This window comes from Lissotriton helveticus, chromosome 8, assembly GCF_964261635.1.
Source record: "Lissotriton helveticus chromosome 8, aLisHel1.1, whole genome shotgun sequence".
NCBI classification, from domain to species: domain Eukaryota; kingdom Metazoa; phylum Chordata; class Amphibia; order Caudata; family Salamandridae; genus Lissotriton; species Lissotriton helveticus.
In genome coordinates, this window is record NC_136069.1 from 82589431 (window position 1) to 82733609 (window position 144179).

At 47.5% G+C, this 144179-nt stretch overlaps 1 long non-coding RNA gene across 1 annotated transcript; it reads right to left on the reverse strand.

Moving 5' to 3' along the window:
- Nucleotides 1-7279: 7279 nt before the first annotated feature.
- Nucleotides 7280-96669, reverse strand: LOC144771479 (uncharacterized). The gene is made up of 3 exons (XR_013599301.1): nt 96596-96669; nt 95884-95947; nt 7280-8434 (listed from the first exon to the last, which is right to left on the reverse strand). It is a non-coding gene; the product is annotated as an uncharacterized LOC144771479 (long non-coding RNA).
- Between the last annotated feature and the right edge of the window lie 47510 nt (nt 96670-144179).

The following is a 144179-nucleotide window of genomic DNA, read 5'->3' on the forward strand; positions in this document are numbered from 1 at the left end:
GAAAGTGAGCCATCATTTTCAACAACAGATACTTTCTTATCCACTGCTTTTTCCCACAGGTCGAAAAGCTGACATTGTCCCTTTAGTAAAGGATTATTCACTGATTTATTTCTTAGGGGGTTGGATTTTGTTTTTGCACCAGTCCTTCCCCCCACTAATCTCCCAGAGCGAAGTTTCTTTGTCATCCTCTAAAATAATTTTCCAAAGGGTGTCGTTGATGGAAAAATGTATATCCACAGGAAGTGTGATTAAAAATATAAATAGACCATAAAAGAGGTTTGAATATGGAGAAAAGTAAGCGGTTGCCCTCCAGTAAGTGTCAATGGAGCAAAAACTGTTCTTTAACTTCACGTGGTGACACTTCGTTTTAGATACAACACGTATATTTATGAGCCAAATGAAAATAACCGGGCCCAGCCCAGCCTACCTCAGTCACCGAGGGCCATAGAGGGCCCGCCCTTTGTCCGGCGCGTCCCGCGCGCGTCCTCGCGGGACGAGGCAACTGCCCGTGATTTAAACGCCTCCTGGCGCGCTGTTTCCAGGCGTGCTCGTTGCCCCCTAGAGATGCTGGGGGATGTAGTCCGGCCGACGGAGCAAAGCCCGGCCGGTCGGATGAAGCAGGAAGCTGGCGGAGCCAAGCCCGGCCCCTGTGCTGCGAGGAGAGGCTTCGTGTCAGGCAGCAGAGTCAATAGTAAAACAAACGGGGAACTCGGCCCCTGCCCGTGATTTAAACGCCTCCTGGCGCGCTGTTTCCAGGCGTGCTCGTTGCCCCCTAGGGATGCTGGGGGATGTAGTCCGGCCGGCGGAGCAAAGCCCGGCCGGTCGGATGAAGCAGGAAGCTGGCGGAGCCAAGCCCGGCCGCTGTGCTGCGAGGAGAGGCTTCGTGTCAGGCAGCAGAGTCAAAAGTAAAACAAACGGGGAACTCGGCCCCTGCCCGTGATTTAAACGCCTCCTGGCGCGCTGTTTCCAGGCGTGCTCGTTGCCCCCTAGGGATGCTGGGGGATGTAGTCCGGCCGGCGGAGCAAAGCCCGGCCGGTCGGATGAAGCAGGAAGCTGGCGGAGCCAAGCCCGGCCGCTGTGCTGCGAGGAGAGGCTTCGTGTCAGGCAGCAGAGTCAAAAGTAAAATCGCGGTGTTAGGCGCTCTCATGTCCACACATAGGGAGACCCAGGGTGTTGGTCCATCAGTTCTCTCTATGATGTCAGCCTCGAGTAAGTCTTGGAGCTCCTTCTCCACGGCTTCCTGTAGATGAAATGGGATTTTCCGGTGATGTTGTGCCACTGGTGTGATTTGCTCGTTGATGTGGAGTCTAATTTGGCAGTTTCTCATCTTCCCGAGACCTCAGAATAGCTTAGGGAACTTCTGAGTAATGTCTAGTTTGTCATCCACTTTGTATAGTATGTCCACCAGCCTTAGTCGTTCTGCGGTGGGCAGGCTCAGTAGGCAGTCCGCCTCAGGCCCATCGTGGATGTAGGCTTGGATGGTGCGATCTGGATATGATAGATCGGTCGCGAACTTCCCAAGACAGTGGAGTGGTTTCTTTGACATCCACGCATATACCCGCACGTGGGCGTTGATCAATTTGGGAGGTTTCTTCATTCTTTGATATTCCGCTACAGGTAAATAATTTAGCGACGCCCCACTGTCCAGCACAAACTTGGCATGGTGGGAACCAATTCTGATGTCTAGCCGTGGGTATTCCTTTAGACGATCAGGATCCGCTGCAAAGCATATGTATTCGTCGCGGTCCTGCGAGACGGGTGATAGTGATCTTGACCCTCTTGATGATGACCGTCGAGATCGATGTGTTCGGCAGGAGTCACAGCTGGATTGTGACGACCCAGTGGATGAGTCTCGTCTATCCTGTACTGCTCTGACATGGTGACGGCTGCTTGAGGGGCGATATTGTCTGGTAGGTTCTCGTTGATCATCCTTGTGGGAAGTCCCACACATACTTTCGAAATGATTGTCTCTACCACACTTCCGGCATAGTTGGCCCAGTGCTGTGTGGTATATAAATAAATAATACCTGATCTAGGTTTGTCTAGGCATAGCAATAACAGATAGCTCAATAAATAAGAGTCAAGATTCGAGGTAGTAGGAGTTTTGCAGGTTTATTACAGCATAAAGGACAGGAACAGGACAGCCTGCATAGGAATAGGATGGCAGGGCCCGGCAGCTGCCGGGGCAGAATCTGGGATGAGCGCGCTCTCTTTTAATAACAATACACAAGCATATATAGTAAAACATTTGCATTACAGTACATTTGATAGGCGGAGCAGTGGGTGGAATAAAGGGTGTGACGCGTAGCAGTCGCGAAAGATAAGGGTGAAAGTGGGTGTAACAGGGCGTATACATAGACATGTGATGCAAACGTAACAGAATATGTCATGAATGGGGCGGAAACAATGGAGGGGGCTACCTAAGGAGCCGGGACCTCTAACCTAATGGTGCGCGCAAACTGGCAATGACGTGTTACTAGGAGAAGCTGGGGGCTATGAACTCTGTACTAGGAGCAGAGACTGAAGTCTGGAGAGTCAGGGCGACATGTACCTAAACCCTATCTAGTATCTGATGTTTAGAGAACATGTTGATATAAACTAGAAGTCAGGAGGGGAAAGGCTAACAGACACTAAGACTGGAGCATGCATTATTCTACATGTAGTGCGTGATGAAGAATATTAAATGACCATTAATACAGTATTTCTCTAACATGGAGACGTAAAGGCTAGACAATGACGGAAACTATTGATGCGACTCAGTAGCTTTAGGAATGCAGAGAAGGAGGGCTGGACTGATAACTAGAATTCTTGGCAGACTCGTAGGCAGAGCCAGGCTGAACCGGGCACTGTGAGGCAGGAAGTAAGTGAAGGGTCGAGGATACAGGTGGGGGCTGTATCGCTCCTCAACGAGGGTTCAGGAGACAGGAGCTGAATCTGATGTCCGGGCCCTTTTGAGGCCTAGAAACGGGGACTTTTCAATGCATTAACGTGCACACTGTGAAACGTGGCAACATAACTTTACATAGGCCTAATATTCGTAGTATTCACGAGAACTGGAAATTGACATACTAGAGGTGGACACAACTGTAATTGCGTCTTTAATCAAACATGGGGAAGACATATGCATATTAATCATGCACACATAACATATGATGGAGGACGCGTAGGGACACAGAACATGGCAAAATTTACTTTTCCACAGCTGGGCATGTATCTGCATGTAGGAAATCGTAGCCGCATCTGTAGCACTTTAGTTTTCGTTCTGATCTTTTCTTGGTGCGACTCGTGCTTCTGCGCCGATGACTTGACGGGTGGTACTGATTTTTGGATCTGGAGGAGTGCGCTTGTGGTGGGGGTCGTCCATGCACTTGTCGAGACTGCATCCTGAACGCCTGCTCACGTTTTTCGCTTCTCCCGGCCTCCATCTTCTTCGCATGCTCGTCGGCTTGATCATCGACTCTTGTCATTTCCTCAATCTCATCTAACGGGTAGCTTTTCTTGAGCAGTTTGCGCCTCAAGAGCTCTGACAGACAGCCTTCTATGATTCTCAATCGGAGGGCATCCTCCGTGGAAAAATGATCAAAGTCACAATATCTTGCTAAACGTCTCAGACGTGTGATGAATACGCTCATTTGCTCACCTTTCTCTTGTGATGCCAGGTTAAATGTATATCACTCATATTAGAACATTGGAATGTTGGGAGCTCCATTGAAAACAATTGCTCTGGGCTTATAATGGCTACTATAAGCGTGGAGCTCCAACATTCCAATGCTTCTTTGTTCACAGCTCTGGTTCAGGGAGCCTGAGGGGATTCCAATCCCCTCACGCTCCCAAAAGGCTTTGTTTTTTTGTTAGAACATTCTGACCTCTAGTGACAGAATGTTCTAATAGCCTTATAGCCCTTCGTAGATGGGCTATACCGCTATTAAAGGCCCTCTCCCTTGTTAAAGGCCCTCGCCTTCGGCTCGGGGCCTTTAACGCTGGCGAGGGCCTCTAATAGCCGGTATAGCCCTCTACGGCTGGCTATAGGACTATAATAAACATTCTGTTTGTGCAAGATCTTGCGGTTGAGTGCTTCACAGACCTTAGTGTATGACTCAGCGGACTCAGTAGGCAACTCTTTTATGATCTGTCCAACTTCTTTGCCTACAAGATTCCTGAGAGCGATCAGTTGCTGTCCAGCATCCGTTACATGGGACCCTTTAATGAAGTCCATGAAATCTTCTAGCCATTCTTGCCACCGCAGGCCCATACCCCCACCAGATTCAAGAGTCAGGGGCTTGGAGGGTGCAGGAACGATACTCCCAACACACCCATGGGACCTGGATCAGGCATTGCGCTATCCCGCTAATTCAACACGTACTGACAAAAGTACTTCTTGCACTCACCAGTGCTTGTTTACTTGTTTACTTGCACTCGCCAGAGCTTGTTACTTATTTTCCTTGCACTCGCCAATGCTTGTTGACTTGCTTCTTGCGCTCACCAATGCTTGCTTCCTTGCACTCGCCGGTGCTTGTTTACTTGTTTCCTTGCACTCCCCAGTGCTTGTTTACTTGTTTCCTTGCACTCGCCAATGCTTGTTACTTATTTTCCTTTCACTCGCCAATGCTTGTTGACTTGCTTCTTGCACTCGCCAACGCTTGTTTACTTTTCTTTGCACTCACCATTGCTTGTTACTAATTTTCCTTTCACTCGCCAATGCTTGTTGACTTGCTTCTTGCACTCGCCAGTGCTTGTTTACTTTCCTTTGCACTCGCCAATGCTTGTTTCATGTGGGCACCGTGTATTTGCCAGTGCTTGATGGCTTTCAGGCTCTCTGCCTGACTTCAAGATGGCCACCGCTACAATCTCATGTACAACGAGATTTGGCCTTCTACAACCAAAGACACGGTGTTCTCACGGCAGCTCCCTCTCACCGATTGTCGGTGGCAGCCAGCACTCTCAGCCGGGCGTCGTCGCGAGCGCACAAGGTTAGGTAGCCTTCAATGTTTATTGCACCGCCGGGTTGGGCTCCCGGCGAGCAGGCAAATTACTCAACCCCCAAGACGGGCCACACACACACGCAGTGCAGCGGGGTGAGCTCCGGGCAGGTGAACACACCTCCGGACAGCTGGGGTGGGGTCCCAGCGCGCGAGGACGCTCGCGCAGTGGCTCCGCTACTACGCAGTCACCGGCCTCACAATGCTGAATGTACAATCCAGGGACGTGCGCCGACCGAGTTAGCCGTCCTCTTCACGCCACAGGTTCCGATCCCAACCTTCGTCGCCAGATGTAGTGTCCTTGCGCATACAAAGACACAGACACAGGGTGTTATGCAGGAGCTTCTTTATTTCACGTCCTTCGTCCTCCTGGGTCATCGGCTAACTGCCGTCCCCAGCCCCTGGCTCCTCCCTATCTGCCCGCCCTCGCTCTCCCTCGGGCAGGTCGTAATGTCCAGGGTATGTGTATCCATCATTACAGTAGTGATCATATCAGTGCACACGGCATCATCGCAGGCTGCACACCTGTTCAGCCCTTTAGGTGCCACTAACTCTGTGACCCGCAAGGCAACGCCATGTGCCGCTAGGCCAGCACTGCTTGTTGGCTCAGGCCTACACTGCGGTCCAGCAGGCCTCACATAAATCATCACCAGTCTGGACTGCCAGGACATGGCATCATCGCAGGCTGCACACCCGCTCCGAACTTAAGGTGCTCTGTCGTAGTATGAAAGCCTCACATAAATGCAACGCAGGAAAGCCAGAAAAACGAAAATGGCAAACTCACCAAGCTTGAGTGAGATAAAATCTTGCACACCTCAAGATACCAGTATGGGTATCCCACGTTGAATTTTGAAATGAATAAATGGTGCCAGCCCAGTTAAATTAAACGCTGATGCTCACAAAATGCTCGTTCACAAAACAAACACAGCCATGAAAGATGCCAGGTTTCTGTAAATGGCTGAAGGATACCAGTTGAAGTAAAGTAGAATCTGGCATGTATAGGTTAAAGCTGAAAAGATGTAAGTACGTAATGAAGGAAAACACTCCAAGCAGGCTGTAGAGATAGCAACCGCGCAAAAAGTACAGGACTCACCAAGCTTGAGAGAAATGAAAACTGGCACGCCCGAGTTGAGGCTGACCGGTGTCAAATGGTCACTAGTGGGGCTGGGGCTGCCAAGTAGTAACAGGTGGATGCAACAAGCTTGGGTTCTTTGATGTAGTTGCAGTATTTTGTAGGTTTCTTAGTTGCTGTAGTAAGATTTCTTGAATGGAAGTCCATAGAATTTGAATCCACGCATTCAAATTTGAAGACCAGATTGTGCCAAAATGTCATAGTATGAAAGTCCACAGGAGGCCAGGTTGTGGTTCCAAGACGTAACTTTATTCAGGTACAAGTTATAGAAGCATTAAGTATAGCTAAGATGGTAAGAAGGCCTGTAAGTACGCCCCACCAGGAGCAGCCTCCTAGCTGCTCAGCCTTCTGACACCAACTGACTCACATCAGACAGGTCAACATTCCATGACATACTCAACATTCCATACATACTCAGACTGAACAACGAGGAGAAAGAGAGAGCAGGGTAAGAAGAGGAACATTTACCCTACTACATGCCCCTACCTCAGTGCACCGAAAGTCACCGTCTCGTGGCGGTGTGCCTGTGCCGGCCACAGTGTATCCAGTGCCACCAAGTCTGTGCCCCGCAAATCATGGACCCTTTATGATTACGTTCCGTGGTGCGGATACCATCATGTCACCCCCGGCACTGGGGAATGTGAAGTGGCAGGGCCCTAGGCCCTCATGCATAAATAATACCCACACCGATACACCCAGATAGAGAGAGGAAATGGCATCCAGCACTTGTGCCCGGTCCGTTTTATTGGCACGGTTACATGTCTTGTTATACGTGTGCTGGATGGGTGTGGTGTGGGTGTAAGCCAGCCGTGAGGGAGTGGCTGTGGCATGCTGACAACTAGACCTGTGATCAGCAGATCACCACAGGGAAGACCTGGGACATGTAGCGTTGTCTCCCCCCGTGAGCGTAAGCGGAGTGGGCTGGCCTGGCGTATGGGTGTGAATAATGACCCCGGAGAGCTGGGTGTGGTTCCGTCCTGGGCTGAACAATGAAGTAACTAATGCGTGTGTCCTTGTTATAGTGCCGCGCCACCCGGACTGCAATCCGTAATGTGTCACCCTGTGACCCAAGTCCCACAACATGAGCAACATGGATGTAAGTGGAAAGCACTGAGTCTATATTCATCCATACTTCCACACTTGAAAGATCATAGACATGACACATCTGTGTGAATATGAATGTTTAATGCACATTCAGTGTTGTAGCTGGAACAGTACAGGACCATGCAAACCCCACTTTACATTGTTGGCCCGTGGAGGGCCAGCCAGAGTCCTTCAGGGAATGACAAGTTCAATGGAAGGGGAAGAGCTCAGTCAGCAGGCTGATTACTGTGTCATTGAAGACCAAACAGTATATGGCAGTCCATGTCGAGGTCCAAGGTGAGTGTCGCAGAGTGTATCAGGGGACAGTGGAAGGTGATGATGCAGAGGGTAGAACCAAGCAAAAAACGGCCATATGGCGGAGATGAATGCTACTGCGTCCTTCTCACCATGAAGACAGATTCATCCGCATCTTCGTTCTCTGCTGTTACATGTGCCTCACGTGTGGGTGGTGGTGTTCTGTATTCAGCACTGTGTGGCAGTGATACCTCAGGGGCCAGGAGATGGAATGTCTGTTGCACTGTGTCGCACTGACACTTCAGGGGCTGGAGATGTGAATGGAGTGGTAGCAGCAGCATGCATCAGCGCCAGGCCTTGTGGCAGCAATGCCATGAGGAGAGTCTTTAGGGTGTTGAGGAACCCAGCTACCTCTCGCTGGTATGCAGCCGTGGCAGCCGCTCTTTCCACCTGCATCCTCTCCATGTTCTCCATGATCCTCCGCATGTGTCCCAACTCCCGGGTGAGATCGCTAGAGCCACTCTGACTAGACAGTTGTTCTTGTCTCTGAGTCAGGACTCCAGCAATGGCAGCCCTGGTTCGTTGGAGAGCATGGAGCGGACTGTGGGTGTCCGTTAGGGACTGTGAGTGGTCCCGGATGGGACTTAGACACCCACTATGGCATCTAGTTTGGCTGCCATGCGGTCGAACCCCACCCACACCTGTTCAGCCACCTTCTCCTGGCACCCCAACACACGGCGTTGGAAGGCCATATGTTCTTCGTGGGGGTCCAGTGAGGCAGCCGTGGTGATGGGTGCTGCCTGCTGTGTGGTCTGTGCATGGGGTGGGGTCTCCTCATAGCAGCAAGGCTGCTCTGCTCCTGGAGGTGGGGTACGGAGTCTCTCCACGAGCTGTGGGACGGCGTTGGGGTCGAAGGTGTGGTGGTCCTCTTCGTCATCAGAGAAGAGAGGTTCAGGCTGCTCTGCAGGAGGTGTTGGATTTCCCTCTGCAATGTGAAGAAGAGATGCATTTAACATTGTGTTCACATGTTTGTTGACGCATTGTACATGTTTACATTCAGACTGCATGACAATGTACATTGTGACTGTTTGGGAACAGCTATCTGTGTGATGCTGGACAGTGGACACTTCGACAACATCATGGATGTGTGTTTTTATTTGTACATTGGCAATTTCCCTACAATGCCAAATGTGATTTGCCAGTTTCTACACACATTCTACAAAACAGTGGTCCCTATAAATGGACAATGATATACAAGATCAATAATCATACACCTAATAAGTGATATGTCTTTTGTCCAGCCGGACAAGAGTTTTATTTTTTCAATAAAATGGATATCAAAGCTTTTTGAGAACTATTAGATGTCAAGCGGGCACAGCCGTGACCCTCAACATACAAGACAAAACAACGAAGCAGGTGGCCAAAAAGGGCAAAGCAAAAGAATATATGTCTGTATACTTGTAGTCAGTGTAACAGACTTAAAATTGTTTAAAACACACCATTGCATTTACTCATTATTACATTAATGTTTTGCATATGGGGTTGTTATGGTCGACGACGTTTCAATGCCTTTTTACATTTGGGGCATCATCATCAGGACAAGAAATAACAACATTGTTGTCTTGAACATGAATTCATGGCACTATGCCTTTTTGTTACATTTACTACACATAAGGTGATTACATTGAGAAAAAAGGGGGGAGGAAAAACCAGAAAATTGACATGAATAAAAGGCATGTTACTTTTGACCTTATAATAATACCTGAAGTGATTATAAACGGCGAGTGAAGAGGTGTTTTATAATTATGCATGAAGTGATCACTAACGGCAAGTGAAGAGGTGATAGTAGCGGCGGTTACGTGATCGTTAACATGAATAATAGGCATGTTACTTTTGACCTCATAATATGCCTGAAGTGATTATAAACGCAGTGAAGAGGTGTTTTATAATTATGCATGAAGTGATCGCAAACGGCGAGTGAAGAGGTGTTTTATGTTTAATGATCATGTAACCGCCGCGACTATCACCTCTTATTTATAAAACACCTCTTCACTCGCCGTTTATAATCACTTCAGGTATTATTATAAGGTCAAAAGTAACATGCCTTTTATTCATGTCAATTTTCTGGTTTTACCTCCCCCCTTTTTTTCCAATGTAATCACCTTATGTGTAGTAAATGTAACAAAAAGGCATAGTGCTATGAATTCATGTTCAAGACAACAATGTTGTTATTTCTTGTCCTGATGATGATGCCCTAAATGTAAAAAGGCATCGAAACGTCTTCGACCATAACAACCCCATATGCAAAACATTAATGTAATAATGAGTAAATGCAATGGTGTGTTTTAAACAATTTTAAGTCTGTTACACTGACTACAAGTATACAGACATATATTCTTTTGCTTTGCCCTTTTTGGCCACCTGCTTCGTTGTTTTGTCTTGTATGTTGAGGGTCACGGCTGTGCCTGCTTGACATTAATTGTTCTCAAAAAGCTTTGAAATCCAACTTATTGAAAAAATAAAATTCTTGCCGGCTGGACAAAAGACATATCACTTATTAGGTGTATGATTATTGATCTTGTATATCATTGTCCATTTATAGGGACCACTGTTTTGTAGAATATGATAATGCCCAAGGTCCCCATGGCATACCTTCAGGGTTCCCTTGTTCTGTTGTAAAAGTTTCGACACACAAGCAGGACCAGTTGTGTCCTCTGTTCTGTTGTGGACGTGTTGCTGTTTGTACCACTTTGTTGTCAATTTTGATGTGCTCTGCATGTAATGTCTGTGTGCTGTATTTTGGGGGAGTCACCTCTGCAACTCTGATTGTGTTGCCCCTTCACCCTTTCATGCGGTGTGCCTTTGACTTCTGTGCTTATACAGTGCTGAGATGTTGCATACTTGGGTACACTGGTCTCTTGGTGGGAGTTGGGGATCTGGGGCATGGTTTGTCCGAAGATGTGCTCTACTTAGGGGCCGATTCCGTTCTTGGTTGGAAAGCACTCCGACCGAGCCGGATCCGGGGTGTTTTACGACCGATTCGGACTCCTGCCGAGCGAGTACGATGCGGCCATATGCTTTAGGACTCGGTTCGGTCGGACTCCCATAGAAGTCAATGGGAGCCGATCGTACAATGCATACATGGACTCCCATTGACTGAATGGGTTTGTTGTGGACAAGTGCGCCCCCTACAGTGGGTACGCGTTGGTGCCATCCGCACCATACCTGCCTGTGTTGGGGAGACCCATGGGTCTCCCTCTGTGTCTGAGTCATAAGGCTGCGGGTAACAGGGGGTACGATGAGGACCCCCAAAGCTCAACTCTGGGAGCTACAGTGAGCCGGCAGCTCCGACTCAATCCGGATGTCCGAATCGAGCATCGTACTGGCTCGGTCGGAATTAGCCTCCATTGCGCACCACGGTTAGCTTACGGCCGAGTTGTACGGAGCGGTTGGGACCCGGAAACGATTCGGACGGAGATTTTGAGCTTGTTCGCATCGTACATCGACGTCCGGACCCGTGTATGAACCAGACGGAAATTCAGCCTCCGAATCGATCCGCTAATGCTGAACCCGATTCGGTGCCCTTCCGATCGAGATCGGAATCGGGCCCTTAATTGTGCATGTGTGCCATTGTGCCCATCTCCCCCCGTACCCTCAATTCTTGGCCATTACTCACCCTGGTCCTGTTGTGTCTGGTCATGTTGAGCAGTGCCCGGTCCCGCAACTCCTGCCACCGTCTCCCCACTGATGACTGTGGACACCATTTCCTCCCTCTCGTCTAGCTCCTCCTGTGGTGCAGGACTCCCACCTCCCGTCTGCATTGCTGCCTTCTGTTTTTTGGCGAGTTTCTGCTTGGTTTTGCGCTTCACATCATTCCAGCGCCTCTTGACCTATTCCATTGTCCTCTTCAGCACTCCGACTGCATTCACCTTGTCCACGATGGATTGCCATATTTAATTTTTTATTGCCAATGATACAGTGGAGGTGTCGAACAGTAGTTGATGGTGTTCTACCACCTCCGTTATCAGGATCCTGTTTTCCTGCGGACTGAAACGCTTCTTCCTACTCTTCTTGTCCTTGCCCTTCCCTGACCCCGACGTCCTAGGCTTGTCTTCCGGGGGCTTGTGGGGTTCTGGTTGCTCCGGCTCCCTCCATTGTGCTTCGCGGTTGTTTGGCTTTTGTTTGTATGTTTTTTTTCAACTTTTATAGTGATTTTCCCACCTGACATGTGTGAGTTGCAGGATTGGGGAATATTATCACAGATTTTTTTATTTGGTTGGACCATCGCAACTTTTTTCGCATTGGGGTTTACTTTTTTATTGCCATCCCGATTACCTTATCGCGGACATTTGACGCGTTGTCGTGAGAGTATCGCATGGTACCGCCGTGTTGAGAATGCAACGTTAACACAGTGTTATTTTCCCGTGATAGACTGCGATGTGAAGAGCTGCATTAAGCTAATTATGCGATAATTATCATACGGTCTTGAGAATATCCCCCTTTGTTTTTCTGAAGGGCGGGAGGGGTTAGGGCTGAATGACTGGCCCGTGAGGACGGACGAGGGAATCCTCGCCCTGCAAGCATGAGCTTGACATGTGACAACAAAAGTGGCGGGAGTGATGAGCGTTCATTTGAAAAGGCATAATTCTTTTTGGGGATCTTTTCAATGGCCAAGGGTGTGTCTGGAGCAGTGCCAGTAATAACAAGCATTTGCAGTGCAGTAGGTCTTGCATTAGGGACAGTTTGACCTTTTGGCGTTGCAAATAATAATGCAACGGCAATAGCTCAAACATTCAGTAACGCGAGACCTAATGCAGGGTTGGATTAGGACTAGAAATCGGCTAGGGCATGATAAAAAAAATGTAGCCCACATTTGCATATTGCCTTTCCGCAAAACACTGCTTCGGCAAAGTTTTATAAACACCTGAAAATAAGTGGTGCAGACCATGGCGCCCTGGATACAATCCCTCTGAGTCCCCAGAAGGAGACAGTGGATATTCAGACATGTTCAACCCATCTGACATGTATCATCCTAGGTCAGCCGAGTGGACCCCAGACCAAAAAGTTGCAGAGTATGTCACCAGCGAAATCCACCATCTTTTGGAGAAGGATGTCAGGGCAAGTCTCAGGTTGAGTTTGTCCAAGACTATCACTGAAAGGGAAGGTAGCGGCCACCCTTGACATAGACGATGAACTATGCACCTTTTTTAGTAAACATATGTGAGACCCTAAGAAGGGCATTGATCGATCTTGGAGGGCCTGCCAGGACAAACTCTTAGATGTAATTGGACCTATCACCCAAATCATTCAAATAGCAGAGCTTTCTTAGCAATTTGGGGTTCTTATGCCCACAGAGATAGTGGCCGGCTGGGCACTGAGTGCTATCTGCCTGCTCGGTAACGCAAACTACGCACTGACGGTGGAAAGAAGGAGATCTCTTCTCATTAAGATCGACCCTAAGCTGGGGAAACTGGCTAAGTCTGGGGTGGGGCCATAGCACATGGTAACCTATTTGGGGACCCTTTCATCAAGGAGCTGAATACTTTTGTAACAACCTTCTCTGACCTCAAGAAGGTGCAAGCCTCCATAAAAAAGATTTTTTTCTAGGAAGGTTTTTGCAGGGGCCAGAAAGAGACAGAGGCCGCTCCTCTGGCTGACCATACTACTGAGGTTCCTCTAGAGGTCAGTTCAAGAGGAACAATGGCTGGAATGAAGGCCGACAGGGGACCTTCTACCTCAGCAGGGGCACAGAAAGACGAGAGAGCAACCGAGCCGGCAGAGCAGCCAACGACATCCCAGAAGGAAACTCTGGTAAGCAAAATGCCTTCATCCCCTCAAGATCTATGGGGGATACTTCTGTAGTATGCATAGAATTGGGGAAAGATTACAGAGGACCCTTGGGTCCTACAAACAGTGAGAGGATTCCACATAGAATTTTACGAATCCCCTGTTCAGGAGCTTCGTCCGAAGCCACTGGTTCTCTCAATGGAGGGCATGCAGCCAGGAGATGTGTGGCGCTGCAGCCAGGATGACTGACTCTGGAATCTGGGGATCAGGGTTCGATCCCCAGCTCCGGCGGCAGTTTAGCCCAGCACCATGTGACTCTGGGCAATAGCTTACTTAATCTTCCAAATGGCCCGCAGTGCCTAGAGACCCTTACGGGTGATTGTTTGCGCTATACAAAAGTGGATTATTATTATAGACTCTGAGGTAGCAGAACTTCTGCAAAAAGGTGCCACTTAAAGATCAGTACTTCACCCAAACCAGTTTCTGATCAACTTATTCCTCGTGAAGAAAAAAGAAAAGGGATTCAAGCCCATCACCATCATAAACTTGAAAGGGTTTAACGAGTGGCTGGTATATCACCACTTAAAAAGTGGAGGTATCTATCTGCTCAGGGATATTCTCCTTACAGGGGACTGGAGGGTCAGGCTGGATATTAAGGATGCTACCTTTTAGTTCCCGTTTACCCACCACACCGGAGATTCTGCCAATTCACATGGAGGGGACACATTTCTGAGTTTTGGGCTCTCCCATTCAGCCCCTCATCGGACCCTTGGTGCTTCACCTAGTTACTGCAGCCAATGGCAGCAACCCTTTGCACAAAAGGAGTACAAATGACTATTCTCTTGGGCAATCTGAACATGACCATTGCGCCACTTCAGGATCCAGGCTTCGTCATTAACAAGCGGAAGTCCGAACTGATACCCGCACAACAGATGACCTTCTTGGGGTTTCTCTTTAAATTGACTTTGGCTTCGCTGAGCCTACCATCCTGAAAGGTATCCATAATCCAGAAGGAACTCAGAAAAGCCCTAAGATGGGACAGGACCTCCCTGCAGCAATGGGCCCAGATTGTAGGACTTCTTTTGTCATCCATAGAAGCCAATCAATATCCCCGGCCCCCTGCAATACTGAGCTCTACAGAGACTGAAGACGATACACCTATGAAGAGAGTTAACTTATTTAGAACTAATATCCCTGACACAAGAATCCAGAACAGACCTCCAGAGGTGAATCAGCCACTGGATGCTTGGAACAGGAGAGCAACCTTTGGGATGACACCAGACATAGTCATGAAGTCAGACGCCAGCCGGCTGGGGAGCCAGATGTGGAGATGTGTCCAAGGGGGGATAATGGTCAGAGGAGGAGCTGCAGATACACATCAACAGCTTGGAACTCCTTGCTGGATCCTTTGCGGTCAAATCCCTTACCAGAGACAGAGTTCTGTTGCATTCTGTTATGGATGGACAACAACTCAGCGATCCAGTACATCAATCGGCTGGGGGGGCACCCCCACAAAGACACCATCAAATTTGACAAAGGATTTCTGGAACTACTGCCAATAGAATCAGATTTCGGTGATGACAGAGTACTTCCCAGGAGTACAGAATATGGTGGCGGACTGGAATTTGAGGAACTCCTCGGACAGCAGCGTCTGGCATCTGCATCACAAGATCTTCCTAGCACTGATGGGCAGATTGGGTCCTTGCCATTTGGACATTTTTGCATCAGGGTTATACCATCAACTTCCACAATATGTGAGCTGGAGACCGGATCTGGAAATCATAGCAGTGGATGCCTTCCTCCAAGACTGGGCAAAGGATCTTCCGTAAGCCTTCTCACCATTCGCGGTGACTCCCAGGGTAGCGGCTCAAGTCAGATGACAGACACCATCTCTGGTGTTGGTCACACTGATCTGGAAGTCGCAGACATGGTTCCCAACGCTAATGGAGCTGTCGTGGGACCTACCGAAAAAACTGCCCTCATTCCTTTTGTACTCAGAGACTCACAGGGTTGCCTGCACCCTCTGGTCCTACAGGGACACCTCTCCCTCAGTGTTTTTTTATGTTATGTTTTTAAATTTTAGTAGTAGTAGTAGTAGTAGTAGTAAAGTAGTCCTAATTTTAAGACTTTCGGTATTCACAGAAGGCATTTAGGAGTCCTAAAGTTAGAAGTCCTAACTTTACTACTACTAAACTGAGAAAAATCCTAATATTAAGACTTTCGGTATTCACAGAAGGCATTTAGGAGTCCTAAAGTTAGGACTTAACTTCTGTGAATACCGAAATGAGTAAGTGCCTTCTGTGAATACCAAAATGGTAGTAAGTTTAGGATTTTGTCTTAAGTTAATTCTGTGAATCGGGCCCTTGGTTCCAAGCGTTTGCTGCTAAAATGATAAAGGATCGGCCGCCTAAGCGTGCCTTTTTAATTTTTGGCACTGTCAGCTTTGCAGTACCCGCAGACGTAATATTCCAAATAGGTCTGTAGGGAGGGAGTAGGGGCCGAAGATATCTAGGCCCTTTCTCGTTCAGAATCCTACGGCAAAAGCACCAAGCTTTAAAAGTTACTCTGTCCTGCATCGGTAACCTGCGTAGTCCCCATGGGGCCACTCCCACAGGGGCTCGTCCTGGGATATTCAATAATATCCGGGCTGTAGCCTTTTGGACTTTCTGCAGCATTCTCATATTGCTTTTGGTGACCTCAAAGTAGAGAATGTTGCAGTAATCTAATCAAGATCTAATCAATGCCTGAATAATGGTCTTTTTTACTCCCAAGGTAGATGGTCTAAGATTTTCTATATCATCCTTAAAAGGGCAAAACAGATGCCGGACGGAGCTGATATCTGTTCCGTGAACAAAAGGGTGTTATCACACCATACTCCCAAGTTTTTGATCTTAGATTTAGGAAACGGGGTCGGCCCTCATTCTTCCGGCCATCGGATATGAGACCAGATGGTCTCATATCCGATGGCTGTTTACTAACTACCATGATGTCAGTCTTGCCTGCATTTAAATGCAGGCAACTGAGATTCATCCAGTTAGCCAAGTCAATTAAACAAACTTAAATTTATGCGCATCCCCTATATCCTTATGTTATGACGTGATGATCGGCTGTGTGTCATCAGCATAAGGCACTAGTCTCATCCCATGATTCACGACTATGTCTGCTAATGGACGTATATAAACGTTAAATAACGTTGGACTCGGGGCAGAGCTCTGTTGCACCCCTTGCAACAGGGGACAGATATTCGATTTAAAGGACCATTACAGGACGTGAAAGGATCTGTCTTGTAGGAAATGCTTAATCCATTCCCATTTGCGGCCTCTGATCCCAGCATCCCTCAACCGTTCCAAAAGAGGGCCTTGGGATACCGTATCAAAAACTGCACTCAAATCCAGCAGGATCAATGCTGCTGTGGTTCTGAAAATCTGGACCCTGTTGTTATCCCAATATCGAGGTCCAATACCCGTGTCACAAAATATCAACGTACCATGACGAATTTAGTGTCCATGAACCGATAATGATTAGGACATCATTCCTATGTATTTGCGTCACAATCGAGGGTTGTCAACACCCCTAAATCGTAGTTTCCGTCCCAATCCCTTAGACTCCATTTTGTGAACGGCATCCATCTTACGTCTTGCCCTCATGTTAAGTCAATTAAAGGTCGAGCTTGATCCAAAGGGACACGTCCACCTTCCCTGACTTCCCCCTGACCTGTCCCAACTGACTCCATTGCCTTTAGCCAAACCTGTCTGGGCAGCCCCTCGCCCAGTGGCCGAATACGATAACATCGACACATAACATTCCACAAACCATTCACCCCATACAGAACATGCTTTCTACAAACATGCATCTGTCCATATTCCTTGTTTATGGCCAGTTTTATGACTGGGTGGTACCTGCCTTTATTGGTGTTTCATTGATATCTGATGGGAGTCCCGGATCTTGCTGGGTAATCTATCACGAACTGGACATCTAAAATGTGGGCTTGCTTACATGACTCCGCACTTTGTATTATTGCAGAAATATGTTTACAGCCATATCATAAACTCAAGAATTCTTGCTTGAAGCCATTATTTCTGTATAAAAGGAGAAGGCTGGTTCTGTAAAAACGAACACGAACAGTCTCCTGAGAATACATGACCCGTGTTTGTCGTGCTTCTAGGACACGTGTTACTTGGTAGCTACCAATAAAACTTGATCTCTGACTGCGACTAGAAGACTCATTGTTTCTGTGGTCCGGAACAAGGGAGAACTCAGAGGTCTTCGGGTGTTATCCCCTGGCACCACCGGGTTCCTAAAAACCCGGCACCTCAGTTGGCGCCCAACTCGGGGCGATATCAAGCGGCGACGGTCCAAGCCAGATGTTCGTGAGGAGCTTCGTGTGAAAATTCCGGAGGACGGCCAGCCACTTCAGCGACCCCTGTATGTCGACGTGGTTCCGAAGGTCTTTGCTGCGAGGTTCCCCGCGTCCCGACGGCTACGAAGGACTGCTGACCTGACTATCGCCTTGTTTTGGACCCAGTGATCCTTGGTAGAGCGAAACGATAGACGAGTCTTCTAGCGACATCACCGATCTTCAAATACTTCAGTTAAGTATAAGTGGAGCGTCTCCCAGTCCTTAGTTTGTCCTTAGTTTTTGGTATCCTTGAGATACGACTTGATTTGGTACTTGCAAGCCCCAAAGCCGAAGGACTCGTGTTTTCACGAGAAATATCGTAATAGATAAACCTTTGAAGTTTGAAGCTAGACTAGTGAGCGAAGATGCCTGGTTTTAGCAGACTTGGAAACTTGTTTTGTCTTGGTTATAATAAGGACTCCCGATTAGAGGATTCTTGTCCGGTTCCTCCAATTGGAACTCCAACGTATGAGCTCTATGTAAAACATGGCGTAGGTCCTATCACATATAATGAAGTGTGGATAAAATACACCCGTAAGGATGGTGTTTTAAAATGGCCCCAATATGGTAGTTTCGACTCAGAAATTCTAGATAACCTAGAGGTCAAACTGTTCAAGAAGAAAGCCCGACCGGCGATGTTTGACTCTTTCCGCTTATGGCGTAAAGAGGCCAAACAAAAGGAAATTAAATTAGAAAAGAAGAATAAGAGGGAAAGAGGTATTTCAGTAATGCAAGCCGCGATAAAATTTAAAGACAACGAAGAGGATCGAATAAGTGAGCAGTTGCACAGGCAACGTAAAATGGCAATAGATAAATGCTATCCTGTTTTACCATCTCTTCAGCAAGAGACAGTAAAAGAGCGTGAAAAAGATCCATTAATGGCGCATTTGCTAAGTTCGCCACCACCCTATGCGCAAAATGCCACAGCACCTCCGCAACCTTTAGTTGCACCTCTGGTAGCTGTTATACCAGCTCCTCTACAGCACTCACCAGCTACTCTTCAGCTGGCTTCTATTTCTCTAGTGCAGCCTCCTCAAGGCTCACCAGTCACATCTACTTCTCCTACTGTTCCTTCTACAACTTCGCCTAGCGCACCTTCTATTTCTTCTGATACTAGTTCTGCGAATGCTTCTGTTTCTGCTTTGCGTGACTCTGTTCTGCCACCAGTTATTCCTCCGCTTTCACCTTTCGTCTGGCATAAAATGGCCAGCATTGTTACTAACATTCCTTCACCACTGTTTCGGTCGCCTAAAACGACCCCTAATACGGGATAAAGACAGTTACGAAGCCAAATGCCTGATTATCAAGAGAAGGAATCCCTGAATAAGTTAGCACAGAATTGGGCTCTGGAAACAGCCAGATATGATGTAGAGTCCGTCATGAACGTCTTCCGTCAATGGGATGAACCGATGCAAAGATATGTTTTTGAACAGATGTGTGTTTTTCTGTGTGAGGATTTGGAAGATAATGGTCAAGAGAGCAACGCTCGAGAGTTGTGTAATGTACGATTTAAATTTGGGGAAGGCATGATTGTAGGTCCCGATGTCGACAAAGCAGTTGAGGTATTATTATCATATCGAAGTACAGGTGGTAACTCTGGGTCATCGTCTGAATGTGGTACGTCTAGTGGGAAAAGAGCGAGACAGTACCCCATGAGAGAGGTTCCTCCAGTTTGGAGGGAAGGTGATGCGAATGCTAATCCACCAATTCTGCCCCATTTCCAGCGTGTATGGGTACATGTCCCATGGAAAAGATCGGAAGTATTAGCACTCAAGCAGTCACTACCTGACCCTCGTAAAAACCCAACTGGGTATTATAAGGAGTTATCACAAACTGCAAGCTCATGTATAAGGAATTTAGCGGATGTAGACATGTTATTTGGGAACGTTGTTCCACATCCTTTATGGAGCAAGATACGTCATACGGATCACGATCAGGAACTAGGGGCCCGATTCACAGAACTAACTTAAGAGAAAATCCTAAACTTACTACTTTTGGTATTCACAGAAGTTAGGATTTTGTCTTAAGTTTGTTTTAAGTTTGTCTTAAGACAGACTTAAGACAGACTTAAGACAGAATCCTAACTTAAGTCTGTCTTAAGTCTGTCTTAAGACAAAATCCTAACTTCTGTGAATACCAAAAGTAGTAAGTTTAGGATTTTGTCTTAAGTTAGTTCTGTGAATCGGGCCCCTAGGTGACTCGTGGGCGAACATTGCAACTACAGATGCTAGACAAGTCGGTGGTTTTAAACCTGAGCCGTTAATAGCTGAACTTCCCGGTAGAATTATAGCGTACATGAAGACAATAATGCCTGAAGTACGCGTAAATTGGGACAAGCTATCAGCATGTAAACAAAAGAAAGATGAGAATGTGTCTGACTTTTTCACGAGATTTGAGGAAACATTCACCGACCACAGTGGTCAAGATATGGCTACCGAGGGTGGCCAAAGATTGTTTGTGGACAAGTTCGTACATAATTTGCTCCCTGAACTATGTAATAAACTAAAAGACTCTGAGAGTGCTTGGGCTGTCTCTACGTCAGCGCAGATTTTAGCTACAGCCCAGTACTATGAAAATAGGCGTAGGGACGAGCTAGACAAGGCAGATAAAAAGACGAAAGATTTGAAAACTAAGGTTCTCCTCCAGCAGGCCTATCCGCCTCGCACGGCTAGTCAGCCCGACTATCAACCACGACAGCAGTATTCGAGGAACGCGCAAGGTAACGAGTTTTCCCATCAGCGTCCTACATATGGCCCGAATCAATGTGCGTATTGCAAGGAAGAGGGTCATTTTAAAGGTAATTGTCCGGCTCTTGCGCGACGTTTAAACGGTGCTCAAGGTGTAAGGGGAAGAGGTGTACAGCATACCCCTAGAGGTAGAGGCCGTGGAAATTTCACTCAGAATACAACTTCTTTTCCGCCTCAGAAGTCCATGAATAGCTTTGACCAACAGAATAATTCATCGTCTAAGTCAGCTCAGTACTATGCTGACGACTATTACTCCGAACACGAAAATGAGGGTAATGATTGCTAGGACAGCCATGGACAAAGAGAGGGAGTTGTCTCAGTTCCGGTAGATCAGAATGGACCTTATGTCGAGGTGATTACCTCAGGAGTGTCAGAGCCATTTCTGCTGGATACTGGTGCTACAAAAAGTTCTATTATGCACTCGAAACTTCCTGGCGCACCTTTGTCTGGCGAAATGAATGTCTCAGTAGGTTTCTCTGGCGCCCCTGTTAGAAACCCGATCTCTAGTCCTATATCCCTTTCTGTTGGTCCATGCGAATTAGAAGCACCCCTCATTTTGACAACAGGTTGTGGTGAAAATTTGTTAGGTTTGGATTTACTAAAAAGGTTATATGCGACCTTGTACTGTTCTCCCTCGGGAGTACAACTTACTTTAGGTAAGAAGGTCATTTCTTCGATGTATTTGTCAAAGGAAAATATTCCAACTGAATTGTTATCACTTCCTGATATACTTTGGGCTAATGGTTCTAATGATGTAGGTCGTTTGGAGATAACACCATATGTCATAACCTTGAAAGCCGACGTTAGGTTGCCACGTATTCCCCAATACAAAATATCTAGCGAATGCGAAAAAGCATTGTTGAAAATTGTTTATGATTTGATTGATAAAGACGTCATCGAAGAAACGACAGGAAATGTCTGTAACAGTCCGGTTTTGCCCGTCTTAAAACGCACTGATCATTCACAACCGCCTGCATACAGGTTCGTGATCGACCTCAGAGAAGTGAACAAGGTAGTTATTCCACAGTTTCCAGTCGTCCCCGACATTACTGCTTTATTGACAATGGTTCCAGCTTCAGCAAATTGGTTCTCGGTGATTGACCTGAAGAACGCTTTCTTCAGCATCCCGATTGCCGAGGAGAGTAGAGACATTTTAGGCTTCAATTTAGGAGGACGAAGCTTCCGCTTCAAGTGCGCTCCTCAAGGCTACTGCGAAAGCCCATCAATATTCAGTCAGGCCCTGAAAACACAACTGGACACGATTATTCTACCAGATGGTTCGACTCTGATTCAGTATGTCGACGATCTGCTGATCACCGCAGACACTAAGGAAGTTTGCAAGCGAGCTACATTGTCATTATTCCGTCACTTATGTGACATGAAGCACAAAGTATCTCTTTCCAAACTACAATTTTGCCGACAAGAAGTAACCTACTTAGGTCACATCTTCTCGAAGGAGGGAAGGAGACTGACACCAGAAAGAATACAGGCAATTGCAGAACTGAATGCCCCAAGGACACAGAGAGAAGTTCGAGCCTTTTTGGGCATTACATCGTACTGTAGACAATGGATACAGAATTTCTCACTACTAGCTAAACCCTTGCTGGCACTACTCCGTAAAGATACGCCCAATCCTATGCCCTGGTCTGAAGATTGTCAGACGAGTTTCCACAAGTTGCGTGATGCATTGTGTTCGGCTCCTGTGTTGGGAAACCCCAACTACAGTAAGCCTTTCACATTATATGTCCATGAGAAGGAAGGCTGTGCATTATCAGTCCTAACACAACACTTTGGGGACAAACAGCGCCCATGCGCGTATTTTTGGCAACTCTAGATCCTGTGGCTAAGGCACTACCAAGTTGTCTGAGAGCCACCGCCGCAGCAGCTGTCTGCATTCGACAGTCTGCTGGATTAGTCATGAATAATACTCTGATTGTTATGGTTCCACATGCAGTAGACATTTTGCTAAACAGGACAAAGACACAACACCTTACTAGCGCTCGATTATCCAGTTACGAACTTACACTGCTAGCAAGTCACATACACATAAAGAGGTGTGATACACTCAACCCTGCTACGCTATTACCCATCCCGACAGAAACAGACACAGACAAGATTGATAAACATGACTGCTGCTTCAAGACAGAAGAAGAGACAAAAGGGAGAGTAGACTTACAAGACACTCCCCTTCCTGAATGCAACGATACTTTATGGGTTGATGGTTCATGTTTCAAGTTACCGAATGGTGATACGACTGCCGCATATGCCGTAACAACATTACACACCATTATAGAGACCGCACGTATTTCCCACAACTCTGCACAAGCTGCGGAAATTATTGCACTTACCAGAGCATGCGTGTTAGCAAAAGGAAAGCGAGTGAATGTGTACACGGACAGCCAATACGCCTTTGGCGTGGCTCACAGTTTTGGGAGATTATGGCGTGAACGTGGCTTCCTTACATCACATGGTGCAAAGATACAACATGGTCAGCTAGTTAATGAGCTCCTTGAGTCACTGACCATGCCACTACAAGTTGCCATTATGAAATGCAGTGCACACAAGAAAATTCAAGACGATGTTGGCCGCGGGAATGCATTTGCAGACGAGGTTGCGAAAGAGACCGCAAGGAACACGATGAGTTGAATGTATGTTGCGGGTCCCGCTAGATGTATTGCTGATGTGGGAATGTGTGAGGACACCATTGAATGCGTGAAATCTATACAAGCTGAGGCAACTGAGAATGAGTTGAATGAGTGGAGAGAAAGTAAGGGTAGATTGGATGCGAATGGTTGTTGGGTCGAATTATCGGAACACCAGCGATGGCTACTACCTAATGCATACGTACTTGCAGTAGTAACAATGGCTCACGGCATGGCACACATCAGTTCGAAAGGAATATGTAAGCTATTGGCCCCAGTATGGCAGAATAGCAATATCCCAAAATATGCAGAAAATGTGGTCAGAAACTGTATGATATGCCTAAAACACAATCCCGGTAAAGGAACTCCAACTCCAGCTGGTCATTTTGCGCCTCCTACGTATCCGTTCAAGGTTTTGCAGCTCGATTTCATCCACATGGAGAGGTGCAACAATCTAAAGTATGTGCTTGTTGTTGTTTGCGCCTTTTCAAGGTGGGTGGAAGCGTACCCCCTTAAAGACAATACCGCTTTGACAACTGCCAAAGCTCTTGTCAAAGAGTTCTTCCCGAGATTCGGTATGCCTAGAATTGTCTGGAGTGATAATGGAAGTGAATTCATAGGACGAGTGATGAAGAGAGTGTGTGAGTGTCTAGGCATACACCAGAAATTCCACGCTGCAAATCACCCCCAATCATCTGGATTAGCAGAGTGCTACAATGGCACATTGAAACTCAAGCTAGCCAAGATCCAAGCCAGTACGGGTCTTAAATGGCCTGACGCCTTGCCCCTAGCACTCTTGTCAACTAGGATGACTGTCCATTCCAGATTAGGTCTTAGCCCCCACGAGATAGTGTTTGGCCGCCCAGCCAACGTCTGGGGCGTGCCAAGACCAAAGAAACTCTGTGAAATAGAACACCCCGTACTGCTTGATTATTTGTGCGAATTGACAGCTAAATTGCGTGTTTTACACCAACAGGTTCACAGTTCCTCTCCGCCAGCCTCTGACGATCCAGGTCATACAATCAAACCCGGCACGTGGGTCTTGGTGCGGAACTTCCAGCGCACCAGCAACGGACAGCCGAGGTGGACCGGACCGTATTTGGTGCTTCTTTCCACGAGGTCAGCTGTTCGGGTGGACGGCAAAAAGAACTGGGTGCATGGGACCCATTGCAAACGGGTCCCTCTGCCCCTTCCATACGACCGGTGGGTCGATAAAGGACTTGCCGACTCTGAGACTGAATCCGTACCTCGTTTCATCCCTTTCAGCGATGCACGTTTAAAAGAGACTGGTACCGAAAAGGAGTGATCGTATTTTGCAAGGACTTGTGTCACCGTCTATGCAGTTGGACACTACCGAACCTGAGACATTGTTTAAAGACCACACCGTACCTGAGAAGCGACGGTACGACCTGAGATCTAGCCCCAGAGACTAATAAAACTTGATCTAATGTGATTTCCCTTTTCCCCCAAGAACTATTTTTGATCTTCCAGCTCTCTCGTCCCAGGGAACTAGGTCATTTTTGATTTTCGAACCGCCATCCGGTTCCGCTGCTAGGGTCGCGGTTGAAGTGTGGGGAGTGCAACCAAGGAAGTTTTAGGTCCACGGTTCTGGTTGGTCCGAGGGAGTCACCCCGGACTGAACGGAGCGCACTCCCTGGCAGAATCAACCTACCACCGCGGGCAGCAAGTAGAGGATGGAGTTTCCAAGGGTAGAGAGACCTGTCAAACTTACGAACTTTGAAAAACAATTGTGTACTATACTGTCCAAGAGAAGTTTTTTTATAATATGTGTTCTAATGCTGTGTAGCACTGTGATGCTTTTGATTGGTTATGCTCTATTCGTATTTCGAGTTTCCCTATTCTCAAATGACACTCTGCCAACGCCTCCTCCCACTCTCTCCCCACACTCTTTTCACCCTCTACCTGAACACGAGTCTGCCAGAAGACTCGAATTTGTAAATAACTCTTTCATCCAACTCCTACACCAACACCAGTCTATAATGAACACATCAAACTGTTGGATATGCGGACTCATGCCGCACACGACTGATAAGGGTATCCCATACTTCATCCTGCCATTTAGTTATTATGGTTCTCTGTGGGCTTTTCAGACAATGTTCCTATTCGCCCTAGAACCATACCCGACCCGTTCCACTGAGAGCGATTCCAGTAACAAGGCACTAATAGCAGGGATAAGAAATATGAGTAGGGATATCGACACATATCTGACTATCCCCAAAGATGAACTGATTCCATACACTCGTTGGAACGTAACCAAACATGGCGTTTACCTGATCAAGAGCCAAGCAGCAAAGAAATCCCGCCCAGTTTGGATAGTGCCCCACCGAGGTCACTTATGTTTACAAGGTATTGGTAGGGATCCTACAGCACAGTTAGGAAAGAGCATTTGCACAGAAACATACGTGTTCGCCTCCCGAACTTCCCCTATACTCTTAGCAGCCAAAGGCACGTATTTCGTCTGCCACGACCAAACCTATACATGGTTACCACCTGACTTCTCAGGCACGTGTTTCATCTCATTTCTGCTGCCTCCCACCTACACGGCCCGAGCAGATTACCATCGGACAAGGACAGCTAGAGGTGTCGTGAGTAAAGACGACACCGCGGGTCAGGAATTCGCTGACTTCGCAAAAGGTTTTCTGCCATTTTGGGGGCCTATGGTGAACAGAAGGAATATTTGCCAGTTAGCAAGGATAGTTGAATCCGCCGTGACTACAACGGCCGGAGCACTTGGCAATTTGACAACCGAGCTTCAGTCGGATCGACTTATGACCCTTCAGAACCGAATTGCCCTTGATATCATACTCGCCGATCGTGGTGGTGTGTGTAGAGTCATCCAATCCAGTTGTTGCATATTCATCCCTGATAATGCGCCGACAGTATACCAGGCCATCTCTAAACTACATGAAATATCTGGTTCCCTTCACGTTGAGAAAGGGGATTGGTCCTTGCTAGGGTGGTTCTGGGGACTGATCGCTGCCTGGGGATGGAAAGCACTGATCTTCATTGGGATGATCTTAACACTTCTGTTTATGTTCTGCCTATGTGTACAGTGCGCTCCGGCCTCTGTGCTACTTCATGTGTACGGAAGCCTGTGTCAAGGGACGAACTGAGCAACAGAATGAAGTTACAGCAGCATCTCCACGAATTCCTTCATACAGATTTGAACTCGGATTAACATGAGTTATTGCCTTACATAAGGGCAAAAGGAGGGTCTGTGGTTCTGAAAATCTGGACCCTGTTGTTATCCCAATATCGAGGTCCAATACCCGTGTCACAAAATATCAACGTACCATGACGAATTTAGTGTCCATGAACCGATAATGATTAGGACATCATTCCTATGTATTTGCGTCACAATCGAGGGTTGCCAACACCCCTAAATCGTAGTTTCCGTCCCAATCCCTTAGACTCCATTTTGTGAACGGCATCCATCTTACGTCTTGCCCTCATGTTAAGTCAATTAAAGGTCGAGCTTGATCCAAAGGGACACGTCCACCTTCCCTGACTTCCCCCTGACCTGTCCCAACTGACTCCATTGCCTTTAGCCAAACCTGTCTGGGCAGCCCCTCGCCCAGTGGCCGAATACGATAACATCGACACATAACATTCCACAAACCATTCACCCCATACAGAACATGCTTTCTACAAACATGCACCTGTCCATATTCCTTGTTTATGGCCAGTTTTATGACTGGGTGGTACCTGCCTTTATTGGTGTTTCATCGATATCTGATGGGAGTCCCGGATCTTGCTGGGTAATCTATCACGAACTGGACATCTAAAATGTGGGCTTGCTTACATGACTCCGCACTTTGTATTATTGCAGAAATATGTTTACAGCCATATCATAAACTCAAGAATTCTTGCTTGAAGCCATTATTTCTGTATAAAAGGAGAAGGCTGGTTCTGTAAAAACGAACACGAACAGTCTCCTGAGAATACATGACCCGTGTTTGTCGTGCTTCTAGGACACGTGTTACTTGGTAGCTACCAATAAAACTTGATCTCTGACTGCGACTAGAAGACTCATTGTTTCTGTGGTCCGGAACAAGGGAGAACTCAGAGGTCTTCGGGTGTTATCCCCTGGCACCACCGGGTTCCTAAAAACCCGGCACCTCACTGCTGTCCTACTTTCATCCGCTGCTATTTTTAATGCTTTGGAGACTAGAAGTAGATCCGATTATTTGCTGTATAAGGTCCTGAAACCCGACTGAGTTTCGTAAAGTACCTGGTTTTCTTCCATAAACTTGGTTAGTTGTAGTTAAAAAATTTCTCTGCTATTTTAGCAAAAAAGATAGCAATGATACTGGTCTCAGATTTTCTGGGAGCGCAGGGTTCAAGGACAGTTTCTCCAATAGAGGAACCACTATTGCATGTTTCCAATTAGTAGGGATTTGGCCCGAGCTGAAATATAAATTCAGCAGGCTTGTAAGCACCAGTGCAATAGCTTCCTTCCCTCGTAGCAGAATGTTTGGAGGGATAATATCCATGGGATAGCCCGATTTTACTACTGACATAAGCTGTAGTACATCTCTTTCGGCTAGTGGTTGGAAAGTGAACATTCCCTCATGAGATGTTTCACTCTTTGAGGAATTAAAAGTAAAATTCCTACTAGTTTTTGGAAAGGTGGTGTAGATCTTCTCTATTTTTTCCAAAAAGAAATTAGCTACGTTATTACAATACTCCACTGATGCCGACATCACTGCTGTAACTCGCTCCAAGGAGGTAAGTTATTTGACAATACAAAAGATGTCTTTGGGGGCGTTCTTAACTGATTCAATTTTATGAGTATAAAACTCCTGACATGTTTTCCTGATCTGTTTATGGTAGTGTTTTAGCGCTGCAAGGTATTTCAACTTCTGGCAGATAATTTTTCCTACAGCAATGTTCAAGACGTTTACATTCCTTTTTAAGCAATGCTAACTCCTCTGAAAACCATTCCGCTGAAGGATTCAAGCGGAAACTATTACATAGTTTCAGGGGGTTAAGGAGTCAACTGCCTCCTTAATCCCCGAAGAGATTTTTTTGCCTGCTATCTGGGTGGAGGACACCAGTTCCTGAGTGCTAAAAGACAGTTTGATTGTGAAAGAGTCAGGGGTTAGTAGGGACCATTTCAATTTTGACTCCAAAGGCTGTATCAATTGGCAAGAGACTTTCCTAGGATTCTTGATCTTAATGAAAGAATCAAATGGTCAGGCCATACCACAGGCACAGGTGGCAAAACTTCCACCTGAGCACTATTAGAGAAGATATTATCTAGTGTATGACCCCTAATGTGCGTAGGGGCATGAACTAACTGCTCTAGACCTAAGGCCTGTAAACCAGCTGTAAGCTCACAAATTCCTTATCAAAATGTAAATTTAGGTCCCCAAAAACTACAAAGGTTGAATGACGGATAGCATAAGGAGGCAATATTTCTGTCCAATCATTAATAAACGCTCTCGCCGTGCTCGGGCGCCTATAGATGAAGGGGCAGATTTACAATAACTGGCGCAACCCTGCATATCAGCAAGGATGCGCCAGTTGTTGTGCGTCAGGGCTCCGCCACCATGGATGCGCCGCATTTACAGTGCGACACACCATGGGGCAAAAACGGACAGATGCGTGACGCATCTGTGCCGTAAAGTCGGCGCATTGCTGGAGTTGCGCAGCTCCAGCAAGGCTCCGGGGTGCCCTATCTTTACAATGCTGCATCAATCCTTACGCCTGCTTCAAGCAGGTGCAGGGTTTTGACGCAGCCAGGTTTTAGCTAAAAACAGCCGTACTGGCTCCTGATCCGCTAATAAGTCCCAGATATCCTGACTATGTTTGCTTAGAGATTTACAGTTTAAAAGCAGGCAAATAAAGAATCATTTACAGGCTCTAGGACCCTCGTGATCTTCCCTCCCTTTGCTGCAGTATTAAAAGAGAAATGCATCTCCCTCAGCCATTAGCTCCAGTACCTATTTCTATTAATTTTGGCTTTGTAATAAACCTTCAAAACTTTTGCTCGTAGTCAGTGGCCCTTTGAGTCTAAATTGGATTTGGATCATAAAGTTGTTTGAGCTATGATTTAGAAAATCTTCCCTTTACGCTTTTATGACAGGGAAAAAAGGTTCAGTCGACGAGACCTGGGTTTCTAGAGATATGTAGGAAAATCTAGGGGCCCGATTCACAGAACTAACTTAAGACAAAATCCTTAACTTACTACCATTTTGGTATTCACAGAAGGCACTTACTCATTTCGGTATTCACAGAAGACACTTACTCATTTTGGTATTCACAGAAGTTAGGACTCCTAACTTTAGGACTCCTAAATGCCTTCTGTGAATACCGAAAGTCTTAAAATTAAGATTTTTCTCAGTTTAGTAGTAGTAAAGTTAGGACTCCTAACTTTAGGACTCCTAAATGCCTTCTGTGAATAACAAAAGTCTTGAAATTAGGATTTTTCTAAATTTAGTAGTAGCAAAGTTAGGACTCCTAACTTTAGGACTCCTAAATGCCTTCTGTGAATACCAAAAGTCTTAAAATTAGGATTTTTCTCAGTTTCGTAGTAGTAAAGTTGAGAAAAATCCTAATTTTAAGACTTTCGTTATTCACAGAAGGCATTTAGGAGTCCGAAAATTAGGAGTCCTAACTTTACTACTAATAAATTAAGAAAAGTCCTTATTTTAAGACTTTCGGTATTCACAGAAGTCATTTAGGAATCTGAAAGTTAGGAGTCCTAACTTTACTACTACTAAATTGAGAAAAATCCTAATTTTAAGACTTTCGGTATTCACAGAAGACATTTAGGAGTCCTAAAGTTAGAAGTCCTAACTTTACTACTACTAAAATGAGAAAAATCCTAACTTTAAGACTTTCGGTATTCACAGAAGGCATTTAGGAGTCCTAAAGTTAGGACTCCTAACTTCTGTGAATACCGAAATGAGTAAGTGCCTTCTGTGAATACCAAAATGAGTAAGTGCCTTCTGTGAATACCAAAATGGTAGTAAGTTTAGGATTTTGTCTTAAGTTAGTTCTGTGAATCGGGCCCTAGATGAGAATCCCAGCTTCCCCAAATGCATTCCTTATCTACTGCCGCTCTGAAAGTTAAAATCTCAGAGGAGGAGTAACAAACTGCTCCCCTAGAGTAGCGGGCAGGGTTCCTGATCCCTGGCGCCATCCAGGCGCGGACGGGCGCAGACGGGATTACCTTTGGCGCGGCCATGTAGCTGCCATGTTTTGTAGCCCACCTCTAGGGACGTGGCTAAATTGTGGCTAAAACTGTAAAGAAATGTAGGTGTTAAAACCATAGTTGTGAATAAAGAAACGTATAATATTATAAAGAATTGGATAATGTAAGTTACCTCTCTGTGGTAGAGAATGATCAGAAATTTGAATGGGACAAGCGTTCAAAGTTAACTTCCTCCCGTGAAGAAGAACATGAAGGGACGTCATACAGTTACACTGGATCGGAGTATGATTGGACTATGGTTACTATGGAGACTCATCCCCTTATGGTTCATGGTATATATGGTCTGTGTTGTTTTTTTATGCAGTCAGGGGCGGAACGACTAGCCGACTGACCTGCCACCTCCCAAGATGGTGCCTCCGCGTTTAGACAGCGGGGCCCGGGTGTGATTGAAAAAGCGCGTGCTAAATTGCAAATGTCAGGTAAAAATGCAGCTAAATCGCCGTTTACTGTTTCAAAAGTTCAACAATAAAAGCAGTTAAAAACAATTAATAACGCAGGCAATCACATTAGTACCTTTTGAAAAAGTGTCTACGCCCGGCTCAAGCCTCAGGAGGATTCTGACTAGCATGTTAGCCTCAGTATTTATGCAGTCAGGGGCGAACGACTAGCCGACTGACCTGCCCCCTCCCAAGATGGCGCCTGCGCATTTAGACAGCAGGGCCCGGGAGTGATTGCAAGAGCGTGTGCAAAATCGCAAATGTCAGGTAAAAATGCAGCTAAATTGCCGTTTACTGCTTCAATGGAGACTCTCCCCCCTATGGTTCATGGGATTTATAGTCTGTGTTGTTTTTTATTGTAGAATGCAGCACACATTGAAAAAAAACGAGGAGAAATGAAAACATTTCTCCTTGTTGCGCCTCGCTACGCCACCTCTAGGGTGGCGTAGCATTCACACGCATCTCCAGATTCACGATTTCTAGTAAATCTGGAGATATATCTTGTTGCATGGGTGTTGCGTGGGAACACCCAGAGCAACACCCATGGAATGCCCCTTCCATGCACAGTGCTGCGTGTGAAGGGGCCGTATTTACAAGGAGAGGAAAACAAGGGAGAACTCAGAGGTCTTCGGGTGTTATCCCCTGGCACCACCGGGTTCCTAAAAACCCGGCACCTCACTGCTGTCCTACTTTCATCCGCTGCTATTTTTAATGCTTTGGAGACTAGAAGTAGATCCGATTATTTGCTGTATAAGGTCCTGAAACCCGACTGAGTTTCGTAAAGTACCTGGTTTTCTTCCATAAACTTGGTTAGTTGTAGTTAAAAAATTTCTCTGCTATTTTAGCAAAAAAGATAGCAATGATACTGGTCTCAGATTTTCTGGGAGCGCAGGGTTCAAGGACAGTTTCTCCAATAGAGGAACCACTATTGCATGTTTCCAATTAGTAGGGATTTGGCCCGAGCTGAAATATAAATTCAGCAGGCTTGTAAGCACCAGTGCAATAGCTTCCTTCCCTCGTAGGGGAAGGAAGGGCGGCTTTTCCTCTTATGAAAAGTGACGTACTGATGGCGCAGAGGGCTTGTAAATCTGCCCCTAATTATTTTAAACCAGCATGGCGCAGACTAGTTGACAATCAGGAAATTCTGCTTTATTGCTTAGGGGATTCGTACGCAGCCTCCTAATCCCTGCATAGACGTCCTTTCATTTAGACAATAATTAATCTGAGGGTGGGGGCCAGGGGGAGGTTGCCTGGAAGTTTTAGACCACTTAAGCACATTTTGAAACAGCTGTGTAATTACTGTGGCTTCGGCGTTCAACAGCCAATCCCAATTTGTAGTCATTTACAGTCTCTCAACAGCCCCTTCGTACCCCCCACCTGAGAGCCACTGAGTACCCACAACCCCCCGAACCCTCCCCGACAGGAAGTGCTCCATGCCATGCATGGGTGGGCCATTGCCCATAGATACCGGGGCAGGGCATGTTAGCATAGGGAGGTGGGCATGGGGGGGGAGTATGTGAGGCACCCAGGCTGCGGCAGACTGGAAAACACGAGCTCAGTCTTCTCTTCGTAAGGATGTAATGGGATGACAGAACATTTCCAGAGGCTGGGAGAAAATGCACAAATCAACATTCTCCGCACACTCACAACAATATCGAGGCGGTGTGTTCCTCATCACACATTGCTGCTTTTGTGCGCTTTAGGGAGGAAGGGTATAGACAGATTTACAACAAAGTAACACAGCACGGTGCAACAAGTCATTTTGCTGCGCCGTGCTGCGTTAGTTTGGAAAGCACAGAGATGTGACATATTTACAAGAATATGTCGCATCTCTGTGCTTTCCCCAGCGCTGGTGCACAAACTGCAGCCATGCACCGGCATCCTTGCACCATGGTGCAAGGATGCCTGCGTCATGGGGAGATTGCTTTTGTGCAGGAAGCGGCACCTTCCTGCACAAAAACAATCACAAGAGGCTTTTTCATCTTTCAATGCGTGCTGTAGAATGCAGCACCCATTGAAAGTGGAAAAAACGAGGAAAGGAAAACATTTCTCCTCGTTGCGCCTCGCTACGCCACCTCTAGGGTGGCGTAGCATTCACACGCATCTCCAGATTTACGATTTCCCGTAAATCTGGAGATGTGCTTGTTCCATGGGTGTTGCGTGGGAACACCCACAGCAACACCCATGGAACGCCACTTCCACGCACTGTGCTGTGTGTGAAGGGGCCATATTTACAAGGAGAGGAAAAGTCACACAGGGTGGCTTATCCTCTCCTTGTAAATATGGAGAAGCCCCCTGTGCCACCAGTACGTCACAAAAAGTGACGTAGTGGTGGTGCAGGGGGCTTGTAAATCTGCCCCTGAGTCTGTAAAGACATTGCTTGTCACCTGCCTATTTCACAGTGTTTACGTCTTTGCTGTGACAAGCCATTAGGCTTCTCCAGGTGCAGCGTTCCAGGCATATAAAAGATCAAGTAAAGACAGGCTTTCTTCTGTGGAATATGGCATTATAGCGTGACAGTACAGCCTTTTCTGTATTATTGGAAATAATGTGGTTTTATGTAGAATTTCACAGTGCGCTTCTACATGTCTAGGCTCTAGTAAATAAAGGTTTAAACTTTCTCCAATTTACCAACCTCTGAAGGATGGGAGATTGGTTTGGCCCAGACAAGGTTTGATCTTTAACTGTATAAATATTCCCATATACCCCGAGGGAGATATTATGGATAGTGTGCAATGTTCCACTCTTTGAGACTTTGGAAAGCAAAGTCAGTAGGTATCGTAGCGGGATGACAGCGTGAAGTAGCCTCAAGGAAGAGAGAGCGGAGGACCCTTGCAACACTAACGTGACAGCAAAGAGAGGTGCCTGTTGCGTGTTACTGTGAAGAAGGGGGCACCTCCAGAGCCGGCTTAAGCTACGTAGACTAGGTATGGGCAAAGGAAGTAGGGGGGTCTGCAGCACCTTGAAAATATGGTTAGGGGGTCACAAAATGCTGGAACAATAACAAGTATTTGCAATGCAATTGGTCTCGCATTTACGCGACTTTAACCCGTTCCGCCGAATGGAGCACTCCCTGCCCAGTGCTGCCAACGGCCACCGGCCGTCGCAGCCCCTCCCACTCATCAGAACGCCTGCACCGCGGCGGAATTGCCGCCGCGGTTAAGGCTTTAAGCTATTGATATTCTAAATAACAATACCTCTTATTTATGTTTTGGTTTTTAAAACATAAATAAAAGGCATTGTCATTTACAACGCCAATAGCTCAAACTCTCACAAGAGCGAGACCTATTGCAATCCAAATGCTTGTTTAGCAAGCGCCAAGCCTTTCTTCGCACTGGCCTTGAGGCACTTCTTGCTTCTTGCTCGTGGTCACCTCCACATCCTGTGATTCTGGGCAAATTACTTAGGGGCAGATTTACAATAACTGGCGCATCCCTGAATATCATTATTTACAACAAGGGGTGGTGATGGACAGAGTCTCTGAATTGAGCAGAGTACTCTCACCCAGTCAAGAGATCAGGGCTAGATCCAACACCGTTTTTTAGCTCATTGCACCATCCCAGTTTCAGAACCTGGCTGTATGCAAATTAGTCTGTCCCCGGCCCAGTGCATCATGGGAACAGGGCAGACCAGACTACAAAAGCCAATTCTTACACTGGGAAGGAAACAAGCTTCCGGGGACCGGTTTCTGGCATTTCAGCCGTCTTCGGCCCGGCTTGCTTGAATCCTGATGGTGCAATGAGCAAGGGACTCACATCTGAGTATACCCTTCCACGCTTAGGGTGGACAAAATTATTTACAACAAGGGGTGGTGATGGACAGAGTCTCTGAATTAAGCAGAGTACTCTCACCCAGTCAAGAGATCAGGGCTAGATCCAACACCGTTTTTTTAGCTCATTGCACCAGCCCAGTTTCAGCACCTGGCTGTATGCAAATTAGTCTGTCCCTGGCCCAGTGCATCATGGGAACAGGGCAGACCAGTCTACAAAAGACAATTCTTACACTGGGAAGGAAACAAGCTTCCGGGGACCGCTTTCTGGCATTTCAGCCGTCTTCGGCCCGGCTTGCTTGAATCCTGATGGTGCAATGAGCAAGGGACTCACATCTGAGTATACCCTTCCACGCTTAGGGTGGACAAAATTATTTACAACAAGGGGTGGGATGGGGCAGTGAGCTAAATAACGGTGATGGATCAAGCCCTGATCTTTGGACTGGGTAAGAGTGGTCTGCTTAATTCAGACACTCTGTTCATCACCACCCCCTTTTCTGAATCGTTTTTGGCCACTATAGGTGTGGCAGGGTATACTCAGACATGAGTCCCTTGCTCACTGCTCCATCAGGATTCAAGCAAGCCGGGCCGACGAGGCTGAAATGCCAGAAACCGGTCCCCGGTAGCTTGTCTCCTTTCTGGTGAAGAATTGGCTTGGTAGTTTGGTCTGCCCTGTTCCCATGATGCACTGGGCCAGGGACAGACTAATTTGCATATAGCCAGGTTCTGAGCTGGGATGGGGCAGTGAGCTAAATAACGGTGATGGATCAAGCCCTGATCTTTGGACTGGGTAAGAGTGGTCTGCTTAATTCAGACACTCTGTTCATCACCACCCCCTTTTCTGAATCGTTTTTGGCCACTATAGGTGTGGCAGGGTATACTCAGACATGAGTCCCTTGCTCACTGCTCCATCAGGATTCAAGCAAGCCGGGCCGACGAGGCTGAAATGCCAGAAACCGGTCCCCGGTAGCTTGTCTCCTTTCTGGTGAAGAATTGGCTTGGTAGTTTGGTCTGCCCTGTTCCCTTGATGCACTGGGCCAGGGACAGACTAATTTGCATATAGCCAGGTTCTGAGCTGGAATGGGGCAGTGAGCTAAATAACGGTGATGGATCAAGCCCTGATCTTTGGACTGGGTAAGAGTGGTCTGCTTAATTCAGACACTTTGTTCATCACCACCCCCTTTTCTGAATCTTTTTTGGCCACTATAGGTGTGGCAGGGTATACTCAGACATGAGTCCCTTGCTCACTGCTCCATCAGGATTCATGCAAGCCGGGCCGATGAGGCTGAAATGCCAGAAACCGGTCCCCGGTAGCTTGTCTCCTTTCTGGTGAAGAATTGGCTTGGTAGTTTGGTCTGCCCTGTTCCCATGATGCACTGGGCTAGGGTCAGACTAATTTGCATATAGCCAGGTTCTGAGCTGGGATGGGGCAGTGAGCTAAATAACGGTGATGGATCAAGCCCTGATCTTTGGACTGGGTAAGAGTGGTCTGCTTAATTCAGACACTCTGTTCATCACCACCCCCCTTTTCTGAATCGCATCCCTGAATATCAGCAGGGGTGCGTCAGTTATTGTGTGCCACGCCTCCGCCACCATGGATGCGCCGCATTTACAATGCGACGCACCGTGGGCCAGAAACGGCACAGATGCAAGACGAATCTGTGCCGTAAAGGCGGCGCATTGCTGGAGTTGCATCACAAGCGCGACGCAGCTCCAGCATAGCTCTAGGGGGCAGTATCTCCACAATGCTGCGTCAATCCTTACGCCTGCTTCAAGCAGGCGCAGGGTTTTGAAGCAGCATTGGCCTAAAAGTGACTGAGTGAAATCTTGTAGATTTCACTCAGCCACTTTTAGGAGGCGTTCCTGCGCCGGAACCCACATCCAACGCAGGAACACGTCCTTCTGTCGCAGGTCTTTGCAACGTGACGCATCTCCAAGATGTGTCACGTTGTAAATACCACGCAGCATGGCGCATCTTTTGCGCCACCGATGCGTCACAAAAAGTGACCCCACGTCAGCGTAAAAGAGGCGCAAGGGGCTTGTAAATCTGCCCCTTAATTTCCCTGTGCCTGAATGCGTAATGTAAATACGGTACTTGTAAAGCGCTACAATACCTTTGACTCAAGTTTGCGCTATATAAATATGAATACCGTACCACCGAGTCCGAGACACCACACGCGCCTTCTTCACATTCTTTCACCGGAAGAACGTACGCCATTTATCTGGACTCTAGCTCCATGCTTATCGGTCGAATTATCTTTATTAGACCTATGAAAGGGCCTCGTTTCGAACCCGTAATCTAACAAAGTTAAAAATCCCCTGACAAAGGACCGAGGCACGACTAAATTATGTCACAACACATATGCATACATCACACTTTCTTTGCACTGTATCATCAGATCTCAATGACTTAGAGACCTTACAAAAATTGACCTTAGAATCTATCATCAGCGCCACACGAAGTGCAACTAAGTCACGACATAAAGAGAAGGTAATGTGGGTAAAGAATTATGACATTACACTGTCCTATATATTTTTGAACATGATACAATTAGAGCGGCATCTTCTCATAGTCCTCAAAATAACTAAAAGAATCAGCTCTTATGTTACAAAATAGCATCAAAATCAACGTCCAATAATTATTGATAACGGTCTTTTACTGCGGCGACAGTTCTATGTTTACACAAATGTATTATGGGTATACTTGATTTACCATCTCTCCTTTATGGCATCAGTGGAGTTTTCCTTCAGACTAAAGACTGCAATTCTACTGACTGCCGACAGAGGGCCACGCTCGGATTTACTTTGTCATCCCTGCTCCCAGGCTAACTTTGAACTTTTTCCTTATTAGACAGCTGTGACGTCTCCACTGGAGCCCCGCCCACTCTAGGGGAGGCTGAACCTCCAGTCCAGGGAGCTACCTGCTAAGATCCCCCCACCACCCATGCACAGGGGGCCAGAAAAGGGGGCTGGAATTAATGACCGAAATGGGCGTTGCCTTCCCACCTTTTTGTGAGTAAAATGAGGAGGATGAAAAATAACACTCGGCAGCTGAAAATAAAATGTACCTTTGAAAAATGTTTGATTCTTTGGGGCATATTCTCAAGGATTTACCGCCAAGTTATAGGCACTTTATCGGAGCCAAAGTGTATATTGGCAACTCACATTTCCCGTCAACGCCAAATGTGACTTGCCAGTTTCTACACACAAGTGGCACCAGTTGTGTTCTCTGTTCTGTTGTGGACGTGTTACGGTTTGTACCACATTGTTCTCAATGTTGATGTGCTCTGCATGTTATGTGTTTGTGCTGCATTTTGGGGGAGTCGCCCCTGCAGCTTTGATTTTGCTTCGCCTTCTCCCTTTCATGCGATGTGCCTTTGACTTCTGTGCTTATACAGTGCTGAGATGTTGCATACTTGGGTACATTGGTCTCTTGGTAGGAGTTGGGGGTCTGGGGCATGGTTTGTCAGGAGATATGCTCTACTTAATTGTGCATGTGTGCCATTGTGCCCATCTCCCCCCGTCCCCCCAGTCCCTGGTCGTTACTCGCCCTGGTGCTCCTGCCACCGTCTCCCTACTGTGGTACTGGACTCCCACATCAACTCTGCATTCCTGCGTTCCGGTTGTTGGCGAGTTTCTGCTTGGTTTTGCGCTTCACATCATTCCAGCGCGTCTTGACCTATTCCATTGACCTCTTCAGCACTCTGACTGCATTCACCTTGTCCACGATGAACTGTCATATTCCATTTTTTGTTGCCAATGACACAGTGGAGGTGACGAACAGTAGTTGATGGTGTTCTACCACCTCTATTATCAGGATCCTGTTTTTCTGCGGACTGAACCGCTTCTTCCTACTCTTCTTGTCCTTGCCCTTCCCGGACCCCGATGTCCCAGGCTGGTCCTCTGGGGGGGCTTGTGGGGTTCTGGTTCTCCTCTGTACTTGCTCTGGCTTCCTCCATTGTGCTTCGCTATTGTTTGGCTTTTGTTTGTATGTTTTTTTCCCTACTTTTATAGTAATTTTTCCCACCTGACGTGTGTGAATCGCATGCCTGGGGAAGATTATCGCAGATTTTTTTATCGCTATGGGCCCAGCGCAAATTTTTTCGTGTTGGGGTTTACTTTTTTATCGGCGTCCCAGTGACCATATCACAGACGTTTGATGCGTTATCATGAGACTATCGCATGGTACCGCCGTGTTGAGAATACAACGTTTAAACAGTGTTATTTTCCTGCGATAGACTGCGATGTGAAGAGTTGCGTTAAGCTAATTATGTGATAATTATCACATGTTCTTGAGAATATCCCCCTTTGTTTTTCTGAGGGGCAGGAGGGGTTAGGGCTGAACGAATGGCCTGTGAGGACAGACAAGGACATCCTCGCCTTGCAAACATGAGCTTGACATGTGACAACAAAAGTGATGGGAGTGATGAGTGTTCATTTCGAACTGCATAATTCTTTTTGGGCGTTCTTCTCAATGGCCAAGCATGTGTCTGGAGCAGTGCCAGTAAAGACAAGCATTTGCAGTGCAATAGGTCTTGCATCATGGAAAGTTTGACTAACTGGTATTGCAAATAATAATGCAACGCAAATAGCTTAAACTTTCAGTAATGCGAGACCTAATGCAGGGTTAGATTAGGTTAGAAATCGGCCCGGGCACGCAAAAAAAATGTAGCCCATATTTGCATAATTACTTTCTGCAAAACTCTGCTTCAGTGAAGTTTTATAAACACCTGAAAACAAGTGGTGCAGACCATGGCGCCCCGGATATAATTCCTCTGAGTCCCCAGAAGGGGACAGCGGGCATTCAGACATGTTTGACCCATGTGACATGTATCATCCTAGGTCAGCCGAGTGGACCCCAGACAAAAAAGTTGCAGAGTATGTCGCCAGCGAAATCCACCATCTTTTGGAGAAGGATGTCAGGGCGAGACTCAGGAGGAGAGTGTCCAAGACTATCACTGAAAGGGAAGGTAGCGGCCTCCCCTGACATAAACGATGAACTATGCACCTTATTTTGTAAATATAGGGGAGACCCTAAGTAGGGAATTGATCGATCTTGGAGGGCCCGCCTGGACAAACTCTTAGATGTAATTGGACCTATCACCCAAATCATTCAAATAGCAGAGTTTTCTAAGCAATTAGGGGTTCTTATGCCCACAGAGATAGTGGCTGGCTGGGCACCGAGGGCCCATCTGCCTGCTCGGTAACGCAAACTGCACACTGGCTCTGGAAAGAAGGGGGTCTCTTCTCATTAAGATCGACCCATAGCTGGGGAAACTGGCTAAGTCTGGGGCAAGGGCCATAGCACAAGGTAACCTATTCGGGAACCCTTTCATCAAGGAGCTGAATAATTTTGTAACAGCCTTCTCTGCCCTCGACAAGGTGCAAACCTCCATAAAAAAAAAAAATTCTGGAAAGGTTTCTGCAGGGGCCAGAAAGTGAAAGAGGCCGCTCCTCCGGCTGACTATACTACTGAGGTCCCTCTAGAGGTACGTTCAAGAGAAACAATGGTTGGAATGAATGCCGACAGGGGACCTTCTACCCCAGCAGAGGCACCGAAAGACGAAAGAGAAACCGAGCCGGCAGAGCAGCCAATGACATCTCAGAAGGAAACTCTGGTAAGCATAATGCCTTCATCCCCTCAAGATCTATGGGGGAGACTTCTGCAGTATGCACAGAATTGGGTGAAGATTACAAAGGACCCTTGGGTCCTACAAACAGTGAGAGGATTCCACATAGAATTTTCGAATCCCCTGTTCGTGAGCTACGTCCTAGACCACTGGTTCTCTCAACGGAGAGCATGCAGCCAATAGACTCTGAGGTAGCAGAACCTCTGCAAAAAGTTGCCTTTTATAGGTCAGTACTTCACCCAAACCAGTTTCTGATCAACTTATTCCTCGTGGAGAAAAAAGAAAAGGGCTTCAGGCCCATCACCATCATTAACTTGAAAGAGATTAACGAGTGGCTGGTATATCACCACTTTAAAGTGGAGGGTAGCCGTCTGCTCAGGGATATTCTCCTTACAGGGGACTGGATAGTCAGGCTGGATATCGAGGATGACTGCCTTTCCGTTACCATTTACCCACCACACCGGAGATTCTGCCAATTCAAATGGAAGGGACACATTTATGAGTTTTGGGCTCTCCCATTCAGCCCCGCATTGGACCCTTGGTGCTTCACCTAGTTACTGCGGCCAGTGGTAGCAACCCTCTGCGCAAAAGGAGTACAAATGATTATTTACCTGGGCAACATCATACTCATTGACCAGTCTCCGATGCAACACAGACACCATCTGAACATAACTATTGCGCCACTTCAGGATCCAGGCTTCGTCATCAACAAGCGGATATCCGATCTGATACCCGCATAACAGATGACCTTCTTGGGGTTTCTCTTTAAATTGACTTTGGCTTCGCTGAGCCTCCCATCCTCAAAGGTATCCATAATCCGGAAGGAAGTCAGAAAAGTCCTAAGATGGGACAGGACCTCCCTGCGGCAATTGGCCCAGATTGTAGGACTTCTCTTGTCATCCATAGTAGCCAATCAATATCACCGGCCCCATGCAATACTGAGCTCTACAGAGACTGAAGACGATACCCCTATGAAGAGAATTAACTTATTTGGAATTAATATCCCTGACACAAGAAGCCAGAACAGAACTCCAGTGGTGAATCGGCCACTGGAGGCTTGGAACAGGAAAGCAACCTTTGGGACGACACCAGACATAGTCATGAAGTCAGATGCCAGCTGGCTGGGGAGCCAGATGTGGAGATGTGTCAAAGGGGGGATAATGGTCAGAGGAGGAGCTGGAGATACACATCAACTGCTTGGAACTCCTTGCTGGATCCTTTCCAGTCAAATCCCTTACCAGAGACAGAGTCCTGTTGCATTCAGTTATTAATGGACAACATCTCAGCAATCCAGTACATCAATCAGCTGGGGGGGGGGGCACCCCCACAAAGACACTATCAAATTTGAGAAAGGATTTCTGGAACTACTGCCAATAGAATCAGATTTTGGTGATGACAGAGTACTTCCCAAGAGTACAGAATATGGTGGCAGACTGGGATTTCAGGAACTACTCCGACAGCAGCATCTGGATCACAAGATCTTCCTAGCACTGATGGACAGATTGGGTCCTTGCCATTTGGACATTTTTGCATCAGGGTTATACTATCAACTTCCACAATATGTGAGCTGGAGGCTGGATCTGGAAATCGTAGCAGTGGATGCCTTCGTCCAAGACTGGGCAAAGGATCTTCCGTAAGCCTTCCCACCATTCAAGATGACTCCCAGGGTAGCGGCTCAAGTCAGATGGCAGACACCATCTCTGGTGTTGGTCACACTGATCTGGAAGTCGCAGACATGGTTCTCAACGCTGATGGAGGTCTCGTGGGACCTACTGAAAAAATTGCCCTTATTACCTTGGTACGCAGAGACCCGCAGCGTTGCCTGCACCCTCTGGTCCTACAGGGACACCTCTCCCTCATGGTATGTAAGGTTTCCAGGGACCCTGAAAATATAACCAACTTTCAGCAGATGCTGAAACCTTTATCCAGCAGGCGTGGGCATCAGGCACCATCAAGAGATATTGCTCATCTTAGAGCCGATGGAATAGTTGATGTTTGGACAGACATCTGGATCCCTTGTGGGCAGAAGTTACTCACAATCACATTTTTGGGCAGAATTGGCACAGTCAGGCTGGCATACCATACAGTCCATTCCTTTAGGTTAGCCATATCATCGGGACATAACAGTATTGATAACAAACCTCCTGGAGAAAAGCCTTAGGTCTGTAAACTAATGAAGGGTATCAGACTATCTAACCCCTCCGAGCTCAGATAGTCAGAAATATGGGACGTTAATGTTGTCTTACAACTAATCCTTAGTTGGCAGGATAGCCAGTGCTTGTCACGAAAGGAAAACTCAGCAAAACTGCCCATATTCCTATACCTCATTTCATGAAAAGGGTGTCTGATGTGAGTACTTTGGATACCTTGGCTAGGGTTGTCACGCCAGGAGGAGTCACGTTTGCCATATGTAGGAGAACTAAGAAAAATACCATGTCGGTATCTTATCCTACCTTTTTGTAATGCCCCAAACTATGTGTAGTCAGATGCATTAAGGTATATGAAGAAATTACAGAGGATATCAGACCAGCAGGTGAGATGCAACTTCTAATTGCCACACAAAAGCCATTCATTCTATTGCCAGGTGGGTAAGGTGGATCATAGCCAAGGCCGGTGTGGATGTGCATACATTTGGGGCCCAATTGAGAAGAGGGGTCATGGCATCCAAAGCCATACAGGTAGGTGGCAAACCTGAGTATTTCATGGCCATCCGAGTCAACCTTCAAGAAGTTTTACTTCAAACCATTTCGGAGGCCCCCACTCTGGTTGTAAGTAAGCTTTGAACATGCATAATCCTCACCTCAGGTCCTCAATGAATTAAACATTTCCTAGGTAATGAGAAGAAAAATTGCAATTCTATTAAGGACAAGGAAGCGAGGATTATCCCACCCAGGGACATCATGAAATGATTTTCGGACCCACCCTATGTTACTTCATTATCAGTAAGTAAACTTAATATCATATGTCTATTTAAGTGAATGTTCGTGGAATTGATGCAAATGTTTTGGGTCGGATTACTCCAACGAAGTGTCTCCGTGCTAAGAATTCCTTCTCTCTGTGAAGTGGGCGCCAATCCAAATTAAAGGTTAACTTAGCACCAATCTACTGTAAATGATCTAAAGAACCATGGGGCATATTATCAAGCAGGGCGTTAAAATTATCGCCTTTTTAGCGGCAGAAAACTGCAGCTAAAGCGGCGATAATGGGCTTGATAATATGCCCTGGAGAATTCCAATAGAAGCCCATGTTCACACCAGAACATGGGTTTCTATTGGAATTCACAAGCCCATATTATCAAGCCCTTTATCGCCGCTTTAGCAGCAGTTTTCTGCCGCTAAAACGGCGATAATTTTTAACACCCTGCGTGATAATATGCCCCCATGTTTTCATCTATACTAATATAATAAAGAGAGAGCCCAAACCTTTGAGGCGGGTAATCTCAGGAACCACAGCACCAATCACAACACCCAATACAGCGTTGGAAAGGGCAGTTGCAGCAGAAGGACATAGGCTATGCAGACGCCCACCATATACATTTAAAAGGTAAAAGAACCGTGCCAGCAAAGTAGTCCCTTGTGGCTGTGTCTGCGTTGTGCTGTGGGCATGTGCTGGGGGTGTGAAAAATGCTGGGGGCGTATGGTACGTTCCGCCCTTCATGCCATGTCTCATATCGTGTGCTGTGGGCGTGTGCTGGGGGCGTGGGCGTGTACGATTACGGAAAAAAAAGCGAGCGTTATGTCCAATATTTCATTGTTTTTTCTTCCCAGGTTCTGTACATTCCAGCTCCGGGTGTCCACCTTCCTCCCTTTAAATACCCCTGCACCCCATAATCATAACCCACCCTTACTCCTTAAAATACCCCAACACCCTTAAACGCTAACCCATCTTAACCCTATAAATATACCCTGTACCCCAAAACCCAAACCTATCCCTAAACCCAAAAAATACCACTGTACCCCAAAACCCAAACCTAGCCCTGAACCCTATAAATACCCCTGTACCTCAAAACCCATACCTACCCCTGAACCCTAAAAATACCCCTGTACCCCAAAACCCAAACCTATCCCTGAACCCTAAAATACCCCTGTACCACAAAACCCAAACCTAGCCCTGAACCCTTAAAATACCCCTGTACCCCAAACCACAAACCTACCCCTGAACCCTAAAAATACCCCTGTACCCCAAAACCCAAACCTAGCCCTGAACCATAAAATAACCCTGTACCCCAATACCCAAACCTAGCCCTGAACCCTAAAATACCCCTGTACCCCAATACCCAAACCTAGCCCTGAACCCTAAAAATACCCCTGTACCCCAACACCCAAACCTCCTCCATAACCCTAAAAATACCCCTATACCCAAAACCCAACCCTAGCCCTGAACCCTAAAAATACCCCTGTACCCCAAAACCCATACCTATCCCTAAACCTTAAAATCACCCCTGTAACCCATAACCCAAAACTATATCTGAACCCTTAAAATACCCAAACACCCCAAAACATGTACCTCAGTACCCCAAAACAGATACCCCTATACCCATACTTACCTTATCCAAACATTAAAAAAACATGCTTTTACCATTCATGCATTTACAACGAATTTCGTTGTAAATGTATGCATGGTAAAAGCATATAAAATGTAATGCCATGCGTTATAAAGGCATTGCGGAGTCATGGTACTTTCGTAAGGAAAGTATGCGGAGTGATGGTATGTGAAAGAAAGTTGCAGAATAATGGGTGTTTACCCTCCCCGGTAAGTACATTGGTGGCACGGCGGCCCACATCTCCAGCAACATACTCATAGTTTTTCACCACCGATTTGAAAAATGCACAGGCCTCTCTCATTGATGGCCAGCACCGACATACACTTTTAGACACACCTCCCGCCACAAGTTCTAGAATTGCGAACTTTAGAGCTGGGGAGCTACGTTCGAATCTCCGCATCAGCTCAACATCCTGTGATTCCAGGCAAATCGCTTTGTCTGCTACGATCAAAAGAGAGAGTAAGGGAGTTTGTTCACTCAAAAGTGGACTAGAGATCACTCCTAATCCCCTGGGAGGAATTATATCAAAACAAAGAGAGGAGTATCCCCTATGAAGATAAATGGCAGACGTATCTGGAGGGCAGGTTTTTTGGCAAGAAGGAGAATATTCATCCTTTTGTTTAAAACCCCTCACTCACCAGCCTAGTGGTGACATGCTTCATCATCGGGGTCCACCCTGGCGTCCTAGCGACACCAGGGTGTGCTACGACACCTGTACTACAGTGGAGCGGGTTGTGACTGTGGGTGTGAAAAAATCAAATGTTAAAAATTGTCCTGGTTGTACTCAAAAATATAGTTTTAATTATAGAGCAACTGAACAATGTTTAAAAAATAAGAGGGCGAGATCCTGGTAGGGGAGTTACGACCAAGGGATCTCTATATGTGTTGAGTGGTCAACATGTTTCTACCTTAAGGGCGATTGCCCGGTATTCGTCAGGACCAGAAAAACAGGTGGACAGGGGGTGTGTGCTCCCTAAAAAGCACACCCGTTCCTTGATCCCCTGTGTACCTACTGGCAAAACGGCCAGTGGTATATGCTGCTCAGTAAAATAAGTGAGCAGGTGAAAGAGTGAAAAAGAGACCTGTGGGGAGAGAAAAGGGGTAAACATAATCAGGTTTAATGTTAACTTACTCTCCTGTAACGTCGTGCAGTGTCTCAGTGATTTGAAATAGGGTGCCAAAGGGTTTTAACCTCCAAATAAGTTGATTGATACCGTGGTGATGGAGTGAGATACTAGTCAACATCTATGCCGATAAATAGTGCGTGCGAGTTGCATGCGATGTGATCATAGCACTTGTGAGTCAGATCGTTCATTGTTTCAAGTGCCGGTATTGGAAAATGCATATCGACTCCAGCTAAGGATGGCACTGACTAAATTGTAAATATCACGTGGTGCCTGTGCTCCTGGCAGGATAGTGAATATCTGGGCAGTTGCTATTCCATGTTGGGTGAATTCATGGTGGGGTGATCTAAGGCATAGCGGTATCTCGGTAGTGCTATATTCATTAGACAGCATTAGACTTATTTGTGTGAGTGAATAACGATTAATAAACATACATAACGAACACACATGTAACACTGAGGAACAAACTGAAGCTCTTATGGCAAGAGTGAGGGCTTACTCGATTATGAGCTCTCTAGGGCTTCAACGGGCAGGGCGTAGGTTCAATGCCATAGGCGTAACATATTCTGTAAGATTAAGAAAAGGGCGGGGGTTGTAAACCTCGGTGCTTCTCAATGTGCCCTGATAATGGAGGACGGCTCCCTCGCTAACCCGGTACTTGTTCGTGTACCTGGGCGCTAACGGAGAAGGTCTACTTACAGTTACTGGCGGGAAGGATCAGATCTGACCTACTCCTAACGGCCTCTGCACGGCTAGTGGGTTCCGCCGGCAGCGGTCGTGGTAATGAGGAGTCAGCCGTTTCCGGGTTGGGGCGCGGCCTGGGCTCGTTTAGGGGGCGGGGCTGGCAACGCGCATTGGCGTGCTGACGGTAGCTAAGCTACTGTGTGTAAACAAATGACAAGTTAGGTTGAGCACCGCCGATAGGCGGTGGCGTATGAATACACAGGACAGGTTTGGTAGAGCCACGCTGCTGGTGGTGAACAGTGTGGCTCGAATAGTTACTCACATGGTGCTATTTGATGCATAAGGTAAAAGTGCCACGGAATGGGTTGGTTAAAATGCCATGAATCAATGCTCGTCCTGGGTGGCACCTGTACTAATTAGCATGCGGATGAGCGCTGGCTCAAGCACTGCAGTTGCTGGGCTGCTGCGTGGTGTAAGGAAACGCTCTGTGGGCTAGATGTGCGCACAGGACAACTAAGGTGCGCAACCTTTAGTAAACGGTGAGGTTTTTAGGAATATCGCTCACAGGACGCTATGTTATGTTATGTTATGTTATGTTACTTTATTTCTTTTATAGCGCACGGCAACTCCAAAGGAGCATCCCGGCGCTTTGGCAAAGAAAGGAACAGCAAAAAGCAACCACACAACAGAGGGAGAAGAAATAAAGGAACTGTTACCTAAAAAGCCATGTCTTCAGGTCCTTTCTAAAAGTAAGAAGACAAGGGGCCAGTCTCAAGGACAATGGTAATTCGTTCCATGCCTTGGGTGTCAGATAGCGGAAGGATCGACCTCCCTGACGAGCACGGCGAATTACAGGGACAGTCAGCAGGGACAGACCCGATGACCTGAGAGTCCTGCTTGGCACATACCTAGAGAAACGTTTCCCAAGATATTTGGGGCCAATACCATGAAGGGCCTTAAAGGCGACCGTCAGGCATTTAAAAAGGACTCTCTTGGAGATAGGTAGCCAATGAAGGGTGTTCAGTAAGGCAGTGGCCCCAGCTCTCCTCGGGAGTCCAAAGATGGCATGGGCTGCCGAATTTTGGACCACTTGCAAACGGGTCATAAGATATTTCGGTAGACCCACAAAGAGAGCGTTTGCGTAGTCCAATCGCGACCCGATTAGTGCCTGAACGACTGTCTTCCTGTGGTTGAGTGATAGTAGAGGAAGAAATTTCCTCAACATCCGTAAGATGCCGAAGCATTTACCAACAGTGGACGAGATGTGAGGTCCAAAGGATAAGTCACAGTCTACTATCACCCCCAGATTTTTGGCCTTAACAGCGACTTTGTCAGGAGGGGACATATCCTGTGGCCACCAGGATTTCCAGTCAAGTTAGAGGAAGGTGCTCTTGCATTGGGGGAACACAATGAGATGTGTATATTTGCATACCAGTGAGGAGGACATAAGTATTGTATGACCGGTGTTGGGTCGTTAGGGGGCATAACACACAGGATGTGAGCACAGAACAAGTTGGGTGCGCAACCATTCGTGAACAGTGAGTAGCTACCAGGGATGTAGCTCACAGGGCGCCTCGTTAAAGGAAAGTGCTCTTGCATTGGGGGAACACAGAATAGAATGTGAGTGCTTGCATATCAGACACATGTTTTGTATGTCCGGTATTGGGTCGTTTGGGGGCATAACACACAGGTGTGCTGTGGCGTGCGAGCCAGTTGGCACATGCATGTTATGCATAGAGGTGAGCGTTTAGACAGCGCATGTGGCGGTGTGCTAGTCATAGTCCAGGGTGGGGCCCATAGTGTCATTGGTCCAAACGGACAAAGGGTAGACAAACAATAATGGCATCTTATTGCAAGTTTGCGTTCAGGGTAGAGCACTCAATGTCACTGGTCAGGTCGACAGGGGGTGATGGCATCTCATTTTAATACTGAGTTCCATGGAATATTGTCATTAAGCCCAATCTTATGAGAAGAAAGACGATAGATCCATCGCTGCTCCTTTTCAAACAGACGGGCTTGTGCATTTGGACCTGGCTGGATTTGCTCAATCACTGTCCATCTCATTTCAAGACTACTAGGAGGGGAAAGCCATTCAACACTGAAAAATCACCACACAGTGGCTGAAAGCATATGGCGAGTTGGAGCGGTGAGGACGCTCAACTGGGCTCTAAGCCTCGCGGTGGAACAGGTAGAAGACGTGGAAAAAGCCCTACATCAATTCCTGGATGCCTATAGGCCAGAGGTCTTCAAACTTTTGTAGGCTGAGCCCCCAGCTACATTTTTTTAGATGTCGGGCCCCCCCACCTCCAAACAGAAATATCTGGAATCTGGTACACTATATAATCGACTGCCACCTCCATATCACAGGCCATATCTGGCAAATAATGTTAAACACAATCAGAGTGTTTAGTAAACTGCAGGTTTGTGAGTGGGTGTGGTTAAATGATAGAGTTTTATTACACAGTTTGAATCAAAATTTTCCAAGATGAAATGTGCGCACATTGTTTTACTATGAAGCTTTGTTTTACACATATAACACGTGATTTGACATAGATTGATAATAACACCACTAACATTAATGTGATGGGTGTGCCTGTTTTACAGAGACGGTCAATCTCTTGATGGATGTTTGCTACTGCCATCCTCAGGTTGTGCTCCACATCTAGTCTTGACCGGTACTTAGGGGAATATTATCAAGACAGGCAATAAAATTATCGCCGCTTTAGCGGCATCAAACTGCCGCTAAAACAGCAATAATGGGCTTGATAATATGCTCTATGGAATTCAAATTGAAGCCCATGTTAGATGTCCTTCACATTTAACATGGGCTTCAATTGGAATTCCATAGAACATATTATCAAGCCCATTATCGCCGTTTTAGCGGCAGTTTTCTGCTGCTAAAGCGGTGATAATTTTATCGCCTGTCTTGATAATATGCCCCTTAGTCTTTAACAGAGCAAGAACCCAACCTCACATAAATAGGACGAGATGAAAGGCAAGAGAGTTTTGATAGTAGATTCTCTCAACGCTGAATGTTCTGCAGACATTTTCAGCCAAAACTCTCCCAATGAGACTTTGCTGAATTGCATCTGCAGAGTGCGTCACTTTGGAGATCAATCAGTTCTTCCTGCATGTGAATCGGGAGATGGCTCCCCACCTCTGCCAGAAATGGTTGAAAGACCCAGTCATTGGAGTGATCACTGTCCTCAGGAAAATACTTTTGTAAACTGTTCCTGAGAGATGTCAGGTGATTTTTTATTATCTCACCAACACTTGGAAGTTCATATTCAGTCTCCTCAAGAGCATCTACTAAACATGGAAACGACTCAAACACGCCCTCTTCCACTAGTCTTCTCCATAATTCCAGCTTCTTCTTGAATGCAGTTATTCTTTTGTTTGGGGTGAAAGAAGTGATTTCAGCTCCTTGCAGAGACAGATTCAGGGAATTTAGGGCCATATTATCAAGAAAGGGCGATACAGTATCGCCGCTTTTATCGGCAGGAAACTGCCGGTAAAGCGGTGATAATGGGCTTGATAATATGCCCTTGCGAATTCCCATAGAAGCCCAGGTTAACACCAGAACCGGGGCTTCTATGGGAATTCACAAGGGCATATTATCAAGCCCATTATCGCTGCTTTAGCGGCAGTTTCCTGCCGATAAAAGCGGCGATAATATATCGCCCTTTCTTGATAATATGGCCCTTAATTTCTCGAAAATGTCAGCAATATATGCTAAAAGCACAAGCCAGCGGGGATTGCATAGCTCTTCTGCTTTGTCAGGGTCCAAACACTGAAGAAACTGCCGTACTTCATTCCTTAATTCAAAGATGCGAGTCAGCACTTTCCCCCGGGATAACCACCGCACTTCTATATGATCCAGCAAGCCATCATGCTCAGCACCCATTTCTGCACATAAAATTGCAAAAAGACGAGCTCTTGTGGGATGGGTCTTTATAACATTCACTATTTTTATAGCAGGATTAAGCACATCCTCAAGTTCACTGTCCATGTTTCGAACAGCAAGGGCTTCCCGGTGTATCATACAGTGGGTCCACAGAATATGTGGAGCCACTTTCAACACGTTAGCTTTTAGGCCAGCCCTAGCACCACACATTGAAGGAGCACTGTGCAGATTCCAACACAGTTTTCCAATTTTAAGCTATGGCTATTCAAGAAGTCATTGATAATGTCAAACAAATCAGAACCTGTTGCTCGCCCCTTGTTTGGCTTGCAAAATAAAAAATCTTCCAATAATAGTGTTTCATAACAGTATCGAACATTAGCAATTAAATGGGCATCCTTTGACACATCAGTTGCTTCATCTAATTGCACAGCAAACAAGCTTAGGGGCATATTATCAATGACCGGCGTTAAAATTATCGCCGTTTTATCGGCAGGAAACTGCTGATAAAACAGCGATAATGGGCTTGATAATACGCCTTTGTTAATTCCCATAGAAGCCCATGTTCTTGTGTTAACATGAAAACAGGCTTGGCACCAGAGACCACGGAGAAGAGGGTAACGGTTGAGATGACGAACTAACATCCTAGACAGAGACATTGCGTCGCTTCTCCAGAGGTACGGCACCATCCAGAATGGACCCACAAAGGTCAGAGACGACAACGGAGTTTGGAACACAACCTGGCAAGCAACCATTGACCTCCACAAGGACCCTACAGGGAGAGACACCTGAACCACCCACCAGCAAGCTTCTACCTGGGAGCCGACGAAGGGAGGGTCAGATACCCGGGAAACCCTTCACCTGCAGGACGTGTGAGGCCGTGGGACACGCCGGCAAGGACTGCCCAAAGAAATTCTGCAGAATCTGCAAGCAGTCGGGACACGAAGCAAGCACATGCAGCGGGATCAGAAAGTGCAACCTCTGCGGAGGTGAGGGCCACACCTACTACCGATACCCCAAGTCTGACCTGCCGAAGAGCTACGCAGCGGCCGCTGCATGGACCCCAGCCTGGAGACTGAGACAACCCAGACCGACGGTCTCCTCAGCAGTCAACGCCCAACTGAACACCCTCCTGAAGGAAGCCAGAAACGAGGCGGCAAATACACCAACAGCCCCCAGGAAGGGAGATAAAGAAAGCCAAGTTCCAGAGAAACCAACACCCACAGGAACAGGCACAAACCACCAAGAGGACCCCAAGGCAGTGCCAACCGCAGCAGAGCAACCGATTCAGAAAAGGGGGTGGTGATGAACAGAGTGCCTGAATTAAGCAGACCACTCTTACCCAGTCCAAAGATCAGGGCTTGATCCATCACCGTTTTTTAGCTCACTGCACCATCCCAGCTCAGAACTTGGCTATATGCAAATTAGTCTGTTCCTGTCCCAGTGCATGATGGGAACAGGGCAAACCAAACTACCAAGCCAATTCTTATAATCGTTTTTGGCCACTATAGGTGTGGCAGGGTATACTCAGACATGAGTCCCTTTCTCACTGCTCCATCAGGATTCAAGCAAGCCGGGCCGAAGAGGCTGAAATGCCAGAAACCGGTCCCCGGTAGCTTGTCTCCTTTCTGGTGAAGAATTGGCTTGGTAGTTTGGTCTGCCCTGTTCCCATGATGCACTGGGCCAGGGACAGACTAATTTGCATATAGCCAGGTTCTGAGCTGGGATGGGGCAGTGAGATAAATAACGGTGATGGATCAAGCCCTGATCTTTGGACTGGGTAAGAGTGGTCTGCTTAATTCAGACACTCTGTTCATCACCACCCCCTTTTCTGTATCGTTTTTGGCCACTATAGGTGTGGCAGGGTATACTCAGACATGAGTCCCTTTCTCACTGCTCCATCAGGATTCAAGCAAGCCGGGCCGAAGAGGCTGAAATGCCAGAAACCGGTCCCCGGTAGCTTGTCTCCTTTCTGGTGAAGAATTGGCTTGGTAGTTTGGTCTGCCCTGTTCCCATGATGCACTGGGCCAGGGACAGACTAATTTGCATATAGCCAGGTTCTGAACTGGGATGGGGCAGTGAGATAAATAACGGTGATGGATAAAGCCCTGATCTTTGGACTGGGTAAGAGTGGTCTGCTTAATTCAGACACTCTGTTCATCACCACCCCCTTTTCTGTATCGTTTTTGGCCACTATAGGTGTGGCAGGGTATACTCAGACATGAGTCCCTTTCTCACTGCTCCATCAGGATTCAAGCAAGCCGGGCCGAAGAGGCTGAAATGCCAGAAACCGGTCCCCGGTAGCTTGTCTCCTTTCTGGTGAAGAATTGGCTTGGTAGTTTGGTCTGCCCTGTTCCCATGATGCACTGGGCCAGGGACAGACTAATTTGCATATAGCCAGGTTCTGAGCTGGGATGGGGCAGTGAGATAAATAACGGTGATGGATCAAGCCCTGATCTTTGGACTGGGTAAGAGTGGTCTGCTTAATTCAGACACTCTGTTCATCACCACCCCCTTTTCTGTATCGTTTTTGGCCACTATAGGTGTGGCAGGGTATACTCAGACATGAGTCCCTTTCTCACTGCTCCATCAGGATTCAAGCAAGCCGGGCCGAAGAGGCTGAAATGCCAGAAACCGGTCCCCGGTAGCTTGTCTCCTTTCTGGTGAAGAATTGGCTTGGTAGTTTGGTCTGCCCTGTTCCCATGATGCACTGGGCCAGGGACAGACTAATTTGCATATAGCCAGGTTCTGAGCTGGGATGGGGCAGTGAGATAAATAACGGTGATGGATCAAGCCCTGATCTTTGGACTGGGTAAGAGTGGTCTGCTTAATTCAGACACTCTGTTCATCACCACCCCCTTTTCTGTATCGTTTTTGGCCACTATAGGTGTGGCAGGGTATACTCAGACATGAGTCCCTTTCTCACTGCTCCATCAGGATTCAAGCAAGCCGGGCCGAAGAGGCTGAAATGCCAGAAACCGGTCCCCGGTAGCTTGTCTCCTTTCTGGTGAAGAATTGGCTTGGTAGTTTGGTCTGCCCTGTTCCCATGATGCACTGGGCCAGGGACAGACTAATTTGCATATAGCCAGGTTCTGAGCTGGGATGGGGCAGTGAGATAAATAACGGTGATGGATCAAGCCCTGATCTTTGGACTGGGTAAGAGTGGTCTGCTTAATTCAGACACTCTGTTCATCACCACCCCCTTTTCTGTATCGTTTTTGGCCACTATAGGTGTGGCAGGGTATACTCAGACATGAGTCCCTTTCTCACTGCTCCATCAGGATTCAAGCAAGCCGGACCGAAGAGGCTTAAATGCCAGAAACCGGTCCCCGGTAGCTTGTCTCCTTTCTGGTGAAGAATTGGCTTGGTAGTTTGGTCTGCCCTGTTCCCATGATGCACTGGGCCAGGGACAGACTAATTTGCATATATCCAGGTTCTGAGCTGGGATGGGGCAGTGAGATAAATAACGGTGATGGATCAAGCCCTGATCTTTGGACTGGGTAAGAGTGGTCTGCTTAATTCAGACACTCTGTTCATCACCACCCCCTTTTCTGTATCGTTTTTGGCCACTATAGGTGTGGCAGGGTATACTCAGACATGAGTCCCTTTCTCACTGCTCCATCAGGATTCAAGCAAGCCGGGCCGAAGAGGCTGAAATGCCAGAAACCGGTCCCCGGTAGCTTGTCTCCTTTCTGGTGAAGAATTGGCTTGGTAGTTTGGTCTGCCCTGTTCCCATGATGCACTGGGCCAGGGACAGACTAATTTGCATATAGCCAGGTTCTGAGCTGGGATGGGGCAGTGAGATAAATAACGGTGATGGATCAAGCCCTGATCTTTGGACTGGGTAAGAGTGGTCTGCTTAATTCAGACACTCTGTTCATCACCACCCCCTTTTCTGTATCGTTTTTGGCCACTATAGGTGTGGCAGGGTATACCCAGACATGAGTCCCTTTCTCACTGCTCCATCAGGATTCAAGCAAGCCGGGCCGAAGAGGCTGAAATGCCAGAAACCGGTCCCCGGTAGCTTGTCCCCTTTCTGGTGAAGAATTGGCTTGGTAGTTTGGTCTGCCCTGTTCCCATGATGCACTGGGCCAGGGACAGACTAATTTGCATATAGCCAGGTTCTGAGCTGGGATGGGGCAGTGAGATAAATAACGGTGATGGATCAAGCCCTGATCTTTGGACTGGGTAAGAGTGGTCTGCTTAATTCAGACACTCTGTTCATCACCACCCCCTTTTCTGTATCGTTTTTGGCCACTATAGGTGTGGCAGGGTATACTCAGACATGAGTCCCTTTCTCACTGCTCCATCAGGATTCAAGCAAGCCGGGCCGAAGAGGCTGAAATGCCAGAAACCGGTCCCCGGTAGCTTGTCTCCTTTCTGGTGAAGAATTGGCTTGGTAGTTTGGTCTGCCCTGTTCCCATGATGCACTGGGCCAGGGACAGACTAATTTGCATATAGCCAGGTTCTGAGCTGGGATGGGACAGTGAGATAAATAACGGTGATGGATCAAGCCCTGATCTTTGGACTGGGTAAGAGTGGTCTGCTTAATTCAGACACTCTGTTCATCACCACCCCCTTTTCTGTATCGTTTTTGGCCACTATAGGTGTGGCAGGGTATACTCAGACATGAGTCCCTTTCTCACTGCTCCATCAGGATTCAAGCAAGCCGGGCCGAAGAGGCTGAAATGCCAGAAACCGGTCCCCGGTAGCTTGTCTCCTTTCTGGTGAAGAATTGGCTTGGTAGTTTGGTCTGCCCTGTTACCATGATGCACTGGGCCAGGGACAGACTAATTTGCATATAGCCAGGTTCTGAGCTGGGATGGGGCAGTGAGATAAATAACGGTGATGGATCAAGCCCTGATCTTTGGACTGGGTAAGAGTGGTCTGCTTAATTCAGACACTCTGTTCATCACCACCCCCCTTTTCTGTATCGCAGCAGAGCAACCAGCACCACTGACTCGGACGGCAACAGCCGAGGAAGTCCACCAACCTAAGGATTGCCCCGAGGATGGACCACCACCAAGAGCCCCATCAGAGGATTCCCCGGAGGGAACGGCCCCAACGCCAGAAGCAGAGGACAAGGGAGTGGAGACGGAGACAGATGACTCTGCAAAGGGGAAGAAGGAGAAGGAGAAGAAGAAAAAGGGGAAGAAGTAGGGGAAACCCGAGGAAAGCAGCGAAGACGAGGACGATGACACCCAGGAGTCATGGAGCCAAGTCCGGGCACAGACGCTGCATCAAAAGGCCACGAAAGATAAAGAAGAAGAAAAAGAGAGACGCACCAGCGCCAGACTGAAGGTGAACTTGCACGGCTCATCACAGCCCAGCCTCAAGCCAGAGACTTTGGAGGAAGGGACAACACCAGGACGAGCCCCCCAGCGAGTGAACACCAATAAGAGGAAGTTGCCATGCAAAGAAGACTTCCTGGCCAGCAAGAAGGTGAACACAGCAGGCACCGAAATAGAGGAGGAAGAAAACGAAGTCATCATGGTAAGCGACACAGAAATCAACTAAGCCAATGCTGAGATGGAGGACGAAGATGACGACAAGGACCTGGCGGAGATCTGGACGGTCCTCTAAGAAATCCATTGTCAGCTCAGCATGGTGGGCCCCCCACCGGACGCAGCAGAGTGGACACCAGAAGTCGAGATGGAAGTGTACATCGAGAAACCGAGGAAACCCCAGAAGGGGGAGAGCAGATCCAACAGGTGGTTCAGGTCCCCAAGTAGAGCACCCCAGGGCCTTCAACCCCAGTAGGTTCAGAACCGAGTACTGACCGATAGCACGGAGACAATGGCGATATCATTGTTCACACTAAACGTCAGAAGCGTGAAGGATCAGGTTCGGCGAGTTGGCACGTTGCGCTTCCTGGCCACACAGAATCGAGATGTCTACTTTCTACAGGAATGCGGGATTCCGTACGCCCCGGCGTACAGCCAGCTTGAATGGCAGTGGACGCACAGGCCATCTTTCTGGTCTGGAGGGAACGATTGCAAATCATCTGGAGTGGCCATTCTAATCAAGGGACGGCATTTCACCGTTGACAAGGTCACTGAGCAGGTCAAAGGCAGAGTGCTGGTCGTGGACGGCTCATGGGCCGGTGAGCCCGTTAGGCTCATCAATGTCTATGCTCCCCCTGAGAAGAATGAGCGACTCGAGATGTTCAGGGTGCTCAGGATGCAACTTGTGACCTCCAGAACCATTCTGATGGGTGGTGATTTCAATTGCATAGTAGAGCTGGACGGACGCAGTGGGTCTGGCTCTGCAGGGATGGATGTGACATCCAGGCTGTTGGTGGAGATGATAGGTGAGGCGTCCCTCCAAGATATCATCGGGAGCATGGGGCCAAACACCAGGAATTGTTCGTGGAGTAGGCCGGACGGAGCCGTGCGTTCATGGATTGACTTCCTATGCACCTCCCCAACAGAAAAGCCTGGGCGAAGCTCCATGGTTTCCGTCCACTTCTCTGACCACAGAGCAGTCTGTTTCGAGGAGGAACTTACTGTGAAGTTCCCCGCTGGCCCAGGATCGTGAAAGCTGAACTGCTCCATGCTGGAAAATGAGGAGTTAGTTGTGAACCTCAGAACCGTGTATGTAGAGTGGAGGTACATGAACGGCCTCTTTCACTCCGCCAGCGAGTGGTGGGAATGGGTGAAAGACAGGTTCCGGAGCTTCTTCCAGGATGCAAGCAGAGCTGCTGCACAGGAAAAGAAGAGGACGTTCAGGAAACTGAAGAGCAAACTGCAGCAACTGGACGAACTCGAGCTCAGGGGATGGGACGTGGATGACGATCTGGAGGAAACCCAGAGAGGGCTCGCAGAGCATTTCGGGGAAGAATCCAGGAAAATCATCTTCCGGACCAAAACTGAGAACCTCGAGAAGGATGAGAAATGCAACTCGTTCTTCTTCAAGACACTTCACTCGACCCACACACCGCTGGTGGAGCTTCGGGACTCGGAGGGCACCCTCCAAAGTGAGAAGGAGGAAGTCATGAAGGTCGTAACCGACTTTTACTGCGAACTCTGCTCACCGAATGCATCAGAGAGAGCCCAGGTGGATAGTTTCCTCGAGGGCATCTCAAAGACACTGAGTCCGGAAGAGAGAGAGGGCCTGAACACACCCTTCACATTGGAAGAACTGCACTTGGCCGCCACAACCTCTAAGAGGGGCAAGACACACGGGAATGACGGTCTCCCAGTGGAACTTTATGTCAAACTGTGGGATCTGATCGGGCCAGACTTGCTCGACCTCTACGAGGAGGTGGTGGGCAAGGGTAGTTTACCGCAATCCCTGCGGGAAGGTATGATAACATTCTTGTACAAACAGAAAGGAGTGAGAGAAGACCGTAAGAACTGGAGGCCCATCTCTCTCCTCAATGTGGACTACAAGATTCTCGCAACGGTAATGGCCAACCACCTAAAGAGAGTGATAGCGAAGATAGTCCACCCTGACTAGTCCTGTGGGATACCGGGTCAGCAAATCGCGGACAGCTTTGCCCTGGTCCGGGACACGATCAAGTATGTCAAGGGCTGAAAGGTCCCGGCGGCCTTGGTCAGCCTGGACCAGGAATAGGCGTTTGACCGCGTTTCCCATGAGTTCATGGACCGGACACTCAGAGCACTGGGTCTGGGGGACTTCTTCTGTGACATGGTAAAAAAAATGTATAGAGACATCTCCAGCACGGCATTGGTAAATGGCTGGAGAACCGACCCATTCCCCGTCCTGTCGGGTGGTGAGGCAGGGCTGCCTGCTCTCCCCTCTTCTGTTCATCTGCGTGATCGAACTCCTCGCCTAACGCATCCGACAGAACAGGAACATCAGAGGATTGAAGGCACCAGGAAGTGGAGGATGAGGAGAAGTGAAGTGCTCTCTCTACATGGACGACGTCTCAGTATTCTGCGCGGACGGACCATCGGTGAAAGAGCTGGAGAGGACTTGTATCGGGTTTAGGAAAGCATCAGGAGCAAAGATCAACAGCGCCAAGTCAGAAACCCTGCTCTTCGGACAATGGACCCCCACCCGAGACCCACTGTGATTCCCCATCAAGCAGGATTTCCTGAAGATCCTTGGAGTCTGGTTCGGCGGAGAAGGTGCAGCAGAGAAGACCTGGGAGGAAAGACTGGCAAAGACGAGGCAGAAGCTGGGACTCTGGAGCCTCGAGAAGCTGACGATTGAAGGGAAGTCTTTTGTCCTGAGGAATGAGACCCTGCCAGTGCTCAAGTGTGGCCAGTGCGGACCAGAACGGCCAAGGCCATCACGAGAATGATCTTCTACTTCATCTGGAGCTCGAAGATGGACAGAGTGAAGAGGGCGGTGATGTTCAAGACCCCGACAAGGGAGGCAAAGGAGTGCCGGACATCGCCACCATCCTGAGGGGGATCTTGGTGTGCAACTGCGTGAGGAACACCCTGAGGACTGAAGATGAGAGCCACGTTGGCTTTCTGATGGTACGCTTCTTCCTGCTGCCAACGTGGAGGCGCCTCGGATGGGAAGAGTGGGTGAGTGCCGTCCCGTACAACTGGGAGACCCTGTGGTTATACAAAGAAGTGGAGACGTTTGTGAAGGAATTTGGCCTGGAGGCAGCTCGCCCCGCCACATGGACTTCCAAGCTTGTCCAGCGACAGATACGTGCAAGGGACATTAACGAGCCAATCGGCACCCTCCCCTCAGCCACAGCAGACCAAGTGTGGGGAAAGTCCGCATCCAAGCCCCTGTCAAACCAGCACAAGGACATCGCCTGGATGGCCATCCAAGGAGGACTTCCCGTGAGAGCCTTCATGCACGCAAGAGGACTCAACCGATACAAGTCCTGCCCAAGAGGGTGCACCGTGGACGAGACAACATACCATCTCTTCTGGGAGTGCATGTATGCACAGGACCTGCTGAAGGCCCTAGGCACGGAGGTTAGGGCCTGGATACCTACGACCTGCATCACTGCTGACTCTGTGATGTATGGAGTGTTCCCAGGCACACATGCACTAGGTGACCTCCAGGGCTGCTGGAGGCTCCTGTGCTGTTTCAAAGATGTTCTTTTGTTTTCCAGAAACCGCCTTGATAGTAGAGAGAAAGGAGACATCGACCCTGGTGTGCCGTAAGATGATCCACAGCCTCATGCGCGACTACGCACCACTAGACGGATCAGATGAGGACAGCGACGATGAAACCTGAGGACCCGATGGGGGGGCCCCAGAGAGCTCAGGCGACGACAGCAGCCCCAAAGGGGTCCCCCTGCCCTCACACGGGGGGAGGCCCTGGAAGGGCCACTAACCAGTCTTTTGTCTATTCTTTTCCTTCAATCCAGGTACTTGTTGGGGACAGGAGAGAGGAGAAGGCGTATGAAGACAGGTGGAGTAAATGTAACAATTTACGGTATGTATTTGACTAACGTGACCTTTTCCCTTCACAGGTTAAAGGTCAATGGAATAGCTTGCGCACTTGTTGCCAAGTTTGTTACCAACGACTGACGAATAAAAAGGGTGTTATGGAAGGTGACGATTGATGTATCTGAACCAGAAATGACGCCCTCACAAGTAAAAAATAAATAAAAATGTCTTGTGGTGCTGATGATTGTACACAAATCATATTTTATGAAAGGTCTCCTGGTGATACGGAGATCTTATCATTCAGTATACAAATAGTAAGTTGTGCTATTGATGGACTAGTATTATCTGGAATTGTAAGGTTTTATCACAGTAAATTGTTAATGTGCATTAGTGATTGAAATGATCTTACACGAAACAGGAATCCAGTAAAACGTCTGCGTTTGTCTGAAAATGAAATGTGCTTACATTTCCCATGATCCCCCGGGCTCTACTCGCAGTCGCTTCCCATACTAATAGAAGGAGTGACGATGTCACCCCTCCGAGGGCCTCTGTTGGCCGTCAGTGGCATTGCAGTCTTTAGTCTCCATTGAAATCGAGTAGGGAATATGAAAACAAGCACTGGTAAATCCAATTTACCCGTAATGCATTGCAAGCACCGAAACGCCAGAAGAGTAAGAAACACGTCATTAATTATTGGGCATTCATTAAATGTTTATCCTGTAAATTTTATCTATTTAATAACCATATTTAGTGTGAAAAGTCAAAATATTACACGTTGTCCACTTGCTAGTCTAATACTGACTGCACGTAGACAAAACAAGTGTGGTGTAATTAGTCCACGGTTTGTTGTGTGCCTGAAGGATCTGGTAAACCTGGCAGAACATTCTGTTGCCATATCGTCAGTTTTGGTACTTCCTGCTTAGATTAGAAGGCATCCATGGTCCGCTAGAAAAAAAATATGTTTTACTTTGTTTGCATTTTGTCCCACTTCATTGTTTTGTCACTTCAAACTCCCATTTTGCATTTTCTAAATTTTCAACACTTTTTACACATTTCTTACTTTCATAACTTTGGATTTTCCATTTCATTTCATGATAAAAAATGTTTTTGAAGCCCCGCCCCTCATTTCCATTGGCTAACGTCACCGTTTATGCTAAACGGTAGCCTGCCATTGGAAATGAGCTGTTAGCGTTGCCTCCCTTTCGCCTTTGGTCCGACCCATCCGGACTGGATCGCCTGCTTCACAGCTGTCATGAAGCAATTTCTTATCTCCATATATATAAACAAGCCCTTTTTGTAGACTGGATTGCTATATTCTTATCTGTTTCGGAAGTAGAAGTCTGTGTCACATCGGTCTGAGATGTTTGAGCATCTGCTGCTGCTGCTGCCTATTTCACCTCTCGCAGATGGACTGCATCAGCACGCAGTTTAACCAAACTTCTGATTCTATCAGCCACCTGAGAGAAGACAAAAAGGCCATCACCCATTCGTTTACAGTCGCTTGCTACATCATCGGGCTCCAATTCATCAGAATGTTTCCTAAACCGCTCAACAACTTCTGCGGCAAACACCTCAGTAAAATATATTTGCTCTCTTTCCTGTCAACCCTTTATGTAATCTAAAAGCTCAGAAGCAGGGGCAGTACTATAAAGGGCTTTCCGAGCAGTAGATCTAAGCTGAGACGCATGCTCAGCGGACAACATAGAACGAGTTTCCCGTGCTTTGCCCAGCTCTGTAGGAGATTCCTCATTGGACTCACGAGGAGCAGAAGGGAAATATACGGGGGTGGAGAACGATCTAATAACAAGAAATCATCTTGCGGTTTATTAAGAATAGGATAAAGGGGTTGCCTAACAGCGTATTGGCCAGTTACCTGTAAGTGGCGCTCCCTATCCTCTCTCTCTTTTAGTTCTTTTGTTTCCTTATTCTTCAACTTTGATTCTTTCGCATAAATGTTCTTTCGCTGTTCTTTTTCAATCAAGGCTTGTTCACGCTTCATTCGTTCACACACTTCTTTCTCCCATGTTTGTACACTGTCAAACATATCTTGCCTTGTCTTTTGCACAAACATACATTGCTCCACATACTGAGTCTTTCGTAAATAAAATGACCCATGCATAGGCCAACGCAACTCAGGATCCTTACGAGTATATTTATTCCATAAAGTGCTGTACATTATAGAAGAAATGCCATACTTAATATACATGTCCCTATTAGGTGTCCCCTCCGGGGGGGCCGGTTGTGCTTCATCGAGTCTCAAACTGGTACCGCTACAAAAGCAACACATCCTACGAAGTGTGCTGAAAACAGGCATGCCAAAAATAGTGCAGAATATGCAGTATTATAATCAAAGTAGCGTTTAAGGTACTCTTCATACGTTGCGCCGTTCAAACAAATTCAAACAGATAAAAATATCCTCTTTACCTGCCTATATAAATTGCAATTTATATATACCTTACAAACAAATACACATTTTGACAAATCCTTCAAATCAAAAGCCACAGTAAGTGTTACTAAACTACCTTACCAATCCAAGGCATCAAAAACCAACAGCAAGTGATGCAGAAAGACTCTTACCAATCAAATGGTATACAGGTTCCAACTGCCAAGTTCTCAAAATCGACTAAATGGTCACTGCACGGCGAGTCAACAAATCAATCAATCAATCAGAGTACTTGTAAAGCACGCTACTTACCTGTGAGGGTCCCAAGGCGCTAAGGGGAGGGGGTTGCTGCAACTGCTCGAAGTGCCATGTCTTGTGGAGTCTTCTGAAGGAGAGTAGGTCTTGGGTCTGGCGTATGTGGGCAGGGAGGGTGTTCTTGGTGTTGGCAGCGAGGTAGGAGAAGGATCTGCCACCGGAGGTCATTTGTTGGATGCGGGGGACAGCGGCGAGGGCAAGGCTGGCGGAGTGGAGCTGGCGGGTGGGGGTGTGGAAGCTGAGTTTGCTGTTCAGGTAGGCTGGTCTGACGTTGTGGAGGGCTTTGTGTGCATGGGTGAGGAGCTTGAAGGTGATCCTCTTGTCGACGGGGAGCCAGTGTAGGTCTCCCAGGTGGGGGGGTGATGTGGCTGCGGCGGGGAACGTTGACGATCAGTCGGGCCGAGGCGTTTTGATTGAGTTGTAGTAGTCGTAGGTGTTTGGCTGGGATTCCTGCATAGAGTGCGTTGCCGTAGTCCAGTCTGCTGCTGACGAGTGCCTGTGTCACCGTTCTTCTTGTTTCAGTCGGGATCCACTTGTAGATACTGCAGAGCATGCGGAGGGTGTTGTAGCAGGAGGAGGAGACGGGGTTGACCTGCTTAGAGATGGAGAGGGAGGAGTCGAGGATGAATCCTAGATTGCGTGCATGGTTGGTGGGTGTTGGTGCTGTTCCCAGTGTGGTCGGCCACCAGGAGTTGTCCCAGGCTGAGGGGGTGGGTCCGAGGATGAGGACCTCCGTCTTGCCGAGTTCAGCTTCAGACAGCTGCTCCTCATCCAGTCGGCGACGGCCTTCATTCCCTCGCGGAGGTTGGTTTTGGCGGTGTGTGGGTCCTTGGTGAGGGAGAGGATGAGCTGGGTGTCAACAGCGTAGGAGATCATGTTGAGGTCATGATGGCTGGCTACTTGTGCGAGAGGGGCCATGTAGACGTTGAACAGCGTCGGGCTGAGGGATGAACCCTGGGGGACACCGCAGATGATGGTGGTGGCTTCAGATCGGAAGGGTGGGAGGCGGACACTCTGGGTTCTGCCGGAGAGGAGGGACGTGGTCCAGTCAAGAGCCTTCTCTTGGATTCCGGCTTCTAGGAGGCGTGTCTTTAGAGTGCGATGGCAGACCATGTCGAAGGCGGCTGACAGGTCCAGGAGGATGAGGGCTGATGTTTCGCCGTTGTGTAGTTGGCGCCTGATGTCATCTGTGAGGGCTGTCTCGGTGCTGTGGTTTCGTCTGAATCCGGACTGGGACTGGTCCAAGATGTTGTTGTCTTCGAGGTGGCGGGCCAGTTGCATGTTGAAGATTTTCTCGATGACCTTTGCCGGAACCGGGAGCAGGGAGATGGGCCGGAAGTTCTTGAGGCCCTTGGGGTCCGCTTTAGGCTTCTTGAGGAGGGCGTTGATTTCGGCGTGTTTCCAGCTTTCCGGGAATGTCGATGTTTCAAAGGAGATGTTGATGACCCTCCGTATTTGGGGTGCAATGGCTGCGTCTGCTTTGTTGAATACGTGGTGTGGGCACGGGTCAGACGGAGATCCTGAGTGGATGGAGTTCATGACCTTGCGTGTCTCGTCGTCGTTGGACCAGGAGGTCAGGTGGTTGGTGCTGGTGGTGTTCACAGGGGAGGTGGAGTCTGGTGTAGTAGGGGCGGTCGTGGTGTTGAAACTGTCGTGGATGTCAGCGATCTTGCGGTGGAAGAAGATGGCTAGTGAGTCGCACAGTTCTTGTGAGGGAGGGATGTCGTTGACGTTGGCGCTGGGGTTGGAGAGTTCCTTTACGAAGCTGAAGAGCTCCTTGCTGTCGTATGCGTTGTTATCCAAGCGGTCTTTGAAGGAGGATCTCTTGGCTAATCTGATGAGGTGGTGGTGTCTGCGGGTGGCATCCTTGTGGGCTGCGTGGTTGTCCGGTGTGCGTTTGTGGAGCCATGTTTTCTCCAGTTTCCGGCATGCGCGTATAGAGGTCTGGAGCTCGTCGGTGAACCAGGTGGCACTCTTGTTGGTGTGGCTGTTGGAGGGTTTCTTGAGCGGGGTGAGGGTGTTGGCACAATAGTCGATCCACTGTCTGAGGTTTCAGGCTACGGCGTCTGGGTTGGTGGTGTCGGTGGGTGGGTTCTTGGTGAGGGAGGTGATCAGCTGATCTTCGGTGACTTTGCTCCAGCAGCGGCGAAGCAGCTGTTGGGTGCGTGGTTGGTTACTTGAAGGTGAAATGGATGCAACGGTGGTCGGTCCAGTGGAGTTCGGTGGTGTGGTCGAAGGCGACGTGGGAGCCTGTGAAGAAGATGGGATCCAGCATGTGGCCGGCGGCGTGGGTGGGTGCAGTGACGAGTTGTCTGAGGCCCAGGTTGGTGAGGTTGTTGATCAGGGTGGCGGAGTTGGCGTTGTTGTTCTCGAGGTGGAAGTGCAGGTCCCCGAGGAGGATGTAGTCCGTAGAGGCGAGTGCGTGGGTGCTGGCGAGGTCGGCGATGGAGTCACTGAACTGAGCCTGGGGTCCGTGGGGGCTGTCGTTAATTGTTCCTCTGAGGGTGGTGTTGGGGTTGGTGTGGATCTGGAAATGCAGGTGTTTGGCGTTGTTGAGGGTGTCGTCTGCATGGGTGGCGACCTTGAGGGTGGACTTGTGGACGATGGCTATTCCTTCTCCGATTCCGTTTGCGCGATCCCTGCGGGTGATCTTGTAGCCTTCCGGGATGGCTATAGCGATGTCGGGCGCCGAGGAGTTGTTCCACCTGGTCTCAGTCGGGAAGGCCACGTCTAGGGCGGAGGTGTTGAGCAGATCCCAGAGCTCGACTGCGTGTTTGCGTGCGGAGCGGGTGTTGAGGAGTATGCAGCGGAGGTGGTTGGGTCCAGTCCTTGGAGGTTTTGTGGTTCTGTCGCAGGTGAAGCTGCAGGTGTGGCAGGAGAAGGGTCCGTGGGTCCATTTCGGGGTGGCCTGGAAGCAGGTGTGGTTTCGGCCGGCGTTGAGTGCGTGGTGGGTGCTGGCGTCATAGTGGATTCTGGTGTTGTGGCATTCGCGGGATCCAGGGGTTCTGGCACTGGAAGCGGTACAGGCGCGGATGGGCGTGGCCCACCAGCGGCGCGCCAGCTGCACGGCTCCTTCTCGGCCTGCATATGAGGTAGCTTGGGAGGGAGGAGCAGCTGGGAGGCGGGAGCGGGGAGGCGAATGGGTGTGCAGGCGGGGCGGGGCCGCAGGGATGCAGAGGCTGGAAAGGGTCAGATTGTGAGCGGCGGTCGGCGGGGGAACTGGTGCACAGGGCAGTGGGGAGGGAAAAACCCAGGAAACAAGAAGGCAGCAAGGAGGCAGGAACCAGGCAGTCAGGTGACGAGCAGCAGCGTGGGGGCGACCTGCCTGCAATCAGGGTCAAATACCACAAAAAAGTGCAGAAAGGTCACAAAAAACGGGGGGGAAACGAGTAGCACAGAGGCACAAAGGTCACAAGAAAGGGCAGAAAAGATCACAAAAAATGGGGGGAAATGAGTGGCACAGAGGCAGAAAGGTCACAAGAAAGGGCATAAAAGGTCACAGAAAATGAGGGGAAACGAGTGGCACAGAGGCTGAAAGGTCACAAGAAGGGGCAGAAAAGGTCACAAAAAACGGGGGGAAACGAGTGGCACAGAGACACAAAGGTCCCAAGAAAGGGTAGAAAGGTCACAAAAAATGGGGGGAAACGAGTGGTACAGAGAGCACAAAGGGGAGTAGAGGCAAGAAAAATGAGTACAATCAGGGAAGCAGAGCACAAGAAAAATGAGTGCAATCGGGGGAGCAGAAGGCACGAAAAACGGGTACAATCAGAGGAGCAGAGGCAAGAAAAACAAGTGCAATCAGGGGAGCAGTAGGCAAGAAAAACAAGTGCAATCAGGGGAGCAGAAGGCAAGAAAAACGAGCGCAAATCAGGGGAGCAGAAGGCAAGAAAAATGAGTGCAATCAGGGGAGCAGAAGGCAAGAAAAACGGATACAATTAGGGGAGCAGAAGGCACGAAAAACTAGTGCAATCAGGGGAGCAGAAGGCAAGAAAAACGAGTGCAATCAGGGGAGCAGAAGGCAAGAGAACGAACACAATCAGGTGACAGAAGGCAAGAGAATGGGCACAGATAAGAAGGCAGGCACAGGGGGGATACAAGCAACAGCGGTCACAGACACCAGAAGACAGTATGGGCAGTTCAGGAAAGACAGACAGACAAGGACAGTGATACAAACCTAAGGCCTACCACTGGCCACCAGGGATGAGGCGCAGGTGGTAGCCTGCGGGTGGAGGAGGGCCTCAACTTCTACAGCAGCGGCAGCTGGCGCAGGGTCAGGACACACAGGCAGAGCTGTTTGGTGGGGGAGCGACCTACCAGCAAGGGTCAAGGTCTCAGTCGAGGACCGGCACGACCTGGATGGTCAGATCAGAAAGAAAGGGAAAACGCCATGGTTGCCAAGACTCGGGTCTCCTCAGGCAGCGATCGCCTCCAAAGCGAGATTCCAATCCTTCGTTTCGACCAGTCCTTCGGGCATCCAAGTCGCCGATGAGCCCCACGTGTCGGGCGCCAATTTGTTGTGGTGGGCCTCAGCCAGGCCTACCGGTGCTAGGGGTTCGCCCTTCTCTGCACAAGTCTTCAGACCAATAGAATAGAAGTTGGCACAGAAACTGGAATAGAAAATACAAAGGGGCATATTACCAAGGGCCTTATCGCCGCTTTAGCGGGAATTTTTCCCGCTAAAGCGGCAATAATTTTATCGCCCTATTACCTAGCTGTCGCTAACACCAGTTGGAGACAGCTAGTAGAAGATAGCGATCATCTTGGGGCCCACTTTGCATGTCAGCGATATTTATCACTAATGAAATGCAAAGTGGGCGTGCCAAGATGTTAGCGACTGTAAACAGTCGCTAACATCGCTATCTCCTATTACCTACAAAGGCGTACTTTTGGAAATATTCGCGCTAAGCGCGAATATCTCCAAAAGCTAACGCCTGCCCAGGGCAGTTCTTAGCCATGTTATCCAATAGTAGGTGGATAACATGGCTAAGAGCATTAGCTCTGTAATGCATGAATATCGCTGATTTTTCAGCGTATTCATGCATTACGGCCAATTTTTATTGCTTTTGAGATAAACCTTGATAATAGCAAGGATTATCTGCGATAAAAATCGGCGGAGCTCGGTGATAACAATATTGCCGCTAACCGTGTTAAGCGATAAATATCGCTTAATCTTGGTAATATGCCCCACAGTTTATTATCCTCATGAGGTGGAACCACATTTACACAGCACCCTTCGGTAATGTATGAAGTAGCACACTGAATGGAAGGAGCTTGGTCCTATTATACTCACACAGTGGCTCAAATGAAGACGGTACAAGTACAAAATACTGGTTTTGGGTACATATAAGGTCATACAGAAAATGCACAGTCAACAAGTGGGAGGAGCTAACAGTGGCTGTTTTTGGCAAACACATCCTGACAGTTACATTCTAGTGGCAGCTGCAAAGACAGCTGCAAGCTCAACTGAGCATGGGCGAAGGTGGAAGATGCTAAATATATCTCGTCTCTAGGCAGATTTTAAGAGCAGAGAACAGCAAGGTAGGACAGAGCACATGGCGAGCACGTGGTAGCACATGGCAAAAAAAATGGCTGACAGAAATACAAAAGGGATTCCACAAAATGGACAGGATAGTCTCTAAATACAGGATGGCTTCTGCTAATATTAACCCAATCGCTGCCAAATTACAACACCTGCTGGTCTGATATCCTCTGTAATTTCTTCATATACCTTAATGCATCTGACTACACATAGTTTGGGGCATTACTAGGATAAGATACCGACATGGTATTTTTCTTAGTTCTCCTACATATGGTAAACGTGACTCCTCCTGGCGTGACAACCCTAGCGGAGGTATCCAAAGTCCTCACATCGGACACCCTTTTACATGACATGAGGTATAGGAATATGGGCAGTTTTGCTGAGAGTTCCTTTCGTGACAAGCACTGGTTATCCTGCCAACTAAGGATTAGTCGTAAGACATCATTAACATCCCATATGTCAGACTATCTGAGCTCCGAGGGGTTAGAGAGTCTGATACCCTTCATTAGTTTACAGACCTAAGGAGGTTTGTTATCAATAATGTTATGTCCGGCTTATATGGCTGACCTAAAGGAATTGACTGTATGGTATGCCAGCCCTGACTGTGCCAATTCTGCCCAAAAAATTGATTGTGAGTAACTTCTGCCCACAAGGGATCCAGATGTCTGTCCAAACAAACTATTCCATCATCTCCAAGACGAGCAATATATCTTGATGGTGCCTGAAGCCCACGCCTGCTGGATAAAGGTTTCAGCATCTGCTGAAAGTTGGTTGTCTTTCCAGGGTCCCTGGAAATCTTCCATGCCATGAGGGAGAGGTGTCCCTGTAAGACCAGAGGGCACAGGCAACCCTGCGGGTCTCTGAGCACCAAAGGAATGAGGGCAGTTTTTTCGGTAGGTCCCACGACACCTCCATCAGTGTTGGGAACCATGTCTGTGACTTCCAGATCAGTGTGACCAACACCAGAGATGGTGTCTGTCGTCTGACTTGAGTCGCTACCCTGGAAGTCATCATGAATGGTGGGAAGGCTTACAGAAGATCCTTTGCCCAGTCTTGGAGGAAGGCATCCACTGCTATGATTTCCAGATCTGGTCTCCAGCTCACATATTGTGGAAGTTGATGGTATAACCCTGGTGCAAAAATGTCCAAATGGCAAGGACCCAATCTGTCCATCAATGCTAGGAAGATCTTGCGATCCAGATTCCAGATGTTACTGTCCGAGTAGTTCCTGAAATTCCAGTCCGCCACATTATTCTGTACTCCTGTGAAGTACTCTGTCATCACCGAAATCTGATTCTATTGGCAGTAGTTCCAGAAATTCTTTGTCAAATTTGATAGTGTCTTTGTGGGGGTGCCCCCCCCAGTCGATTGATGTACTGGATCGCTGAGATGTTGTCCATCCATAACAGAATGCAACAGGACTCTGTCTCTGATAAGGGATTTGATGGCAAAGGATCCAGCAAGGAGTTCCAAGCAGTTGATGTGTATCTGCAGCTCCTCCTCCGACTATTATCCCCCTTTCACACATCTCCACATCTGGCTCCCCAGCCAGCTGGCGTCTGACTCTATGACTATGTCTGGTATCGTCCCAAAGGTTGCTCTCCTGTTCCAAGCATCCAGTGGCCGATTCAAAACTGGAGTTCTGTTCTGGCTTCTTGTGTCAGGGATATTAGTTCCAAAGAAGTTAATTCTCTTCATAGGTGTATCGTCTTTAGTCTCTGTAGAGCTCAGTATTGCAGGGGGCCGGGGATATTGATTGGCTACTATGGATGACAATAGAAGTCCTACAATTTTGGCCAATTGCCGCAGGGAGGTCCTGTCCCATCTTAGGACTTTTCAGAGTTCCTTCTGGATTATGGATACATTTGAGGATGGTAGGCTCAGCGAAGTCAAAGTCAATTTAAAGTGAAACCCCAAGAAGGTCATCTGTTGTGCGGGTATCAGTTCGGACTTCTGCTTGTTGATGACGAAGCCTGGATCCTGAAGTGGCACAATAGTCATGTATTCTCAACACAGCGATACCATGCGATAGTCTCACGATAACGCGTCAAAAGTCTGTGATATGGTCACCGGGACGTCGATAAAAAAGTAAACCCCAACACGAAAAAAGTTGAGCTGGGCCCAATTGCGATAAAAAAATCTGCGATAATCTTCCCCAGGCATGCGATTCACACACGTCAGGTGGGAAAAAGTACTATAAAAGTAGGGGAAAAAACATACAAACAAAAGCCAAACAATAGCGAAGCACAATGGAAGAAGCCAGAGCAAGTACAGAGGACAACCAGAACCCCACAAGCCCCCCGGAGGACCAGCCTGGGATATCGGGGTCAGGGAAGGGCAAGGACAAGAAGAGTAGGAAGAAGCGGTTCAGTCCACAGAAAAACAGGATCCTGATAATAGAGGTGGTAGAACACCATCAACTACTGTTCGTCACCTCCACTGTGTCATTGGCAGCAAAAAATTGAATATGGCAGTCCAACGTGGACAAGGTGAATGCAGTCAGAGTGCTGAAGAGGTCAATGGAAGAGGTCAAGAGGCGCTGGAATGATGTGAAGCGCAAAACCAAGTAGAAACTGGCCAACAACCGGAACGCAGCAATGCAGACTGGATGTGGGAGTCCAGCACCACAGGAGGAGCTGGACGAGAGGGAGGAAATGGTTTCCACAGTCATCAGTATGGAGACAGTGGCAGGAGTAGGGGGACCGCACTCTGCTCAACATGACCGGACACAACAGCACCAGGGCGAGTAACGACCAGGGACTGGGGGAACGGGGGGAGATGGGCACAATGGCACACATGCACTATTAAGTAGCGCATATCTGCTGACAAACCATGCCCCAGACCACCAACTCCTACCAAGAGACCAATGTACCCAGGTATGCAACATCTCAGCACTGTATAAGCACAGAAGTCAAAGGCACGTGCATGAAAGGGAGAAGGGGCAGTAAAATCAGAGCTGCATGGGCGACTCCCCAAAATGCAGCACACACACATTACATGCAGAGCACATCAACATTGAGAACAATGTGGTACAAACCGTAACTCGTCCACAACAGAACAGAGGACACAACTGCTGCCACTTGTGTGTAGAAACTGGCAAGTCACATTTGGCATTGTCGGGAAATGTGAGTTGCCAATATACACTTTGGCTCCGATAAAGTGCCTATAACTTGGCAATAAATCCTTGAGAATATGCCCAAAGAATCAAACATTTTTCAAAGGCAAATTTTATTTTCAGCTGCCCAGTGTTATTTTTCATCCTCCTCATTTTACTCACAAAAAGGTGGGAGGGCAACCCCCATTTCGGTTGATCCAGCGCTACTCCAAAAATAAACTCTGAAACCATTTCACTTATCCCTGAAACACCAGAACATACATTTACTCACCAGGGGGGCCCATATCACTGAGAGCTACTCACGCACTTTCTCATTAATTCTCTGGATCAGTGAATCTAATGGAGAGCTGCTGTATCATTTAGCGAGATGTCTAATTTTAGCTAAACGTTATACTATTTACATCTGCAGTTTAGAATTTTTACCATGGTTCTATCGTCAGAAATATACATTTAGATATATCGCCATAGGGGTCGACGGGTCTGCTAGTACGAAATTAGGCGTAGGAAGACTCAAGACCAGCTTAATTTTCCATTTTATCTAATTTTATTCAAGCAGATTTAACATGTCTAAACTTCTCTTTTAGTTTTTTTTATTCTCAAAATGACATTTAAACGAAAATTTGGTTCAAAACAGTTAATATCATTTATTTTAGAAAAATATCAGAAATAAACATTAGAAATTAGGTTCAGAACGCAAGTATTAGCAAAGATTGATAGTTCTCAAAGTCCATTTTCTCTCCTAACATCCCTAATTCGAATCCCAAATTAAAGTGCATTTGCTGAAAAAGAAAAGTTAAAGTCCCCCCCCCAAAGTTCTTACGTGTCCAAGTCAATCAGCAGTCCGACAGCATGCCAGCAGGAAATTAAAGAAGCGTTTTTACTTGACAAAATCAGCACGTTTTATACCTTTTTACACTAGCTCTATCTAAAAGAGTAACTTTCGGAGAAAAGTCGAGTCCTCATTGGTCAATTAGGGTCGGATGAGCATAACCTCGTCAATAAATTATATTTTTTCTTCCTGTCAGGAGTTTTTTTTGTAGTATCAGCCTTTGCTTCTGACAGTTCTTCTACTCTGTTAGGAACATCTTCAGAACTGGTACTTGGAATCTCATCCTTATTCTGAGTTACTTCCGCCTTTCCAGTATTTGGAATCTCGCCCTGCCTTCAGAGTTTTCAAACTGTTCTTCTGAAATGTCTTGTTCAGCAGTTCTCTACGTTCTGCTCAGTCTCTTCACCTGTCTCTTCTCTTACCAATTCTCGATCTTCAGATTGATCTTCAGGATATGGTACTTCAACAATCTCCCCTTCTCCTTCTGATGCAGAACTAGCCTCGGATACTTCCAGATGTCGACGTACTTGTCGAGCTTCTAAATCTGGACCTTCCTCTGGCTCACCCTCTGAATCAGAATCAGTGGTACTTTCACCTTTGTCTGGTTCAGGTACTTTGATGGTATGGCTTGCATGAACCCACCTCTTCACTCCAGCACACTTAACTGCAGTTGTGCTAATTAAGATCACCTGACGTGGTTTCTGCCAATGAGGCACCAAGCAATTTCTTCTACGGCGCACCTTGATTTGTACCCAATCTCCAGGTATTAAGTCATGAGCTGGTTTTTTCATGTCTGAATCAATTCCCACCTGATGGAACACAGAAGTCACCCCATCAGACAGGTTTTTGCAGTAATCCAGAATGATGTCATCACTAATGGTCAACAACTTATCAACTGGTACATATGCCTGTCTCATCACCCTGCCCATCAGAATCTCGTGTGGACTCAATCCATTTTTCCTGTCAGGAATGCTTCTCAGAGTCATTAGAACAAGTGGCAAGGCATCTGGCCACTTCATTCCTGTTGCCAGACAAATTTTTGCAATCCTGTTTTTAATGGTTCCGTTTACCTGCTCAACTACTCCTGAAGCCTCAGGCCTGTAAGCACAATGTAGTCTCTGGCGTATATTCAGTGCTTCACATATCATCTGCATGAGTTCATTTTGAAAGTGGGGGCCACAGTCGTTCTCGATTGTCACTGGGAACCCAAATCTAGGTATGATTTCCCGTAGAAGCAATTTTGCAATAGTTATTCCATCGTTCCTCCTTGTGGGGAACGCCTCCACCCACCTTGAGAACAAACAGATGACCACCAGAACATATCTCAGTCTGTTACACGGTGGCAATTCAATAAAATCCATTTGCATTCGTGTGAATGGACCTCCCTCCGGTCCTATGGTTCCCAGACTCACAATTGTTTTCCTGTTTGGATTAAACTGTTGGCACACCAGACACCTCTGGCACAGGCTCTCTGCAATCATTCTGAACTTTGAGTTATACCAAGTCTGTCTAAACAGTCTCAGCATGGAGGCGTGGCCAAGATGGCGACCTGATCGGGCGCTGTTCTCAGTGGCTCCCTGCCCCGATCTCTCCCAGAGCCCCTTACAGTGCAGCCTGACCCCCCGAGCACCACGTACCTTGGCTGCCCAGTGACTACAATCGACTGTCGCCCCCGGAGTGTTGTTGCTGGGTCGGCGCGCCCCCCGAGACTGCTTTGGAGGCGAGAGGCTGCTGGTCCGCGAATTTTGAAATGGCGGCCGGCCCGGAGGTGTGACCTGCCTTGATCGGCCTCCAATCATCAACGGGGCCTTCCTTCTGCCTGTGAAGCCTGCCCCAAAGCCCTGCTGATCGGGGCGCTGGGTCCGGTGCCGACGCTGAGCACAGGTCGCCACCATCACGACTCGACCGGCGGTGTGAGTTGGAGCCAGCCGGGAGTCGCGAAAATTGAGGCCCCGGTCCCGGGCCTCTCCGGGTGACACAACCGAAGCCCACATCACAGCCTTGCCTGTCTGCCCCCGGTGTGCGGAATCGGTGCCCGGAGCACACCATCTACATCGCGACGCTCCCGGCGGCGTGAGGTGGAGCTGGCCAGGAGTCACGAAACTGGAGGCCCCGGCTTCGGGCCTGGGCGGCTGGAGGGACAGGAGTGAAAGCAGCGCGGGGTCCGGGTCGGCTCTTGAAGAGGTCGTAGCGGGAGCCGGCCGCCACGACCCCCCCAGCGGCGAGCGGCAGTGCCAGCCAGGAGGAACAACAACGTGGCCCCGGGCCCGACTCTCCATGGTACCTGAGACGTGCGGCCTCCGGCGGGCCGGGGCCCAAGCCAGGACTACACGTTGCCTTGGCAACCTCGTGAGAGACGGGTTGCGGCAGACCGGTGGACAGAGGTGAGGAGAGCGACGGAGGGTTGATGAGGGAGGAGGCTCAGGGGGCACACTCGAGCTCCCGGTGTTGGGACCAGCTGGGCCCATGGACAGCGCTGCACCGGTGAGGTGGTAGTAGGGCCACGCGATTTCCTGTGGCGCCATCAGACACTGAAGCCCGGTCCACTGCTTGCTCTGCGCACATTTAGGCACCCAGGGGGCGTCTGGGGGCACGCGTTGAGACTTGGCTGGTGGAGCGGGGATGGCCTACCCGGGTGCACGCACTGGACCCACCGCGGGCCTTCCTGGGGTGGACCTTGGGAGTCGAGCCCCCGTCAGAGCCTGTTTGAACGCTGCCGCCCGCTGGCCAATGGCCATCAGAGGCCGGAGGCAAGACGCGGGGCATCCCTGGAGAGGCGGCCCACTGACTTGCTGTCCCTTGCCAACCCCAGAGCCGCAGTTGCGGGGCACCGGCCTCTCAGCTGCATTAGCACACGCAGCAGCGCCAATCAACGACACACGCCGGAACCACAGACTATTGGTTCTCCCCGAACTCCCTGATCGCCACCGTGTGTGATTGGACAGGGAGCTAAACGCGACATGGCAAATCTCAGGAAGAAGGGAATCAGACACTCCCGGAAATGCTAGTAAGACCCAACCCAAGTCTGACAAAGGGCCATCCTCACCTGAGGTCACAAAAACTCAACCAGCGCCCTCCGAGGACCATGTACCCATCACTAAGTCCTTTCTGGAATCTTTGTTTAACTCTCTCAGGGACGACTTCAAGTCCCTAAAGCAGGAGGTGGCCGGGGAAGTCAAGGAACTCAGGAGGGACGTGAAGGGCCCTGGTGAACGCGTGGTGACCATTCAGGAGGCCGATCAGACGAGGAGCAACGAGGTTGAACAGCTTCAGCAGGAGGTCCTACGACTCACTGAGCAACAGCTAGACCTACAGGCCCATGCAGAAGATTTAGAAAACCGGTCCCGCTGCAACAACATACGGGTCTGAAGGATACCTCAGAAAGCAGAAGGGACAGACATCACTGGGTACCTACAGGGCCTCTTCTGGGACATCCTGGGGGAGCCCGCCGACTTTGTCATCAGAATAGACATGGCACATAGAGTTGGGCTACCTAGGCGCTCACCTGCCCCGCCCCCACACATTTTAGCCTTTCTCCCCGACTTCCCTCTCAAAGAGAGGATTCTCCTAGAGGCCAGACGGGCCCAACCTCTTCAGTTTTGGGGTCAACCTGTGGCCCTATATCAGGACCTATCTGCCATCACGCTACAAAAGCGGAAGGCATTCAGGGTGGCGACGAATTTTCTACGACAACACGAGGTTCCGTACTCCTGGGGACATCCGTTTAAATGGAATGGGACCCTCCAACAGATGTGTTCGCTCAAGGACACCTGTGCACTACTGGGAATTGCCTTGGAGGAAGATGTGCCACCAGTGAGACCTTCGCAGAGGTCTCCAGTGGGAGGCTGGCAGACAGTGGGCCGCAGACGATCCCCGGTGCTGCGCTCAAAGCCCGAAGCCCACATAATCACACAGTAGAGAGCTACGGCAGTCGCGGAGGTGGCCAGGGAAACGTCAGTGTCGGACTGAGGTCTGCACCCTGTGGGGGGGGTTAACCTTAGCATGCTCATAGAATGGGGTGGGGGGTGGTGGGGGGGGGGGCCACGATGGTCGCCGCTGGAAAATGACCCCGCTAGGTAACTTTACCACAGCCCTGTGTGGACTAAAAGGTCTGGGACAATAGACTCAAACGGTTTGGGTGTTTGGGAGTGGGATGTGCGTGGGGGGTTGGGGCCTTGGGGTCGGGGCTGGTTTGGGCCGGGTGGGGGTGGTGGGGTGGGGTTCGGGTGAGGAAGTTGGGGGTAGAGGGGGGGAGCAGCAGAAGGGGTGGGGGGGCACGGGAGTTGGGGGATGGCAGGGGTTGTTGGGGTGGTTGTTGAGAGGGGGGAGTTGTTCTGGGAGGGATCCCTCTGTGTACCCTCATTTCTTTTCTTTTCTTTACCTATATTCCGGTCGCTTTGCATACTTATTGGAGCTTTAGAACCTGTCCTGACTAGACTCTAGACTCACGGTCCTCTCTCTTAATGTACGGGGGCTTAATAATCCCATCAAGCGCCGATCGGTCCTGTCCCAGCTGGAGCACTCCGCAGCCGACATCTGCCTTCTCCAAGAGACACACCTCCTACCCAAGGACCACCACAGATTAAAATCCCAGGCCCTTCCTATACAGCTTTTCACATCCACATCCAAAAAAGTGGCTGGGGTGGCAATACTGGTATCCAAATCATTTAAGGGCAAAGTGCTGCAGCGGGAGGCGGAACTGAAGGGGCGATTGTTAGTGTACCGCTTCCTAATAGCCGGCATGACACTCTTGGTGGGCTCAATCTACTCACCCAATGAGAAACAGGAAGCATTCCTCTGAACAGCGCTTGCAGCGGCTACAGCCAACACAGAACGGCACTTACTGATAGGGGGGGACCTCAACTTAGTTTTCCACAACACAACAGACCGCTCCTGCCAACGAACAGGGCAAGTGGGAGCCCTTTCCGAATCGGGACACGCACACCTCCGGGAGCCCGGTTTCACTGACCTCTGGCGACATTTCCATCCACGCAGCATGGCCTATACCTATCACTCAGTGGCCCACAGATCCTATGCGAGGTTAGATTACTTTCTCTGCGCGTCCCATCTAGTTGCGCGAGCCCAGGACGTAGAGATACTACCGACCTCGCTATCAGACCACTCACCAATGGTGGCCACCTTCTTTCTACCGGCAACGCCGGCCCCACAGCGACACTGGTGCCTTCGGGAATCCCTTCTCCGTACCCCCGCGATGGTGGAGCGGATTAAAAGCGCCATTACGCAATTCTTGACCCACAACGACAATGCTGACACCACACGGGCGACGCAATGGTCAGCCCTTAAAGCGGTCTTGCGAGGTGAATTCATCTCCGTGGCCTCAGCCAACAATAAGGACAGAGAACAGAAATGAGCAGAGCTTACGCAGTGAGTGGCGGAACTGGAGCAAATGCACCAGCGCACCTGAACCATGAGGGCCTGGCGCCAACTCTGCACCGAGAGAAAAATGTTGGCTGCTCTCGACCAAGACGCGGCGGACTATGCAGCTCTCCGTCTTCGGCAGGCATACTACGACCAAACTGAGGGAGCAACGCGTGAGACAGGGAGTGCAGGCCCTGCGAACGGAGGGGGGTGAGCTAGTCACGGAGGACGCTGATATAGCAGAGACCTTTGGGGCATTTTACCGGTCCCTCTATGCGGGTGACACCCTTGACCTCCAGGCAGGTCAGACATACCTACAGGAGGCGCAGCTACCGTCCTTAAATGCAGCCCAGGCTGACTTCCTGGACAGGCCAATAGCCCTGGAAGAAGTAGTGTCCGCAATCTCCCGCCTAAAACACGGGAAATCCCCGGGACCTGATGGGTACCGAGTGATTTTTTACAAGACATTCTGCCATCAGGTGGCCCCCCTCCTCCGGGACCTTTTTAATTCCTTTGACCAACCGGGCACGATTCCTGCAGACCTAGTAGAGGCATCTATCTCGGTCATACCGAAACCCGGTAGGGACAAAACCCGCTGCGGCTCCTACCGGCTGATCTCATTATTGAATATTGACTTTAAGCTCTATACAGGCATCCTGGCAAATCGGCTCGCGCCGTACATGCAATAACTCGTTGAACCACTACTACCACAGATCCTCTCCCTATTCCAGACCCTTCCCCTGTGACCACCACAAGGCTGGATCCAGCAAATGCAGTTTGAGTTGGCACGCTACATTTGGCAGGGCAGCCGCCCACGATTTAAAACACGACATCGCAACCCTCCCACCTGCATATGGCGGGGTGGGAGTCCCAGACCTCCAACTCTATTTCTACGCGGCACAATTGCGGAGCCTAGTGGAATGGTACCAGCTGGAATCGAGCAAGAACTGGCTGTTCCAGGACCAGGCAGTGGCCGGTATACCCCTGCAGGGAATCCCTTTTCTCCCACGGCGACACAGGCCACCTAATCTTTACGCATCCCAGATCACTAGCACAGTCATGGAGGTGTGGGACCGGGTGGCTACCAAGCATGAACTGACGTCCTTTCCCTCCCCCTTGACACCCCTATTCCCCAATCCCGACGTCACCCCGGGTCTCGACCCGAAAGCTTTTGTAAACTGGCGACGCACTCCTTGCAAGGCATTAGGGCATCTTTTCGACCTGGAAGGCATCCTTTCTTTTCAGCAAATGAAGGAAGCCTACGCTATCACAGAGGGAGATAGGTTAGCATACCTGCAGGTGCGACACTGGGCCCTTCAACCTGACGTTAAACTAGGTGCTCAACGTCGCCTCACCCCCTATGAGAAATGGCTGGTTACCCGCACCTCTGAGAAGAAATGAATCTCTGACCTCTATCAACATCTGCTTCTTACGAACACCCACACATCCAACGCAGGAAGATGTCGGTGGGAACGGGAACTAGGTAGGGCCCTCACACACAAGGAGTGGAGCGGGATCTATCACAGAGCACTGCCTTCCGCATACCACTCTGGTCTCACTGAAACCCTAACCAAGGTAGCCACATATTGGTACCACACACCTGAGCGCCTGCACCAGGCGGACCCTCATGTCAGCGACCGCTGTTGGAGAGGGTGTGGGGAATTAGGCACGTTGGAACACCTACTCTGGAGCTGTAAACACATACGGGAATACTGGGACACGATCATAGACGAGGTGGACTCCCACTTGGATACTCAGCTGCCCCGATTCCCTGCCTACATCCTGCTGGGACTGCCCAACGCCCTGATGTACCCACTGAAGTCCCGCAGGGGTCGTCTCATCGCCATTGCCCTAGGGGCAGCTACCCAAAACATTGTGGCACACTGGAGAACACCACACAGTCCCCCACACACGAGTTGGCTACACAGGTTGTGGATGGTGCTTGGAATGGAAAAGTTGTCTCTAGTACAGGCCGGGAGGGGGGAAGAATTTCCAGAGCTGTGGCGTCCCTTCCTGACACTGCTCAAGGGGGAATTCCGCGAGTTGAGCTGTCCCAGATACCTACGTCTCCTACGGCTGGCAGATACACCACTGCCAGACCCACAGCCATCAAAGAATACACGGACATGCAGGCCCAAATAAGTGTCTCTTTGCCTCCTCATGCAGATTGTTATGAAGCTGATGTTTTCTTTGGTGGACAGAGGGGGGTAGGAGGGGGAGAGGTGTTGTTAAGTTTCAAGGCATTTCAAATGCTTTATGTCACTACACAGACCCGCTGGGCGTTACGTTTGCTTTTCGATTGCGCATGGAAACTGCGCAAACCACGAATGTCTGACAGCGCAAAGCCTTCTTGTTTTATTCCTTGTGAAAATTCAATAAAAGATTTAAACCATAAACAGTCTCAGCATGTCATCTCTCCCAATGTGTGATTGACCATGATATGCTCTGGCCATGTTTGAGATCATGCTATCAGGCATTACTGGTCTTTCGTCTTTGTAGACCCACATTTCATCTTCCTCCCTTTGTCTGAATCCTGCTTTCAACCAAGTATTCTTTTCTTCCTCACTTGCCTCTTACTGCATTTGCCTCGCTTCCTGCCAAGTTTCGACTATTGTTGTTAGCATTAACCCCTTTAGTGCTAAGGTACCACATGATGTTTCAATGCAATTTCCATTGAAATCAATGGAAACTCCATGACGAGTTACCCTTGTCATTAGCAGCAAAGTGGTTAAAGGACTTGGAACATGCTCTTTTTCCCTGTCTTTATTAATTGAAGTCAAATTCTTTGCACAGTATTTTGCAATTGAATCAACGTATCTGTTACCTCGGGTGATGTAGTCATCCCCTTTCTTGTGTGCTGCACATTTTACCACAGCTATTTTGTCTGGTAACTGTATTGCATCAATTCGCATCTTTACAAATTCAGCATTCCGTATGGGAGATCCTGCAGAGGTCAAATAACCTCTTTGGGACCACAGTTGCCCATAATCATGAACAACTCCGAACCCATATTGACTGTCGGTCACTATGGTGACCTTGATCTCTGTTCCCAATTCACATGCTCGGACCAAAGCAATCAGCTCAGCTACTTGAGCAGAACAAATTCCTTTCAAACAAGATGCTTCCAACACCTTTGCAACAGTGCACACTGCATACGCTGCACTCAAAACACCCTCATCCGTTCTCAGACATGAACCGTCCACAAACATCACATAATCAGATTCAGACAATGGCTCATCTCTGATGTCTGGTCTTGGTTTAGTACAGTATTGAAGAACATCCACACATTTGTGATCAACTTCTCCTCTCACTTCAACTTCTTGGACGTCAGGTAACAATGTAGAAGGGTTTACATTTACACACCTTGAAATTGTCACATTCTCTGCTCCTGAAATTATTTTCTCGTACTTTGTAATCCTGCTGTTTGTCAGATATTGAGTTTTTGTTCTAGTGAGGAGAATCTCCACTGAGTGAGGTACATACACCCTCACAGGAAATCCCATCACTATTCTTTCACTTTGCTCTATGCTGACGCTTGTAGCTGCTACTGCTTTCAGGCAACCTGGCAATGCCTTTGCAACAGGATCTAAAACAGCTGAGAAATATGCAATTGGCTTTCTCAGTTTTCCATGTCTCTGAATCAGTACTGACAATGCACATCCGTCTCGCTCACTGCAGTACAGTTCAAACTCCTTTTCGTAATTTGGCATTCCTAAAGCTGGAGCTTCACAAAGACTGTTTTTTAACTGCTCAAATGCTTCCATCTCAGTTTTAGTCAGAACAATAGGGTCTCCGATGTCTGCTTTAGTCAATCTTTGCAATGGTCTTGCAATCAGTGAAAATCCACTAATCCGCTGTCTACAATAACCTACCATTCCCAGGAACATTCTCACTTGTCTTTGAGTTTTAGGTGGTTCCATTCCTTGTATCTTCTTAATTCTTTCTGCAGTCACTTGTCTAATTTCTTTGGCAATCTTATGACCTAAGTATTTTACTTCTCTCTGACAAAATTGTAATTTTAATGGTGACCCTTCATGTCCCTCTTCAGCCAAATGATTTTACAATGCAACGGTATCAATTATGCATGCATCTTTAGTCTTTGATGCTACCAGAAGGTTATCAATGTATTGAACTAATACAGATTCTCCAGGCAAGCTCAAATTCTCTAATGATTTCTTTAGCAATTGATTAAAGATCGATGGACTTTCAGGGTACCCTTGAGGAATTCGGCACCATGCCAAAATACGATCTCCGAACCGGAACGCGAATATTGGCTGGCTTTCTGGATGCAATGGAACTGTGAAGAACGCATTACATAGGTCTATGACCGTGTACCATTCCGCATCATAGTGAATCTGATACAGAATCACTGCTGGATTTGGTACAATTGGGCAACATGGGACAACTATTTTATTGACCTTTCTCAGGTCTTGTACAATCCTAAAAGATCATTTGGCTTTTTCAATCCCATGATCGGTGAATTACAAGGACTGCTCTCTATCTCTCTCAGTATTCCCTGCTCAATCATTTTGTCAATCACTGGAGTTATTCCTTCAATCACTTCTGCAGTCATTTTATACTGGGGAACATTTGGGTAATTTGCACCTTCCTTTAACGTGACTTTTACAGGATCCACATCTCTCATTAACCCAATGTCTTTTCCTGTGAAATCCCACACCTTTTCTTTCACTGACTCTTTCAATACATCAGGTATTTTCTCTCGATCAAACACAGGAAACAGTTTATTTCGCTCAGCCTCAACCATGAGCATAGTCATTTTATAAAGGCTATCTTCATCTGGGGTTTGCAATTCTATGCCATCTGGTGAACAATATATGGCACAGTTCATCTTGCACAAAATGTCTCTGCCTGACAGATCAACAGGACTACTATCGCACACCACAAATCGATGCATATCTTTGAAATTTCCAATTTCTACTTCAACTGGTTGTGTCAAGGGAGTTTTTATCTGTCTATTAGCTACACCTACAACTTGGATGGACTCTCCAGAGAGAGAGGAAGATTTTCAACTTCCACTGATCTAACAGTAGAACGGGTAGCACCAGTGTCCACTAGGAAAGTTATTTCTACATCATTCACCCTTCCGCTCACAAATGGACCAGACTGATCTACCTCAAGAGTGGCTCCAAGCACACACTCTTCTTCCTCTCTCAGGCACCGTCAGAAACTTTCATCCGACTCACTGCCACCCTCCTCTTGTAACCAATACTGAGGACAGGCATTCGCTCCTTGCGATCTTTTTACCTGCTCACCTCCGCTGAATCCTGTCTTTGCACTGTATCTCAGTTGATTTACACTGTGTGGCAGTGGCGGTTGTGGCACCTGACTCTGCTGATTTACTATCTGCTGTTGCTGCGGTTGTTGTTGATGTACCTCGTACTGCACCTGCGAATTCAATGATGTATTTTCTACATTAACTCTCGGCGGGCATTTACACTCTCTTCCAAAGCCCTAATTTGCCGCAATTAAAACAGGGATACTTCTTTTTCAGCTCATAAATATTCCCTACTAATTTAGGTTTTACGAAACTACCCTTTGGTTTTGCCTGATTTGCATCAGCGCCTCTAATGTCCAATTGCACTGCTTACTCTGCCACTTTTACTTGTGCCCATATAGCTTTCTCTTTTAATCTCTTTTGTTTTGCATCAATTTCCTCACTGCAATATTTGGCTTTCCTTAAAACATCATCTACACTGCTTGATTGCCATCCTATCATGTTGTGACTCATCATATCTCCAATCTCCGGCCTCAATCCATACACAAACCGATATATAAAATGGCTCATGTCCTTTTCACTCAATTCTTCATACCCACTGTATTGTTTAAATACCAACAACAATCTCTCATAAAACGAATGTACAGATTATTTCGGTTCTTGCGTGGTTATATCTATCTTAACCCAATCTGTCTCTTTCGGGGGAATTTTGTTTTTCAGAAACACAATCACTTGCTCATATTTTCTCATTACATCTGGTGACGGAGCTCCTGTTACTTTATTTCTGGGAAACTCCTCTCTCGGCCAATCCACAGATATTTTACATTCAGTCCACAGATCTGCTGGTACAACTATGTCAAACAATCCATCTAAATCAACCCAAAGTACTTTTGAAACTTTCACAAACCGATCTACCTGTCGATACCATTCCACTGGTTTCTCTCTCAGCCTAGGGAAATCATTTGTGAATGACAATATGTCCTGTCTGCTCCAGGGAACATGTACATATCCTCCTCCAGGTATCTCTCTCATGGGGAACTCGGTTGTTACCGCTTCTTTTTCCCTGATTGGAAATGCTAATGTAGATTTGTCATTATTCTCTTCTTTCTTCTTTGCCCTCTTAACCCTCCATTTACTCACGTCTCCCCATTTTCGTAGCAACACAATCAACTCTTTTATCTGCGCTAAGCTTCCAGCAGTATTCATATTCCCAATGTCTTTTTCTGCAAAATCTACTCTGTATGATTTTTGCAATGTTTTAATTTTTGTAAACTCTACTCCCAATTCAGTTGCTAATTCTTCCAATTGATCATGCATCGTTTTAGCCTTCCAGGTTATACTTTTACACATGAACATAAGTTCATCATCCTGGTACGTTTTTAATCTGTCTGTTCCAATGGTTCCAATAATTAATTCCTCCATATCAACTTAAACTTTTTCTACATCCAGCACTTTTGCTCCTCACGCTGCTCCCAGCTCGGTATCGTAGCGCCAGAGTGCAAAAAGACTGCTAAATTAATACCTGCTAGCTCGCATTGCTCACGTAACCAGTAGTGCCAGACTGCACTTTAGAGTTGTATAATAGCGCTATAGTGCGAAAGTGCGCTTTGTATATCATTGTACTGTGCTGCGCTGCCTTTGCCAAATCATTTGTCTTGTGCCTGATTGTGCCGGTGCCATTGCCAAATTGTTCGCGTTTTCATTGCTTGTGCCCCAATCCTCTTTCGCTTTTGGCTCGCAGCCATCCATTTTGTAGTTTGTTATTGTGCCTCCCTGCCCGGCTATCCACCCGCCCCCGCCTCCCAGCTGCTCCTCCCTCGCCCCTCCCCCTCCACCATCCACATATGACAGATGCCTTTGCGCGCAGCGGTCGCGCGCAGCGGTCGCGCCCCATGCGCTCCGAAGGTGCGCCAAAGGTAAGCCCGTCTACGCCCGTCCGCGCCTGGACCGCGCCCAGCGCCAGACCCCCTGGCCCCCGCAATACCCAATTCACCCGCATAACGTACAACGCCAAAACCCTCTCTGCCCTTAACCCCGGCCGCCCACCAAATTGCTACCAAGCTTCCCCAGGACACACTCATGGACCTTTCTCTTGCCACTCCTGCAAATTCTACTGCATCAGGACCCACCCCAAATCCTCTAACTCCAAACATAATTCTGACCCTAACCACCTAAAATGCATCCTGTTGAACACCCGCTCGGTCCACAGACACTCCATTGAACTCTGGAACCTACTCGACACTACTCTACCGGACGTCACCTTCCTTACAGAAACCTGGATGAACACCTCTTCAGCACCCGATCGCCAAAGCCATCCCGGAGGGCTACAAGATCATCCGAAAGGACCGCATCAACCAAACAGGAGGAGGCATCGCCATCGTCCATAAGAACACCATCCGCATCACAACCAGCTCTGACGATTACCTCGCTAACGCCGAACACCTTCACTTCCAGATCCACACCAACCCCAAGACCACACTCAGAGGCACCCTCATCTACAGACCACCAGGACCCCGCTCACAATTCTGTGAAGACATCACTGACTTCATCAGCCCACATGCCCTCACCTCCGAGAACTACATTCTACTAGGAGACCTCAACTTCCATCTGGAAAAGAAAAACGACAGCAACACCACCTCCCTTGTGGACAACCTGAACAATCTCGGACTCAAACAACTTGTTGACACTCCCACCCACCTTGCCGGACACACGCTTGATCCTATCTTCACCTCCAGCAAGCACATCTCCTTCGATCACACCACAGCCCTCCACTGGACGGACCACAGCTGCGTTCACTTCAGTTACAAAAAGACCACGACCCACAACCCCCCACATCCTATTCCTCAAAGAAACTGGAACAAAATCACCACTGACCAGCTCTTCACTTCGCTCCACCAAAACCCCCCTGCCATATCATCGGACCCAAACCAAGCAGCCACCAACCTCATACAATGGATCACCCACAGCGCCAACGAACTAGCACCCTTGAAGAACCATCCTTTCAAGCAAAGTAGCAAAAAAGGCCCCTGGTTCAACGATGACCTTAAGAAATCCAAGAAGACCTGTCGGACGCACGAGAAAGCCTGGAGAAAAAAACCCAACCTCTGACAACTTGGCCACCTTCAAGAACGCCACCCGCAAACACCACCAACTAATCCGATCCACCAAGAAATCAGCATTCAAGGACCGACTTGACATCAATGCCCATAACAGCAAGGAACTATTCAACATCGTCAAAGAATTTACCAACCCCACCGCTGGCTCCAACGACATCACTCCCTCCCAAGAACTCTGCGACTCTCTATCCTCATTCTTCTACAACAAAATCGCCGATATACATAACAGCTTTGAAAACCAATCTGAAGACCATTCCACCCCACCTACCTCCGTACCAAAACCGCACTCTAACAACCTGTGCGCCTGGAAGCCAATCACCACCGAAGACACCATCCGCCTTATGAACTCCATCCACTCAGGATCGCCAACCGACCCATGCCCCCACCTCATTTTCAACAAAGCAGACTCCATCATCGCACCCCATCTCCGCGATGTCATCAACTGCTCCTTCAACTCCGCTACCTTCCCGGAAAGCTGGAAACATGCCGAACTCAGTGCCCTTCTGAAGAAACCCACAGCAGATCCCACCGAACTTAAGAACTACCGCCCCATCTCGCTCCTCCCATTCCCTGCCAAAGTCATTGAAAAGCCGTCAACAGTCAACTCGCCGCCTTCCTCGAATCCAACAAATCCCTCGACCCTTCACAGTCCGGCTTCAGAGCCAAACACAGCACCGAAACCGCCCTCATCGCAGCAACAGATGACATTTGAACACTACTGGACAACGGAGAAACAGTTGCCCTCATCCTACTCGACCTCTCCGCAGCCATCGACACAGTCTGTCATAGCACCCTCATACAACGCCTCAGCAACATCGGAATACAAGGGAAAGCATTGGACTGGATCACCTCGTTCCTCGCCGGAAGAACCCAAAGAGTCCGCCTCCCCCCTTTTAGATCAGAGGCCACCGAAGTCATCTGCAGCATACCACAAGGATCTTCACTCAGTCCCACCCTCTTCAATGTATACATGAGTCCCCTCGCATCCATCGCACGCCAACACAACCTCAACATCATCTCCTACGCAGACGACATTCAGCTGATCCTATCCCTCACCAAAGACCCAAACACCGCCAAAACCAACCTACACGAAGGGATGAAAGACGTAGCCGAGTGGATGAAGAACAGCCGCCTAAACCTGAACCAGGACAAAACGGAAGTCCTCATCTTAGGATCATCCCCCTCTGCCTGGGACGACTCTTGGTGGCCACCAGCCCTGGGAACCGCACCCAGACCTACGGATCACGCACGTAACCTGGGCTTCATCCTGGACTCCTCCCTCTCGATGACCAGACAAGCCAACGCCGTCTCATCATCTTGCTTCAAAATCCTCCGCATGCTCAAAAAAATCTTCCGTTGGATCACCACCGAAACAAGAAAGACGGTCACCCACGCACTGGTCACCAGCCGACTGGATTACGGAAACACCCTCTACGCCGGAACCACAGCCAAACTACAGAAAAAACTACAACGAATCCAAAACGCCTCAGCCAGACTCATATTGGACATCCCTCGGCAAGATCACATTTCTGACCACCTCAAAGACCTCCATTGGCTCCCCGTCAACAAGAGAATAACGTTCCGCCTCCTCACCCACGCACACAAAGCCCTCTACGACCAAGGACCAGATTGCTTCAACACGCGACTGTCTACTCCCCCTCCCGCCAACTACGATCATCCAATCAAGCCCTCGCCGCTATCCCGCGCATCCATAAATCCACCATGGGGGGAAGATCCTTCTCCTACTTAGCTGCCAAAACCTGGAATTCTCTCCCCACCCACCTCCGCCTCACACAGAACCACCTCGTCTTCAGAAAGCAACTAAAAACTTGGATATTCGACAAGTAAAGCAACCCCCCTCCCTCTAGCGCCTTGAGACCCTCTGGGTGAGTAGTGCGCTATAAAAATGTTTGAACTTGAACTTAATTTCAAAGTTTTAATCCACTCACTCAATTCCTGGTCTGTAGGTCCAACAGGGGTTTGCGTTAAATCTATTTTCTCTACACTCCTTTCTGGTATGGCAGAATCAGATTCTGCTCCGGTTGCATATTTATATGGTAAGCCTTGATTAAGAGTCAAGTCAGGCGGATTTTCAGTGCTCACTCGTTTAACTGCTGACAAGTCTGGGTAAATATTTCTGTTCAGCTTTTGCAAGCCCTGCTGTAATGGGATTGTTAAACTTGGTTCTTTCACTCTCTGATTTTCAAACACTGGAATTACAGGTCCTATGTGTTAGACCTGTCAGCCCTTTGGGTGGTCCCTCCTTATTTTCTCCCATTTTGCCTCCTATTGTTTTCTTTTAGTGTCCACTACATTTTCTTTTTGGTGTTGACCTTAGGTCTCTGGGCGCTCCATTGCTACTAAATAACAATGAGGCGCAGATGCTCTTTTAAAATGGAGGTAGGAGTAAGTGATCATTTACAAAATGGTGGCCTGCCAACTGACAAGTTTACCTCATAGTCTAGTGCCATAGGGTAATATGAGGGATTCCAGAACCTTCTGGACCTCTCTGGACACTCTAGGGACAGGCTATATAAGGTGGAATGTTGAGCGAACATTTGGTGGGATGATTGTTCTGAGAAGTGAGCCAGTTGGAGTACAGGCTGTAGGGGGAGGAGGTTGGCGCAGTGTGGGGGGTTGACTGCCTCTTGGGGCTGCTCTCTCTACTTGCTGATGCTATCCCTCACCCGTTGATCTGACCCAGCAGGAATAACTACTTCTGGTACCCCTAACATTGAAAAGGTGTGCCTACCCTCAGTTGGGTAGTCCGGGACGTGGACTGAGGAAGAAGGTCAGGTGAGAGCAACTAAGTCTTCCTCCTTTTTGGAATTAAAACCCCTACGGAGTTAGACCCCTGTCCCTGCCAACAGTCAGTACCCCGGCACGATCAGTTTCAACTGCAGCTTCGTGACATGCCTGAGTCTGCCCCCACCCCTTGACCAGGAACTTACTAAATTTATGGTGGTCTCCAGTTGGTCCTGAGTTCCCCACGCTTGTGTGACTCTCCGCTGCGGGTCTGTGGGAGCTCGTGAGGTGAGGGACACTGCGCTGGTTCATCGGAGCTGACAACGCCCTCAGTACGGAGCTCACGGGGGTGACGCGGGAGGCAGGAACAGATGTCGGGTCCCATCGGTGGACCAGTTCCTGACTGAGGAGAGCCCGAGGGCGACAGAGTTGACCGGAGGGGCCGTCCTTGGGAAGTTGTTGACAGCGGAGGAGACCCGGGTGGAGCCCCGCTCCGGGACTTGCGAGGGAAGCACCCGGAAAGAGTAAGGCGGGATTGCAAGAGGCTGGGAGGGGAGGAGTTAACCTTCTCTCAGTGGGCGTGTGGAAAAAGAGACGCGAAGGCAGCGGAGCAGCAGAAACTGAAGCGTGTTCTGCCTCCAGGGTGGAACCTGTTATCGAACTGGGCCATAATTAGCATTCAGGACTTCCGAGAGGAAAGTCTTGGCCCCTCAGGCAGCCAGCACTGGTCGGAACGGCCGATCGAACGCCTAATCCAGAAGTAAGCAGGGATTTGGAGCGGGGAGATAGGAGTGTGTCTCACGGATCCCTCTGCTGGGTCTGGTGAATACCTGGGCTTCCTGCCTCTTAGAAGTCGAGTGAATGAGGGGGACTGGGAAGCTGTGTTCAGCGGAGCTACCCAGGGAGATCTTTCTCTCTTTATAAGAGATCAGCGAACCAAGGTACAACTGCTGATCCAACTGTAACAATACAAGTAATGGTGTAATAACCAACTAAAGGCAGGGTTATTCACGAGTTTGAAGTTGCACCTTGTCTGAGTAAATGCCTGAACTGTGATTCTTTTCTAAACTAATGTTTAGACTTTAAAAGGCGAATGTAAATTTGTAATTGAATTTAAGTTGAAATGTTTGACTGACAATTATCTGTCTTCTCCATTCAAGCATTATTCTGCTAGACAATTGAAGCAACCATCTGCTGATTCTATTATTGTGCCTTGCTAATGATCTGTCTCAGGACCTCCCTCTAGTCTTTATAATATTTTAATGGGCTATACTTGAAAAAGGATTCTGTTTGAATTCATCCTGCTGATTAATTTCATGGCTAAGTGAGGTTCGCTAGAATTACATGATTTGTGCCATGTCATAGATTCACAGAGTTAGGAACATTAAATGTAGAATGATGGTATGTTAAGGCTTATGCAACTGAATTCAAGCTTAAAAAGAAGATAAAGTCTTTCTATTTTTCTAAAAAACACGGTGTGGTGTTATTTTTCTAGTGGTGGTACGCTGTGTTACTGAGTTGAGTGTGACGCAAGTGTAACATGAAAGCCTTGGAGTTTAGCCTTCCCACTTTGTGCCAGGCTACCCTAGTCGGACCGGTGACCCCGGGTCCAACATATTGGTGGCAGCGGTGGGATTAGGGCTTATGCTTGTGTCCACTTGACAGTGACCCAGTGTGCACCACGCACCATACACCTGAATTTTGACTTTTCTGAATGAAGTTTTCTCCTAGTTGGTCTCCCTAATTGGATACTTTTGTTTTTTTCAAAATCCTTTCTGGTGGTGGTTAGGATTAGCTCTTATTTTATGCCTCTCACCTGAGAAACCCCAAATAAATGTCTGAGGACCCGTCTGGAAAATGGAATTTGAGTTGACTGAGTTAGAGACTTACACAGCGGCGCAACTTAGGGAATTTTGCCAGGAGAAAGGGGTGTTCTTCAAGCGTGGTGCGAAGAAAGCAGAACTTTAAACCAGCTTGAGAGCATGGGTAGCAGCTCACCCAGATGGGGAAAGGGGGGAGGAAGAGGGGGAAGGTGACACCATCATAAAAGTGGACATGCTGTACCAAACTGAAGGGGGGAATCTTTTACCAGGTCCTGGGACACCTTCGAGGGCGGGCAGTAGTGTGTCTGGAAGGAGCCTGTTCTCAGCAGATTTAGCGGACAGGAGGTAAAAGAGACAACTGAGTTGGCCGGATTGGAGAATGAGCGGGAGGAAAGGAGGTTTCTCCATGAGCTTAGTTTAAGGGAGTTAGACCTCAAAGCCCTACAGATAGGGACCCCCAGTAATCCTGTTGGTGGCAGCGTACCTAAGGAAGTTACCAGGGAGCCCAGACCCTACCTGCCCAAAGATGTAGTCACCAGTTTTAGTGTAGGAGATGGTATAACTAAATGGTTGGCTGTCTATGAGGTCTCACTAAGAGCCCATGGGATTTCAGAGAGTCATTGGGGGGGTGGTCTGTATAAGTACATGCCTCCGGTGGGGAGGGATGCGCTTTTAGCTCTGGAGCAGAAGGAACAGACTAATTACCCCACAATGAAATTTGCTTTGATCAGAAAGTTTGGGCTGACCCCTGAAAAGTACCGGCAGAAATTTGGTAACAGCCAAAAACTTACTACACAAAATTGGGTGGATTTCCTGGACTATGCTAAGAAGGCATTAGAGGGCTGGGTGCAAGGCAGTGAGGTTACTGATTACGAGGGTTTGTATAATCTGTTCCTGAAGGAGCATCTCCTCGAGAAATGTTTTCCGGAGCTGCGTCAGCACCTGGTGGACAGCAAGCTGACTAACCCTAGAAAGCTTGCAGAGGAGGCGGACATCTGGGCTAGTACCTGTAGGAGAGTAGGGTCTGCTATCCTATGGTCACCCCAAATTTTTGCTTTTTGCTTCACTGGTTTATGACTTAATGTGGCTGTGGGCCTGCTAATCAGACCCACAGCCTGCTGTTCTCTCTCTAAATTACTGCCAATGCACTTTAGGTGCATTACGAATTGGAACTGGTTCACCTTATTGGCCCCTGTAACAGTGTACCCTAGGTACCCAGGGCATGGGTGTTTCCAAGGCCTACCAGGGGCTGCAGCATGTATTGTGCAACCCCTGGCCTGGCCTCCATATTTGACACAACTGGCTGATCACTCAGCTGGGGCAAGTTGGTGTAATCACCTCTTGCTTAGGTGTAGTATACCTATACCTAACCTAAGCTGGACACATATGTTCCTATCAGCCACTCCTATGGAAGGCCTCATCAATCCTGGAGGCAGAGTGTGTGGAAATATGTGAGATGGTGCTCTAGCATGAGCTGAGCCTGTCTGCAGCTGTCGGGATCCACTCCCTTAGCTGTTCCGGGATATTGCCATACCATATACTCTTAAGTGCATTATAATCCTCGCGGTTATTTGCTAACTTTGGTTTGGCTTTATCAAAACATGTCGATTAAGGTGTCATACGATTTGGAATACTATCCCCTCGACAGTTCTGTCAACGGGGATAGCATTCCACCCTTCTAGAGGGACACGACATGTACCTAGCCTTAACCCCGGTTAAAGTTAACCAGAGCCTCAGCATCACAAAATGGAATCTGCCACCACAGACACAAGTCTGACCTCCTGCTGCTGGGAGTCCTTCCAGCGAGGAGGGCTCGGACAAAGGGTTTCCTGCCTTGGGAGGTGCGAGCACCACCCCAGACAGGATTTTGTGTATTGGGTAGGACAGGGCTGAATAGATTGAGACATGCCCGGGGCACACAAGGTGTCCTCGTGCATAAGCCAGTCCAAACAGGTCCTGGGACTTTCCAGACCCAGGCCTGGCGAGGAGCTGGACAAAGGAAAGGGGGTGTAACCGCCCCCCTTCCTGGTCCCACCCAGAGGAGGGACCTAGCAGGTGATCCACCCCTCAGATTGGGAATAAGAGTGGGAGCAGTGCCATAGCACCTCAGATCATCCTGAAATCAACTTTAAACGAAGAAGACGACTGGACTTCAACATTCTGCTGCACAGAAGACTGAAGAGAATCTCCCTTGTGGCCAAGGAGTGACCTCCCTGTGAACACAGGCACCATCCAGCAACTCGACGTCTGCTTTGCCGCCGCCTCCTGCCGGAGCCCGAGCCTAGAGCCTGACAAGACCCAGACTCCCAGACTTCTCATAGCCCAATCCACAGTCCCTGCAAAGAAGGGACCCGTGGAGGCACCGAGAGATGTGGGACCGGACCTCTTGGAAGACCCCCGAAAAGCTGACTGCGCAGCATCCGAGGCACCCTCGACGTTGTGCTTTGGGGACTGAGAACCCCTACCATCGAGCAGCCCTTGCACCGAAGATCAGCCCCCCAGCATCTCCACGATCTGCGTGGGGCCCTTTTGCATCGTGCCACTCGACGCGCCATCCCGGCCACTAGCCACGTGGTCAGCGGCCATCTTGGCAACCAAAACTACAAACTACACTGCGGGTCTGGTTGCTACAGACTTGCCCTCGCTCCTGTAAAAGGGAGCACCCGCTCTGACCTTGCTGGTCCGAGTGAAAAGCCTTTTTCGATTCCTGCGTGGCTTGCATTAGCCAAGGCCTGTTTGCTCCAATCAAGTTGTCGACACTGCCAAGAGCGAGAAGCCTGCGTGGGACAGCTTGTGATTGACTCCTGGACGTCCTCGACCTCTTCGTGTCCACGTGGCTGCAGAGAGAAGCTACACCTCGACGCCTGTTTGCACCCGACATCGCCTGCTTCCATCCTGGTTCCACGGTAGTCACTGGCTAGTGACTTTGAACATTGTCCCCTCTGCTTTCAGGTCTTCACAACTTCAGATCCACCCTTGGATCCACCGGAACTCTTCACATCGAGCCGCCTGCAGCATCTTCAACTCCAAACACCATCGACCAGCGTGACGAAACCCGACACTACTTCAACCCTATGCACCCGCGTCCTGTGGGTTAGGTAACTCAGCAACGCCGGTGTTCCCACACTGGTACACAAATCTAGGGCCTGTGTCTTAAGTTTCAGCTTTCTAGGTCACTCGGAAGGTTCCTATCTAACTAACTTTGTAACTTTTACGCACCATAGACTTAACATTGGTGAGTGAGTGCACTTTAAACACTGCACCCGAGTCCCGCGGGCCTTTCCCGACTTAGTCACTGCTAGTCCCGATCAGCTCCAGCGATTCCCAAGGCCCTAGGCCTACTTCCTTTTCGATTGGTATCTCTTATACCACTTTCTTAGTATATGGTTTAGGTGGCCCCTAGGGCTCATCCATATTGTGCAACTTTTGTGTATTTTAAACTGTGTTTTGTTTAACGCTTGTGCTTCTGTGCTCATAAAGAGTCCAGGGGATATTTGTAGTTAATAAATCTATATATATTTTCAATATATATCTGTGTGGTGTCCTTTCATTTGGTATTCAAGGGGGTTGTATATGGTAAAACAGCTTGCTTCACATGCCTTTCAGAGTTTAGCCTAAGACTGCTTTGTCCACGCTACCACTAGGATAGCCGGTCTATAAGGTTGACTTACAACCAATCATCATAAGGGTTGCTTGGCATGGTACAAGGTGATCACTAGAACTAGTGAACATCATATACCAGGCCAACTTCTCACATTGGTGGCAGCGGATTGGGATTTGAGCTTGCTGTTGTTTTACCATTACAATCTTTGAGATTATCATTTGAAAGATCATACAGGGACCTGCTAGGTACATATTAAAACAAGACTAGCATACTTAAGTTCCACTGAACTTAGTTGTTGTAGAGGATAGGGAGTAGCTCACCCTGACTACAACTACTAGATAGGTTTAGTAGGTAAACACCAGTGTAGGTAGATTGCAACATATCCACCCACACTAGAGCAATGTCTGGGGCAGAAGGTTCCACTGGGAATGTCTCTACTGAGAGTGACCCTCCAAAGGCACCATCCGGATTTGCTATATTTTCCTTTAAAGAACTAAGACAGCTTTGTGTCTTAAGAGGTCTGAAGACAGGGCCATCCCCTACTACAGACCACCTTAGAGAGCTTTTAGACCAGTCTGAGGCTCTAAAGCAGACCCCACAGGGAATGCTGAAGGAGGCTCTCCCACTGAAGATGACAGTACTGATGCCCCTGTCCCTGTAGTCCAGTTAGATGAGGATGACCAAGTCACTGGAGATACTCTTCCTGAAGGGGAAGAGGAGGAGGAAGAAGAGGAGACAGAGGAGGGGAGCAGTGATTCTGATGATGGCAGAAATAGTCAGGTGCTGGTCAGTAGACTGAACCAGGCTAACTTAAGCCTATTTGGGACTGAATCTGGGAACAACCCATCCAGACCCCCAGGTGGACTTAACCAGAAGCCTAGGAGGAGAAGGACTCACTCAGGTGACTCTAACAACTCCCATGCTTCTAGAGGTTCTCATGGTCACTCCAGAAGGGAGATGACTAGCCCTCAGAGAAGGGAACATGAGGCCAAAATGAGAGAGGCTGAGCTTAGGATCCAGAGACAAGAATTAGAGTTTGCCCTGGCCCAAGAGAAGCTTGCTAGAGCAAGACATCCTAGAGAGAGTGGGGTAATAGAACCCACTGGTGGCAGCATTATCCACAAGGATAAAGACAGGTCTTTTGATAACAGAAACCTGAGTAACCTGAGTAAGATTGTGCCCCCTTACAAAGCTGGGGATGATATCCACAAATGGATGACTGCACTTGAGAGAGCATGCAAAGTACAGCAGATCCCTCAGGAGCAGTGGGAAGCAATCTTGTGGCTCTCCTTTAAAGGTAGAGGCCGAGACAGACTCCTCACAGTTAGTGATGGGGATTCTAGAAACTCATTACACAAGAAGTACCTAGGGGTCAGTGGAACACTGCAGCTCAACTGCGAATATAGGTCCCATCACCACGGGGATAACAGAGTGGAAAAACAGACCATGCAACCAAGTGTGATAAACAAATGAAAACTCAAAAATATGGGCCAAAAATTCCCATCAGAAGCCACTCTATACTGCCCTTTATTACATCATTTGGGTACTCCTTGCCCAGGAGGTGGATCAGAACAGTCCCTTAGATGTTATAGTGGCCGATCTGAGATGTAAAGTGAAAATTTGTCAGTAGAGGGTGGTTTGAAAGTTTTAAAGTTGAGTGTGGCTACTGAAAAAGCAGTGTAAAGAAAGTGAAGTGATAAGGGTAAAATTGGATGAAACTAGGTGGATATAAAAAAATGTGTGCTCCCCTATTTGTCCAAGATTAAAAGCAAAGTGCAAACACAGATTTGAAAGAATATCTGTGACTAGTAGCGGTCAACATGTTTCAGCAAAAGTGGAATACTTCCAATGCCCTCATCAGGACCAGATGTATGTTCAACTACTGCTTTGTAAATGTGAAGTAAGGTAAAATCAGGATATCACCTGTAATTCCAGGTCATACGTTCAACCACATACTGTTACCGCAGTGTGGACCCAGCAGTCGCAGGAGCATAAGAACAAAATGAAAAACAAACACATAGTAAATGACACACTATGTCCTATACAGCAAGGAATGTCATTATAATTGAATCACATTCTGTTACGGGCAATATACATTTTGCACTCATTTACACCACTCACCCATTTGTTGTGGCTGTTGTGCTTCACCCCACCTGGCAGCAGCTCAGGTTTAAGGAGCACCGCTCTAAACCAAAAATTAAAAACAAAGTTGACAGTCCTAGTATTCTATTTATTGTAGGCGACACAATCTATACTTGAAAGTTTGTAAATGCAATCAATTATTTGTCTCGAGTGATTTTGGTTAATTTTCAAATACACCAAAGTATCATCTTTAAACCATACCACATTATTTGAAGCATCTCTTTGTGTAGCAATGTGCTTCTCTGTAGCTAAAGTCGAAACCGACTCACGAGAATGCAGTCACCTCGAGGTTATTTCAATAAAGACGACACCCAGGCATTATACTCTTTCATACAAGATTAGCAGGCTCTTTATGTGTTCCCATGCTAAATGTAAAAAGCTGCTCTTCTGGCAGAGAAACACCGCAGAAGGAAGCCGTCTTTATGCAATTGTGCAGCACTGAGTCTAAAAAACAGGTACAGCAGTGTCTATTAACGGCGGAACACCTCCGCAGTTATAAACACAGAGGACCGGCGTCGCCGTACTTTACAAGCACGCCGGCATGCAGCGCTAAGTTTAAATCACAAGCACAGCAATGCTCAATGATGGCGGAACATCGCCGCAAGATTAAATACAGAAGCCTGGTAACGCCGGACTTTACATGCACAGTGACAGTAATGCTTTTACATCACGCGTGGTCTGGCTGACTCACCTCTCCGTCGGTGTCTCCCGACAGTCTTCTGAACCATCTGGGGGGGCACCGAACAGGCTGAGTCCGCCGTTTTTGAAACAGGGGCCGGTCCATTACGTGACGTGACCCGCGGGACACATTGCGATCACGTGACCAGCGCTGACTCTGGGTATTGTAGTTTTACAACCAAAAGTGGCCATTATAGTCTTTTTTCGTGTTTTATCTTTGGGAGTTAGATCGTAATCCTAACTATTTTAATTAGACTCTGCATTCTATTTCGGGCATTTGTGCAATGATTACTCAGAAGTGCAAACTAGTGATTACAATCTATTTTAAATGCATGTAAACTTTGTGTTTCTTATTATGAAAAACACCTTAATATTCAGTGAACTCGGTGAGCACATTCATTTTGGCATATAAATGCAATCTGAAAGGTAGAAACACCCTGCATAAATATATGCGCAAATATAATCAAAAATTAATAATCAAAAAAAGCCATAGATTCATTCTGATTCATCAATTCTAAGATGCCCCTGCCTCAGAGGGACATCCACGGGATTGGCTCATTCAACCCGTCTTTGTCACTATTGATCTTATAGACCCACTTCTGTTCTAATCTGAACAAGAAACTCCCTACGTCAGTGCAAGATTCGGGAATCAGAGGTTGTTCCAGAACCATCCATTGAAAATCATTGGGGCCATGTCCCACCTCTAGAAAGGGTGCAGTAAGACGAGTTGATTGCTTACGACATCGTATCGTGCTTTGATGTTCTTGAATTCTTCTTTTAATCCTTCTTGTCGTCATGCCTACATATTGTTTCTTACAGGGGCAGGTAATAAGGTAGATTAGGTTTTCGCTATTACAGTTGGTAAATCGACGTTGCACCCAGGGCCTGTTTGTTCCAATGTCCACTGTGGATGAGTTATGCGTTAGGGGGCAGACTGAACATACCCCACAAGGATGGTGTCACTGTACTGGTGGTAAATCCCAGAGGGTCCCCACTTGTCTGGGTCCTTTGGTCTTGGGGCGTGTATGAACCAATTGGTCTTTAAGACTCTGTCCTCTTTTGAATGCAAACAAGGGGGGAAGGATCTTATCACCTCCTGTATTTAATATAAACCAATGCTTGCGAATAATCCTCTGAACTTGATTCGATCTTGTATTGAAAGTATTTACAAAAGTAATACGATCAGTCTTCTCCTTAGGTGGATGTTGCTCAAGGAGGAACTCCCTGTTATTGTTTGATGCCCTCTTCTTGGACTGACGGATTATCTTCTTTGGATACTTTTTCTCAAGCAGCTGCTCCTCCAAATTTTTTGAGTGGGCAATGAATGTTTCTTTCTTAGAACAGTTTCTCTGGACCCTAAGAAATTGACCAAACGGTAGATTGTTTCTAAGGGCCCGAGGAGGGCAACTCTCGTGGTTCAACAACGCGTTTTTGGCCATCGGTTTACGATACAGCTCTGACTCCAGGCCATTTGTGGTGGCCAGGATTTTCAAATCTAGGAAAGCCAATTCTGTTTTGTTGTATTCAATAGTAAATTTCAAAAATGGGTTCCTTATGTTCAACCAACGATGGAAGGCCAATAGGTCTACTTCAGATCCACGCCAGATGACCAATATATCATCTATTTATCGCTTCCAGAAATGAAGCGACAATAGATGTGGGTTGGTAGATGTTAGTACCTCCTGTTGCTCAAAATTGTGGACATATAGATTGGCCAAGCTCGGAGCAAAAACACTGCCCATACTGGTCCCCGATATTTGGAGATAGGCAGTGGCTTCGAACCGGAAAAAGTTTTCTTTCATCGCTATATCAGCCAAGGTCATAATAAATGACACTGGTGTAATGGATTGATGATCACTCTGTTCTAAAAGATGACCCACAACCTCGAGTGTCTCTGTTTGTGGAATCGACACATCCACATCAAACGACACCAAAATGTCGGTGTTGTGATCGTATTGTATTTCGGGAAGGAGTCTCAAAACGTCCTTGATGTCTTGAAGGAACGTTGGCATAGCCTTCACCATTGGATTGAGAAAATGTTCCACAAAAGTCGATAGGGGTTCCAAAATAGAACCGATCCCAGAAATTATGGGCCGCCCTGGCGGCGGTCTTTGAGGTTTGTGGACCTTAGGAAGGCAATAAAAATATGGCATCTTAGGGTGGGTAGTTAAAAGGTATTGGCCCTCTTGTGGTGTAATCCACCCTTCAGAGGTTGCTTCCTCTACCAGATGTCCAATCTTTGTCTTTAGGCGTTCTGTGGGGTCCTCCGTAAGTCGGCGATAGGACTTCTGATCGCTCAATTGCCTCAGGCATTCACTCCTGTAGGTTTCAGTATCAAGAATAACAATTGCCCCACCCTTGTCGGCTGGTTTAATTACTATATTCTCATTTGTTGTCAGTGAGCGTAAAGCCAACTGTTCTTTCTTCGTCAGATTCACAAATGGTTTGGTCTCTGTGTGGTACAGTTGTTGAATGTCATTCTCCACAGCTTCCTCAAATGTTAATACCTTTGCGGGTAAGCCTTCTGATGGGAATTTTTGGCCCATTTTTTTGAGTTTTCATTTGTTTATCACACTTGGTTGTATGGTCTGTTTTTCCACTCTGTTATCCCCGTGGTGTTGGGACCTATATTCGCAGTTGAGCTGCAGTGTTCCACTGACCCCTAGGTACTTCTTGTGTAATGAGTATGAATATTGGGGTATGTACCTAGTTTGGGTCGTAAAACTTGCCCTAGGACCCACTGATTATTCGGTTTGGTTTATGTTCATAGTGCGGCTAAGGCTGCGGGTCTTTTATAAAATTTGGGATAATCACCTTGATTAGTCCTTTTGCTCTATTCATTTTTGTACTTTGAAATTGACAGTCTGACTTTTCTGCTGTAGGTTGGTCACACAATTGTACTTAGAATGGCGGAAGACGGAGGTCTTGCTCTTAGGTAAAAATAGAGACCTGTGGCAGGATACTCATTGGCCAACATCTCTGGGTGCTTTTCCTATTCCGGCTACCCAGGTCAGAAACTTAGGGGTGTGCATCGATGACACACTATCGATGAAACAGCAGGTCAATAAAGTGGCTGGCACTTGCTTCACCATCCTTAAATGGCTGCAGAAGATTATCTGGATGCTGCCTGTTGACACCCAGAATGCATTGATTACATCCCGGCTTGACTACGGTAACATCTTATACCTGGGTTCCAACTTAGCAGTGACCAGGCGGCTTCAGCTAGTCCAGAATGCCGCAGCCAGACTGTTGTGCAAAATCCCGAGGACAGCGAGGATTTCGATGCATATTAAAAACCTGCACTGGCTCAGGGTTGAGAACCGTGTTCGTTTCAAAGCCTTGACCTACATGTTTAAGATCAAGGCAGGAACTGCACCGAAGTATTTGCAAAAACTAGTTAGGCCCTATTCTCCTGCCCGCAATCTCCGTTCTTCAAATGGAGCAAACTTTGTGGTTCCCAGATTCAAACTGGCTAGAGTGGGAGGGAAATCCTTTTACCATCTTGGACCAGCCCTTTGGAATTCCCTTCCCTCAGCTCTACGAAAAGAGGAGAACTTTGCCAGTTTTAAGAAAAGCGTCAAAACCTGGCTTTTCAACAAATAATTGTGATCTCTGGTCGTGATGCTTTCTGTTGTTGTCGGTCTCTTAGTCCTGCGCCGGGAAACCCTTTGTGGGTATCTGCGCGCATAATAAATGCAAAAAATAAATAATAAATAAATAAATAAAATAAAAATGGCCTCCAATTGGGGCCTAGCATTCGAAGAGGCGGAGATTCAGAGTATTCTAGAAGAAAATCCGAGTGTGTTGGAACACATTCCTGTACAAGTTAGTACCAATGATGAGGGATGGGCAAAGATTCTAGTCCTCAAGAAATCGCACTCTAGGACAGTGGTCCATGGGATAGCTATGGCTGAATACCTCCGTGGCAATTGTGCACCCTCAGGCCTCATTGTAAACAATGCACCCAGATTGTTCCTTGATGACAAAGCTTTTGTCAAAGATTGGTCGATGATTGCCTGGAGGTGCACAAGGGATGGGCTGGTTCTCATCATTAAGACAGCAAAGAGAGTGGCCGACAAAATACTAGTGGAGATAACGATATTGGAGGGCCAAATTAAGACTACATTAAAAAACTCTTTGTTCAAAAAAAGCCATGAAGATAGTGAAAAAAATAACAATGAATACAAAGAATCGATCTTATTTGCTAAACTAGAGAAGTTCAAGAAAGACTTGGCAAGATTCTCCACAGAAAGAGTATATCCGTACACAAGTGAGACTTACGTCGCACCGTCCTTCAACCGTGGGGGTCGCAAAGGTGGCTCAACATATGCAACGTCCAGTTCTGAGGAAGCATCTAGTAACTCTGATACATCACAGAATGGTTCCACAAAAAACAATGTACAAAGGGGACGTGGAAACCAAAGGAACTGGCGAAGGGGGTATAACGCTCAAAACCAAAATCATTATCAGCCCTGGTGGCAACCCAATCCCTGGGCGTTAGGCCCGGCATATCCCCCACCAATGGGTCCATATGGACCACCAATGCCACAAGGACCAGGAATGATTCCTCCTTTTTTAGAATATGGCCAGAGACGGGGCAGAGGCAGGAGGAGACAGGGAACAACTCAGCAGGTCCAATGGGGCAACACACCGCAGCCGACAATGGACCTTCGCAATGGGAAGAGAATCCCCCACGATACAGCGGGCACCAGCAATACGACAGCATCGTGATGAACTTGAGCTCGTATGTGTTGTCAGAGGATGAAGAGACACTCTTGAACAAAGGCCTAGGGTTTGTAACCACCACAAAAGGGGATCCTTTTGTAGCACAAATTGAACTTGCTAAGTTCTTTAGAAAGATTAGATTACGCTATTTCTTTGCACCGAAACAGAACATTGAACTACCAACTGAGGTTAACAACACTGGTCTAAGAAAACCCTCCACTTTCAATCCACCAGCTGCTGGCTTACCCGCAAAGGTATTAACATTTGAGGAAGCTGTGGAGAATGACATTCAACAACTGTACCACACAGAGACCAAACCATTTGTGAATCTGACGAAGAAAGAACAATTGGCGTTACGCTCACTGACAACAAATGAGAATATAGTAATTAAACCAGCCGACAAGGGTGGGGCAATTGTTATTCTTGATACTGAAACCTACAGGAGTGAATGCCTGAGGCAATTGAGCGATCAGAAGTCCTATCGCCGACTTACGGAGGACCCCACAGAACGCCTAAAGACAAAGATTAGACATCTGGTAGAGGAAGCAACCTCTGAAGGGTGGATTACACCACAAGAGGGCCAATACCTTTTAACTACCCACCCTAAGATGCCATATTTTTATTGCCTTCCTAAGGTCCACAAACCTCAAAGACCGCCGCCAGGGCGGCCCATAATTTCTGGGATCGGTTCTATTTTGGAGCCCCTATCGACTTTTGTGGATCATTTTCTCAATACAATGGTGAAGGCTATGCCAACGTTCCTTCAAGACACCAAGGACGTTTTGAGACTCCTTCCCGAAATACAATACGATCACAACACCGACATTTTGGTGTCGTTTGATGTGGAGTCATTATACACCTCGATTCCACAAACAGAGACACTCGAGGTTGTGGGTCATCTTTTAGAACAGAGTGATCATCAATCCATTACACCAGTGTCATTTATTATGACCTTGGCTGATATAGCGATGAAAGAAAACTTTTTCCGGTTCGAAGACACTGCCTATCTCCAAATATCGGGGACCAGTATGGGTAGTGTTTTTGCTCCGAGCTTGGCCAATCTATATGTCCACAATTTTGAGCAACAGGAGGTACTAACATCTACCAACCCACATCTATTGTCGCTTCATGTCTGGAAGCGATATATAGATGATATATTGGTCATCTGGCGTGGATCTGAAGTAGACCTATTGGCCTTCCATCGTTGGTTGAACACAAGGAACCCATTTTTGAAATTTATTATTGAATACAACAAAACAGAATTGGCTTTCCTAGATTTGAAAATCCTGGCCACCACAAATGGCCTGGAGTCAGAGCTGTATCGTAAACCGATGGCCAAAAACGCGTTGTTGAACTACGAGAGTTGCCATCCTCGGGCCCTTAGAAACAATCTACCGTTTGGTCAATTTCTTAGGGTCCAGAGAAACTGTTCTAAGAAAGAAACATTCATTGCCCACTCAAAAAATTTGGAGGAGCACCTGCTTGAGAAAAAGTATCCAAAGAAGATAATCCGTCAGTCCAAGAAGAGGGCATCAAACAATAACAGGGAGGCCCTCCTTGAGCAACATCCACCTAAGGAGAAGACTGATCGTATTACTTTTGTAAATACTTTCAATACAAGATCGAATCAAGTTCAGAGGATTATTCACAAGCATTGGTTTATATTAAATACAGGAGGTGATAAGATCCTTCCCCCCTTGTTTGCATTCAAAAGAGGACAGAGTCTTAAAGACCAATTGGTTCATACACGCCCCAAGACCAAAGGACCCAGACAAGTGGGGACCCTCTGGGATTTACCACCAGTACAGGGACATCATCCTTGTGGGGTATGTTCAGTCTGCCCCCTAACGCATAACTCATCCACAGTGGACTTTGGAACAAACAGGCCCTGGGTGCAACGTCGATTTACCAACTGTAATAGCGAAAACCTAATCTACCTTATTACCTGCCCCTGTAAGAAACAATATGTAGGCATGACGACAAGAAGGATTAAAAGAAGAATTCAAGAACATCAAAGCACGATACGATGTCGTAATCAATCAACTCGTCTTACTGCACATTTTCTAGAGGTGGGACATGGCCCCAATGATTTTCAATGGACGGTTCTGGAACAACCTCTGATTCCCGAATCTTGCACTGACGTAGGGAGTTTCTTGTTCAGATTAGAACGGAAATGGGTCTATAAGATCAATAGTGACAAAGACGGGTTGAATGAGCCAATCCCATGGATGTCCCTCTGAGGCAGGGGCATCTTAGAATTGATGAATCAGAATGAATCTATGGCTTTTTTTTATTATTAATTTTTGATTATATTTGCGCATATATTTATGCAGGGTGTTTCTACCTTTCAGATTGCATTTATATGCCAAAATGAATGTACTCATCGAGTTCACTGAATATTAAGGTGTTTTTCATAATAAGAAACACAAAGTTTACATGCATTTAAAATAGATTGTAATCACTAGTTTGCACTTCTGAGTAATCATTGCACAAATGCACGAAATAGAATGCAGAGCCTAATTAAAATAGTTAGGATTACGATCTAACTCCCAAAGATAAAACACGAAAAAAGACTATAATGGCCACTTTTGGTTGTAAAACTACAATACCCAGAGTCAGCGCTGGTCACGTGATCGCAATGTGTCCCGCGGGTCACGTTACGTAATGGACCGGCGCCTGTTTTAAAAACGGCGGACTCAGCCTGTTCGGTGCCCCCCCAGATGGTTCAGAAGACTGTCGGGAGACACCGACGGAGAGGTGAGTCAGCCAGACCACGCGTGATGTAAAAGCATTACTGTCACTGTGCATGTAAAGTCCGGCGTTACCAGGCTTCTGTATTTAATCTTGCGGCGATGTTCCGCCATCATTGAGCATTGCTGTGCTTGTGATTTAAACTTAGCGCTGCATGCCGGCGTGCTTGTAAAGTACGGCGACGCCGGTCCTCTGTGTTTATAACTGCGGAGGTGTTCCGCCGTTAATAGACACTGCTGTGCCTGTTTTTTTAGACTCAGTGCTGCACAATTGCATAAAGACGGCTTCCTTCTGCAGTGTTTCTCTGCCAGAAGAGCAGCTTTTCACATTTAGCATGGGAACACATAAAGAGCCTGCTAATCTTGTATGAAAGAGTATAATGCCTGGGTGTCGTCTTTATTGAAATAACCTCGAGGTGACTGCATTCTTGTGAGTCGGTTTCGACTTTAGCTACAGAGAAGCACATTACTACACAAAGAGATGCTTCAAATAATGTGGTATGGTTTAAAGATGATACTTTGGTGTATTTGAAAATGAACCAAAATCACTCGAGACAAATAATTGATTGCATTTACAAACTTTCAAGTATAGATTGTGTCGCCTACAATAAATAGAATACTAGGACTGTCAACTTTGTTTTTAATTTTTGGTTTAGAGCGGTGCTCCTTAAACCTGAGCTGCTGCCAGGTGGGGTGAAGCACAACAACCACAACAAATGGGTGAGTGGTGTAAATGAGTGCAAAATGTATATTGCCCGTAACAGAATGTGATTCAAGTATAATGACATTCCTTGCTGTATATGACATAGTGTGTCATTTACTATGTGTTTGTTTTTCATTTTGTTCTTATGCTCCTGCGACTGCTGGGTCCACACTGCGGTAACAGTATGTGGTTGAACGTATGACCTGGAATTACAGGTGATATCCTGATTTTACCTTACTTCACATTTACAAAGCAGTAGTTGAACATACATCTGGTCCTGACGAAGGCATTGGAAGTATTCCAGTTTTGCTGAAACATGTTGACCGCTACTAGTCACAGATATTCTTTCAAATCTGTGTTTGCATTTTGCTTTTAATCTTGGACAACTAGGGGAGCACAATAAAATTTTATATCCACCTAGTTTCATTCAATTTTACCCTTATCACTTCACTTACTTTACACTGCTTTTTCAGTAGCCACACTCAACTTTAAAACTTTCAAACCACCCTCTACTGACACATTTTCACTTTACATCTCAGAACGGCCACTATAACATCTAAGGGACTGTTCTGATCCACCTCCTGGGCAAGGAGTACCCAAATGATGTAATAAAGGGCGGTATAGAGTGGCTTCTGATGGGAATTTTTGGCCCATATTTTTTAGTTTTCATTTGTTTATCACACCTGGTTGCATGGTCTGTTTTTCCACTCTGTTATCCCCGTGGTGTTGGGACCTATATTGGCAGTTGAGCTGCAGTGTTCCACTGACCCCTAGGTACTTCTTGTGTAATGAGTATGAATATTGGGGTATGTACCTAGTTTGGGTCGTAAAACTTGCCCTAGGACCCTCTGATTAATCGGTTTGGTTTATGATTCTAGAAACTACATGGTCCTGAAGAGTGCTCTGATTGATGGGTTAGGCTTAACCACTGAACAGTACAGGTTAATGTTCAGAGATACCCAGAAGACACAGACTCAGGACTGGTCTGAATTTGTTGAATGTGCCACTAAGGCTCTGGAGGGATGGTTGCTGGGAAGTAAGGTTACAGAGTATATAGGATTGTACAATTTGCTTATGAGAGAACAAATTTTAAATAATTGTCAGAACCAGCAGTTGCATCAACATTTGGTTGACTCAGATTTGACCTCTCCCCAATAATTGGGAAAGAGGGCAGATAAATGGGTTAGAACCAGAGTTAAGCAAAAGAACCAGAACCAGAATCAGGGTGGTGACCAGAAGAAAACAGACCAGAAGGGTGGGGAGCAGAAAGCTAAAGACCAGAAGTCTTCAACAGGGCCCCAAACTAATACAGAGGGTGGGTCCCAAACTTCCAAGAAGAAGAAGAAAGAAGGTCAAAGAAAACCCTGGTGTAGTACTTGTAAAAACACCTCTCACTGGACAAGTGAGTGTAAAAAGGGTGGAGCCCCCAACACTGCAGCCCCTAAGGCAACTGCACCCACTAGTACAGCTAGCAGTGTTGGTCCACAAACTAAGGGGGTAGTGGGTATCACCTTGGGAACTGAAGGAGATTCTGACCTAGTCAGAACCCTTACACAGGCTGTTCTGGTTTGTGAGGGGGACATGGATTTGACCCCTACAATCAGTCCCAGTAATCTGGGAAAATACAGACAGACGCCTTTGATTAATGACAAAGTGGCTCAAGCTTACAGAGACACATGTGCCAGTGTCACTATGGTGACACCTAACTTTGTGGACCCTGGACAATACATGCCAGGTGATAATTACCTGGTGACCAATGCCAGCAATGTCACCACTACACATAGTGTGGCAATTGTTAACTTTTCCTGGGGAGGGGTAACTGGCCTAAAAAGAGTTGTGGTTAGTGCTGATCTCCCAGTTGAATGTGTGTTGGGCAATGACCTGGAGAGCTCTCTATGGTCAGAAGTTGAGTACAGGACTCATGTAGAGATGTTAGGGATATCATCACATGTCCTTGCTGTGACCAGGTCACAGGCCAAAAAGTGCCTCTCTGAACCTCAGGTCTTGGATCCTGGAACAATGGACCAAGCACCTTCCAAGAAGAAGAACAGGAGGGTAAAGGCTGTGCCTTCCCAACTGCCTACAAGTGAGGATCAGCCTTCACAGGAAGCTGATCTTGAGACCCCTGAAGGAACTGTCTCTGAAGAACTTGAACCTGATCAGGTTGAGTTTCTGGGGACAGGGGGACCTTCTAGGGCAAACTTGGGGCAGGCTCAGTTAACCTGTCCTTCTCTTGAACCCCTCAGACAGGAGGCTGCTGCTGAGGCTGCTGGGAATGCTCAAGGTGCCCATAAAGTATATTGGGATGATGGACTCCTTTATTCAGAGGCTAGAGACCCCAAGCCTGGTACAACCAGGAGGTTGGTTATACCTCTGCAATTTAGGGGTTTCCTTCTCACCTTGGCCCATGATATTCCTTTAGCAGGACACCTAGGCCAGAATAAGACTTGGGACAGGCTTGTCCCTCACTTTCTCTGACCTCACATGTCTGAAGATACCAAGGAGTTTTGTCGCTCCTGTGTGACCTGCCAAGCCAGTGGCAAAGCAGGTGGTATCACAAAGGCCCCCCTGATACCACTACCTGTGGTGGGGGTGCCCTTTGAAAGAGTGGGGATTGATATTGTAGGACCAATGGATTCACCTACAGCATCTGGGCACAGATTTATACTGGTGGTGGTGGTCCATGCCACCAGGTACCCAGAAGCAATTCCACTTAGGACCACAACAGCTCCTGTTGTGGCCAGGGCCTTACTTGGAGTTTTCTCCAGAGTGGGGTTTCCTAAGGAGGTAGTATCTGACAGAGGTGCCAACTTCATGTCAGGATACTTGACAGCTATGTGGAAGGAATGTGGTGTCAACTACAAGTTCACCACTCCTTATCATCCACAGTGTAATGGGCTTGTTGAAAGGTTTAATAAGACCCTAAAGGGTATGATCAAAGGATTACCAGAAAAGCTCAGGCGGAGATGGGACATCCTTCTACCCTGCCTTTTGTTTGCTTGCAGAGAGGTCCCTCAAAAGGGGGTTGGCTTCAGCCCCTTTGAATTGTTGTTTGGGCACCCTGTAAGAGGACCCCTATGTCTAGTGAAGGAAGGATGGGAGTTACCTCTCAAAAAGCCTAAACAAGACATAGTGGACTATGTACTTGGTCTCCGCTCCAGGATGGCTGAGTATATGGAAAAGGCATCCAAAAACCTTGAGGCTAGCCAAGAATTACAAAAAGCTTGGCATGACCAAAAGGCTGTCTTGATTGAGTATCAGCCAGGACAGAAGGTATGGGTGTTGGAGCCAGTGGCCCCAGCAGCACTCCAAGACAAATGGTCTGGACCCCATACAATTCTTGAGAAAAAGGGAGAGGTTACCTACTTGGTGGACCTAGGAACTCCCAGGAGCCCCCACAGGGTGCTCCATGTCAACAGACTTAAGGCATATGTCAACAGGGAAGACATGGGCTTGCTCATGGCTACAGATGAGGGACAGGAGGAAGAGAGTGACCCTCTCCCAGACCTGCTCACTCAGAACCCTGAGGATGGCTCAGTTGATGGTGTGGCCTTAGATGGCAGCCTCACTGAACATCAGCAACATGACTGTAGACAAGTTTTGCAGGCATACAGGCATATGTTCTCCTTGACACCCAGTCAGACTAACTGGTGTACCCATGTGGTGGACACTGGTGACAGTCTTCCTGTAAAAAGCAAGATTTACAGGCAACCTGACCACGTCAGGGACTGTATAAAGACTGAGGTGCAAAAGATGCTGGAATTTGGTGTCATTGAGCCTTCAGAGAGCCCCTGGGCTAGCCCAGTGGTTCTGGTCCCCAAACCTCACACCAAAGATGGCAAGAGAGAGATGAGGTTCTGTGTGGATTACAGAGGACTCAATGCTGTCACCAGGACAGATGCACACCCTATTCCAAGGGCAGATGAGCTCATTGACAAGTTGGCTTCTGCCAAGTATTTGAGCACATTTGACTTGACAGCTGGCTACTGGCAAATCAGGTTAGCTGAGGAGTCTAAAGCCAAGACAGCATTTTCTACCCCAGGTGGGCATTATCAGTTTGTGGTAATGCCCTTTGGTTTGAAAAATGCACCTGCCACCTTCCAAAGGTTGGTGAATCAAGTCCTTACTGGGTTGGATGACGTTTGCGCAGCATATCTGGATGATATTGCTGTCTTCAGCTCCACCTGGGAGGATCACCTGGTCCACCTGAAAGAAGTGCTTGAGGCTCTGCAAAAGGCAGGCCTCACTATCAAGGCAACAAAGTGCCAGATAGGGCAGAGTAAAGTTGTATACTTGGGCCACCTTGTAGGTGGAGGCCAAGTTCAACCACTGGAGAGTAAGATCCAGACCATAAAGGACTGGTCCCCTCCAACTAGAGAGACACAGGTCAGAGCTTTCTTGGGCCTGACTGGGTACTACAGGAAGTTTGTTAAGAACTATGGGTCCATTGTGACTCCTCTTAATGATCTGACAGAAGATGCCCAAAAAGGTTCAGTGGACAGTAAACTGTCAAAAGGCATTTGAAGACCTGAAGAAGGCCATGTGCTCTGCACCTATCCTGAAGAGTCCTGACTACTCAAGAGAGTTCATTGTCCAAACAGATGCTTCTGAGTTGGGAGTGGGAGCAGTGCTTTCACAGCTTAATGTAGATGGTCAAGACCAGCCCATTGCTTTTATTAGCAGAAGGCTGACCCCCAGAGAAAGACGTTGGTCAGCCATTGAGAGGGAGGCCTTTGCTGTGGTGTGGGCCCTGAAGAAGTTGAGACCATACTTGTTTGGCACTCACTTCAAGATTCAGACCGACCATAAGCCCCTCTTATGGCTTAATCAGATGAAGGGTGAAAACCCCAAACTACTCAGGTGGTCCATTTCCCTACAGGGGATGGACTTTACAGTGGAGCACAGCCCAGGGACTGACCATGGCAACGCAGATGGTCTCTCCAGGTACTTCCACTTAGAACATGAAGCCACAACTGGTCAAGGTTAGTCTAATGTCCCTGCGTTTGGGGGGGGGTTATGTAGGAGAGTAGGGTCTGCTATCTTATGGTCACCCCAAATTTTTGCTTCACTGGTTTATGACTTAATGTGGCTGTGGGCCTGCTAATCAGACCCACAGCCTGCTGTTATCTCTCTAAATTACTGCCAATGCACTTTAGGTGCATTACGAATTGGAACTGGTTCACCTTATTGGCCCCTGTAACAGTGTACCCTAGGTACCCAGGGCATAGGTGTTTCCAAGGCCTACCAGGGGCTGCAGCATGTATTGTGCCACCCCTGGCCTGACCTCCATATTTGACACAACTGGCTGATCACTCAGCTGGGGCAAGTTGGTGTAATCACCTCTTGCTTAGGTGTAGTATACCTATACCTAACCTAAGCTGGACACATATGTTCCTATCAGCCACTCCTATGGAAGGCCTCATCAATCCTGGAGGCAGAGTGCGTGGAAATATGTGAGATGGTGCTCTAGCATGAGCTGAGCCTGTCTGCAACTGTGGGGAACCACTCCCTTAGCTGTTCCGGGATATTGCCATACCATATACTCTTAAGTGCATTATAATCCTCGCGGTTATTTGCTAACTTTGGTTTGGCTTTATCAAAACATGTCGAGTAAGGTGTCATACGATTTGGAATACTATCCCCTCGACAGTTCTGTCGATGGGGATAGCATTCCACCCTTCTAGAGGGACACGACATGTACCTAGCCTTAACCCCGGTTAAAGTTAACCAGAGCCTCAGCATCACAAAATGGATGCTGCCACCACAGACACAAGTCTGACCTCCTGCTGCTGGGAGTCCTTCCAGCGAGGAGGGCTCGGACAAAGGGTTTCCTGCCTTGGGAGGTGCGAGCACCACCCCAGACAGGATTTTGTGTATTGGGTAGGACAGGGCTGAATAGATTGAGACATGCCCGGGGCACACAAGGTGTCCTCGTACATAAGCCAGTCCAAACCGGTCTTGGGACTTTCCAGACCCAGGCCTGGCGAGGAGCTGGACAAAGGAAAGGGGGTGTAACCGCCCCCCCTCCTGGTCCCACCCAGAGGAGGGACCTAGCAGGTGATCCACCCCTCAGATTGGGAATAAGAGTGGGAGCAGTGCCATAGCACCTCAGATCATCCTGAAATCAACTTTAAACGAAGAAGACGACTGGACTTCGACATTCTGCTGCACAGAAGACTGAAGAGAATCTCCCTTGTGGCCAAGGAGTGACCACCCTGTGAACACAGGCACCATCCAGCAACTCGACATCTGCTTTGCCACCGCCTTCCGCCGGAGCCCGAGCCCAGAGCCTGACAAGACTCAGACTCCCAGACTTCTCACAGCCCGATCCACAGTCCCTACAAAGAAGGGACCCGTGTAGGCACCGAGAGACGTGGGACCCGACCTCTTGGAAGACCCCCGAAAAGCTGACTGCGCAGCACCCGAAGCACCCTCGACGTTGTGCTTTGGGGACTGAGAACCCCTACTACCGAGCAGCCCTTGCACCAAAGATCAGCCCCCCAGCATCTCTATGATCTGCGTGGGGCCCTTTTGCATCATGCCACTTGACGCACCATCCCGGCCACTAGCCACGTGGTCAGCGGCCATCTTGGCGACCAAAACTACAAACTACACTGCGAGTCTGGTTGCTCCAGACTTTCCCTCGCTCCTGTAAAAGGGAGCACCCGCTCTGACCTTGCTGGTCCGAGTGAAAAGCCTTTTTTGATTCCTGCGTGGTTTGCATTAGCCAAGGCCTGTTTGCTCCAATCAAGTTGCCGACACCGCCAACAGCGAGAAGCCTGCGTGGGACAGCTCGTGATCAACTCCTGGACATCCTCGACCTCTTCGTGTCCACGTGGCTGCAGAGAGAAGCTACACCTCAACGCCTGTTTGCACCCAACATCGCCTGGTTCCATCCTGGTTCCACGGTAGTCACTGGCTAGTGACTTTGAACATTGTCCCCTCTGCTTTCAGGTCTTCACAACTTCAGATCCACCCTTGGATCCACCGGAACTCTTCACGTCGAGCCGCCTGCAGCATCTTCAGCTCCAAGCACCATCGACCAGCGTGACGAAACCCGACACTACTTCAACCCTATGCACCCGCGTCCTGTGGGTGAGGTAACTCAGCAACGCCGGTGTTCCCACACTGGTACACACCTCTAGGGCCTGTGTCTTAAGTTTCAGCTTTCTAGGTCACTCGGAAGGTTCCTATCTAACTAACTTTGTAACTTTTACGCACCATAGACTTAACATTGGTGAGTGCGTGCACTTGAAACACTGCACCCGAGTCCCGCGGGCCTTTCCCGACTTAGTCACTGCTAGTCCCGATCAGCTCCAGCGATTCCCAAGGCCCTAGGCCTACTTCCTTTTCGATTGGTATCTCTTATACCACTTTCTTAGTATATGGTTTAGGTGGCCCCTAGGGCTCATCCATATTGTGCAACTTTTGTGTATTTTAAACTGTGTTTTGTTTAACGCTTGTGCTTCTGTGCTCATAAAGAGTCCAGGGGATATTTGTAGTTAATAAATCTATATATATTTTCAATATATATCTGTGTGGTGTCCTTTCATTTGGTATTCAAGGGGGTTGTATATGGTAAAACAGCTTGCTTCACATGCCTTTCAGAGTTTAGCCTAAGACTGCTTTGTCCACGCTACCACTAGGATAGCCGGTCTATAAGGTTGACTTACAACCAATCATCATAAGGGTTGCTTGGCATGGTACAAGGTGATCACTAGCACTAGTGAGCATCATATACCAGACCAACTTCTTACAGTACCCAGGGTGTCCTCAAAGGGAACTGGAGGGAATCCCCAAAAGACTGGTTAGGGCGCTCCCCAGACGAAAGAAGGGGGAGACAAAAAGAAGGAGTTCTTAAAAGGCCCCCAAAATAGCTCGCAAGGAAAGGGGTCAGGTTTCACTCCCAAGGTCAGCCAACAAAAACCCACTTATCCTGACCGTAGTCAGCAGCCAAGAGTTGTCCGCTGTTATGAGTGTGGCGAGATTGGGCACTATAAGGGGGATACCAAGTGCCCAAAGAGATCACACCCTCCCACTGGAGGAAAAACCCCTGGGGTGGCAAGTGTAGTGCTCGGGGAGGAGTTGCCCTTAGACAAGGGAGGCGAGTGGGCAGGGATAACCTTAGTGTCCCTGGGAGACAGCGAGATGGTTCCTAAGATCCAGGTGCCCTCAAATACCTCCAAGTATGGGCAGTGGGTCACCATCAACAGCCAGAGAGGGGAGGCTCTGAGTGACACTGGTGCCAGTATGACCATGGTAAGGAGTCAGCTGGTGTCTCCAGAGCAGGTGATTCCAAACGTACTCCACCCAGCTGCGATGGCTGACGGCAGAATAGGTCACTCTCCGGTGGCTGAAGTTCCCGTTGAATGGGGAGGGGTCGCAGGACTTCTACGAGTTGCGGTGAGCCCTGCAGTGCCGGTCGATTGTCTGTTGGGAAATGACCTGGAGCACAATGCTTGGAAAGAGGTGGAAATCGGGACACATACAGAGATGCTGGGTTCACCTGATTGGACCTGTGCAAGCACACAGTCCACAACTACCCGGAGGGGGAGTTCGCAAGGGCTGGAGCCTGGAACAATGGCACAGCCAGCTGCCAAAAAGGGGAAGATACGGGCATAGGGAAAACCTGCCTCGGCGTCCATACCCCGTGAGATGGATGGGGCACCCGAGGTGGTGGTCCCGGAGTCCACAGAGGGGGATGTTGTCTCCCGGGAGGACCTACCTATCCCTGCAGAGTGGCATGTGGAGGAAGGACCTACCAGGGAAGAGTTTTGTCAGGGGCAGATGGAGTGCCCTACACTTGAGGGTCTGAGGCGGCAGGCCGAAGCCCAGGCAGCAGGTAACATTGCAGGGAATTTCCACATCTACTGGGAGGATGGCCTCCTATACAGCGAACCCAAGGCTCCGGTGCACGGTTCGTCACGGGCCTTGGTAGTTCCCCAGCATTACCGAGCCTTTCTCCTGGAGTTGGCTCATGAGATTCCTTTGGCAGGACACCTGGGCCAGGACAAGATCTTTGCCCGGCTTGTCCCCCATTTCTATTGGCCTCAGATGAGGGTGGCGTCCAACACCTTTTGTAGGATGTGTGTGTCCTGTCAAGCCAGTGGGAAAACAGGGGTTAAGCTGAAGGCTCCCCTGGAACTACTACCCATCGTTAGCACTCCCTTTCAAAGGGTGGGCATCGACATTGTTGGGCCATTGGAGCCACCTACTTCAGCCGGTCACAGGTTTATCCTGGGTTTGGTGGATCATGCCACCCAATACCCAGAGGCTATTCCTTTGAGGACCGTTACTGCACCTGCGGTGGCTCGGGCCCTGATGGGGATTTTTACCCAAGTAGGTTTCCCCCAGGAAGTTGTGTCTAACAGTGGGGCCAACTTCATGTCGGCATACATGCGGGCTATGTGGAAGGAATGTGGAGTTATTTACAGGTTCAGTCAGAAGAAGAGAGTCCCTGTTAGGGTGTGGCAGACAAGGATTGCTGGAGAAAAAACTTAGGGGAGGTTGGAAAGTGTAATTTCTATAAGATATATCACAAAACACCCATATCTGGCTCTATCAGGTATGCAGTACACTACGACTCAAACAATAACTAACAATGATACATGAAATTTATAAAAATACACAAGTTTTAATATAGGCCTCCCAATTGGGTCACATTCTAAAACATAATTCAGACATTTATTAAAAATAACATTAGGATAGCAACAAATGTAAAAAATATACAGTCAAAAAACTTTAAAAAAGGGTCGACGCGGCGTTTCGGTGACACTTTATCTTGGCACCTTCATCAGGACATTAAGTCATTTGACTTTGTATCTATAAATAAATAACATTATTTTAGTATACTGGTGTACTGCATTTTATACATATACTAGTCGTTTACCTAATTGTTATCTAAATTTTGCACAAGTTACTAACACTCTACTCGCACCTCCCCCGGTTCAAGGAACCTGTTTTCTCGTTTCTATTGGTATGACAAGCTGGTACTACTAGCCATGGTATACTTAGGCTGAGTATTTACAGACCAATACTTTTGTAATTATACAGCGACTAAATGTACCTGTATTTTGGGTTGAGGAAGCTTTTCAATTGCTATCCACTTTGAAGCGAGTTTAGTCAAAGGTTGTGCCCGGTTCTTTATTAGTCCGGTTTTCTGATGCGCACAGAGTAACTCTATAAAGAATAAATAAATCAAAATTGGCCTATGCTTTATCTCAGGTCACCGAATTAAGCGTGCATACCCAGCGAATCAACCATATTACCTTATTGATGGAGTTTGTTTTTTGTAAATATGCACGGAGAAACCACCGTTGGGGATCGATGTAGATTATTCAAAAGCTGTAGTAATCTAAATATGAAAAAGGGGGGATCATATATAGTATCATATTAGGACATATCTCTGTTCTGTCCGCTACAAGGACCTACAGGTCTCTTGACTTTACATAGTAGCCTATCGGTTGCAACTCACCAGCTCTCTTGTGAATGTCCTTTGTATGTTATTATTAAATGCAGATAGGACGAAATTCTCCCGCTGGTCAGGATTGGGATCAACTATCAATTAATTGATGGCTGTGGATATAAATGGGAGACACTGATTATATGGGTATTGTGCTCTGTCCGGGTTAGTAACTAATAGCCCACTTATTTATATTACATGTTTAGTCGATATATATGGAGGTTGCATCCAGTACCCAGTTTATCAAACAAACAAGTTCAGAGTTACTGTCAGAGATACTGACAGACTACATACTCTCCAGTATTGTATTGGGTTGTAGTTTAATTGCCACCCATAGCAAGAGTCCTAGTTCTAGGCTGCAGTTCTAAAGAACAGACCCTTCTAATAACATACCTTAGTTCCTTTGGTCGGCCTCCCTGTTTCTCCGTGCTGCCTCCTTCATTTCATTTCGAAGTGAAACAGACGAGAAACGGGGCCGCGTTTTTATGCTGACACTTCCTACGATAACCCGGACGTCAGTTTTGCTCCGATTTACGAAATAGGAAAAAATAAAATAAAATCAGTGCCTTATTATCTATTATTCAGTCCGTGTGTTTCTAAAGGACTATATCATATTGTTTGACCCCCTTTGTGAGGCATTGTATACATCATTGCGCTCCGATCGGGCGCTTAGTGTCGAAGACCCGGAAGTGATTATCTCTGTGCCGGTACCTTGGAATCATAAACATTTCCCCGACAGATTGAAACGAAAATATAGGGAAATGTATGCCTATTGTTGACGATATTTGATTATTGGGAATTATTTCCTTATTCTCTATTTTGCATGCCCCGTTTTTCTTAGATTTATTGTACTTTTTAAACGTGGCGGCCATCTTGGTTTGGGGCGCTATCTTCGTTCGTCATGAAGAACAATCTAAGCATTTAGTGGTCATAATTTCCTACTTCCACTGTGTACAATTTGTCCATGATGTAAACATAGGTTTAAACAAAAAAACTGTGAATTAAATGCTTAGATTGTTCTTCATGACGAACGAAGATAGCGCCCCGAACCAAGATGGCCGCCACGTTTAAAAAGTACAATAAATCTAAGAAAAACGGGGCATGCAAAATAGAGAATAAGGAAATAATTCCCAATAATCAAATATCGTCAACAATAGGCATACATTTCCCTATATTTTCATTTCAATCTGTCGGGGAAATGTTTATGATTCCAAGGTACCGGCACAGAGATAATCACTTCCGGGTCTTCGACACTAAGCGCCCGATCGGAGCGCAATGATGTATACAATGCCTCACAAAGGGGGTCAAACAATATGATATAGTCCTTTAGAAACACACGGACTGAATAATAGATAATAAGGCACTGATTTTATTTTATTTTTTCCTATTTCGTAAATCGGAGCAAAACTGACTTCCGGGTTATCGTAGGAAGTGTCAGCATAAAAACGCGGCCCCGTTTCTCGTCTGTTTCACTTCGAAATGAAATGAAGGAGGCAGCACGGAGAAACAGGGAGGCCGACCAAGGGAACTAAGGTATGTTATTAGAAGGGTCTGTTCTTTAGAACTGCAGCCTAGAACTAGGACTCTTGTTATGGGTGGCAATTAAACTACAACCCAATACAATACTGGAGAGTATGTAGTCTGTCAGTATCTCTGACAGTAACTCTGAACTTGTTTGTTTGATAAACTGGGTACTGGATGCAACCTCCATATATATCGACTAAACATGTAATATAAATAAGTGGGCTATTAGTTACTAACCCGGACAGAGCACAATACCCATATAATCAGTGTCTCCCATTTATATCCACAGCCATCAATTAATTGATAGTTGATCCCAATCCTGACCAGCGGGAGAATATCGTCCTATCTGCATTTAATAATAACATACAAAGGACATTCACAAGAGAGCTGGTGAGTTGCAACCGATAGGCTACTATGTAAAGTCAAGAGACCTGTAGGTCCTTGTAGCGGACAGAACAGAGATATGTCCTAATATGATATTATATATGATCCCCCCTTTTTCATATTTAGATTACTACAGCTTTTGAATAATCTACATCGATCCCCAACGGTGGTTTCTCCGTGCATATTTACAAAAAACAAACTCCATCAATAAGGTAATATGGTTGATTCGCTGGGTATGCACGCTTAATTCGGTGACCTGAGATAAAGCATAGGCCAATTTCGATTTATTTATTCTTTATAGAGTTACTCTGTGCGCATCAGAAAACCGGACTAATAAAGAACCGGGCACAACCTTTGACTAAACTCGCTTCAAAGTGGATAGCAATTGAAAAGCTTCCTCAACCCAAAATACGGGTACATTTAGTCGCTGTATAATTACAAAAGTATTGGTCTGTAAATACTCAGCCTAAGTATACCATGGCTAGTAGTACCAGCTTGTCATACCAATAGAAACGAGAAAACAGGTTCCTTGAACCGGGGGAGGTGCGAGTAGAGTGTTAGTAACTTGTGCAAAATTTAGATAACAATTAGGTAAACGACTAGTATATGTATAAAATGCAGTACACCAGTATACTAAAATATTGTTATTTATTTATAGATACAAAGTCAAATGACTTAATGTCCTGATGAAGGTGCCAAGATAAAGTGTCACCGAAACGCCGCGTCGACCCTTTTTTAAAGTTTTTTGACTGTATATTTTTTACATTTGTTGCTATCCTAATGTTATTTTTAATAAATGTCTGAATTATGTTTTAGAATGTGACCCAATTGGGAGGCCTATATTAAAACTTTTGTATTTTTATAAATTTCATGTATCATTGTTAGGTATTGTTTGAGTCGTAGTGTACTGCATACCTGATAGAGCCAGATATGGGTGTTTTGTGATATATCTTATAGAAATTACACTTTCCAACCTCCCCTAAGTTTTTTCTCCAGCAATCCTTGTCTGCCACACCCTAACAGGGACTCTCTTCTTCTGACTGAATTTCCCCCTCCCTGTAATATATTTCTTTGGGGAACCTCCATTTACTTTGATGGTTATTTACAGGTTCTCCACCCCTTACCACCCCCAGACCAATGGTCTGGTGGAAAGGTTTAACAAAACCTTGAAGGGCATGATCAGGAATCTGCCTGAGAGCCTGCAGAGGAAATGGGACATCCTCCTACCCTGTTTGTTGTTCTCATACAGGGAAGTGCCACAGAAAGGATTGGGCTTCAGCCCTTTTGAACTTCTGTATGGGCACCCTGTCCGAGGACCTCTCAGCCTGGTAAAAGATGCATGGGAAAAGACTCCCAAGAGACTTCCCCAGGATGTGGTGAGTTATATGCTGGCTTTCCGTAGCCAAATGGCTAAGTTGTGGAAGCAAGCTTCTGACAACCTTGAAGCCAGCCAGGCAGTCATGAAAGAGTGGTATGACCACAATGCTCACCCTGTGGAGTTGGAGCCTGGACAGAAAGTGTGGGGCCTGGAGAGCTTAGTGCCCTCCAGGACCGCTGGACAGGCTCCTTTGAAGTGGTTGAAAAGAAGGGCAAGGTCACTTATTTAGTAGATCTTAAGACCCCCCAGGCAGCCCCATCGGTGCTCCATGTCAACCGCCTCAAACCCCACAATGAGAGGCCCGAGGTCATCTTGATGATGGTGACTGATGGGACAGAGGAAGAGGAAAGTGAGCCTCTCCCTGATCTCTTTGCATCCCAAGAGAAGGATGGGTCGGTGGAGGGGGTGATCCTCTCAACATCCCTGACTCCCGAACAGCGGAGAGGTTGCCGTCAAGTCTTGGAGCAGTATTCCTCGCTGTTCTCACTTATCCCGGGAAGGACCCACCTGTGTACCCATGATGTGGACACAGGGGACAGCCCACCTGTGAAGGCCAAGTCCTACCGGCTGTCAGATAAGGTGAAGGCCAGCATCCACATTGAAGTCACTAAAATGCTGGAGCTGGGAGTGATTGAAGCTTCAAGCAGCCCCTGGCCCAGTCCGGTGGTTCTGGTGCCAAAAGCTGCCCCGCCGGGCACCACTCCAGAACTCAGGTTCTGTGTGGATTACAGGGGACTGAACTCTGTGACGAAGACTGATGCTCATCCTATCCCGAGGGCGGATGAGCTCATTGACCGGCTGGGAGCTGCCCAATACCTAAGTACCTTTGACCTCACCTCCGGGTACTGGCAGATCTCCCTTACAGATGGAGCAAAGGAAAGTTCCGCCTTCTCCAGGCCTGAGGGCCACTACCAGTTCTGTGTGATGCCCTTTGGGCTCAAGAACGCCCCTGCCACTTTTCAGCAGCTGGTGAACCAGGTCCTCTCCGGTATGGAGGCCTTCTCTGCTGCCTATCTTGATGACATCGCTGTCTTCAGCAGCAGCTGGGAGGACCATTTGTGTCACTAGGCATGGGCGGATTTCGCGGATCCATGATCCGCAAATTTGCGGATCCGCAAAATCCGCGAATTTGCGGATTCACGGATTTTGCGGATCATAGTGGGTAAAGGGTGGGAAAACGGTGCACATCACTAGTGTGAGAGGCAGGGCCAAACGGGCGAGGCTTATATGCGAGTTCACATGCCTCTTGTGTGCATAAAAGGACAGGCACGGATCAGAGAAGCTCGTGGTCACAGGAACTGCACAGGGATTGAACTCGTGAAAGTCAATAATGCAAAGGCCTCCATCAAGCATCAAAGCAAATTTTCGACGATAGATATGGGGAGAACGCACACCTGCCCAGCCTCGACAAAACTCACATTTTCGGGGGGGCTGATTAACTTTGCCATCACACCGAAGAGCGCAGGGGTCCCTTGAGTGAGCTGCCTGCCAGTGCCCATCATCCTGTAACTATTTTAGGATGGCTCCGGCAAGCTGCCAGCGCCATCTTAAATTAGTTACTAAATTAGCTTCATCAGGAAGCACTAATGGATAAAATAAAGCAGATGCTCGAGCACCTGCTTTATTTTATCTATTAGTGTTTCCTGTTGAAGCTAACTTAGTAACTATTTTAGGATGGCGCTGGCAGCTTGCCGGCGCCATCCTAAAATAGTTACAAGTTCAACAGGCTTGAACTTTTGCCCCCAAATCCGCCGCTCGCGGATTTCGTGGATTTTCGGTAAATTCGCGGGAGTTCGTGGATTGCGGATTTACCGAAAATCTGCGAAATCCGCGAGCGGAATCGATTTTGCGCTCACCCTTATGTGTCACCTTCAGGCCGTTCTTCAAGCCCTGGAGCAGGCTGGCTTGACGATCAAGGCCAGCAAATGCCAGATCGGGCAGGGGTCGGCAGTGTACCTACGCCACTTGGTGGGCAGGGGTAAGGTGCAGCCCCGGCTAAAATTGAGACTATCATGGCCTTCGAACCCCCCAAGACTCAAACGGAGGTCCGAGCTTTTCTGGGCCTCACAGGATACTACCGTCGCTTTATCAAGGGATATGGCACAATTGTGGCCCCCTTGACTGAGCTTACATCCAAAAAACATCCTCGACGGGTAGTCTGGACTGAGGCGTGTCAACGAGCTTTTGACACTCTAAAACAAGCTATGTGCGCTGCTCCTGTCCTAAGGGCCCCTAACTTCTCCAAGGAGTTTATCATCCAAACGGGGAACAACCTTTACAACGAAGGTTTTACAACGCGGTACTGTTACCACGCAACTTTTACAACGCAAGTCGTTACAACGACTTGCGCTGGGGGGCGCTCCAGGATAGTAAATAGTTTAATTTACTATCCAACTCCTTCCCTACTATCCACGGGGACTGGAGTTGGAATAGTAAATTAAAATATTTACTATCCAGCACCCCCAACGCAAGTCGTTGTAACGACTTGCGTTGTAAAAGTTGCGTAGTAACGGCACGCGTTGTAAAAGTACGCGTTGTAACGTCGTACATCCCATCCAAACGGATGCATGGGAGCATGGCATTGGGGCAGTGCTATCGCAAGTCAATGAGGAGGGTCTGGACCAACCTGTAGTTTTCCTTTCTAGGAGACTGCTTCCCCGGGAACAGAGGTGGAGTGCGATTGAGCAGGAAGCTTTTGCGGTGGTACGGGCCCTGAAGAAGTTGCAGCCATACTTGTTTGGCTCGCACTTCCTTGTTCAGACTGACCACCGGCCCCACCGTTGGCTGATAGTCTAGTGGCATAGGGTAATATGAGGGATTCCAGAGCCTTCTGGACCTCTCTGGACACTCTAGGGACAGGCTATATAAGGTGGAATGTTGAGCGACCATTTGGTGGGATGATTGTTCTGAGAAGTGAGCCAGTTGGAGTACAGGCTGTGGGGAGAGGAGGTTGGCGCAGTGTGGGGGTTTTGACTGCCTCTTGGGGCTGCTCTCTCTACTTGCTGATGCTATCCCTCACCCGTTGATCTGACCCAGCAGGAATAACTGCTTCTGGTACACCTAACATTGAAAAGGTGTGCCTACCCTCAGGTGGGTAGTCCGGGACGTGGACTGAGGAAGAAGGTCAGGTGAGGGCAACTAAGTCTGCCTCCTTTTTGGAATTAAAACCCCTACGAAGTTATATCCCTGTCCCTGCCGACATTCAGTACCCCGGCGCGATCAGTTTCAACTGCAGCTTCGTGACCTGCCTGAGTCTGCCCTCACCCCTTGACCAGGAACTTACTAACTTTATGGTGGTCTCCAGTTGGTCCTGAGTTCTCCGCGCTTGTGTGAATCTCCGCTGCGGGTCTGTGGGAGCTCGTGAGGTGAGGGACGCTGCTCTGGTTCATCGGAGCTGACAGCGCCCTCAGTACGGAGCTCACTGGGGTGAAGCGGGAGGCAGGAACAGATGTTGGGTCCCATCGGTGGACCAGTTCCTGACTGAGGAAAGCCCGGGAGCGCCAGAGTTGACCGGAGGGCCCGTCCTTGGGAGGTTGTTGACAGCGGAGGAGACCCGGGTGGAGCCCCACCCCGGGACTTGCAAGGGAAGCACTCGGAAAGAGTAAGACGGGATTGCAAGAGGCTGGGAGGGAAGGTGTTCACCCTCTCTCAGTGGGCGTGTGGAGAAAGAGACGCGAAGGCAGCAGAGCAGCAGAAACTGAAGCGTGTTCTGCCTCCAGGGTGGAACCTGCCTCCGTGAGTCTTCCGTTATCGAACTGGGCCATAATTAGCATTCGAGACTCCCGAGAGGAGAGTCTTGGCCCCTCCGGCGGCCAGCACTGGTCGGAACGGCTGATCGAACGCCTAAACCAGAAATAAGCACGGATTTGGAGCGGGGAGGGAGGAGTGTGTCCCACGGATCCCTCTGTGGGGCCTGGTGAATACCTGGACTTCCTGCCTCATAGAAGTCAAGTGAATGAGGGGGACTGGGAAGCTGTGTTCAGCAGAGCTACCCAGGGAGATCCCTCTCTCTTTATAAGAGATCAGCGAACCAAGGAACAACTGCTGATCCAACTGTAACAATACAAGTAATGGTGAAATAACCAACTAAAGGCAGGGTTATTCACGAGTTTGGAGTTGCACCTTGTCTGAGTAAATGCCTGAACTGTGATTCTTTTCTAAAACTAATGTTTAGACTTTAAAAGGCGAATGTAAATTTGTAATTGAATTTAAGTTGAAATTTTTACTGAGAATTATCTGTCTTCTCCATTCAAGCATTATTCTGCTGGACAATTGAAGCAACCATCTGCTGATTCTATTATTGTGCCTTGCTATTGATCTGCCTCAGGACCTCCCTCTAGTCTTTATAATATTTTAATGGGCTAATATTGAAAAAGGATTCTGTTTGAATTTATCCTGCTGATTAATTTCATGGCTAAGTGAGGTTCGCTAGAATTACATGATTTGTGCCATGTCATAGAATCACAGAGTTAGAAACATTAAATGTAGAATGATGGTATGTTAAGGCTTATGCAACTGAATTCAAGCTTAAAAAGAAGATTCAGGGCTAGGTGTAGGTAACTCTAATTTACCGATTCATAAATACCGAATTTTACCGATTCGGTATTTATGAATCTGTAAATTAGAAGGAGGGAGATGTAGCAAAATTTTATTTTTGAATTACCGAATCGTTAACATTCGGTATTTACCGATTCGGTAAATACAGAATCGGTATTGCCCATTGATTCCTATGGGCCTTGAAGCCCATAGGAATCAATGGGCAATACCGATTCGGTATTTACCGAATCGGTAAATACCGAATCCTGCAAGGGTGCAGGGGGTGTCACTTTGACACCCTCTAGCACCCCAAGTACAGGCTTGTGTGCCATGTGGCACACATACATGCCCTAAGGGCATGTCTGCGTGTCACATTGCACAGGTGTGCATGCACAGATGTGTATGCACACCTGAATTCGGTATTTTACCACCCAATAGGATTGGGTGGTAAAATACCGACTCTTAAGGGCCGGTGGCACTCTTAGGAGTGTCACCTACATATGGATTTACCGAATCGGTAAATATACTTATTCGGTATTTTACCGATTCTGTAAATTTACCGATTCTGTAAATTTACAGAATCGGTCAAATATAGGCCCCCCTACATCAGAAAACCCTAATACCGGTCGGTAACGGCCGAATTCGGCCGTTACCGACCTGTATTAGGGCTCCTACATCTGGCCCAAAGTCTTCCTATTTTTCTAAAAAAGACGGTGTGGTGTTATTTTTCTAGTGAGTGGAGGTACGCTGTGTTACTGAGTTGAGTGTGACACAAGTGTAACACGAAAGCCATGGGGCCCGATTCACAGAATGAATTTAAGACTCAATCCTAAACTTACTACTATTTTGGTATTCACAGAATGCACTTACTACTTTTGGCATTCACAGAATGAATTTACTACTTTTGGTATTCACAGAAGTTAGGATTTTGTCTTAAGTCTGTCTTTAGTTTGTCTTAAGTTTGTCTTAAGACGAACTTAAGACAAAATCCTAACTTCTGTGAATACCAAAAGTAGTAAGTTAATTCTGTGAATGCCAAAAGAAGTAAGTGCATTCTGTGAATACCAAAATAGTAGTAAGTTTAGGATTGAGTCTTAAGTTCATTCTGTGAATCGGGCCCTTGGAGTTTAGCCTCCCACTTTGTGCCAGGCTACCCTAGTCGGACCGGTGACCCCGGGTCCAACACTATGGTTACTGGGACTGTCACTGCTTCTCTGTTCTTGGTAAGCTCTTGTATCTTTTTAGTCAATTCATTGGTAGTTCGTATATACTCTGCTGTACTGGCTTGTTCCTCAACTCGTCTTTCTGCCCTATTTACATTTTCTCGTTCATTACTCTGTTTAGGGGTACCGGTAAGTCTTGACTCTGTTATAGAGGTATTTGGGTTGTATCTCACTTCTACTCTTTCTGGCACATCTTTTAAATTCGAATATTGTTTTGGAATTTCATTATTCCTCTCATCTGCTGATGGAGCATTCAGTGTGGTCCATAAAGAACCGGGCTGATACATGGGCGGTCTCCTATTTAATATTTCTTCTAATACAGCATCCTCCAATTCACTGTCACCATAACTTTGCCTCTCTTTTTCCATATGTTTCTTCTTCTCTGTGCATTTTCGCCCTTCAAAATCATCCATCAATCTAACGGGATACAATCCATCAGACATGTTTGCATCTCTCCATCTGCACATTCTGGTCTCATGTGTCCCACCCCATAAGCCACTGAATCTACTTTGTGGTCTTACATGTTGACTCAACCGCTCGCTTTCTATATCGTGCATATCATCTTCCCATTCAACCAATGCCTCAAATTGAGTTGGTCTCGGTCTCGGCTCAAGCTGCATCATTCTGTCCCTCAAATTCCTCAAAACTGCCAAATCGAAAGATCCTCCCTCCAGAAAGGCTAACACACCATCATCTTTGGTATACCGTACCCAATTCTCCAACCAAAAACACGTATGGTAACCATATTTTGACAACATATAAGAAGCAGGCGTCTTCGGTGGAGAACATTTTTCCCTCTCTCGTAACTACCTCTTTGTCTTTTACAAACATATTTTTCAGCTTTTTAAACCATGAAGGTTTCTTCTTGTCTCTGTTATAATAATAATAAGCCATTTTTGGTAAATTTCCTGCCTCTCAAAAGATCGCATACTATTGTGTTGCTGTCCCGTAACACCAACCTATCACAGCGCGGTTCACACTAACGCACCAATTAGAACAAGATACGTCTCTGTAGTGCTCAACCAATAGCTTCCGCTGCTTTCCGTGATGCACCAATCAGCCCTTTCCCCGTCTTGGTCACAAGGACCAATCCCTGCGCGGCACTTTTGACGTCACCAGCGCTTCATCTTCTGCAGCGCTGACTGACCCCTCCTTTACAGGATTTTTTCAAGAAGCCGTATTTACAAGATATTTCAACAGAATCAGTTAGTAACTTACACAAAACAATTCCATTCGCCTGTTTCACTAAATAAAGTGATAGATTTTCTCAATCACACAAGTATTCTGGGGCAGATTTATGTTAACTGGCGCATCCCCAGGGTTGCGCCAGTTAATGTGCGCCACAGTGAGCCACAGCTCCGCCACCCATGGTGCGCCGCATTTATAATGTGGCGCACCATGGTGCAAAAACATCTGTGCCGGAAAGGTGGCGCATTGCTGGAGTTGAGACGCAGCTCCAGCAAGGCTCGGGGGTGCCCCATCTTCACAATGCTGCGTCAAGACCTACGCCTGCTTCAAGCAGGCGCAGGGTTTTGACGCAGCATTGGCCTGAAAGTGACTGAGTGAAATCTCATAGATTTCACTCAGTCACTTTCAGGAGGCGTTCCTGCGCAGGAACCGCCCCCCCCTGCGCAGGAATGCCTCCTTATAGCGCAGGGCTTTACAATGTGACGCATCTCCTAGATGCGTCACGTTGTAAATAGGGCGCATTGTATGCGCTGCCGTTGCGTCAAATAAAGTGACGCAATTGCGGCGCAAAGAGGCGCAAGGGCATCATAAATCTGCCCCTCTGTATTTCCAGTAGACAGCGCTTCCGTCTTTTCTACTACAGAATTCTACACTCGCCGACAAAGTAGCACTACTACCTCTACTTTACCCTTCTCTCAAGCTCGGGTTAAGGTCTATTTCTCTCCCAGCAATAAGTTTTAGTCAGGATAAGCAATGATCCCTGTACTTGAAGGCTAAGATTTTATAGACTGTCCTCGCTATACATGTATCCTTTCACACGTAAAGGACCTAAACAGTGATATGCAACGATACCACCGCAGTATACGACAATACTACTTTTTTGAAACAGACTAATGCACTGTGCGACTTCACTTGCCACACTTATTCTGCCTGCAGACAGAGGCACCAGCTTCACACAACACTTGGAAGCCTTTTCAGGACTAAATATAACGTAATACAAACTCAACAGATGTTAGTCATAATTCTGTACATCAAACTCTATATAGTGCTTTATACATAACCCTAGCTAATTTCCATAGCAACCACTACTCTGCTACCAAGCTTATAACTGATCCAGCGCTACTCCAAAAATAAACTCTGAAACCATTTCACTTATCCCTGAAAGACCAGAACATACATTTACTCACCAGTGGGGCCCATATCACTGAGAGCTACTGACGCACACTTTCTCATTAATTCTTGGGATCAGTGAATCTAATGGAGAGCTGCTGTATCATTTAGCGAGATGTCTAATTTAAGATAAACGTTATACTTTTTACATCTGCAGTTTAGAATTTTTACCATGGTTCTATTGTCAGAAATATACATTTAGACATATCGCCATAGGGGTTGACGGGTCTGCTAGTACGAAATTAGGCGTAGGAAGACTCAACACCAGCTTAGTTTTCCATTTTATCAAATTGTATTTAAGCAGATTTAACATGTGTTGGACTTGGCCCTTTTCACGGATTTGTTTTGCTTTTTGCTTCCCCGAATTCAGGATGTCCCCCCTTTGTAATGTAGTTGTATAGGCCCTGTGAGGTTGAAATGCCCTGGGTATTATTAAAATCAATGCTAGGTGCAGGTGCTCTCTTCCCTCAACATGGCTGGCAAATGCCCCTGTTACTGCAGTGTGGTCTTGTTAAGGCGCATCCTAGTTGCCAGGAGCTGGCAGGGACTCCAAACATTGTTGCCATTCTAGCCTGCCTTGCCTGCCCACAGTTAGAGTAGGGAAGCTCCTGGCACCTTCTAGAATAGGGGCGGAGCTTAGTTTTACCACCTTAGAGGGTGGTCACCTGACGTGGGCCCACAAAATGGAAAGGGAGGGAAACTTTCCAGTCAGTTGGGGCATCACTGACCTGGGGGACCCACACAGGAGATTTAGGCGATAGGGCCTAGTCAGGGACTTATGCCACTGGGAGTGACAGGGCTTAGGTGTTGCCTTCCAAGTTGAGTGAGGTACCCTGAGCTAGCCCACTGATCTGGTCCGGCGGGAGGGGAACCCAGGGACCATCTACAGTGACCTGCTGAGGAATCCTGTCAGCAGCCCTCAACTCAACCCCCCTTCAAGAAACTGCTATTTACAAGGGCGCCAAAACCATCAAGCGCCAAAAAGAAGACCTTCTAATTACCACAGGACTGCTGGGGAATCAATCAGGTACTGGGCTGTATTACTTCTGCGCCCCTTAATCCTGTCCTGGACCCCCCTTTGATATCCTGCCACTGTCGTGTGGCCTGCCCGGCATCATCTGAACTGCTGTGACTGCCCTTGAAGTGCCACGAAGTTCCTGGGCATTATTCCTGACCTGCTGTGGTCCCAAGAACTGCTGTGAGCAAGCTAGCGCTGTGTCTGGGGCCCGGAGTGCTGCCTCCACGAGGCGCTTACTTTTTCCCACTGCGTCCGTGAGAAGCGCTCTAATCCTGAAAGCCCTGGGAGCTGCCTTCGAGCGCTGTTACCCCCTGAGAAGCGCTGCATTTTGCCCTCAAGTGCTCACCTGCCCCACGAGGCGCTGCGAGGACCGAGCGCTGTGTGCCCCTCTGAAGCGCTGCTGCACCCACTCACCGCCGCAGCCCCAGTGGTCCGTGCAGCCGAGGCTGCCCTGTGGACAGCTGTAATTTGCCCCCCGGCGGCCCCCGGTAGCCGGAGAGGGCCGCCGCCGTGTCGCTGAGGGCCGCGCCCGGCCCACGAGTGAGAGGAACCCCCCTTCGGCGGCCCTCGGAGCCAGGAGAGGGCCTCCGCGAATTTCAGTCAGGCCCGCTAGGCCTGGGAAGTCGGGGAACTCACCCCACATGACGGGGGCGCCCGGCCGCGTCATTGGCCGCGCCCCCGCCTGAAGCTGCGCAGTCATTGGCTGCCGTTCACCACCCCCCCGGCAGACGCCCTGCGATTGGCCACGAGGCCAGGGACCTCCCCCAGCTTCCTCCTGATTGGTCTCCGGACCTGCGAGCCATGGAAGGCCCAGGGACAGCCTGCTGAACCCTCGAAGGGCTCCGAAACGAGAGCCGTAACTGCCCTGGGGCCGGAGGGAGGCCTGTGAAGAGCGCCGAAGAAGCACGGGCCTCCCCTGACCGGCCCATCACCCCTTCAGCGCCGGAGACTCCACGCAAGGGCTCCTGTATGAGCCGAAGATTTCAGGTAAAGCCCGGTGGGGAGGGCGGTGAGCCGGCACAGTAGCGGGACCTCCTAGGAGCGAGGGGGAGTCCCTGGAGCTGCCCCTCCCCTCTGGGGAACATTGCTGAAGGGCCCCGTTGGCCCTAATTAGTCACAGAAGGCCCCTCCGAACTGGGCAGTAGCCCTTATTGACTGGGTCAGAACCCCCACGTTCTTCATTTAGTGACTGGGCCCCAGTGGCCCCCATTAGCCCCAGAGAAGGCCCCTCAGCTGGGCCAGAACCGGGACTAAGTGCAGTGAAGTGAAAAGCTGAGTACTGCTTACTTTTTCCTGATGCACGGACCAACTCTCTGTAATGAGGCTTTACCTATGCTTAATGAGAGACCCTACCCATCTTTGATGAAGGGGTTGTGATTGCCTGCATGAAGTCCTTTTGCCTAATGCAAAGTCGAGGAAATGTTTTTATGCACTAGCCAAGTTTTATATGTTTAAAGAAATGCATATTTTCACTAAATGCTTGGTTCTATTTGCCTAAGGGCATGTGTAGTCCTGATCCAGGAAATGCTTATACCTACTGAAATGTTTCACCTCTGCTAATTAACTGTGCTACATTTAAGGAAAGGTTATTCATACCTAATGACCTGGCTCTATGACATGGTTGTTTATTCTTGCCCAATGCCATGATTATGGTGGCCTGTTGACATGTTTATTCTGCAGGAAAGGTTTATTCTTGCTTAATGAAGCGTTACACCTTCAATGAAATGTTTACTCCTACTTAGTGCCACATTTCCTGAAAGCCTACAGTTACCTACTGAAATGTTTACTGCTGTGTAAAGAAACGCTATTTTCTTTCCTGACAGGGTTATTGCGATATGCTGTGGTGGTTAGAGAATCACACCCTTTACTCCTGCAGTGAAATGATTATTGAAATGTGCTGCATTGATGATGAATGTTTTCGTTTTACCCCATGAAATGTTCTTGATTAATAGGGGTGCTGCTCTACTTATTCAGGCAGCAGGTAATGTGTTGGTTTTCACCCTAACGAAATGTTCTTATTCTCACCTGATGAAAAGTATATCTTTACCAAATGAGCTGATTCTTCCTGTCTAAGGACCAATTTAATCCTGCTAGGGAGTTTTATGTTAATTGATTTGCCTACTGAACAGGTTACTTACCGGATGACCTGTGGACTCTTGCTGCAGGATGCGCTCATCCTTGCCTGATGAGCTGGTTATTCATGCGAAATGAGATGCTCACCTTCGATGGGTGCTTTGTTTTTTAATGCCTAATGAAATGTTTCTTCCTGGTTAAGGTTAAGGAGATGTTCACCCTGGCGTAAGGAAGTGCCTATCTCGGCGCAAAGTGATTACTGGGAAGTCTACTTCTAACGAATGAAATGTTTTACCCTGGTTTAATGACATGCCAATTTCTAATGCAATGAAAAGTTTGTTGTGAAGTAATGGAATGCTAATTCTCTAATGAAATGTTATTGCAACATGTTAAATTGGATATTGAAATGCTCCCTTTACTCCCCTCTAATGAAATGCTTTGATGAGTAATAGATACTGTGATTTTCCACTCCTGAACCTTGAGCTTAGATAAAAGTTATTTGATTTTTAATCAAACTCACTGGAGTGGCGTCAGTCATTGCGTGTGCCTTTATTGTCTCAGTGGTTGTGTGTGCTGTATAGTCACTTAAAACCTAAGCTTTTGGGTGCCTACCTGCTCGAGCCAGGCTACCCCCGGGGAACTGGTGACCCCAGTTCCTACAACATGTCTAAAACTTCTCTTCTTTATTTATTTTTTATTCTCAAAATGACATTTAAACGAAAATTTGGTTCAAAACAGTTAATATCATTTATTTAAAAAAAAATATCAGAAATAAACATTAGAAATTAGGTTCAGAACGCAAGTTTTAGCAAAGATTGATAGTTCTCGAAGTCCATTTTCTCTTCTAACATCCCTAACTAGAATCTCTAATTAAAGTGCATTTGCTGAAAAAGAAAAGTTAAAGTCCCCCCCCCCCCAAGTTCTTACGTGTCCAAGTCAATCAGCAGTCCGACAGCATGCCAGCAGGAAATTGAAGAAGCATTTTTTACTTGACAAAATCAGCACTTTTTATACCTTTTTCACTAGCTCTATCTAAAAGAGTAACTTTCGGAGAAAAGGCGAGTCCTCATTTGTCAATTAGGGTCGGATGAGCATAACCTTGTTGATAAATTATATTTTTTCTACCTGTCAGGTGTTTTTTTTTTTAATGTTCCCATTGTTTCCACAGTCCGGCCTAGTCAAGTTCTTCACTTTGCAACGTTACACGATTTTCTCACGTTCAGAACCATTGCTCTCAGCACTTGGCAGCCACCTAGACTTCGAGGCCACCACAACCTTGAACCGCCTTCCGCACAGGCAGCTCGCATTCACTCTTGTCAGTTGTTAATGCGCATGCGTCTTGTCTTAAACTGTCAAAGCAGGCCAGTGACTCCATCTTGTCTTAGGCCTCACGAGCCAGAATGAGAACTATCATAGAAACAAGCACAAATTAGGCCGGTACTTAAGAGAGGTGTTGCCTCGCCCCTGACACTCTGAGCCTTAATTGCTGTCTCGCTTTGACTTCCCCACTCTGTTTGTCCCTCCCCCCCCACCCCTGCACCCCCGAATGCCACCGCGGTCGACACCAGACATCTCTGATGTGTATTGAAATTGTGTGGGGAGGGGGCCCTGGTGGAGCAGGGGGGCAATCTTTGAAAGTAATTCGTTTCACAATGAAGGGGGAGGCCCCCTGCCTCTCACCTGAGCGCGAGGCCCTGGGCGGCTGCCCATACTGCCCATGCCTAGCGCCGGCCCTGGCACACAATAACTGGCGCATCCCTGCTGATATTCAGGGATGCTCCAGTTATTGTAAATCTGCCCCCAAGTAATTTGCCCAGAATCACAGGATGTGGAGGTGACCACGAGCAAGAAGCAAGAAGTGCCTCAAGGCCAGTGTGAAGAAAGGCTAGGCGCTTGCTAAACAAGCATTTGGACTGCAATAGGTCTCGCTCTTGTGAGAGTTTGAGCTATTGGCGTTGTAAATGACAATGCCTTTTATTTATGTTTTAAAAACCAAAGCATAAATAACAGGTATTGTTATTTAGAATATCAATAGCTTAAAGCCTTAACCGCGGCGGCAATTCCACCGCGGTGCAGGTGTTCTGATGAGTGGGAGGGGCTGCGACGGCCGGTGGCCATTGGCAGCACTGGGCAGGGAGTGCTCCAGTCGGCGGAACGGGTTAAAGTCACGTAAATGCGAGACCAATTGCATTGCAAATACTTGTTATTGTTCCAGCATTTTGTGACCCCCGAACCATATTTTCAAGGTGCTGCAGACCCCCCTACTTCCTTTGCCCATACCTAGTGTACGTAGCTTAAGCCGGCTCTGGAGGTGCCCCCTTCTTCACAGTAACACGCAGCAGGCACCTCTCTTTGCTGTCACGTTAGTGTTGCAAGGGTCCTCCGCTCTCTCTTCCTTGAGGCTACTTCACGCTGTCATCCCGCTACGATACCTACTGACTTTGCTTTCCAAAGTCTCAAAGAGTGGAACATTGCACACTATCCATAATATCTCCCTGGTGGTATATGGGAATATTCATACAGTTAAAGATCAAACCTTGTCAGGGCCAAACCAATCTCCCATCCTTCAGAGGTTGGTAAATTGGAGAAAGTTTAAACCTTTATTTACTAGAGCCTAGACTTGTAGAAGTGCACTATGAAATTCTACATAAAAACAAATTATTTCCTATAATACAGAAAAGGCTGTACTGTCACGCTATAATGCTATATTCCACAGAAGAAAGCCTGCCGTTACTTGGTCTTTTATATGCCTGGAACGCTGCACCTGGAGAAGCCTAATGGCATGTCACAGCAAAGAGGTAAACACTGTGAAATAGGCAGGTTACAAGCAATGGGGCAGATTTATGTTAACTGGCGCATCCCCAGGGATGCGCCAGTAAACATGCGCCACAGTGCGCCACTGCTCCGCCACCCATGGTGCGCCGCATTTATGATGCGGCGCACCATGGTGCAAGGCAGTGAGGATGCGTGACGCATCTCTCGGCGTACGGACGGCGCATTGCATGAGTCATGTCGCAAGTGCGACATGACTCCTGCAATGCACAGGAGCCACCTATTCACTGCATTGTGCGTCACCCTTACGCCTGCTTCAAGCAGGCGTAAGGAATTGACGTAGAAAGTGGCTGAGTGAAATCTCATAGATTTCACTCAGCCCCTTTTAGGAGGCGTTCCTGCGCAGGAACGCCCCCCCCCTGCGCAGGAACGCCTCCTTATGGCGCAGGGGTTTCCAACGTGACGCATCTCCTAGATGCGTCACGTTGTAAATAGGGCGCATTGTTTGCGCCGCCGTTGCGTCACATTACGTGACGCAATTGCGGCGCAAGGAGGCGCAAGGCCTTCATAAATCTGCCCCAATGTCTTTACAGACTATGGGGCAGATTTACAAGCCCCCTGCGACACTAGCACATCACAAAAAGTGACGTACTGGTGGCGCAGGGGGCTTCTCCATATTTATAAGGAGAGGAAAAGCCACCCTGCATGACTTTTCCTCTCCTTCTAAATATGGCCCCTTCACACGCAGCACAGTTTGTGGAAGGGGCGTTCCATGGGTGTTGCTGTGGGTGTTCCCACGCAACACTCATGGAACAAGCACATCTCCAGATTTACAAGAAATCGTAAATCTGGAGATGTGTGTGAATTTTACGCCACCCTGCAGCACGCATTGAAAGAGGAAAAAGCCTCTTGTGATTGTTTTTGTGCAGGAATGTGCCGCTTTCTGCACAAAAGCAATCTCCCCTTGACGCAGGCATTCTTGCACCATGGTGCAAAGAAGCCTGCACCGGCGCATGGCTGCAGTTTGTGTGCCAGCGCAGGGGAAAGCACAGAGATGCAACATATTCTTGTAAATATGTCACATCTCTGTGCTTTCCAAACTAACGCAGCACGGCACAGCAAAATGACTTTTTGCACCGTGCTGTGTTACTTTGTTGTAAATCTGCCCCTCTATCTATACCCTTCCTCCCTAAAGCGCACAAAAGGAGCAATGTGTGATGAGGAACACACCGCCTCCATATTGTCAGTCGCAGCCTGGGTGCCTCCCATCCCCCCGTGCCCACCTCCCTATGCTAACATGCCTGGCCCCGGAATCTATGGGCAATGGAGCACTTCCTGTGGGGGGGGTTCGGGGTGGTGGGGGTACTCAGTGGCTCTCAGGTGGGGGGTACGAAGGGGCTGTTGAGAAAGACTGCAAATGACTACAAATTGGGATTGGCTGTTGACGCAGAAGCCACAGTAATTACACAGCTGTTTCAAAATGCGTTGAAGTGGTCTAAACCTCCCTCCGGCCCCCGCCCTCACATTCATTACTGTTTAAATGAAAGGACGTCTATGCAGGGATTAAGAGGTTGTGGACGAATCCCCTAAACCATAAAGCAGAATTTCCTAATTGTCAACTAGTCTGCGCCGTGCTGGTTTAAAATATTTAGGGGAAGATTTAGAAGCCCCCTGCGCCACCAGCTGGACCGAGTATTACTGTCCCCTCAAAGATACGAATCACGCCAATTTATTGGCCGCAGAATCAAGTGGATTCTTGATATCGATTACTAATTTGACCACCTTCTACGGATGCGCAGTACCTAATCTGGATTTTGTTTCCAAGTCCGAACTGAACTATCAACTACTGACCATTGGTGGGTCCAGTAATTTTAATTCCAAGCGATGTTATGCTCAAGCAAATTCAAGTCCTGATGATGACCGTACATTAACACAGCGGTCGAAACGCCGTTGACGCTCTTTGTGGCCATAATTTGTTTGAAGGGCACACTATTTCTGTTCGTGTTGTTTCTGTTACATGTAATGTTTTTTCTGTTAAGCCACTGGTTTGGTTTATGATATGTTTGTTTTTTATATGCCAACCTTTTGTCTTGAGCGTAATTGTTTTTTCAAATATTTAAATATTCGTTACTCTAGGGGAGCAGTTTGGTACTCCTCCTCTGAGTTTTTAACTTTCAGAGCGGCAGTAGATAAGGAATGCATTTGGGGAAGCTGGGATTCTCAACTAGATTTTCCTACAAATCTCTAGAAATCCAGGTCTCGTTGACTGAACCTTTTTTCCCTGTCATAAAAGCATAAAGGGAAGATTTTCTAAATCATAGCTCAAACAACTTTATGATCAAAATCCAATTTAGACTCAAAGGACCACTGACTACGAACAAAAGTTTTGAAGGTTTATTACAAAGCCAAAAATAATAGAAGTAGGTACTAGAGCTAATGGCTGAGGGAGATGCATTTCTCTTTTAATACTGCAGCAAAGGGAGAGACGATCACGAGGGTCCTAGAGCCCGTACATGATTCTTTATTTGCCTGCTTTTAAACTGTAGGTCTCTAAGCCAACATAGTCAGTATATCTTTGAGCTATTAGCGGATTAGGAGCCAGTACGGCTGTTTTTAGCTGAAACCTGGCTGCGTCAAAACCCTGCGCCTGCTTGAAGCAGGCATAAGGATTGATGCAGTATTGTATAGATAGGGCACCCCGGAGCCTTGCTGGAACTGCATCGTTCTAGCGACGCAACTCCAGCAATGCGCCGACTTTACGGCACAGATGCGTCACGCATCTGTCCGTTTTTGCCCCATGGTGCGCCGCATTTACAATCCATGGTGGCGGAGCCCTGATGCACAATAACTGGCGCATCCTTGCTGATATGCAGGGTTGCGCCAGTTATTGTAAATCTGCCCCTTCATCTATAGGCGCCCGAGCACGTCAAGAGCATTTATTAATGATTGGACAGAAATAATGCCTCCTTATGCTATCTGTTATTCAACCTTTGTAGTTTTTGGGGACCTGAATTTAAATTTTGATAAGGAATTTATGAGCTTACAGCTGGTTTACAGGCCTTAGGTCTAGAGCCATTAGTTCATGCCCCTACGCACATAAGGGGTCATAAACTAGATAATATCTTCTCTAATAGTGCTCAGGTGGAAGCTTTGCCATGTGTGCCTGAGGTATGGCCTGACCATTTGATTCTTTCATTTAAGATCAAGAATCCTAGGAAAGTCTCTTGCCAATTGATACAGCCTTTGGAGTCAAAATTGACCCGGAATTGGTCCCTACTAACCCCTGACTCTTTCACAGTCAAACTGTCTTTTAGCGCTCAGGGACTGGTGTCCTCCACCCAGATAGCTCGCAAAAAGTCTCTTCTTGGATTAAGGAGGCAGTTGACTCCTTAAACCCCCTGAAACTATGTAATAGTTTCCGCTTGAATCCTTCAGCGGAATGGTTTTCAGAGGAGTTAGCAATGCTTAAAAAGGAATGTAAACGTCTGGAACATTGCTGTAGGAGAAATTATGTGCCAGAAGTTGAAATATCTTGCAGCGCTAAAACACTACCATAAACAGATCAGGAGAACATGTCAGGAGTTTTATACTCATAAAATTTAATCAGTGGGGGATGCAAAGAAAAGCCAGGGATATTTGCCCGTGGACACAGTCATTCTGTCCTCAGGTTTCTCTGTCCCTAACGCGGAAGCGCTGAACTCTGTGCTCGGAGCTCCGGGACACCAGCATGGTTGCTGTCACCTGAAAACTACACTACCTGGCACCACTTGCGGCGAGGACGCTGCCAACGTGTTCTGCGGCCGCTGGCGCTTAAAAGCAGCGGGACGCGCGCGGGCAGCGCCGGGAGAAGCCCGGGACAAGGGCGGGGCAGTCTGTGGCAGTCCGGGGCTGAACGAGGCTGGGCTGGACCACGGACCTTGGCAGCGTCAGATAAGACTTATCCCCTATTATCCGTGAGATTACTATGTTTTAGGTTTAAGGTTATATCATTGTAATATTTGTATTACATTTCTAGCTCGAGCGATACATGATAGCTACGGTGTTTTAAACGTTGGTTTTGTTGTCCCCTCAAAAAGCTTAAACTATGTCTAAACTTCGATCCGCTAAAACTATCTCAGCATCAGCCACAATGGATAACTACTTAGTAAAAGTAGTAAATAAAATCAACAATGATCGGCGAGCTTCATTAAGTCGGGGTAGTCCCCCTGCCTCCCCCACTAATGTGTCCACCTCTTTTGATACACCGGTGCTAGTCAACAGCTGTAATCAAGGCAACCAGGCTATAATAAACAATAAAATTACCAATGATATTCTGGTTTCCCCAGTATCAAGCCAGGTTGTGCTAGACGATGATCTCTTTGAGTCCTCACAACAACCTTCCCCGGTGCGTAGAGTAGTAAGGGCATGCAGGAAGCTACCTAATAAACGAGGGGTACTAGGAAAATTAAAAGAGTGGATATACCCCCAAAAAACCCAGTGGGAACTGTCTACTTTGGACCCTGAGCAATTTGATTTGTTAGTTAGTATCATTGAAGCCAAAATGGAAATGATTATTAAACCATTAGTAGCCAAATTAGATCAGGTCTCAAACGAAGTAACTAGACTGGGTGGCCTTTTGAAGACTCATATTGCCCTGGCCGAAACCAACAAGGTCACAAAAATGGGTAATAATGTAAGCAAGGAAGTAGCATTACCATCTGAGGGGGGGATTAGGGTAAACCAAACAGTCATACCAGTCCAATTGCCCACAGTGATCCAGGGAAACCAAGTGAGCCAAGGAAACAGAGGGGCATATTACCAAGCAATAGCGAGCATTATCGCTATTGCCTGTTTAGAGACAAAAATTTACCGCCGAGCTGCGGCGATTTTTATCGCAAATAAACCTTTGTATTACCAAGGTTTATCGCAAATGCGATAAAAATCGGCAGCAATGCATGAATATCGCTGAAAAGTCAGCGATATTCATGCATTACCGAGCTAATGCTCTTAGCCATGTTATCCACCTCCCATTGAATAACATGGCTAAGAACTGCTCAGGGCAGGTGTTAGCTTTTGGAGATATTCGCGCTTAGCGCGAATATCTCCAAAAGGAGATAAACCCCCTTGATAATATGCCCCAAAGTATCTACAGATGGGGAGAATACAGGGGGGTGGACAGGAGTGAGGAGAAGATGTTTTATTAATCTCCCCTCAGATTGCGCCCCCTACGTGGTTGTTTTAACTAATGTTCCCCCGGTTGACACCCACTTAAGCCAGCTCCAACAGGAATCTCACGATTCTCTGAAGAATAAATCCGTTTCATGGTTGCACAAACACTGTGGGTTCCCAATCGCATACTCTAATGATATATTAACTACTAGAAGGGTTAACTGGATTGGTGACTCCAGAAAGACCAGCTCGGGGGACTGTGGGGCATATTATCAACAACTAGCGATAATTATCGCTATGTTGGCTTAGCGGCAATATTTTTATCGCCGTGCTGCGGCGATTTTTATCGCTTAGGAGCCTTGCTATTATCAAGGTTTATCTCCTAAGCGATAAAAATCGGCCGAAATGCATGAATATCGCTGAAAAGTCAGCAATATTCATGCATTACCGAGCTAATGCTCTTAGCCATGTTATCCACCTCCCATTGGATAACATGGCTAAGAACTGCTCTGGGCAGGCGTTAGCTTTTGGAGATATTCACGCTTAGCGCGAATATCTCCAAAAGTTGGTAATAGGAGATAGCGATGTTAGCGACTGTTTCCAGTCGCTAACATCTTGGCACGCCCACTTTGCATGTCATTAGTGATAAATTTCACTGACATGCAAAGTGGGGCCCAAGATGGTCGCTATCTCCTACTAGCTGTCGCTAACTGGTGTTAGCGACAGCTAGGTAATAGAGAGATAATTTTATCTCCGCTTTCTTGGCTTTTAAAGCCAAAAAAGCGGAGATAAACCCCCTTGATAATATGCCCCTGTGTTATTATTAATTTTAAGTACCCCCAACACGTTGCTACAGCTCTGCTTAGAGCAGCCTCCCTACCGTTTGCTGAAAACGGAGTGTGTGTACGTCCACTTGGCTTCTTTTATAGTCACCTCAGTAATGTAACACCCACCGATACTAACCAACCAAAGCCGTTCTCACCTTTTCTTAGATCAGGTCTAGCTATCCCCTACAAAATCGCTTCCATGCCTTAAACAGCTTGGACTCCAATGATTGACTTATTCAGGACAACCCACTGCCCCGGAGTGAGGATATTAATACCCCGGCAATCGGAATAACTGAAAGCCCTACAGTTTTTACGTTAACTAGGCCGGGGAATTCCAACCTGTTGAATGACCATGAGGGCCCACCTATTGGAAATCCAAGGGAAATAGATAGACCCACTATAACCCTGCCACCGGATAGGGTCTGTTCAGTGAGTAATGGGATAATCATTACTAGCTGGAATGTTGCAGGACTGAAATCTAAGGGGAACGACTTGGGCTGGTCAAATTTTATTAATAGCTATGATATCCATTGTATCCAGGAAACTTGGTGTAGGGAAGAAGTAAACTACAAGGGTTTTGTTTCTTATAATCTGCAGGCGCAGGGGAATGGGCCAGGCAGAGCCAAAGGGGGTTTTCTAATCCTACTATCTATCAAGCGCCCGATCATTGTAAAAAAGTATATCACCGTTGGAGCACATGCCCAGATCCTCTGGTTATTAGAGGGGCGTGACCGTAACATTCTTCTGGTAAATTATTACAACAACATTTTCGATAACTCCAGGGTAGTAGTTGTTGATGACCTGGCTAGTACTGTCGAAAATGTAATTTCAGATGTAAATGTTTCTTTTGATTTTGTCTGGGTTGGAGACTTCAATATCCCACTATGTGAATTGCCAACGGGGAAAATATGTGGGTTTACTGATGATATCGGCATGGATGATTTACATTTTGGACATAACCATTATGGAGAGGCCTGTAAATAATCTCTTGGGATGTTATGACCTGGAAATCCTGGGGTTTCTAAAGGACGAATATGGCCAAATTATCCCTACATTTAAGAACTGGTGCTCCAGTTCGGTTATTGACCATGTGATTGTCTCCTCCAATGTTGCATCCTGTTGTGCTCCTCCTAGGATTGAAATAACTACCATAAGAGACCATAATTGTATAATCTTGAAAACCACCTTATGAGGTGACCGTTTTGTCAATGTAGGTACCACAGTCTCCAAGCTGGAACCCCATAGACCTAACGGAGTTCGTTTAAGATGGATTGGGGATAAAGCTACCAAATTAATTGGCTCTATTGTCAGGAATTGTATGAGAGAAATCTCTTTTATACTTGACAACTGTGCCGACTATGAACAGGTTTTATGTGCTTTTAATTATATTAATACATTTATTGAGGTCAGGTTCACCAAACCTAAAGGGGGTCAGCGTAAAAATGAATTGGCCTGGTTTAACCACTTATGTACCAGGCTAACTGAATCAAAACATGCTCTTGCTAAAAAGCCCAGGGACTCTGACTCTGTAACAAAATTAAGACGAGAATATAAATGTGCCTTAAAGCAAAGGAAGAGCGAGCTACAGCAGTCGGCATGGGATTCTCTCAACCAGGCTGCTGAGTTTTGGGCTACTGTGAACTCTCCTTTCCTTAAGGGCGAAAATTTGCCAGAGTTAACTTCTAACGTCCCAAGCGATGATTGGAAAGCCCATTTTTCAGAGATTTTTGATTCTAATAGCTGCCTGGATACCGACCTGAGAACGTGGGAAGTCCTACCCCTGGATATTACAGTCAGCGAGGTAGAACTTGGCATACGGGCAAGCAAGGGGAGAAAGCCCAGGGACCCGATGGTGTGCCCATCGACGTCTATAAAGCAGAGCCAGAGTTGTGGAGCCCTCTTCTGGCCATTGCTTTCAATGCTGCAGTATGTACTGAGGCCCCTGAAACATGGGGGGAATCAATTATTATCCCTATACATAAAAAGGGCAGTAGGTCAGTAGGTCTGAGGTAAAAAATTACCGCCCGATCTCTCTTCTTGACTCTTCAGTCAAGATTATGAGTCGAGTTATGCTAGCAAGGCTAGAGGAATGGGCCGAGGAAGAGGGTATCTTCGCTGATAGTCAGTATGGATTCAGAAAGGGCAGGGATACACTCGAGCAGTGTTTAAATCTTGATCTATTGATCGGGACGTACACCGAAGCTAAACCAGGGTCAATTTACCTCTGCTTTGCAGACCTCAGTAGTGCCTTTGACATGGTTGACCATTCTATTTTATGGTCAACACTGTTACAGTTAGGAGCACCAGAGGGCATAATTTACTTTCTGGCCAGACTGTATAGGAAATTAACAACTTGTGTGCGCTTTGGCACTAATGGTGAATGCACCCCCAAATTTGGAGTTAAAAGAGGGATTAGACAGGGCTGTGTATTGGCCTCCTTCCTTTTTATTTTATTTATTAATGGAATCGACGAGATTTTAAAAGGTGTTAAAGCAGATGCCCCCATGATTAATGGAACGCCAGTACCGGTGTTATTATACGCCGATGACGCTGTCTAGCTCTCCAGAACACTGTTAGGATTACACCGTTTGATTAATAGATTTTCCACCTTTATCAGTGATAGAAAACTAATAATTAATAAGGGGAAAACGTTTACCATGACGTGTGGGGCCAAAAGTAAAGCTCCTAACTGTTTTTTTATCGATAATGACAAGGTGCGTCAGGTGGATACATTTTGTTATCTCGGTATAACCTTCTCCAAAGATAGATCATGGTCCAACGAATTTAAAAACATCTGCATTAAAATGGCTAAAAATGCACATGGTGTTTTTAGATTTGCTCATAAGGTTGGGGACCGACGTACAAATTATATGCTTAAGATCTATCAATTAATTTAATTTAATTTAATTTAATTGTGGGTTTATATAGCGCTAGGAATCGACTCCCGGAGGAGTATCTCCACGCTTCGACCACTGGGGAACCCGTCCTGGCTCACCCTGAGAGATAGTCCCTGATGGGTATCTCTAAGGTGCGACCAAGCATCCCCGGCGGTCTGGGGGGGCCGTTGTGAAGATGAGGCAAGCTGATGCCCAGAGTTGCCGAGTGTGGTTTCTGACTAGAGTAGGCACCGAGGCGAGAATTATCGTGTCCGCTGACCCTGGTCCACGACCCTGCCGCGTCGGGAATCGAACCCTGGTCCCGGGCCGTTCTCTGCTTACGGATCTGCCGCCTCTAACCAGTGAGCCACACTTCTCCACTAGCCAGGTGTGTTACTATCTCTCTTTATGGAGCCGGTGTATGGGGGCATAGATGTGACCATAAGTTGCAGCAGGAGGAAAATTCTTTTTTTAAAAAGCTCCTGTCGTTGCCAACTTCTGCTTCTACCGAGTTAATTCACCGGGAAACAAACTCCAACTTCCTGATCGATCAATTATCCCTGAGGCCACTTATGATCTGGCGGTCAATCTGGCTTCAGGAGGAATAATCTTTTACTAGATCGATCATCGAGGGTTGCCTCTTGTTGGACAAATTTTCTAATATTCCCTGGCTAAAATATGTGTTTAGTTGTTTTTCTGAGATTTTTAATTTAAATGTCCTGGTTGACCCTGGCGCTGCGGCTCTAATACCAAAGGCTGAGCTGAAATCTAAATTTTTGGCCTTTTCTGTGAGAAAGAGAGCTGTTGCTAGCGGATCTTTATCAACTGTCACATTTTATAACAGCCATACTATTGTTGAAGGTTTTCCTCTCTACTTAATATGGGTGACCAGGCCATCACACAAGTTTGTGCTAACCAGACTGAGGTTTAGTGCAGCACATCACCTAGTAGCTCTGCCAACTCTTAAAAAACATCCGCAGGGGCCATGTATGTGTGATGGTGTATCTAGACAAAGCACTTTGCACTTTCTTCTGATCTGTAAACTGTATATTAATTTTCGTACAACCTATTTAAAACCACTATTTCTCAAGTATGGAGTACGCACAGTTATGCAGGCCATGAGTCTTATTTTTAACTTGCAACATGTCGATGTCTGTTTTTTAACTGCTACGTTTTTAATCCAATCTGTAACAGCTAGGAAAAGTATGTGTTTTTAAACTATTGTGTTTGTTATTCTCTGGTAGCTTTTTTTATCCTGTAAACCACTGTAATTATTATGCAATGTATGTGTTTTGTGCTTTTATGGTCAATTTTTTATGCACCGAATAAAGCTTCATGACTGACTGAATCAGTTAAGAACGCCCCCAAAGACATCTTTTGTATTGTCAAATAACTTACCTCCTTGGAGCGAGTTACAGCAGTGATGTCGGCATCAGTGGAGTATTGTAATAACGTTGCTACTTTCTTTTTGGAAAAAAATGAGTAGATCTACACCACCTTTCCAACAACTAGTAGGAATTTTACTTTTAATTCCCCAAAGAGTGAAACATCTCATGAGGGAATGTTCACTCTCCAACCACTAGCCGAAAGAGATATAGTACAGCTTATGTCAGTAGTAAAATCGGGCTCTCCCATGGATATTATCTCTCCAAACATTCTGCTACGAGGGAAGGAAGCTATTGCACTGGTGCTTACAAGCCTGCTGAGTTTATCTTTCAGCTCGGGCCAAGTCCCTACTAATTGGAAACATGCAATGCTGGTTCCTCTATTGGAGAAACTGTCCTTGGACCCTGCGCTCCCAGAAAATTTGAGACCAGTATCATTGCTACCTTTTTTGCTAAAATAGCAGAGAAATTTCTTAACTACAACCAACCAAATTTATGGAAGAAAACCAGGTACTTTACAAAACTCAGGGGTATATTATCAAGGGGTTTATCTCCGCTTTTTTGGCTTTAAAAGCCAAGAAAGCGGAGATAAAATTATCTCCCTATTACCAAGCTGTCGCTAACACCAGTTAGTGACAGCTAATAGGAGATAGCGACCATCTTGGGCCCCGCTTTGCATGTCAGTGATATTTATCACTAATGACATGCAAAGTGGGCGTGCCAAGATGTTAGCGACTGGAAACAGTCGCTAACATCGCTATCTCCTATTACCAACTTTTGGAGATATTCGCGCTAAGCGCGAATATCTCCAAAAGCTAACATCTGCCCTGAGCAGTTCTTCACCATGTTATCCAATGGGAGGTGGATAACATGGCTAAGAGCATTTGCTCGATAATGCATGAATATCGCTGACTTTTCAGCGATATTCATGCATTGCGGCCGTTTTTTATCGCATTTGCGATAAACCTTGCTAATAGCAAGGTTTATCTGCGATAAAAATCGCCGATGTGCGGCGATAATTTTTGTCTCTAAACAAGTTAGAGACAAAAATTATCGCTAGTTGTTGGTAATATACCCCTCAGTCTTGTTTCAGGGCCTTATACAGCAAAGAATCAGATCTACTTCTAGTCTCCAAAGCAGTAAAAATAGCAGCGGATGAAGGTAAGACAGCAGCATTGATCCTGCTGGATTTGAGTGCAGTTTTTGATACGGTATCCCAAGGCCCTCTTTTGGAATGGTTGGTGGATGCTGGGATCAGAGGCCGCAAATGGGAATGGATTAAGCATTTCCTACAAGACAGATCCTTTCACATCCTGTAACGGTCCTTTAAATCAGAAATCTGTCCCCTGTTGCAAGGGGTGCCACAGAGCTCTGTCCTGAGTCCAACGTTATTTAACGTTTATATGCGTCCATTAGCAGACATAGTCGTGAAACATGGGATGAGACTGGTGTTTT